The sequence below is a fragment of the Sarcophilus harrisii genome, chromosome 3 (genome assembly GCF_902635505.1).
Source record: "Sarcophilus harrisii chromosome 3, mSarHar1.11, whole genome shotgun sequence".
Taxonomy (NCBI): domain Eukaryota; kingdom Metazoa; phylum Chordata; class Mammalia; order Dasyuromorphia; family Dasyuridae; genus Sarcophilus; species Sarcophilus harrisii.
Window position 1 is genome coordinate 151,731,002 of NC_045428.1, and position 113,648 is coordinate 151,844,649.

General features: G+C 33.9%; 3 protein-coding genes across 52 annotated transcripts; 1 reads left to right on the forward strand and 2 right to left on the reverse strand.

Moving 5' to 3' along the window:
* The first annotated feature begins 613 nt into the window (after window positions 1–613).
* LOC105750009 (paternally-expressed gene 3 protein) lies at window positions 614–39,217 on the forward strand. 50 transcript variants are annotated; one of them, XM_031958642.1, is made up of 25 exons: window positions 614–757; window positions 3,168–3,185; window positions 7,261–7,293; window positions 9,954–9,986; window positions 14,305–14,337; window positions 15,634–15,663; window positions 15,757–15,786; window positions 18,975–19,004; window positions 19,931–19,960; window positions 20,173–20,202; window positions 20,296–20,304; window positions 20,416–20,436; window positions 21,086–21,113; window positions 21,299–21,330; window positions 21,424–21,453; window positions 22,453–22,482; window positions 23,006–23,035; window positions 25,712–25,741; window positions 25,835–25,864; window positions 28,532–28,558; window positions 30,651–30,683; window positions 34,959–34,991; window positions 36,434–36,466; window positions 38,542–38,628; window positions 39,085–39,217. In XM_031958642.1, the coding sequence occupies exons 1-25, from the start codon at window positions 679–681 to the stop codon at window positions 39,093–39,095; spliced, it is 810 nt and encodes a 269-aa protein (XP_031814502.1). In that variant the 5' UTR covers window positions 614–678; the 3' UTR covers window positions 39,096–39,217. The 50 variants fall into 50 exon arrangements, with proteins under 50 accessions (XP_031814502.1, XP_031814514.1, XP_031814515.1 ...); XM_031958639.1 differs by having other exon boundaries at window positions 615–757; window positions 21,086–21,115; window positions 21,301–21,330; window positions 28,529–28,558; XM_031958640.1 differs by having other exon boundaries at window positions 615–757; window positions 21,086–21,115; window positions 21,301–21,330; window positions 22,456–22,482; window positions 28,529–28,558.
* A 7,036-nt stretch (window positions 39,218–46,253) lies between these two features.
* Window positions 46,254–47,192, reverse strand: LOC100932007 (taste receptor type 2 member 7-like). Its single transcript, XM_012546232.1, has one exon. It carries the CDS (start codon window positions 47,190–47,192, stop codon window positions 46,254–46,256), a length of 939 nt encoding a protein of 312 aa, XP_012401686.1.
* Window positions 47,193–93,402: 46,210 nt separating this feature from the next.
* LOC111720008 lies at window positions 93,403–111,780 on the reverse strand. The gene is made up of 4 exons (XM_031958689.1): window positions 111,374–111,780; window positions 111,043–111,079; window positions 110,913–110,949; window positions 93,403–100,242 (listed from the first exon to the last, which is right to left on the reverse strand). Exons 1-4 carry the CDS (start codon window positions 111,566–111,568, stop codon window positions 93,483–93,485), a joined length of 7,029 nt encoding a protein of 2,342 aa, XP_031814549.1. The 5' UTR covers window positions 111,569–111,780; the 3' UTR covers window positions 93,403–93,482.
* Between the last annotated feature and the right edge of the window lie 1,868 nt (window positions 111,781–113,648).

Consider the following 113,648-nt stretch of genomic DNA (forward strand, 5'->3'; position numbering starts at 1 on the left):
TGGATTATGAGTCTACAAAGTTTAGTTAGTGGATATGCTTTTAGAAATATAATTTAGAATGTTTAGTGAAAAAGAATGATTGTATGATGTCTTGGTCCTACATGTGTCTTAGGGGATCAAAAAATTCTAATAATGCTAGATACAGAGCTACTAATAGGGAAGAATATGAGAATACCTTGCTTGCATGATTTGTGTTTCTGGTGATATCTTTTTGTGTTATTTTGTCTTTCTATTGTATATTGACCTATCCAGTTCATTTCTGGCACAGAGAGAAGGATAGTGAAGGGATATTAGCTAAATAACATTTAGCTAGCTTGTGTAATAACGGATATCATAATATAAATAATATGTCCATGTTTCACTCTGGAATTGAGGTCACAAGATGGAACATTATTCATAATTGCAATCATAACATACCATACAAAATTTCCTGCAAAAGAAACTTTGATTCCAAAGACTTCATGCAAGTCATGTGGAGAAGTGCCCTTTTTGCAAGAAGCTGTCAGTCTTCAAGCTCAACATAACTCAGGTCATCTTAGAGATGGAAGGGCCTTGATAGGTACAAAATAAACCTTCAGACAAAGGATTGCATATGACGTTTCAATGGGAACATTGTGCTCTTAGGTCTTTATAAGGGATTTTGCTCAGAGCTCATATAGCACAGGAGATAGCAACACCATGGGTACTACGAAGATTTTCCTGCTGTTTCTCTCAGTGGCCCTGTTGGCCTTGAGCTCAGCTCAAAACCCAGACGGGGGTAAGTAGGGGGACACTGCTTTTAAACATCATATATGACATATACAACTGGTTTATTGTAAGCTTACCTATATAAATATATTTGTAGATACATATGCACAAATATATAATCTGGGCCATATAACCTGAGGTTCATAATTCAAGTTAAATGACAGGATTTGTCTCAAGCCATCCTTAATGATTTGGTTACATTGATTTTCACAAAATTGGGTAACAAGAAGTGGTAATATTACTACTTCTACAAAGTAGAACTTTGTACTTTAAGGTTTGCAAAGTACTTTATGTGTGTTATCACATGTAGTCTTCACAATAACTGTGGGAGATAGGTGTTATTATTGTCCCCATTTCGCAGATAAGAGGAACTGACTTGCATCTGGGCAGTTTAGTGGATGAGAATCCTGGTCTTGGAGTTAGAAAGATCTGAGTTCAAATCCAACATTAGACACATAATAGCAATGTTTCCTTGAGTGAATCAGTTAGTCTCTCAGCCTCAGTTTCCCTATTCATTGTAGTCATTATGTATTTTTGTTTGGGGGAGGTTAATAGCACCTGCTTTCTAAGGTTATTGCAAAAATCAGATAAGAGAAGCACTTTGTAACTTTAAACCACTATGTAAATGCTAGTAAAGATGAATACCTGGAAACGGAGAGTAATGATGAACTAATAGTGTGGTCATGTTAAAATGACTTATTCTCTCTCTCCTTTGCATTTTTTTCAACCAAGTAATTCTCCAGATCAAAAATCCCAAGGCTACTTTGTCATCTTCAATGAAATGCATTGTGCCTATCTGTGTCTGTTTGTCTGTCTGTCTCTCTCTTTCACTGTGTCTCTTTCTCCCATACTTAAACCTTTGATAGAGTGTTGCTTCAGAAGCAGAAGGAAAGAATGAGATGCATTATCAAGAACTCTAAAGTTCTCAAATGCCTATTAAAAATTGTATCTGAAAACCAAAATATAGAAAATACTATTTTCATGGACATATTTTTCACTTTTATGCAAAGCCTCTTCACTTCTTCTAAGAAAGAACTCATCTCAGACCTAGTCTCAAAAATCAGTGACACAGTGGACTACAGACAGAGAACAAGAAAAGGAAGATTGACAAGATATTTCTATCCTTCCACTGACCTTGAACTAAGGGAGTCAATTTGTATTGATTTCTATTGAGTTGTCCCTTCTTGATTTTTATCTTGATGTTAAATTCCTAGTAAAATCAAGTTCAAATTATTATCCCTTTTTCTGACCCTGGCTTAGGAAAAACAGTTTAGATTAGTTTCTATCATTTGTTTTGGGTATTTTTCTTCTAAGTAGATGAAACATAGATGTGTCTGGGGTATTCAAGGAGGACTAGCACCTCTGGTATAAGCATTTGCCAAGTTTTTTGCAGGACACCTCTGGTCTCCACCTAACACCAAACTATTATCTGTGGCTCCAAGAAGCTGTAGTTCACACACCTTAGTAAAACTGTCTCAGCAGATGGAATAAAGCATAAAAATCCTCATTGAATTAGAGAAATGCCTACCCTGAGTATGTGAAGATTTCCTCCAACTGGAATGGGGGAATGAGGACGATGTATTCCAATAATCATAAAGACAGTTGAAGTAGGCAAAGTGGAGGAGTACCTAGAGCTTGATCAGACATTTAAGAAGCCAAGGTCACCTACTACTTGGTGGGCCATTATCAGTCCTCTTGATTTTTTCGTTGCCACTTGTCTTTGATGATTCTGGAAGAGAAAGTAAGGCTGACAATTTTGTGCAACTTTGCCTCACTTAAATCCAGTTTACATGCAAGTCAAGACATCCCCTGTGAAGTCATTGGCCCTCTTTAAAAAGGAAAGAATGAATAATAACAAGTGGAAGATATATTAGAAGAGTAAAAGGTTTTTGTTTGCACTTCAACTAACTTTGAAGACTTCCTTTATGTAGAAAACTAGACTGAGAAAATTCTCAATACCAAAAAAATAGGTCACAAATCTCTAGCAAAATTTGGCAAGTTTTCTAGTTCAGTCATACTGCTTGCACTATGTCCTCCAGGTACCTATTTTTCAATTGATTCTACTGCCATGGTTACCTCCATTATTAAATTAGAATTCAGGTATGATTAAAATTTTATAACAGAGTCACAGTGGATATTGTGAGATCAGGCTGATCATATCACTATCCAATTTCCTTTACTTCTTAAACTTCTAGTATTTAATAGGTAATTAAAATTTCAAAAATGGAAGTTAGAAATTCTTTGTTTTATGAATGGATGTATGATGTCTGGCCAAGTAGATGCTTGTATTCCAGATGGAATTCCCCTGGGATTCATCCCCTTAAACATATATTGCATTTATGTACAACTGAAAATTTTTGAGAGCCATAGAACTCTTGATGTAAATATTACTTTTCTTTTTTATTTTATTCTTTCCACAGAACCTGTTGCACCTGAACGTAAGTAATTTGTCTATCCCTAAACAGTCTTTCTTTCCTTTTTTTTCCTTGTGGATCTTGGAAGCATAAGTGGGAAAGAAAAAGCACCCAAAAGGTTCTATCTAAAATACAAAATAAACCAATGCTACCTCCTGGACATGTTTTTCATTTTTATGCAAGACCCATCTCAGACCTCAAAGCTAGTCATACCATTAATTGCAATGAGGGAGTAAAAGAAATAATAGGAAGATTGGGAAAATATTTCTAGATTTTTTCTCTGATCCCAAATGGAGAGGGCTGATTTGAATTTATTTCTACTAAATTAATTTTCATGTTATTTTCTTTAATATTGTTATAGTAGTGAGGTCAAATAAATTCAAATTATCATTTATTTTTCTCACCCTTGTCTAGGAAAGCAGTATAATAAGTTTCCATAAATAATAGGTTCTTCTGAGTAAAGATAGGTAAAATATCTGTGATGTAAATAAAAGAGGTTAAAATGTATACTTCCACTAACTTTGAAGACTTCATTTAGATAGAAAAAAATGTTTAGAAGGTAGTGCATAAAAAAGGTCACAAATCATCAACAAAATTTAAATAGTGTTTATGTCCAGAGACTCAAGTTAGTTTGGTTTACTTGACATTATTTGCTTTTGAAGGTCTTCTTAGTTGGTAAAATATCTGTCAAGGAAGGAAAAGAACCTTATGTTTGCACTTCAACTCACTTGAAAAATTCATTTAGATAAACAAAGACCTGAAGAAGTACTCAATGCCCAAAATTTAGAAGTGCTCCATGTGAAACATATAGATCAAAAACAAAATTCTGCTAGTTTTGTTGAATTTTATTTTCCTAATTCAGTCACTAAGTCCTTTAGTGACTCTTTTTAACTTTTTCAATTGATTCTATTCACATGGTTATCTCCATACTTTACACAAAATTCAACAGATTTTATATTATAATCACAACAGATATTATAAAATCAGACTAATCACACCATTATCTAATTTTGTATCCATTTGGCTTCATTTCCTTCACTATGAAACCTCCAATATTTAATATATTATGAAAATTTCAAAATGGAAACTAGGAATGTTTTATGTTATGCAATGTCTGGTCAAGTAGATGCTTGTAATTCTTGATGGAATTCCATTGAGATTCATCTCCTTGAGCAGAGATTGCACTTATTCTCAACTGAAAGCTCTTGAGATCCTTAGGAAACCGTCCTCAAAAAAATCACTCTTTCCTTTTCTTTTTTCTACCTATAGAACAAGCAAGCCAGCAGCCTGTTGAACCTGAGCATGAGTAGCTTGTGCAGCTCTAAACAGTCTTTGTTTCCTTTTTCCTTGTGTCCCTAGTTATTGCTTTTCATTATATATCATTTGGCATTTGTATTCTTTAAGATCAGAGAGGGTAATGAACTAAGGACATGGTCAAATCAAAATGCATTATTATCTTTTGCCCAAGCATGTAATCACCTTTTTCCAATAGGAGATCTCCTAGATAAAAATTTCAAGGACATTTTGGTGTCTTTGATGAAATAAATCTCGGTTTCTGTCAATCTGTCTATAGCTCTCTCTATCTTTCTGTCTCTTTCTGTTTGTTATTTCTTAAGTAGACCCTGAAAAGAATTTTTTTCAGATCCTAAAAAGGGAAAGAAAAAAAATATAGTATTCAGGACCCAAAGAACTAAATGCCTATGCAAAAGAATTGGTTCTGAAACATTAAATGAACAAATGCTACATCCTGGTCATAATTTTCACATTTATGCTAAACCTCTTCATTTCTTAGAATAGACCTATCTCAGGCCTAGCCTCAAACTAATCACAGCCCTGACTACACAGAGAAAAGAAGATAAGAATAGGAAGATTAGCAAGCTATTTCAATCACTTTGTGCCTCTGAATTAAGGGAATGCTTTTAGATTGATTTCTATTAATTATTGTGTTTGTTCTTTTCCTTAATATGAGATGAGTAGTGAGCCTAAGAAAGTCCATTTTGGCTTCACTGTGAAAACTCCAATATTTATTATGAAAGTTTCAAAATGGAAATTAGGAATGTTTTGTTTTATGCAATGTCTGGCTTTGTAGATGCTGGTATTCCTGATGGAATTCCATTGAGATTCATCTCCTTGAACAGAGATTGCACTTGTTCTCAACTGTAAGCTCTTGAGATCTATAGGAAACTGTCTTCAAAAATCACTCTTTCGTTTTATTTTTTCTACCTACAGAACAACCAAGCCAGCAATCTGCTCAACCTGAACATAAGTAGCTTGTCCATCTCTAAAGAATCTTTCTTTCCTTTTGCCTTCTGTCCCTGATCATTGCCTTTCTTTTCAGATCATTTGATATTTGTGCTCTTCAAGATCAGAGAGAGTAATGAACTAAGGGCCTGTCAAATGCATTACTCTCTCTTGCTCTACCATATAGTCATTTTTTTCCAGAAAAATTCAAGGACGTTTTGATGTCTTTGATGAAATAACTCTCGGATTCTGTCACTCTGTCTGTATCTCTCTCTATTTTTCTGTCTCTTTCTGTTTGTTATTTCTTAAATAGATCTTGAAAAGAATTTCCTTGAGATCCTAAAAAGGAAAAGAAAAAAATGCAGCATCAAGAACCCAAAGAATTAAATGCCTACGCAAAAGAATTGGTTCTGAAACATTAAATGAACCAATGCTATATCCTGGCCATATTTTTCATATTTATGCTCAGCCTCTTCACTACTGAGAATAGACCTGTAATGTTCTTATTGGTTTTCTGGAAGTCTTGGAGCAGCTTTTGTTTCAGTAAAGTAATCACCACAATAGCCAGGTGTTAAATCCACATCCTTTATTATCTCCTTCACAGTCTAGTTAGCTTGCCTGGGGCTGGGCAGCTTTCTGTAGGGCCTTTCAGACCAGTCTTGGTCAGTGGGGGAAGTACAGGAGGCCCCCACAGTAGCGTGAGATGAAGTGAATCTCTCTGAGTCCGAGGGCTTGTGCTTCAGCCTCCAGCCTCCACAAAGGTGGCCGATGGAATGACTCTGTCTCTCAGTCCCTGCTGGCTGTTATATATATTCTATTATAATTACATTATCATAGGTTTGAATCTTGTAGAACTATATTAAGTACTAAGTACATGTACTGAAGTGGAGAACTATTAAGCACCATGCTAAACTAGATAACGATTGTCTTGATCATTTCCACTTAGCACCTTGTAAGAATCCTTGTTTCAAATACAAGAATTCTGGCCCATAACATAGACCTATCTTGGGCCTAGCCTCAAACTAATCACAGCCTTGACTACAGAGAAAGAAAAAAGAAAAAAGCAAGCTATTTCAATCGCTTTCTGCCCCTGCATCAAGGGAGTGCTTTTGGATTGATTTATATTAATTACCATATTTATTGTATTCCTTAATATGAGATGAGTAGTGAGCCTAAGAAAGTCCAAATTACTTTCTGCTTTTCAATGGGTAAATGAGTAAAATAGTTTGGATTAGTTTTAATTATTTGCCTTTTGTGTTCTTCTTAGGAGATAAAAGATCTTAAAAGGAAGGAAAATGGATTTATGTTTGTACTACAACTAACCTTAAAAAATTCATTCAGCTAGACCAATGGTGCAAGGAGGTGGTAGTTGCCCAAAATTTGGTCACAGGTTTTAAACAAAACACGATAATTTTTATTGAATAATATTTTTCTAATTGAGTCATAAGAACAACTATGTCCTCCAAGTACCATTTTTTTCACTTCATTCTACTGTCATAATTATCTCCATTACTTACCTAGAATTAAAAAGATGATAAACTATCTTACATCATGGTCACAAAAGAAATTGTGAGATCCATCTAATCAGACCAGTATTTAATTTTCCATCCTTTTTGTCACTATTTCCTTCACTTCTCATACCTCCTGTACTTAATATGTTATGACAGCTTTGAAATGAATGGGATAAATTCTACATTTTATGAATGGTCTTGGGCCAGGAGGATGCTTCTATTCTTGATAAAAATTCTTTTCAGGCTCTTCAATATGTTGGGCCTGAATATGTTGCCCCATCCACAATCGAAAAGTGAAAATCAAGAATTTTGCTCATCACATTTTTCTTTTCTTAATTCTACCACAGAGGCCCCAAACCAAGAACCTGCTGCATCTGAATGTAAGTTAAAGTTTATCCTAAAACAGTCTTTCTTTCCATTCTGCTTATAATTCCTGTTCCTTGCCTCACATTATAGTACATTTATGCTCTCACAGATCAGTAGCCAGAAAAAGAAGTTAATGATTAACCAGATTCCAGACAGCTTAAAATAAATTATTCTATCTTTGCTTTACATAAAATGTTCTTTTTCAACCAAGGAATTTCTTGGAACAAAAATCCTAAGGTCACTTTGTCATCTTTAAATAAATCATCTCTTTCTCTGTCTGTCTGCCTGTCTCTTTTGTCTGTCAGTTTTCACTGTCTCTTTCTTTTCTATACTTAATCATTCAAAGAACTATTACTTCAGAAGCAGAAAAAAGGAAATAAAGAAATGTAGTATTCATAACTGTAAAGGTCAAAAGCTTTTTCCAAATATTTGTATCTATACACAAAACAAAGAAATGCTACTTAATGGCCAATTTTTCAATATATATATATATATATATATATATGTATATACACACATATATTATATATACATACATACACACACTTTGCTCTTCTAAAAGAAAGGATCCATCACTAGCCTAACATCAAAACAAATCACAATACTGACTGCAAGGAACATGGGCAAGAAGAAATATGAAAATTGGCAAGATGTTTCTATTTTTTCTCTAGTCTTGAAAATTATCAGGCAATTTGGATTGATTTTTATTAAATTCAGTTTCTTATTGTTTTCCTTAATATTGGACTGCCATTGAGGTTAAGTAAGTCCAAATTAACTTCCTTCTTTTTCATCCAAGTCATGGCAAAACATTTGAATTAGTTTCCATTATATAACTTTTGAGTTCTTCTTAATAGCTAAAATGTCTCTCAGGGAAATAAAAGAGGTTGATAACTGTAATTCAACTAATTTTGGAGCTTTCATTTAATAAGACTAATGGTCTTAGGAGGTGCTCCACATGCAACAAAAAGTTCAAAAGCAAAATTCTGTTAGTTTTGTTGAATTATGTTTTCTGATTCAGTCATACTGCTTGTACTATGTCCTCCATGAACTTCATTTTCAGTTGATTCTACCCCCATGGTGATCTCCATTATTTACACAAAATTCAAGAGATGACTATTTTATATTGTGGTCACAACAGATATCATAAGATCAGTCTTATCACAACATTAATTTTCTATCCATTTTGGTTCTATTTTCTTCATTTCTCAAATTTCCAGTATTTGATATGTTATTAAAGTTTCAAAATGGAAGTTAAATTCTTTATTTTAGGCTATATCTGGCCAAGTGGATGCTTGTATTCAAGCATGAATTCCACTGGGATATTAAACTTATCTTCAACTGAGGACTCTTGAGATCCACAGGAATCTCTCCCCCCAAATCATTCTTTTCTGTTCTTTTTTCTACCTACCACACAAACAAACCAGCAACCTGCCGAATCTGAACATGAGTAGCTAGTCTGTTTCTAAATGATTTCTAAACAATCAGTACCCAGAGAGAGAGGATAGTGAACTAAGGATATGGCTAAATTGAAATTCATTCTCTCTTGCTCTAGCATATAGTCACCTTTTTCTAGCAGGGGATTTCCTAGATTACAATTCCAAGGACACTTTGATGTCTTTGATAAAATACTCTCTGTCTTTGTTTTTGTCACATTCTCTTTTATCTATCTTTCTATCTCCCTCTGTCTTTTTCTGTCTATTCGTTCATAGATAAGCCTCAAAAAGAGTGTTTCTTCCAATGCTAAAAAGGAAAGGAAAAAATGTAGACTCAAGAACCTAAAGGGTTAAATATCTATTCAAAAGATTTAGTTCTGAAACATTAAATCAACAAATGCTATATCCTGGTCATATTTTTTATATTTATATTAAACCTCTATTTCTTCTAAGAATGGATCTATCTCAGGTCCAGTCTCAATCTAGTCAAGCCCTCACTGCAGCAAGAGAAAGCAAGGAGAAAGAGAAAGATTAGCAAGATGTTTCAATTATTGTCTGCCCTGCATTGAGAGATAGTGTTTGGATTGATTTCTATTACTTACTGTGTTCATTCTTTTCTTTAATATGAGATGAGTCATGAATCTAAGAAAGTCAAAATTACTGTTTGCTTTTCAGACTTTGAATTTGAAAAAAGGCAAATAATAGAAAATAACACAACATGAATTAAAAAAAAAACATTTTGTGTTATTTTCTATTATTTGTCTTTTGGTGTCTCCTTGGGAAGTGAAAAATCTGTCAAGGAAAGAAAACGGATTCATGCTTGTCTTTCCAACTGACTTGGAACAATTCATGTAGATACACCAGTGGCTTAAGAAGATGGTAGATGACAAAAATTTGGTCACAAATTTTTAGCCAAACACAATAATTTTTATTGAATAATATTTTTTTCAAGTGAATCATACTGCTTCAACTATGTTCTCCAGATACTGTTTTTTGATTCATTCTACTACCCTAGTTATCCCCATTATTTTTCTAGAATCAAAAAGATGACAAGTATCTTACATCATGGTCACAATAGATGTCATGAGAGCTATATATTCTATTTTCTTTTTTGTATGGAATTTTATTGGGATTTATACTCTTGAAAAGAGATTGCATTTATCCTCAACTGAGGATTCTTGAGATCCATAGGAATCTCTCCTCAAAATTCACACTTTCCTGTTTTTTTTTTCCACCCACAGCACAACCAAACTCACAACCTGCTGCATCTGAACGTGAGTAGCTTGTCCATCTCTAAACAGTCTATCTTTCCTTTTTCTTTATGTTCCTGGTTATTGCCTTTCATTACAGATCATTTGGCATTTGTGCTCTTCAAAATCAGAGAGGGTAATGAACTAAGAGTGTGGTCAAGTCAAAATGCTTAATTATCTCTTGCCCTAGCATATAGTCTCCTTTTTCAGCAGGAGATTTCCTAGATAAAAATTCCAAGGACATTTTGATATCTTTGATGAAATCCTTTCTGTCTCTGTTTCTGCCACTCTGTCTATATCTATTTCTCTATCTCCTTCCACTCTTGCCTAGGTAAGCCTTGAAAGGAGTGTTTCTTCAGATGTTAAAAAGAGAAAATGTAGTATCAAGAACACAATAGTTTTTATTGAATAATATTTTTCTAATTTAATAATACTGCTTCAACTATGTTCTCTCAGTACCTCTTTTTCAGTTCATTGTACTATTATAATAATCTCCATTATTTACCTTGAATTACAGAGATGATATCCTTCCATCCATCATGGTTACAAAAGATATTGTAAGAGCCATCTGATCATAACCTTATTTAATTTTTCCTCCCTTTTGTCTCTATTTTCTTTACTTCTGATACTTCTTGTCTTTAATATGTTATGATGGCTTTGAAATGAATGGGATAAATTCTTCATTTTATGACTGAATTTATAATCTCTGACTAAGAGGATGTTTCTGTTTTGGTAGGATTTCTTTCAGGCCTTTTAACATTTATTGCCCCTATTCATCACTGAAAAGTAAAATTCATAGGAATCTATCCTTAAACATCACTTTTTCCTGTTCTTAATACTACCCACAGAAGCTTCAAGTCAACAACCTGATGTATCTGAACATAAATTATATTTATCTTTAAGCGATCTTCTTTTCTGTTTTGCTTGTAATTCCTGATCCTTGCCTCATATCATAGGTCAGTTGTGTATGCACGCTCTCAAAGATCAACAAACAGAAACCCAGATTAATAATAAAGCAAGAGTGTGGTCAAGTTGAAATGGATTATTCTTTCTTGCTTTTGCATATAGTGTTGATTTTCCAAATCAATAATCCCAAGGTCACTTTGTCATCTTCAATTAAATTATCTTTGTCTCTATCTGCCTATATCTCTCTCTTTCTTTCACCTTCTTTCTCCCTCAATCTTGTGTGTCTCATCTGTCTCTATCTCTGTTTTTCCCTGTGTCTCTGTTTTTTTCTGTCTCTCTTTTCTATATTTAGTCCTTCAAAGGAGTGTTACTTCAGAAGTAGAAGGAAAGAAAAGAATTTAGTATCAAGAACCCAAGAGGTTAAATGCCTATTCAAAAGATTTTGTTTAGAAACATTAATAAATAAATGTTATATCCTTGCCATATTTTTCTATTTATGCAAAGCTGCTTCACTTTTTCTGAAAATGGACCCATCTCAGGTTTAATCTCAAACTAGTCACAACTCTGACTGGAGGGAGAAAGAATAAGAAGAAATAGAAAGATTAGAAAAATGTTTCAATGTCTATTCCTGTATTAAGGGAGTGCATTTAGATTGAGTTCTATTAATTACCATGTTGGTAATTTCCTTAATATAGATGAGTAGTGAGCTAAAGAAAATGCAGATTACTGTCCCTTTTCCAGACCCTGGACTGAGAAAAATAGTTTGGATTAACTTCCATTATTTGTCTTTTGCAGTCTTCTTCTTAGTATGTTAAAAATCTGTCATGGAAGGGAAAGGGGCTTTTGTTTGTACTGCAACTAATTTTGAGAAACTCATTTAGATAAGACTAATGGTCTGAGGAAGTACTCAAAGCCCAACATTTGGTCACAAAATTTTACTAAAAACACAATAAATGTTTTCCTCTTGAATCATACTGTTTCAACTAATTTTTTTGAGAGCACTTCTTTTTTTTATTGATACTATCAACAATGGTTACTCTATTTATTACCTAGAGTTTAAAAGATGATAAACTATCTTATATAATGGTTACATCAGATGTAGAGAGGTCCATCTGATCACACAATTATGATTTTTCCTCACTTCAGTCTCTGTTTCCTTCACTTCTGATACCTCTTATATTTAGTGTTATGTATGGCAGCTTTGACATGAATGACATAAATTCTACATTTTATGACTGGATATGTAACTCTGGCCAGAAGGAGGCCAAATTCTTGATAGAATTTATCCGTCCTCTATTATCTAATTATAATAATATGCTTGCCTCTATTCAACTGAAAAGTGAAATTAATAGAAAACTTGATCTAAATATCATTTTTTCCTTTTCTTTATGCTACCCACTGAGACTCCAGGTCAAGAACTGTCTGATTCTGAATATAAATGATATATTTTCCTTAATCAGTCTTTATTTCATTTCCCCCTTGAAGTTCTTGGTTTGTTCTCACATTATAGAATACTTGTGGATTTATGCTCTCAAAAATCAGTAGCTAGAAAGAGAAGTTGATGGTAAATTATCATTTCTTGCCTATCCATATGATGTCCTTTTCCAACCAAGAAATTGCCCAGATCAAAAAATCCCAAGATCATTATGTCATCTTCATTTAAATTATTTCTGCTTCTGTCTGTCTATCTCTCATGGTCTCACTTTTTCTGTCTCCCTCTGTCTTCTCTTTTTGTCTGACTTTCTTGTCATTTTCCTTAATATTGGACTACTATTAAGTCAAGTCAGACCAAATTAGCATCCCTCTTTCTGACTCCGGCTAGGGCAAAACCATTTGGATTAGTTCTATTATTTGCCTTTTGAATTCTTCTTTGTAGATGACTGGGTGATGTCTTGCCAAGTGGATATTTGTATTCCTGATGGAATTCCATTGGGATTCAACCCCTTAAACAGAGATTGTACTCATTCTCAATTGAGAACTCTTGGAATTATAGTACTCTCTCCCTAAAATTCACTCTTTCCTGTTCTTTTTTTCTACCCACAATAGCACAAAGCCAGCAACCTTCTGAACATAAGTATCTTATTTATCTCTAAACAATATTTCTTTCCTTTTTTCCTTGTAGTCTCTGGTGATTGTCTCTCCTTATAGATCAGTACCCAGAAAGAGAGGGTAATGAACTAAGGATATGGCCAAATTAAAATTTATTTTTCTCTTTTGCCATAGCATATAGTCTCCTTTTTCCAGTAGGGGATTTCCAGGATAAAAGTTTCAAAATCACTTTAATGTCTTTGATGAAATGCAATCTGTCTCTGCCTCTTTGTATACCTCTCTGTCGATATCTTTCTGTCTGTCTGTCTTTCTCTTGTCCTTTTTTAGGTAAAGAAGTGTTTCTTCAGATGCTAAAAAGAGAAAGAGAAATCTAGTATCAAGAACCAAAAAGTTTAAATGCCTATTCAAAAGACTTTGTTCTGAACATGAAATAAACAAATGCTACATCCTTGCCATATTTTTCATATTTATCCTAAATCTCTTCACTTCTTCTGAGAATGGACCTACCTCAAACTATTCATAATCCTGAGTGCAGAGAGAGAGAGCAAGAAGAAATAAGATTAGCAACCTATTTCAATCACTGCCCCTGCATTAAAAGTGTACTTTTGGATTAACATTCCTTTATTTTTTTAATTTTTAAATTATTTTATTATTTTTATTAATTATCATGTTTGTTCTTTTCTTTAATATAAGATGAATAGTGAAATAAAGAAAATTCTAATTTCTTTCTGTTTTTCAGACTTTATACTGGGAAAAAACAATTTTAATTAGTTTTCATTATTTGCCTTTTGGAGTCTTCCCCTTACTAAGTGAAAGATCTGCAGGGTAGGGAAGGGAAGTTGCTTTTATTTCAATTAACATTGAGAAATTCATTTAAATAGATCAATAGTCTGAGGAGATAATCAAGGGCCAAAATTTGGTCACAAAATTTTACCAAAAACACAATGAATTTTACTAAATAATTGTTTCCTCTTGAATCATACTGTTTCAACTATTTCTTGAACATACCTCTTTTTCAATTCTTTCTACTGTCATGGCTCTCTCCATTATTTACCTAGAATTTAAAAGATGACTAACTTATATCATGATCACAATAGATGTTATGATATCCATCTGTTCAGACCAGTATTTAATTTTCCATCATTTTTGTGTCTACTGCCTTCATCTCTCATACCTCTTGTATTTAACATGTTTTGACAGTTTTGAAATGAATGGCAGGAATCCTGTATTTCATGACTGGGATATGTAATCTCTAGAAAAGGGAATGCTTCTATTCCTGATAGAATTCCTTTCAGGCACTTCAACTAAATTGCCCATTGAAAAGTGAAATTCATAGAAATCTTGCCCTAAACATCTTTTTTTTTTCTTTTCTTTATACCACCCACAGAATCCCAAACCCAAGACCCTGTTGCATCTGAACGTAAGTTATAGTTATCTTTAAATGGTCTTCTTTTCCTTTTTCCTTGCAATTTCTAAACTTTTTTCACATTATAGAACACATTTATTTATGCTCTCAAAGATCAGTAGTCGTAGAGATTGATGAAAAATCAAAAGTTTGATCAAGTTAAAATGAGTTACTCTCACTTGCCTTTGCATATGCTATTCTTTTTTTCACCTGGTAATTTCCCAGATCAAAAATGCCAAAGTCATTTTGTCACCTTCAATTAAATGACCTTTTTCTCTATCTGCCCCTACCCCACTCTGATCCTTCAAAGGGGACTACTTCAGAAACAGAAAAGGGAAAGAAAGAAAGGTAGTATCAAGAACCCCAAAGTTGAAATGCTTTTTTTTTTAATGTATCTAGACTCAAGAGAAAAGAAATACTTACATTCTGGCCATATTTTCACACACACACATACGCGCATGTGCTTTATATTTTTAAAAAAGTACTTATCTCTAGCATAGTCTCAAGACCAGTCAAAATATTGAATTCAAGGGACAAAGGCAAGAAGAAATATGAAAATTGTCAAGATGTTTCTATCCCTTCTCACCACTTGGAGTCAGGGAATTTGGAGTGATTTCTATTGAATTGACTTTCTTGTTATCAAGTAAACTTTCTATTAAATTAACTTTCTGAGCCTGGCCAGGGAAAAACTATTTAGATTAATTTCACTATTTACCTTTTGAGTTCTTCATAGAGGAAACGTTAGGGGGAAAAAAGAAGGTAATAACTGTAGTTCAACTAACTGGAGCATTCATTTAAATAACCTAATAGTCTTAGGAGGTGTGGCACAAAAATAAAAATGACTAAAGCAAAATTCTGCTTTTTTTACTAAAGAATATTTTTCCAATTCAGTCATGATGCTTGTACTAGGTATTCCAGGTACCTCTTTTATCATTTGATTTGACTCCCATGGTTACCTCCAATATTTAAACAAAGTTCAGACGATGATTAAATTTTATATTATGATCACAATAGATATTGTAGGATCAGGCAAATTACAACACTATTTCATTTTCCATATATTTTAGCTCTCTTTCCTTCTCAAAGCTATAATATTTATTTTATGGAAGTTTCAAAATACATACTAGAAATTCTTTGTTTTATGAGTGGACATAGGTGATACCTGGCCAAGTGGATGCTTTTATTCCTGACAGAATTCCATTGGGATTTATCCCCAATATGGATAGGATTTATCCCCAAGTAAAAACTCTTGAGATCCATAGGATTCTTGCTCTAAAAATCACACATTCTTTTTTTTTTTTCTATTCACAGCAGCACAAAGTGAGCAGCAACCTGCTGAACATAAGTAGCTTCTCTATCTCCACTCAGTCTTTCTTCCTTTTTTCTTGTATTCCCTGGTTATTGTTTCTCACTTCTTTTTTTCTCTCTCCACAGCAGCACAAAGCGAGCAGCAACCTGCTGAACGTAAGTAGCTTGTCTATCTCTAAAAAGTCTTTCTTCCTTTTTTCTTGTAGTCCCTAGTTAGTTTCTCTCACTATAGATCATTTGACATTTATGTTCTTCAATTACCCAGAAAAAGAGGTAATGCTCAACTAAGAATCTGGTAAAATTGAAATGCATTATTTTCTCTTGCCATAGCATACAGGCTACTTTTTACTAGATGATAATTTCAAGGTCACTTTGATGTCTTTGATGAAATGCTCTCTGTCACTATCTCTCTCCCTGTCTCTCCCTATATGTCCTTTCTTAGGTAAATCTTGTATATTCAGAATACTGAAGACAGAAAGAAAAATAGTATCCAGAATCGAAAAAGGTTAAATGACTATTGAAAAGATTTAGTTCTGATACATGAATAAGCAAATGCTATGTCCTTACTTTATTTTTTCATATTTACACTAAGCATCTTCACTTTTCTGAGAATGGACCCATCTCAGGCCTATCATCAAACCAGTCACAACCTTGAATGCACAGAGAGAGGGCAAGAAGAGATAAGATTAACAATTTATTTGAATCATTGTATTAAGTCCTGCATTAAGGGAGTCCTTGCTTTATTTTTCATATTTACACTAAGCATCTTCACTTTTCTGAGAATGGACCCATCTCAGGCCTATCATCAAACCAGTCACAACCTTGAGTGCACAGAGAGAGGGCAAGAAGAGATAAGATTAACAATTTATTTGAATCATTGTATTAAGTCCTGCATTAAGGGAGTACATTTGGATTGATTTCTATTAATTACTATGTCTATTTTTTTCCTTAATTTGAGATGAGTAGTAAGCCAAACAAAATGCACATTTCTGTCTACTTTTCAGATTATGTACTAGGAAAAAGAATTTGAATTAGTTGCTGTTATTTGTCTTTTGTTAAGGATCTGTTTATACTTGTACTTCAACTAATTTTTGATAACTCAATTAATTAGATCAAAGACTTGAAAAGATGCTCAATGATCAAAAATTGGTCACACATTTTGACAAAAACAATAATTTTTACTAAATAATTTTTTTCTTGAGTCATATTGCTTCAAATATTTCCTACAGATACCTCTTTTTTCAGTTGGTCCTATCCACAGTGGTTATTCTCATTATTTAGCCAGAAATTAAAAGATGATAAACTATCTTATCTAATGGTCAAAGTAGATTTTTGTGAAATCCATGTGATCACAGAAGCATTTTGATTTTCACTTCCTTTGGTTTCTATTTCCTTCAATTCTCATATCTCTTGTATTAATATATTATGGCAGCATTGAAATGAATGACATGAATTCTACATTTGATAACTGTATATATAACCTCTGGCCAGGAGGATGCTTGTATTCCTGATAGAATTCCTTTGAGGCCCTTCAACATAGATTGCCTCTGAAATGTGAAATTCTTAGGAATGTTATCCTAAACATTACTTTTTCCTTTTGTTTATACTACCCACAGAGTCCCCAAGTCAACAACCTGTTGGATCTGAACATGTTATGTTTTATCCTTAAATGGTCTTGCTTTCCTTTTTTCTTGCAGTTTTTAATCCCTTTTCAAGTTATAGAACACTTCTGCATTTTAAGCTCTCAAAGATCAGTGTTCAGAAATAGAGACTGATGATAAATCAAGAGTTTGGTCACACTGAAAAAAATTATTCTCAATTGCCTTTGCATATGGTATTCATTTTTTCACTTGGGAATTTCCCATATCAAAAATCCCCAAGTCATTTTGTCATCTTCAGTATAATGACATTAGTCTCTATCTATCTATCTCCCTTTCTCTCTCTCTCCCTGACTCTTATCTTTTTGTCTCTTTGTCTCTCTCTTTCTCTCTGTCTCTCTTTCTTTGTTTCTCTGTGTGTCTCTGTGTCTCTATCCCTCACTCGGTCTCTCTTTGTCTCTCTGTGTGTATCTCTTGCTCTCTTTCTCTCTCTCATTTACTTCAGAAACAGAAGAGAAAAACAAAGAAATGTAGTACAAAGAAAACCCAAATTGAATTTTAAAAAATATATATATCTATATATATTCTAGCCATATTTTCATACACACACACACACACACACACACACACATACGTGCATATGGTTTATACTTCTAAGAAAGGATTTATCTTTATCCTAGTCTCAAAACAAGTTAAAAGACTGAATTCAAGGAACAAGGACAAGAAGAAATATGAAAACTGTCAAGATATTTCTAATCAATTTCTATTGATTTCTACTGAATGGATTTTCTAGTTGTCAAGTAAACTTTCTATCAAATTAGCTCTCTGACTCTGGTCAGAGAAAAATTATTTAGATTAATTTCACTTATTTGTCTTTTGAGTTCTTCATAAATGAAAAGTCAGGGAAATAAAAGAAGTTAATAACTGTAGTTCAACTAACTGGAGTATTCGATAGCCACATAGTGTTAGGAGGTGTAGCACAAAAATAAAAATGAATAAAACAAAATTCTACTTGTTTTATTGAAGAATATTTTTCTAACTCAGCCACAACACTAGGTATTCCAGGTACCTCTTTTTTCATTTGATTCTACCCCGATGGTTACTTCCAATATTTACAAAAAATTCAAAAGATGATTAAATTTTATATTATGATCATAATAGATAATGTAGGATCAGGATGATTACACCACATTTTCATTTTCCATATATTTTAGCTCTCTTTCCTTCTCAAAGCTATAGTATTTATTTTATGAAAGTAATTCTTTGTTTTATGAGTGCATATGTGATATCTGGCCAAGTGGATGCTTGGAGAGAGATATTTTTCTAATTCAGCAACAACACCAGGTATTGCAGGTACCTCTTTTTTCATTTGATTTGACCCCCATGGGTACCTACAATATTTAAACAAAGTTCAGAAGATGATTAAATTTTATATTATGATCACAATAGATATTGTAGAATCAGACTGATTACACCACTTTTTCATTTTCCATCTATTTTAGCTCCCTTTCCTTCTCAAAGCTATAATATTTACTTTATGAAAGTTTCAATATGAATGCTAGGAATTCTTTGTTTTATGAGTGGATATGTGATATCTGCCCAAGTGGATGCTTGTATTCCTGACAGAATTCCATTGGGGTTCATCACTGGAATATGGATTGGATTAATCCCTAAGTGAAAACTCTTCAGATCCATAGGATTCTTGCTCCAAAAATCACTCATTCTTTTTGTTTTTTCTCTCCACATCAGCACAAAGCGAGCAGCAACCTGCTGAACGTAAGTAGCTTGTCTATCTCCACTCAGTCTTTCTTCCTTTTTTCTTGTATTCCCTGGTTATTGTTTCTCACTTTTTTTTTTTCTCTCCCACAGCCTGAGCAGACCTGTAAGTAATAGCTTTCTATCTCAAGTCTTTCTTCCTTTTCTTTGCCCTGGTTATTGTTTCCCTTTTTTTTTTTTTCCCAAGCAGCACAAAGGAGCAACCTGCTGGTTTAATCTTTCTTCTAAAATCTTTCTTCCTTTTTTCTTGATCCCTGGTTATTGTTTTCCTTTTTTTTTTCTCCAAGCAGCCAAAAGGACAGCAACCTGCTGAGTAATTTCTTATCTCCCTAGTTTTCTTCCTTTTTCTTGTATCCCTGGTTATTGTTTCCTTTTTTTTTCTCTCCCAAGCACAAAGGGGCAGCAACCTGCTGGGCAAAGTCTTTCTATCTCCCAAATCTTTTCTTCCTTTTTCTTGTGTCCCTGGTTTTGTTTCCTTCTTTTTCTTCCACAGCCCGCAGCAGCAACCTGCTGAGCGTAAATACTTTCTATCTCCACTCAGTCTTTCTTCCTTTTTCTTGTATTCCTGGTTTGTTTCTCACTTCTTTTTTTTTCCACAGCAGCAAAAGCGAGCAGCACTGCTGAGCGTAAATTCAGCTATCCACTCAGTCTTTCTTCCTTTTCTTGATTCCCTGGTTAGTTTTCTCACTTCTTTTTTTTCTCTCACAGCATTTCGGTAAGCAGCAACCTGCTGAACGTATAGCTTCTCTTCTCCACTCAGTCTTTCTTCTTTTTCATTGAGTCCTGGTTTTGTTTTCACTTCTTTTTTTTTCCCACAGGCAAAGCAGCAGCAACCTGGACATGTAAATGTTGTCTATCTCTATCTTTCTTCCTTTTCTTGTATTCCCTGGTTATTGTTTCTCACTTCTTTTTTTTTCTTTCCACAGCAGCACAAAGTGAGCAGCAACCTGCTGAACGTAAGTAGCTTCTCTATCTCCACTCAGTCTTTCTTCCTTTTTTCTTGTAGTCCCTGGTTATTGTTTCTCACTTCTTTTTTTTTCTCTAGCAGCAAATGCAAGCAGCAACCTGCTGACGTAAGTAGCTTCTCTATCTCTAAAAAGTCTTTCTTCCTTTTTTCTTGTATTCCCTGGTTATTGTTTCTCACTTCTTTTTTTTTTTCTCTCCACAGCAGCACAAAGTGAGCAGCAACCTGCTGAACGTAAGTAGCTTCTCTATCTCTAAAAAATCTTTCTTCCTTTTTTCTTGTATTTCCTGGTTATTGTTTCTCACTTCTTTTTTTTTCTCTCCACAGCAGCACAAAGTGAGCAGCAACCTGCTGGCGTAAGTGGCTTGTCTACTCCCACTCAGTCTTCTTCCTTTTTCTTGAGTCCCTGGTTATGTTTCTCACTTCTTTTTTTTTCTCCCGAGCCAGGCGAGCAGCAACCTGCTGAACGTAAGTAGCTTGTCTATCTCCACTCAATCTTTCTTCCTTTTTTCTTGTAGTCCCTGGTTATTGTTTCTCACTTCTTTTTTTTTTCTCTCCACAGCAGCACAAAGCGAGCAGCAACCTGCTGAGGTTTAAGTAACGTCTCATCTCCACTCAGTCTTTTCTTCCTTTTTCTTGTATTCCCTGGTTATTGTTTCTCACTTCTTTTTTTTTCTTTCCACAGCAGCACAAGCGAGCAGCCTGCTGAGCATAGTCTTCTCTATCTCCCTCAGTCTTTTTCCTTTTCTCTTGTGTCCCTGGTTATTGTTTCTCACTTCTTTCTTTTTCTCTCCACAGCAACAAGTGAGCAGCACCTGCTGGCGTAAGTGGCTTCTTATCTCCACTCGTCTTTCTTCCTTTTCTCTTGTAGTCCCTGGTTTTGTTTCCTTTTCCTTTTTCTCCCACAGCCCGGAGCGCAACCGTGAACGTAAGTGCTTGTTATCTCCCTCAGTCTTTCTTCCTTTTTTCTTGTATGCCCTGGTTTTGTTTTCCTTTTTTTTTCTTTCCACAGCACAAAAGGGAACAACCTGCTGAACGTTCTTTCTCCCTCAGTCTTTCTTCCTTTTTCTTGTAGTCCCTGGTTGTTGTTTCTCACTTCTTTCTTTTCTCTCCACAGCAGCACAAAGTGAGCAGCAACCTGCTGAACTAAAGTCTTCCATCCATCAGTCTTTCTTCCTTTTTCTTGTTTCCCTGGTTTTTTTCCCTTCTTTTTTTTTCTCCCAGAAAAAGTGGAAAACCCTGGACAAGTTCTCTATCTCTAAAAAATCTTTCTTCCTTTTTTCTTGTATTTCCTGGTTATTGTTTCTCACTTCTTTTTTTTTCTCTCCACAGCAGCACAAAGTGAGCAGCAACCTGCTGAACGTAAGTAGCTTCTCTATCTCTAAAAAATCTTTCTTCCTTTTTTCTTGTAGTCCCTGGTTATTGTTTCTCACTTCTTTTTTTTTCTTTCCACAGCAGCACAAAGCGAGCAGCAACCTGCTGAACGTAAGTAGCTTCTCTATCTCTAAAAAATCTTTCTTCCTTTTTTCTTATATTCCCTGGTTATTGTTTCTCCCTTCTTTTTTTTTCTCTCCACAGCCTTCAAAGCAGGCACAACCTGCTGGCTTAAATCTCTCTATCTCTAAAAATCTTTCTTCCTTTTTCTTGATTTCCTGTTATGTTTCTCACTTCTTTTTTTCTCCACAGCCTTCATGAGGCAGCAACCTGATGAGCATAGTAGCTTCTCTATCTCCATCAGTCTTTTCTTTTTTTCTTGTATTCCCTGGTTATTGTTTCTCCTTCTTTTTTTCTCCACAGCACCAAGCCAGGCAGCACCTGCTGAGCGTAGGTAGCTTCTCATCTCCCTCAGTCTTTCTTCCTTTTTCTTGTTTCCCTGGTTTTGTTTCTCACTTCTTTTTTTTCTCTCCACAGCACAAGGCAGGCAGCAACCTGCTAAACGTAAATCTTCTCTATCTCCACTCAGTCTTTCTTCCTTTTTTCTTGTGTTCCTGTTGTTGTTTCTCACTTCTTTTTTCTCCACAGCAGCGGAGGCAGCACCTGCTGGAAGTAAATGCTTCTCTATCTCACTCAGTCTTTCTTCCTTTTTTCTTGTAGTCCCTGGTTTTGTTTCTCACTTCTTTTTTTCTCTCCACAGCACCAAAGCGAGGCAGCAACCTGCTGAGCGTAAGTAGCTTCTCTATCTCAAAAATCTTTCTTCCTTTTTCTTATATTCCCTAGTTGTTTCTCACTCTTTTTTCTCTCACAGCAGCACAAAGTGAGCAGCAACCTGCTGAGACAGTAATGGCTTCTCTATCTCCACTCAGTCTTTCTTCCTTTTTCTTGTATTCCCTGGTTTTGTTTCTCCTTCTTTTTTTCTCCAAGCAGCAAAGCGAGCAGCAACCTGATGAACGTAAGTAGCTTCTCTATCTCCACTCAGTCTTTCTTCCTTTTTTCTTGTATTCCCTGGTTATTGTTTCTCACTTCTTTTTTTTTTTCTCTCCACAGCAGCACAAAGCGAGCAGCAACCTGCTGAGCGTGGCTTCTCTATCTCTAAAAAATCTTTCTTCCTTTTTTCTTGTTTCCCTGGTTATTGTTTCTCACTTCTTTTTTTTCTCCCACGCCAAATGGAGCAACCTGCTGACGTTCTTCTTCTCCCTCAGTCTTTCTTTTTTTTCTTGTAGTCCCTGTTTTGTTTCTCACTTCTTTTTTTTCTCTCCACAGCGCCAAAGCGGGCCAATGCTGAACTTTTCTTTCTATCTCTAAAAATCTTTTTCCCTTTTTTTCTTGTTTCCCTGGTTTTGTTTCTCCTTCTTTTTTTTCTTTCCACAGCACAAAAGTGAGCACAACCTGCTAGGCGTAAGGGCTTCTCTATCTCCACCAGTCTTTCTTCCTTTTTCTTGTAGTCCCTGGTTATTGTTTCTCACTTCTTTTTTTTTCTCCCACCCCAGGCAAGCCTGCTGGAATGTAAGTAGCTTCTCTATCTCCACTCAGTCTTTCTTCCTTTTTTCTTGTAGTCCCTGGTTATTGTTTCTTACTTCTTTTTTTTTTCTCTCCACAGCAGCACAAAGCGAGCAGCAACCTGCTGAACGTAAGTAGCTTGTCTATCTCCACTCAATCTTTCTTCCTTTTTTCTTGTAGTCCCTAGTTAGTTTCTCTCACTGTAGATCATTTGACATTTATGTTCTTCAATTACCCAGAAAAAGAGGGTAATGCTCAACTAAGAATTTGGTAAAATTGAATTGCATTATTCTCTCTTGCCATAGCATACAGGCTACTTTTTACTAGATGATAATTTCAAGGTCACTTTGATGTCTTTGATGAAATGCTCTCTGTCACTATCTCTCTCCCTGTGTCTCCCTATATGTCCTTTCTTAGGTAAATCTTGTATATTCAGAATACTGAAGACAGAAAGAAAAATAGTATCCAGAATCGAAAAAGGTTTAATGGCTATTGAAAAGATTTGATTCTGATACATGAATAAGCAAATGCTATGTCCTTACTTTATTTTTCATATTTATACTAACCATCTTCACTTTTTCTGAAAATGAACCCATCTACCCAGCCTACCCTCAAACTAGTCACAACCCTGAAGTTGAGGGCAAGAAGAAATAAGATCAGCAAGATGTTTGAATCATTGTCTGGTCTTGCATTAAGGGAGTACATTTGCATTGATTTGTAATAATTACCATGTATATTCTTTTCCTTAATATGAGATGAGTAGTGAGCTGAAATGAAATTATTGTCTACTTTTCAGACTATGTACTAGGAAAAACAGTTTGAATTAGTTCCTATTATTTACCTTTTGTTAAGGATCTAGTTATACTTCAACTAATTTTTAATAACTTTGAGAATTTATTAATGAATTGAGAAGCTGCTCAATGATCAAAAATTAGTCCAAAATTAGTTGCAAATTTTGGCAAAAACAATAATTTTTGCCGAATATTTTTTTTTCTTGAATCATATACCCTCAAATATTTCCTACAGATACTTCTTTTTTCAGTTGGTCCTATCCATATTGGCTATTCTCATTATTTACCCAGAAATTAAAAGATGATAAACTATCTTATCTAATGGTCAAAGTGGATGTTGTGAAATCCATCTGATCACAGAAGCATTTAATTTTCACTCCCTTTGGTTTTTAACTCCCTTCACTTTTCATACCTCTTGTATTTAGCATATTATGGCAGCTTTGAAATGAATGACATGAATTTTACCTTTGATAATTGGATGTATAACCTCTGGCCAGGAATATGGTTCTATTCCTGACAGAATTCCTTTCAGGCCCTTCAACATACATTGCCTCTCTTCACAACTGGAAAGTGAAATTCATAGGAATGATGCCCCAAACATCCCTATTTCCTTTTCTTTATACTACTCACAGAGTCCCCAAGTCAACAACCTACTGGATCTGAATGGAAGTTATACTTTATCCTTAAATAATCTTCCTTTCCTCTTTCCTTGCAATTTCTAATCCTTTTTCACATTATGGAACACTGGTGCATTTATGCTCTCAAAGATCAGTGGTCAGAAACAGAGGCTGATGATAAAGAGTTTGGTCATGTTAAAAGGAATTATTCTCACTTGCCTTTGCATATGGTATTCTTTTTTCACCTGGGAATTTCCCAGCTCAAAAATTCCAAAGTCATTTTGCCATCTTCAATTAAATGACATTTGTCTCTATTTGTCTCCCTTTCTCTCTCTCTCTCTCTGTCTCTGTCACTCTCTGTCTCTCTCTCTCTCCCTCCCCCTCTCTATTTCTTTTTTTCTCTCTCATCCTTCAAAAGAGTACTACTTCAGAAAACAGAAAAGGGAAAGAAAGAGAAGATAGTACAAAGAACCCCAAAATTTAAATGCTTTTAAAAAAATGTATCTAAAACCAAGAAAAAAGAAATACTATATTCTGTCCATATTTATATTAACACACACACACACAGATACATACATATGGTTTATACTTCTAAGAAAGGATTCATCTGTATCCTAGTCTCAAAACTAGTCAAAATATGGAATTCAAGGAACAAGGGCAAGAAGAAATATGAAAATTGTCAAGATATTTCTAACCAATTTCGATTGATTTCTATTGGACTTTCTAGTTGTCAAGTAAACTTTCTATCAAATTAGCTCTCTGACCCTGGTCAATGGAAAAACTATTTAGATTAATTTCATTTATTTGTCTTTTGAGTTATTCTTCATAAATGGAAAGTCAGGGAAATATAAGAAGTTAATAACTGCAGTTCAACTAACTGGATCATTCATTTTTAGATAGCCACATAGTCTTTGGAGGTGTTGCACAAAAAATAAAAATGATTAAAACAAAATTCTACTTGTTTTACTGAAGAATAATTTTCTAATTCAGCTACAACACTAGCTATTCCAGGTACCTCTTTTTTCATTTGATTCTACCCCCATGGTTACCTCCAATATTTACACAAATTCAGAAGATGATTAAATTATTATGATCACAATAGATATTGTAGAATCAGACTGATTACACCACTTTTTTATTTTCCTTCTATTTTATCTCTCTTTCCTTCTCAAAGCTATAGTATTTACTTTATGAAAGTTTCAATATGCATGCTAGGAATTCTTTGTTTCATGAGTGGATATTTGATATCCGGCCAAGTGGATGCTTGTATTCCTGACGGAATTCCATTGGAGTTCATCCCCTGGAACATGGATTGGATTAATCCCCAAGTGAAAACTCTTGAGATCCATAGGATTCTTGCTCCAAAAATCACTCATTCTTTTTTTTTTCTATCCACAGCAGCACAAAGCGAGCAGAAACCTGCTGAACGTAAGTAGCTTCTCTATCTCCACTCAGTCTTTCTTCCTTTTTTCTTGTATTCCCTGGTTATTGTTTCTCACTTCTTTTTTTTTCTCTCCACAGCAGCACAAAGTGAGCAGAAACCTGCTGAACGTAAGTAACTTGTCTATGTCTAAAAAGTCTTTCTTCCTTTTTTCTTGTAGTCCCTGGTTATTTTCTCTCACTATGGATCATTTGACATTTATGTTCTTCAGTTATCCAGAAAGAGGTTAATGCTCAACTAGGAATTTGGTAAAATTGAAATGCATTATTCTCTCTTGCCATTGCATATATTCTGTTTTTTCCAGTAGGAGATTTCCTAGATGACAATTTCAAGGTCACTTTGATGTCTCTGATGAAATGCTCTCTGTCTCTGTCTCTCTCTCTCCCTGTCTCTCTCTATGTGTCCTTTTTTAGGTAAATCTTGTATATTCAGATGCTGATGACAGAAAAAAAGAAATATACTATCCAGAAACCAAAAGGTCATATGGCTACTGAAAAAAAAATTAGTTCTGATACATGAATAAGCAAATTCTACGTCCTTGCTTTATTTTTCATATGTATACTAACCCTCTTCACTTTTTCTGAGAATGGACCCATCTCAGGCTTATCTTCAAACTACTCACAACCCTGAGTGCACAGAGGACAAGAAGAAATAAGATTAACAATTTGTTTATATCATTGCATTAAATCCTGAACTAAGGGAGTACATTCGGATTGATTTCTATTAATTACGATCTATATTTTTCCCTTAATTTGAGATGAGTAGTGAGCTAAACAAAGTGTACATTTTTGTCTACTTTTAAGACTATGTACTAGGAAAAACAGTTTGAATTAGTTGCTGTTATTTGCTTTTTTTAAAGGATCTGTTTATACTTGTACTTCAAGTAATTTTTGATAACTCAATTAATTAGACCAATGACATGAGAAGATGATCAATGATCAAAAATTGGTCACACATTTTGACAAAAACAATAATTTTTACTAAATAATTTTTTTTCTTGATTCATATTATTTCAACTATTTCCTATAGATATCTCTTTTTTTTCCAGTTGGTCCTATGCAGAGTGGTTATTCTTATTATTTACCCAGAAATTAAAACATGATAAACTATCTTATCTAATAGTCAAAGTAGATGTTGTGAAATCCATCTGATCATAGAAGCATTTAATTTTCTCTCCCTTTAGTTTTTATTTCCTTCATTTCTCATACTTCTTGTATTTAATATGTCATGGCATCTTTGAAATGAATGACATGAATTCTACATTTGATAACTGGATGTATAACCTCTGGCCAGGAGGATGCTTGTATTCCTGATAGAATTCCTTTGAAGCCCTTCAACATAGATTGCCTCTGTTCACAACTGAAATGTGAAATTCATCGGAATTTTGTCCTAAACAATACTTTTTCCTTTTCTTTATGCTACCCAGAGTCCCCAAGTCAACAATTTGCTGGATCTGAACGTAACTTCTAATTTATCCTTAAATGTACTTCCTTTCCTTTTTCCTTGCAGTTTTTAATCCTTTTTCACGTTATAGAACACATTTATGCTCTCAAAGATCAGTGTTCCAAAATAGAGCTTAATGATAAAATCAAGTATTTGGTCATGTTACAATGAATTATTTTCAATTGCCTTTGCATATGGTATTCTTTTTTTCACCTGGGAATTTCCCAGATCAAAAATCCCAAAGTCATTTTGTCATCTTCAATAAAATGACATTTGTGTCTATCTGTCCTCCTTTCTCTCTGTCTCTCTGTCTCTCTGTCTCTCTGTCTCTCTCTCTCTCATTCTTCAAGAGAGTACTATTTCAGAAACAGAAGCGAGAAAGAAAGAAAGAAATGTAGTACAAAGAAACCCCAAATTGAATTTAAAAAAGTGTATATATATATATATATAAAGCCTATATTCTGGCCATATTCACACACACACACACACACACACACACACACACATACACATGCATGAACTTTATACTTCTAAGAAAGGATTCATCTCTAATCTTTTCTCAAAACTAGTCAAAATATTGAATTTAAGGGATAAGAGCAAAAAGAAATATGAAAAATGTCAAATATTTCTATCCAATTTGGATTGATTTCTACTGAATGGACTTTCTTGTTGTCAAGTAAACTTTCTATCAAATTAGTTCTCTGACCCTGGTTGGGGAAAACTAGATTAATTTCACTTATTTGTCTTTTGAGTTCTTCTTCATAAATGAAAAGTCAGGGAAATAAAAGAAGTTAATGACTATAGTTCAACTAACTGGAGCAATCATTTAGTTAGTCACATAGTCTTAGGAGGTGTTGCATAAAAATAAAAGTGAATAAAACAAAATTCTACTTGTTTTGAAGAATATTTTTCTAATTCAGCCACAACACTACGTATTCCAGGTAGCTCTTTTTTCATTTGATTCTACCCCTCTGGTTACCTCCAATATTTACACAAAGTTCAGAAGATGATTAAATTTTATATTATGCTCACAATAGATATTGTAGGATCAGGTTGATTACACCACTTTTTCATTTTCCATCTATTTTAGCTCCCTTTCCTTCTCAAAGCTATAGTATTTACTTTATGAAAGTTTCAAAATGCATGCTACTAATTCTTTGTTTTATGAGTGGATATGTGATATCTGGCCAAGTGAATGCTTGCATTCCTGATGGAATTCCATTGGAGTGCATCCTCTGGAATATGGATTGGATTAATCCCCAAGTGAAAACTCTTGAAATCCATAGGATTCTCCTCCAAAAATTGCTCATTCTTTTTTTTTCTATCCACAGCAGCACAAAGCGAGCAGCAACCTGCTGAACGTAAGTAGCTTCTCTATCTCCACTCAGTCTTTCTTCCTTTTTTCTTATCGTCCCTGATTACTTTCTCTCACTAAAGATCATTTGACATTTATATTCTTCAGTTACCCATAAAGAGAGAGTAATGCTCAACTAAGAATCTGGTAAAATTGAATTCATTTATTCTCTCTTGCCATCGCATATAGTCTACTTTTTTCTGATGATAATTTCAAGGTCGCTTTGATGTCTTTGATGAAATGCTCTCTGTCTCTATCTCTCTCCCTATCTTTCTCTATGTGTCCTTTCTTAGGTAAATCTTGTATATTCAGATGCTGAAGATAGAAAGAAAGAAATATAGTATACAGAATCAAAAAACGTTAAGAGGCTATTGATAAGATTTGGTTCTGATATATGAATAAACAATTACTATGTCCTTGCTTTATTTTTCATAGCTATAAGCCTCTTCACTTTTTCTGAGAATGGCCCCATCTCAGACCTACCCTCAAACTAGTCACAACTCTGAGTGCACAGAGAAAGGGCAAGAAGAATAAGATTAGTAAGATATTTGAATCATTGCCTATTAAGGGAGTACATTTGGATTGATTTCTACTAATTACCATGGCATTTTTTTTCCCTTAATATGACATGAGTAATGAGCTAAGGAAAGTGCAAATTTCTGTCTACTTTTCAGATTTTGGACTAGGAAATACAGTTTGAATTAGGTCCCATTATTTGCCTATTGTAGTCTGCTCCTTAGTAAGTTAAGGATCTATTTAATTCTTGGAATTCAACTAATTTTTAAAAACTCATTTAATTAGACCAATTATCTGAGAAGATGCTCAATGATCAACAATTGGTCACCCATTTTGGCAAAACCAATAATTTTAACTGAATAATTTTTTTCCCTTGAGTCATACTGCTTCTACTATTTCCTACAGGGATCTCTTTTTTAAATTTGTCCTATCTACAGTGGCTTTTCTCATTATTTACCCAGAAATTAAAAGATGATAAATCTTTCTATCTAATCTTATCTTATCTAATAGTCAAAGTAGATGTTGTGAAATCCTGCTGATCACAGAAGCATTTAATTTTCCCTCTTTCTGGTTTCTAGTTCCTGCACTTGTTATACCTCTTTTATTTAACATGGTTTGACAGTTTTGTAATGAATGTCAGAAATCCTGTATTTTGTGACTAGGATATATAATCTCTAGACAATAGAACACTTCTATTCCTGTTAGACTTCTTTTCAGAAAATTCAATTAAATTGTTTCTGTTCAAACTGAAAAGTGAAATTCATAGGAATGTTGCCCTAAATATCACTTTTTCCTTTTCTTTATACTATCCACAGAGTCCCCAAATCAACAACCTGCTGGACCTGAACATAAGTTATAGTTTATCATTAAATGGTTTTCCTTTCCTTTTTATTTGTGGTTCCTAATCCTTTTTCACATTATGGAACTTTTATGCATTTATGATCTCAAAGATAAGTAGCCAGAAATAAAAGTTAATGGTGAACCAAGTTTGGGATCAAGTTAAAAATGCATTATTCTCTCTTTGCATGCAATATGTTCTCCCTTTTCCAACAGGGAATTTCCCATCAATGTTCTTATGAGGTCCTTCATAATGAAGAAATGCTCTAGAAATTTTTAGCAAAATTATGTGCGTTTTTCTTTTCTCATGTTACATTTTTCTAATTGTGTTAATACTGCTTCAATTATATCATCTGGCTTCCTGTTTTTGTTAACAGTGTCCCTGTGATTACTTCCATTATTTATATAGAATTTAATATATGACTACATTTATAATACAAATATATTAAGTATTATTAGATGAAACTAATCTAATGATGTCATTTTTTCATTGCTTTTTTCTTCTATTTCCTTCGTTTTTCATACTTCCTATATTTAATATTTTATGATAGTTTCAAAAAAGAATGGTATCATTTCTGCATTTTATGATTGGATATGTAACTTCTGGTCAAGAGATGCTTCTATTCCTTACAGAATTACCTTCGCAGCTTTGAACATAGAGTGCTTCTATATACAACTGAAAACTTTTGATATTCATAGGATTCTTGCCCTAAACATCCCTTTCTTGTTCTTTATTGTCTCCACAGAAGCCCAAACCCAGCAACCTGCTGCACCTGAAAGTAAGTTACAATCTAAATCTAAACTAATTTCCTTTCCTTTTTCCTTTTAGTCCTTGGTCTTTGTCTCACATTATAGATCATTTGGGCACTTATCCTCTAAGTGTCTGGTCAAGTTGAAATTCATTGTTCTCTTTTGCCATTTAGATTTAGATTCCATTACTTGCCTTTTGGGTTCTTCAACTTACTAAGTAAAATATTTGTCAGGAAAGTAAAAGGGCTTCCTTTATTTGTCTTTCAAATTAACTTTGAAGGCTTCATTTGGATAGACCAATATTCTGAGGAGGTGCTCAGTGCCAATGAAATACTTCAGAAATGTTAGCAACATTTTACTATTTTCTTATTGAATAGCATTTTTTAATTCAATTACACTGTTTCAATTATGTTCTCTAGATACCGCTTTTAAAATTAATTCTACTGCCATCATTACCAGTATTATTTACATAGAATTCAAAAATGCTAAATTATCCTATATCATGGTCACAATATGGGTTATGGGATCAGATTGATCACAATAATAGGTAATTTTCCATCATTTTTATCTCTGTTTCCTTCACTTCTGAGACCTCCTTTCTTTAATATGCTGTTACACCTTTGAAATGAATGGGATGAGTTCTGAATTTTATGACTGGACATACATATGTACCTTCCATCTAAGAGGATGCTTCTATTCTTGATAGAATTCTCTGGGGCGTGTTAAAGATATATTGTCCTTATGTACAACTAAAAACTCTTGAGATTTAAAGGATTTTTGCCTTAAATATCACTCATTCCTTTTCATTATTTTACCTACAAAAGCCCCAACCCGGCAACCTGCTGCACCTGAACATAAGTTAAAGTTTATCCCTAAACTTCTTTTTCTTTTTTCCTTGTTGTTCATGGTCCTTTTATCACATTACAGACAAATTGTGCATTTATGCTCTTAAAGATCAACGACAGTTCCCCATCCCAAATGATGTTTTTCATGATCCCTTTTCATCAAGTTGCCTTTTCTAATATGGTTCAACTGTGACTGTAAAAGGGGGAAGTCAGGGGAGGGAAGGAAAAAAGACAACTCTGGTGTAGAGGATATAGGAAAAATGAGATTATCAAAAATAGATTTAAAGACAATCCACAACCCAAACCAAAACTTGAAAGTTAAGAATTGGTAGCACAAAGGGAAAGCTCTTTTCTGACTTGTACTGTGTGACAGTCTGAATTCCACAAAAATTGTATCAAAGAGTAAAAAATAACAAGAAAAATATAAACACATGAAAAAAACCATAAGAAGCCTCAGGTTTGGATCTCAAAAATTAGGATAAATTTGATGTTCAAGCAAAATTTGATAAAATAATCATTTGGAAACTAAAGAAAAAAATCAGTAGCCAGAAACAGAGGGTAATGTGATCAAGTTAAAATGCATTATTCTGTCTTGTATATTCTGTCTTTCATATAGTCTTTTTTCACCAGAGGATTTTCCATATCAAAACTCATAAAGCTACTTTGTCATTTTCAATTGAATTCTGTCTGTCTGTCTCTTTGTCTCCATTTCTCCATCTCCATCTCTCTCTCTCTCTCTCTCTCTCTCTCTCTCTCTCTCTCTCTCTCTCTCTCTCTCTCTCTGTCTTTCTGCCATTGTTGCTATTTTTCTTTCTTTGTGTTTTTATCACTCTTTCTGTCTTTCTATCTTTGCTGTGCCTCTTTGTTTAGTCTCTTTCTGTCTTTCTGATTCATTTTCTCTGTCTCTGTCTCTTGTTTTCTGTCTTTAGATCTATGTTTCTGTTTCTCTTTGTCTCTCTTTCTACATGTCTCACTGTTTCTGTCTTCTCTCTGTCTCTTTCTTTCTCTCTCTTTCTCTCCTCCCCTTCCTCCCTATCCCTCCCTTGAACTTTGACCTTTGAAAGAGTGTTTCAGAAAACAGAAGAGGGAAATACAGAAATGAAATATTAGAGACACCTAAGAACAAATACCTATTCAAAATATTTGTGTACAAAACACAAAATAATGAATACATTCTGGCCATACTTTTCAAATTTGTGCAAATCATCTTCACTTCTAAGAAAGGCTCCATCTCAGAACTAGCCCTACTTACACCATTGACTGCAGGGAGAAAAGACAAGAGATAGGAAGATTGGGGAGATATTTCTATTCTTTTTTCATTAAACTGAGAGAATCAATTTGTTTTAATTTCTATTGACTTACCATTTTTTTGTTTCTCCTAACATTAAACTAGTAGTGAGATCAAGTAAATTCAAATTAGTGTCCCATTTTCTGATCCTGATCTGGGAAAAACACTTTGTAATAGTTTTTATTAATTTTCTTTTGTTTTTTTTTAGTTGGTAAAAGTTCTGTCAGAGAAATAAAAGAAATTTATACTTGCACTTCAACTAACTTTGAAGGCTTTATTTAGATAAATCAATGGTCTTTGGATGTGTTCCATAGTAAAGAGATAGGGAGCAAATTGTTAGCATTAGTTTCTATAAAATAACATTTTTCTAATTCATTTACACTGCTTCCACTATGTCCTCCAGGTACCTCCTTTTCAATAGATTGTACCGACCAATGGTTACCCCCATTATTTATCTAGAATTCAAAAGATGATAAACTATCTTATAACGTGATCACAATGGTTATTCTGAGATCAGATTGATCACAATAACAAGTTTCCAACCATTTTATATTAATTTCCTTCATTTTTCATATCTCTTGCATTTAAGGTTACAAAAATTTTGCAATGAATGGGATGAATTTGGGATTTTATGACTGGATATATAAACTTTGGCTAGCTTCAAGCTTCTTTTTTGTTAATAGTTTTTATTTTTCCCCAGATACATGTCAAGAAAATTTTTAGCATTCATTTTTGCAAGATCTTGAATTCCAAATTTTTCTCCCTCCCTCTCTACCTCCTCTCTGCTCTTCCAAAGAAAATAGACAGTTTTATGTCTATGTGTTATTGTACAAACCACATTTCCATATTAGTTACAGTTGTAAAAGAAGAATCAGATCAAAAGGGAAAGAAACACAAGAAAAAATAAAGCAAGTGAAAAAAAATGCCTTGATCTGCATTCAGAATTCATCAGTTCTTTATATGATAATGGATAGCACTTCCTTTGTGAGTCCTTTGTTCTTGTCTTAGAACACTATGTTGCTGAGAAGAGATGAGTCAATCATACTTCATCATCCCACAATTTTGCTAATACTATATATGATGTTTTCCTGATTTTGCTCATTTCACTTTGCATTAGTTCATACAAGTCTTTCCAGGTTGTTCTGAAATATTCCTGTTCATCATTTCTTATTGCACAATAGTATTCCATTACATTCATATACCCTGACTTATTCAGTCTTACTTCAGTTGATGGGTTTCCTCTCAATTTCCAATATCTTGCCACTATTTAAAGGACTGCTATAAATATTTTTGTATATACACGTCCTTTTTTCTTCTTTATGTTCTCCATCTGCAAGTTTCTATTCCTGATAGAATTTCACTGGGGGTTTTGAAAATAGTCTGCTCCTATCCATAACTGAAAATTCTTGACAGCTATAGGACTATTGTCCTGAAAATCATCATTTTCTTTTTTTCTACCCATAGAAGTCCCAAACCAACAACCTGCTGCACCTGAACATAAGTAACATATCTATCCCTAAAAAATCATTCTTTCCTTTTTCCTTGTGGACCCAGGACCTAGTCTCTTATTATAAATCATTTGGCATTTACACTCTTAAAGTTCAGTACCAAGAAAAAGAAGGTAATGATGAATTAATAAGGTAGTCGAGTTTAAATGCATTATAATCTCTTGATGTGGCATATTTTCACCTTTTTCTATTAGTTAATATCTTAGATCAAAGATTTCAAGACTATTTTGTCATACTTAATAAAATGCTTTCTTTATATCTCTGCAGTTTGCATGTTTGTCTCCAATTCTCTATCTCTCGTCTCTCTGGGTCTCTCTAGGTCTCTCTCTTCTTTCTTTCTTTCTTTCTTTCTTTCTTTCTTTCTTTCTTTCTTTCTTTCTTTCTTTCTTTCTTTCTTTCTCTCTCCTCTCTGTTTCTTTCTTTCTTCTCTCTCTCTCTCTGTCTCTCTCTCTCTCTCTCTCTCTCTCTCTGTCTCTCTCTCTCTCTCTTTCTCTCTGTTTCTCTGTGTATGTGTGTCTCTCTTTCTCTTTCTTTTTCTCTTGCATGGTCTGTATCTCCCTTCTATTCCTGATATAATTCCATTGGGGTCCTTGAACATAGATTGTATTGAGATTCATAGGACTATTGCTCTAAACATCACTTTTCCTTTTTTTCTATCCACAGAAGCCCCTGACCAAAAACCCAAAGCATCTAAGAGTAAGTCACAATCTATTCCTAAACAGGCTTTCTTTTGGCCCTGGTCCTTATCTCATATCAGAGAGCACTTGAGCATATAGAGTTTTTAAACTGACTACCCATAAAACAGAAGATACTGATGAACTAATGTTAAAAATGAATTGTTCTCTCTTGCAAAGGTGTAAAGTTCTCAGTTTTCCAACAGAGAATTTCCCAGATAAAAAAACCAAAGTCACTTTGTCATCTTCAATAAAATGCTCTTTCTTTTTATCTTTCTATCTTTCTGTCCATATCTTTATCTGTTTCCCCTCCATCTCCTTCCTCTCCCCTCACTCCTCTCTCTCTTTTTTATTTAAACCTCTGAAAAAGTTTTTTTTTTGTAAAACTGAAGGAAAGGAGAGATCTAATAAAAAATTTGTCCAAAAGGACAAATGCCTATTTAAATATTTATATTGAAAACACAAAATAAAGCAATGCTACCTTCTGGTCATATTTTTCACATATATATATATATATAGCCTCTTCTATGAGCTATATATAGCTATATATATATATATGAGTATATGTTGAGTATGAGTAAAGTTGAATCTAGATGCTATATATATATATATAGCATCTAGATTCAACTTTACTCATATTCCTGAATGAAGGAAAAGAGGGAAATAATAAATAGAAGGATTGGCAAGATATTCTAGTCTTTTTTCTGCCCCTGAATTGAAGGGTTGCCTTTCTTTTGTTTTCCTTAATATTAGGCTAGTAGTGACATTAAGTAAGTCCAAATTGCCATTCTTTTTAAAGATTTTATGTTGGGAGAAACAATTTAAATTAGTTTTCACTATTTGTCTTTTGTGTTTTTCTTCTCAGGGAGTGAAAAATCTATCAGGGAAGTTAAAAGGGCTTATGTTTGCACTTCAACTAATTCTGAAGGCTTCATTTACAAGATACACATGATCTTAGGACCATGCCAAAGAAATACATCAGTTTTTATTGAGTGATGTTTTTCTAGTAGAATAATACTGCTTCAACTATGTACTCCAAGTACCTCTTTTTCAATTCTACTGCTATAGTTATCCCCCATTATTTACTTAGGATTCAAAAGATGCTAAATTCTTTTATATCATGGTCACATTAGAGTTGTGACATCAGGCTGATCATAATAACATTTAATTTCCTATCTCTTATTTCCTTCATTTCTCATACCTCCTGTAGTTAATATATTATGTCAGCTTTGAAATAAATGGATGAGGTCTGGGTTTTATGACTGAAAATGTAACCTCTGGCCAGATGGAGGCTTCTGTTCCTGATAGAATTCGACTGGGACCATTGAACATAGACTGTTCATATTCATAATTGAAAACTCTTGAGATTCATAGGACTCTTGCCTTAGACATCACACACACACACACACACACACACACACACACACACACACACACACATATATATATATTTTTTACTCACAGGAAAGTCAAGAATACGACAGAAAATGGAAGAGTGTAAGTAACAGTCAATTCCTAAATGGGCTTTCTTTCCTTTTTTTTCTTTCAGCTTCAGCTCCTAGTTCTTGTCTCAAGTTATAGCTCATTTAGATATTCATTCTTTTAAAAGTGAATTCCCATAAACAGTGGGTACTGATGTACTAAGAATGTGATCATGTTTTCTTTTTTCTCTTGCTATTTCAGAAGTTTCTTTTTTCCACCAATTTCCCAAATCAAAAAAAAAGTCATTTTGTTGTATTCAATTACTCTTTCTTTTCCTCTCTCAGTCTGTCTTTCTATATCTCTTTTTCTTTCTGTCTCTCTTTCTTTCTGTCTTTCAGTTTCTGCTGGTCTCTCAGTTTCTTACTCTCTCAATATCTCTGTGTCTCTCTTTGTCTATGTATGTTTCTGTCTCTATCTTTCTTTTCTATATTTGGGCCTTCAAAGTAGTGTTAGAAGAGAGAAAGACAGAAATGTATTATCTAGTACCTGTCGTGTTCTCTTCTTTTTTATAATATAATGGTTCTCTGTGAGCAGGTTTCTTGGGGAGGTTTTCTGAAGGCAACCTTAGTTTCAGTTCTTTGTAATAATCACTTCAAATGAAGCCAGCTGATAAAATCCAAACGTTTATTTTCTCCTTCCAAGTCTTGTCTCTTTCCTTGGGCCTAGTTAGCTTTCTTAGAGGCCTTTCTCCCTCCTTGGTTCCAAGAGCTTGTCTTTGTCACCTCCAGCTCCCTCTTGGCTCTCCATCTCCCTGAGCGCTCTGTGGCCCTGAGAGTTTCTTGCTTATATGCTGTACCCTGAGTACACACCAATTATTATATCACTGGGAAGCCATTATTTATTGTAGGATTAAATCATTTCTAAACTAGATTTAACCATTGTCTCCTCAATTCCACTTAGTACCTTGTTTCAAGTTCTGGCCCATAATATCTCCTTGTAGGATCAGATCAATCATACTGAACCATGCTAAATTAGATAATTATTGTCTCTATCAACTCTAATGACTTAACACTTTGTAAGGATTCCAACAAGTACCCAAAAGACTAAATGCCTATTCCAAAGATTTATATCTAAACACAAAATAAAGGAATGGTACTTCCTGATTATATATTTCAACTTTAAAGCATCTTCATTTTTTCTAAGAAAGAACCCATCTCAGACATCCAAACATACTCTCACTACTGACTGTTCAAGGAGAGAGGGTAAGGAGAAATAATAGGATTTTAAAATGTTTCTAGACAGTGGTCCTTGACTTGAGAGAGTCAAATGGGATTTATTTCCATTTAATTACTTTTCTTGTTGTTTTCCTTAGTATTAAACTAGTCATGAGATCAAATAAATCCAAGTTATCACTCTTTTTTTTTATTTGAGTGGGCAAGGAAAATCAGTTTGTATTAGTTGCTATTATTTTTCTTTTGTGTTCTTCTTAGTAGATGAAGGTTTTGTCAAGGAAGTGAAAGAGATTTATGTTTGCACTTCAACTAATTTTGAAGGCTTCATTTATGTAGACAAATGGTCTAAGAAGGTTCTCAATACCAAAAGCCAAAATATAAATTTATAGCAAAATTCAATTAGTTTTATTGAATAACATTTTCCTAGATCAATCATACTGCTTCCACCATATCAGCTAGGTATTTCTTTTTTAATTGATTCTACCTGCAATGGTTACTCTCATTATTTACCTGGAATTCAAAAGATGATAAACTATTTTATATCATTGTTATAGTACAGGAGATTAGGCTGATCACACAACATCTAATTTTCCTTCTATTTTGTCTCTATTTCCTTCACTTCTTATACCTTTTTGTATTTAATGTGTCATGAGAGCTTGGAAATGAATGGGATGAATTCTGTATTTTATGACTAGATATGTGACCTCTGGCCAGGTGGATACGTGCGTTCACTGGCATCCATCCACTTGAACATAGATTGTCCTTATCCACAAATAAAAACTCTTGAGATTCATATCATTCTTGCCCTAAACATCACTCTTTCCTTTTTTCCCTATCCTTAGTAGCTTCATGCTAACAACCTGCTATGCCTGAATGTTATATATCCTAAATCATTCTTTCCTTTCTTTCTCCTTGTAGTCAAAAAAAATATGGTAAAAAGGAATAAAAAAATAAGAAAAAGTCTTCGGAACAAAGCAAGGACTCAGAGGATTCGGAGAAAATATAGTGAGTAATGTGATCGTGAATTGAATCCATTTTAACTCTTTAAGGTACTAAACATTTCTCTTCTCAATGAACCAAAGTCTAGATTTTACCATACACTTAGCATCACTCCATTTTGTGTCATCATCCACATCCTAGATTTGTGCTTTGATTTGCTTCATCTTCACAGTAAATTCCTCCCACATAATTTGCTCATTTTTGCTTTGAGTCAGGCTTCTCATTGATTAAAGAGATCTGTGATAAAAAATATGTCACCATGCAATTCCATTTCTGTAGTAATAACATATTTTTACTCATAGCATTTTGCATCTTCCTTCTGTGGTTTCTCATCCCTACTTAGATTCTCTCCCTAAGTTTCCTCCATTTCATTAATGCCTGACTACTTTCCTCTCATAAATACTAGAGTCTGAATCCAAGTCAGTCTCTCTTGTGTTTGAGTTTCTTCTGTTTTTCTTTCAGGGACTGAATAAGAAGATGGATATGAGGATGGCATCATGAAAATCCAGTACCCTAGTATAATAGGAAAGTGTGGACATCATGACTCCCCTCATTCCTGTATTTAAAACGCAAATAAACTAAAATGAGCATCAAAGTTTTTTGCTTCTTCTTCTCCTTATGAGTTTATGTGTCTCTGGACTTGAAGGGCATTAAATTCTATATTTAGGGGACATAGATATATCTTAGCTGCCTCCAGAATATTCTACAGATGTACAGCCCTCTGGGTCCTAAATTTATAAATTCACATGGAAAGCCAAGGGCCAGCGAGTTAGTTCTTTGGATCTGGAGTCAAGAAGAAATCTGGCCTCAGATACTTACCATCTGTGTGACTCTAGCAAGTCAGGTTACACTTAATCTGCCTCACTTCTATAAAATAAAGATGAACTGGAGAAAGAAATAACAAACCTTCCTAGCATCTTTGCCAAAAAACTCAATGGGAAAAAAAATGGCATGATATAGAATCAGATGGCAAGTAGGAGAATAAATGTTTGATTCCTATCTTTACTAATTTTACTTGATATATAATCTTAGGCAAGTTACATAACCTCTCTGGTCCCCATCTATTCAAGCAGTCTTGGGACTTGGAGAGATTTTTACAGGATGCAAGCGGGTCAGAAAATGATCAAAGCACAATGTCTTTATTAGTATCCAAAACAATGAACCCAATGAAAGGCTTAAGGCCTCATGTGAAGAACCTGGGGATAAGGGGAGAGAGAATGGGACAGTGGAAGAGGCTTTCAGGACAAAAGAAATCTTGTAGTTATCGGTTGATAGAATGGATCAGAGAGAACCATTGTCTCAGTCATCAGAATGGAAGTTGTCAGGTCTGGTTGTGATGGTCTTCAGACCACAGCCAGAAGTAGAGGAACACCATGAAATAATGATCCTGTTAGAGGTTTTCCTCTACATTTGGCGGGCCCAAATTCCCCCCAGCTCTCATTACTTCTCTTAGTTAGCAAGAATTAAGCTTTCCCTTTTTGTCACCTCCACACCAGCATAGTTCAAATGGCACAGACAAAGGCCATAAATTTGACAGGAAGGAAATAGATTTTTGATCCTTGCTCACAGGTTCTGAATTTCTCCTCTAGCATCATAGGCAGAAAGATGCTAAGCATTGGTGAGAAACCCTCCTAAAGCTCTTGAAAGTGCAAAAGGGAGAGCTTTCAGTAACTTTCCTGTCCCCTCTTTTTGAGGGAGTATATTTTCCTCATATGCCTTCCTGTGAACTTACTTGAGACAAAACTTTCTTCCTGGTTTTACCCTGGGTCACTTACCTTCGTGAGGAATGGTTTCTTTTCAATTTAGCCATCTGTCAAAGAGATTAATGACCAATGCTGCCAAAGAGCTGGTATCCATAGGATCACTGAATCACACTTAGCACAAGTCTTGGCACATAATAGCACTTAATAAATATCTGTTGATTGATTGGTTTTACTATCCAGAGAAACCTTGGTGAAAGCATTTTCTCTGATCTGGGATGTTTTTAGATCAATAAATTTTCCCTCTCTTTGAATATAAATGCACTATTCATTTATGTTGTCATGACAACTGCTTTAAATACATGATATATTTGTCAACCACTTCTTTAATGTTGAATCTAAGCACTAGTATATACAGTTAACCATGATTTTAATTACATAAAGATTAAAATGAACTTAGACAAAAAACCTTTAGTGATCCACGGGTTTTTTTTAATAGCTTTTTATTTACAAGATATATGCATGGGTAATTTTACAGCATTGACAATTGCCAAACCTTTTGTTCCAATTTTTCCCCTCATTCCTCCCATCCCTTCCCCGCAATGGCAGGTTGACCAATACATGTCAAATATATTAAAGTATAAATTAAATATAATATAAGTATACATGTCCAAACAATTGTTTTGCTGTACAAAAAGAATCGGACTTTGAAATAGTGTACAATTAGTCTGTGAAGGAAATCAAAAATATAGGCAGATAAAATAGAGGGATTAGGAATTCTATGTAATGGTTCATAGTTGTCTCCCAGAGTTCTTTCGCTGGGCGTAGCTGGTTCATTTCATTACTGCTCCATTGGAACTGATTTGGTTCATCTCATTGCTGAGGATGGCCAGGTCCATCAGAATTGATCATCATCTAGTATTGTTGTTGAGGTATATAATGATCTCCTGGTCCTGCTCATTTCACTCAGCATCAGTTCGTGTAAGTCTCTCCAGGCCTTTCTGAAATCATCCTGCTGGTCATTTCTTACAGAACAATAATATTCCATAACATTCATATACCACAATTTATTCAGCCATTCTCCAATTGATGGGCATCCACTCAGTTTCCAGTTTCTGGCCACTACAAAGAGGGCTGCCACAAACATTCGTGCACATACAGGTCCCTTTCCCTTCTTTAGGATCTCTTTGGGATATAAGCCCAGTAGTAACACTGCTGGATCAAAGGGTATGCACAGTTTGATAACTTTTTGAGCATAGTTCCAAATTGCTCTCCAGAATGACTGGATCTGTTCACGACTCCACCAACAATGTATCAGTGTCCCAGCTGGTCGTTTCTTACAGAACAATAATATTCCATAATATTCATACCCCATGACTGATTCAGCCATTCTCCAACTGATGGGCACCCACTCAGTTTCCAGTTCCTTGCCACTACAAAAAGAGCTGCAAGAAACATTTCTGCACATGCGGGTCCTTGGCTCTTTTTTATTTTTTCTTTGGAATACAGGCCCAGTAGAGACACTGCTGGATCACAGGATATACACAATTTGATAGCCTTTGGGCATAGTTCCATATTGCTCTCTGGAATGGTTGGATCAGTTCACAACTCTACCAACAATGTATTTGTTCCCAATTTTCCACATCCCCTCCAACATTCATATGAAATGATTTGTTAAAGCAATGATATAGAGAAAATAAAAATGGAAAGGGTCATCAAAATTTACTATCCATTAGGAAAATATTAAAAATCAGGAGTTGAAAAGATGGCAAAGTAAAAACAAAAATTTACAACCTAACTAGAGGCAAACAAGAATATGACATTATTCCAAAAGGAACCATAGGAAACAATGTAATATCAGTATTGAACATATATCTTTCTAATATCTTAAATGCTAAATTCATAAAGGAAATATTAACTGACTTAAATGAAGATATAGATAGAAATGAAATGATATTGAGATACTTTAATGATCCTCTCTTAGATTTGGATAAATCTAATAAAAAACTAATGAAAAGGGAAAATTTCTGGAGAAACCAAAACTGACAGATTTATGTTTTCTAAATTGTACTGCTAAAGAACATACATACTTCTCAGTACTATATATTTTTACAAAAATTGACTCTGTATTAGGGCACAGAAATATTGCAAATAAATATTTAAAGGCAGATATAATTAACAATATACTATAATTAATATTGGAGACCATAATGCTATTTTTAAAATAGTACTAGGTTCAGGGAGAACAAACAAAAAACAAAGTCCCAAATGGACACTTAACAATAAATAAGAAATGTATCAAAGAGTAAATCATATCAACAATTAAAATTATGTCAAAGAAAATGATAATGAAGAAGTATCACATCAATATTTCTGAAAGGCAACTACAGCAATACACAGAAAGAAAAAATCATATTCCTACAAACATACTTGACAAAATAGAAAAGAAGAGGATCAATAAACTGAATATGTATTTTAAAACTACTAAGGAAAAGAATTCACAGGAGAATTATATGAAACTATATGAAATTATATGAAACTTTTAATAAAAAATTCATACCAATACACATAAAATTATTCTCAAAAATTGAGAAAAGTCACCATATCAAATTTCTTTTATGAAACAAATATTATTCTAAAATAGTACAGCAATTTTGCATGATGATCTACATATATAACTTAGCTATTCTCAGCAAAAAAGTTATCCAAGACAACTTTGTAGCCTTACGATGAAAGATATTGTTTATTTCCAGATAAAGAATTAGTACAGCTTGAATGCAAATCAAAGATACTTTTTCCTTTACTTTCTTTATTTTTCTTGAGTTTGTTTTGCTGTATTTTCTTTCACAGAATGATTTACATGGAAATGTATTTTGCATGATTACACACAGGTATAATCTATATCAAATTGCTTGCCTTCTCAATATAAGGGAAAGGTTAGGAGATAATTTGGAACTCAAAATTTGAAAAAAAAATGTTAAAAATTGTTTTTACATGTAATTGGGAAGAACATAATATTAAATAAGAAAAAAAGATAAGCTGTCCTCCAGCCGCGTCAGTCATTTGTTTTAATAAGATTTGGCAATGTGTTCACAAGATCCTGATACATTTACTTTAATTCATCATGAAACTATACTTTTATTAATGAGGCAAATTTTCAGGACATTAAAGTATGTTTTTCTCTATTCTGAGATAAATGCATTTATTTATTTGTTTGTTTGTTTATTTTATTCCTCTTACCCCATTCCTCCTCCCCTACTCAGCAAATAGTTATATCAAAGTTAAACATGCTTTCCATATTTCCATATTTCTAAACATATTTCCATATTTGTCATGTTGCTCAAAAAAAAATCAGATCAAAAGGGGAAAAAAATGAGAAAAAAAAAACAACAACAAACAGCAACAACAAAAACATAGGTGGAAATACTATCCTATGATCCACATTCAGTTTCCATGTTCTCTCTCTGGATGCAGATAGCACTTTCCATCACAAATCTATTGGAATAGCCTTGAATCATCTCATTGTTGAAAACAACCAAATCTATCACAATTGATCATCATATGATCTTGTTGCTGCTGTATACAATGTTCTCTTCATTCTAGTTATTTCACATAGCATCAGTTTATGTAAGTCTTTCCAGGCTTTTCTGAAATCATCCTGCTCATCATTTCTTATAGAATAATATTTACATTCATAAACCATAACTCATTCAGCCATTCCCCAATTGATGGGCTCATCATTCAATTTCCAGTTCTTTGAAACTACAAAAAGTGCTGCTATAAACATTTTTGCACATGTGGGTCCCTTTCTCTCTTTAGGATTTCCTTGAGATACAGACAGTAAAAAAAACTCTGCTAGATCAAAAGTAATGCAGAGTTTGGTAGTCCTTTGGGCATAGTTCCAAATCGCTCTCCAGAATGGTTGGATCAGTTCACAGTTCCACCAACCATGTATTAGTGTCCCAGTTTTCTCACATCCCCTCCAACATTAATTATTATCTTTCAGTGTCATCTTAGCCAATCTGAGATATGAGGTGGTACCTCAGAGTTGTCTTAATTTTCATTTTTTAATCAATAATGATTTAGAACATTTTTCATATGACTAGAAATGACTAATTTTTTCATCTGAAAATTGTTCATATCCTTTGACCATTTACTGAAGTAAAGTTCTTAACCTTTTGTGAAATGTGGTATGAAGCAAAGTTGTATTGAACTGTTCCAAATCACTTAGGAATTTCTAAAATCCCAAATTATTCTATTTTTCAGTATTATTAATTTATGTGTCAGAGCTCATCATTCCCTAAAAGACTCCTAAGCCCATTAGAATTAAGCATAAAAAATCCCAGAAACAGTGTGTGTATATGTATGTTGTTTTAGAATCTGATCAAGATGCCACAATCTTATAGGCTTCCCTAGAATTCTAACAATATGTTTAGTATAGCTTTGAATTAAAAGGGTATTTCATAAGCAAAAATAACTTTTTTCCAGTTTTCAGTACTCTAGTCCTTGTTTTGCCTTCGATGTGACAAACTTTTCTCCCTTTTATTGCAACAATTAAAAGCTGTTTTTAATTAGATTTTTTCTTGTTCTTCCAACTTTAAGAAGCCTATGTAGAGGAATTAGTAACAACCCTCCAGACATCAGATCTTCCTGAAGGTTGTTGCTTGTTTTCTGAGACTTAATTAAATATCCTCAAAGCAATGACTTGGCAGTTCTTAATTCTGTTTGTTTCAAGTACACTTTCATCTTTGGCAATACTGATTTTAATTAATTATGTCATTGAATAATCACTGAAATGCATGATTTTACTATACCAAAAGTCAAATTGCAATATTTCTAATTGTCCTTGAAGTTCTGTAACTATTGAATACTTATTGAAATAAAATACATTTAAAAAAAAAAACAACACAGCATTATAAACACACAAAAAGAGAGAAACGAAATGTGTGTATTGGACAAAATTCCAAATCCTGGACTAGGAAGTGAACTAAGGTGGGAAAACCTATTCAGATTAGGCTCAAGATGGTCAAGATGAGACATTCTTAGTCATCCTAATATCAACAGAATCATATAAGCAGGACCATTTGGCTACTGAAAAATAAAGCCCTATCAAAATTATTCTTTTCCCAAATTAACCCCACTACACTTTCAGTGCCTAATAAATGCTTTTTTGATTGATTAATTTATCAATGTCAGTTTGGTCTTTAGTAGAGTACTATTGTAGTAGATAAAGCAATAGTTGGCATTACCAGTATTAATATGATAAAATAAAGACCTCCAGTATTTTGATAAATTCTATAAAAGGATATAACAAATTCAGCCGGTTATGGAGCAAAAAGCTGCTATTTGTATCAAAGTATTAACAAGAAAAATTAAATCATTATCAAACAATCATTAGTCGAAGATCATGATATACATAAATAAGAACTTATCAACATTTAGCATATATAATATTTTATTTTGCAACTAAATATAAAATGAAAGTCAATGTTATAATTAAGTTGATTCAGTATTTAAAATTATAAAATGTCATAGTAGGAAAATACCTTGCAGAGATACAATCCCAACCACCTACCCAATAAGCAATAATATTCCCTTTTTCATAATAATAAGTATTTTTATGATGACCCCTTGAGGTTATATCTTGAAGAAGCACTACTTGCTGTGAAGTCCATCTAGGTTTTGGACAATTGAAATTTTTAGAACATTATTGCTTATGTTGAGGCAAAATTTGCCCTTGATTTGCACAGGACAAATCTAATGCTTCCAAATGATGACTTTCCAAGTATTTGAAGACAAATGTATTGCTCTTTCTGTAATGCCCAATAATTTCAATAATGTTCGAAATCAAACTAAAACTAACAGGAAAAACAGAGAAATGGGAAAGGTTCTACAAAAACTCTCTATTACCTTCTGTCCATTAGAAGATATTTATTTCTGCATAGTCTGCTCTATGGATATGTCTCCTTTGAGACAATGCTTCATCTGGTGCAGTGCATTCAGGGATGTCTGCTTCAGCTTTATATTCCCCCAAATCAGGATAAATGTGTGGCCTAAGGGATAGATGGGTGCAATTATCTGAATAAATATCATTACTAGTTCACTCTCTGGAAAAAAGTCATTCGATGTTGCTATAAAAAAAGTCAAACAGTAAATGACAAATAGGATGAGAAAAGAGATCATAGTTTTCAAGGCTCTCAAATGGATCTCTGTGCTGGGATCTCTGGCATCCAAGGAACTGAGTTTTCTCTTCTGAACATGTTTCCACAGGGAGAGGATTAACAGGAAAAATGAGATCAGGGACACAGTAAAAGGAAAGAGAGAACCCAGATTTAGTAACATTTTAGAGTAGATGAAGCTACTTGTATTATTTCTCTTGTTCTTCCTGAGTATGAAACTCTTGAAAATTTCATTATAATTCTTTGTTATTAGAAAACTAAAGAACACAGATATAAGTAAGGATGCCAGTAGAATTATGAGAATCACTTTGTTAATTCTCCATTTCAACCAGAGAAAGAGGGGGTGAGAGAAATTTGCTATCTTCAAACAGTAGAATATGCTAAGGCAGGTAGCAAACCAGACATTTAAATGGTTAGTCATTGTCCAGACGCCATCTATAAGTCTCATAATATTTTCATAGTCAAATATCTCTGGATAGAGAGTCATTGTAAAGCCATTGAAAAGTATCATAAATAGCAGGCCAATTCTGGAGGTGGCTAGGCTGGTGAGAATGATATCAACTAAGTAGATTTTCCTTTTTTTGACCCAGTCAACAAAGTTAACCAGTCCAATGAATCCATTCCCCAAAATTCCCATTATGAACTCTCCAACTATCACAATCATAAAGATGATCTCCATTGCATCTAACATATCTGCAGAGAGAAAATTCCAGTGTCTAATATCCCAGTTTTTTGGATTAATTTTCAACCAATCTATTGAAGAGAAATACCTGTGGCGTTGAAGTTTTGCAGTAATTTCTTTTTCTCTGTCTTTACTGTGTCCCCTGTTTCCAGAGAGAAAGCTTTTGACCTATACTTTTGTATAGGATTAGAGTTGTTTTCACAGAACTTCCTTATTCTTGCAAGTACATTGACCTATGTATGAGTTTCTGGGAGGAAACTATATGTGTCCTTTTATAATCCACTGCAGTTTGTGATTTTGAATGCATGGAGAGAACTGAAAGGCTGGGCTTCTATTTGCTTACATGCAAATAGGAAAAGATTCCCTTTCATCATTTTGCACATTCATTTTGATTCTACTTTCCATCCAATTCAGATTCATCATCAGTTTGATCTATGAATCAGGTGACCACCAAAATAATCCATATTCTTAACAATGAAGAAAATCTGGAGGTGAATTTCATTATTGCTATTAGCAATGACTTTTTATAAAGGCTCATAGATGAGGGTTAGAAATTATTGAAACAGTGAACATAATCCATACATATAATTTAAGCCCCAAAGGAAAATTTTTCTCAATTTCAGCTGTAAAAAGGAAAGTATCTAAATTTTAATATACTATGAGAGTTCGGTCTCATCAATCAGTGATTATTTACTCAACAGTAACTTTATTAAACTCTTTACTCACAATAAACAATAAAAAATCATCTTCTAACTAAAGATTTTTTTAACAGTATAGGAGCAGTTTTCTGGTTATTACTTAATCTCTTTCTGAGAGAGATGAGACAATCTATTTTCATTGTATCATTCTGATTTCACTATCAATTTTTTTTAATGTTATTAAGCTCAAATCTATTGTCTCTAATTATTCAGAAAATTAATACTTGAAACTCCTCAAAATTCATTTCATTCATTAAGAACATCTGTATCTCATACTTCATTCTGACATAAGCTATATTAAAATTGTTTATGTGAAAATTTTCAGTTGATATCACTCAAAGTTTCCAAGGACAAAAATCAAGAAGGAAGGCAGTAGTAAATTGATCAATCAACAAAGATGCATTACTGCCTGGAACTGTACTAAGGCCTGGTGGTTCCGAAACAAAAAGCAAAACATTCTCTTTAAAAGTTTTCAGTCTGGTTTACAGAGTAGATAACATGTATATCAATAAGTATTTACAAATAGATATAAAATCAATACAAGATAATGTGGAAGGGTAAAATTAAGAAGATCAGGAAAGACTTTTTATTCCCTTCTTTTTTCACCATTCTATCAAGCCTCAGAAACCTCTTCATCCTAAAAAGTAATTTCTGCCCTAAGAAAATATTCTTAGTCCATCTTATTTGGATGGTTCCTCCTGGAACCACCATTTAAGGACAATTTTAGAATATAAACTCCCAGATTGTAGGAACTGTTATTTTTTTCTTTGCTCATATTTATATTCCTAGGTTTGACATAATTTCTGACATGTAGTTAGCTTAATAGACTGATTGACTGATTGGGTGATTTTATGTAAAAAGCAGTGTTAAACTCAAGTTAGGCTGAGTTTTGAAGGAAAGTAGGGATTTCAAAGAGGTGATGTTGAAGATGAATTTCATTTTAGGGACAAAGAGCACAAAGGCAAGGAAATCTTTAACTTTTTTTTTTATCCCTCCCCAAAAAAGCCAGTCTTGGCTTTTAAAAACATGGATTTTATCAGCAGAAGTTTGGAATCATTGACTAAAAGTACTGAGCAAAATTTCCTATACAATCCAACCAGTTCCCTCATCACTTCATTTTGGTTCCAACTTGTTTTTTTTTATTTGTACTACTTTACTTATTAATGAATTAAATGCCCAGTAACATATTTGAAAGTCTAGAGAATATGCAATTTTCATACACATTGTTGTGTTAGTGCCTTGATGAGACTTTATAATGTCCTGAGATTTTATAATATATACATAATTATTAAATTAATTAAATTAAAATTATATATTATATATGTATGTATATAAAATCATATCACCACAAATATTTGGAGGACCTTTGACATCTGCCCTGCTGTGTTCTCTCTCTTTTTCTCACTTGTAGCAATGACTCTCTGAGGCACACTTGCAGAAACCATACCACCCTTCACCACATCTAGTTTACTCAGCTTTAGAACTCTGCCTTTGGTCTATTCCTCATTGGTGGGTGAATACAAACTCATCTATAACCTATTCTATCTGTCCAGGAATCTTGGATGAATTTGATATATATATATATATATATATATATATATATATAATCATTCTTTCAGCCTCAGTCCCATAGCACTTTGTCTACCTGGTGTATCTATCCTCCCAGAACACTTCTAAAAGAACCTGAGATTCTCCTCTTCTCAGATAACTGTATCAAACTTATTGGTCTGTTTTTTAATCTCAAGATAACTCTTAGTCTATCAGAAAATTTTATGATGGTATGGTAGACTTTGGGTTCTATACTATTGTCACATAATAATCACTTAACTGATGCAATCATTTAACTAATTAAATTCCCTTTCTTTTGATGAATGACTGGAGAAGGAAATGAAAAAAGAAAATATGACATTGTTCCCATAAACTTGAAAAATTTGACACCAGCTCTGATAATGACCATGTGTTTCAGCATAGCCCTGGAGGGAAAAGCAGCAGCCATCACCTAGGAAAGCCAGAAAACAGGTAGATGCTAATGGGACTCCCCAGGTAACTAAGGAAATGCACAGACATTTAGACTCCCCACATAACTCAGCATAGCCAGGTAAACAGGCAGCCTCTAATGGCTAGAGAGCCATGTGCTTCAATATGGTCCTGAACAAACAGATGTCAATTTAGGGATACTCTGCAGATCTTAGAGCATGCCAGACATCAGTACTGAGAGTCAGACTCAGGACCAGTTAAGCTGCAACACTCCTACAGTCTCCAGCAGTGCCAGCAATCCCCAATCCACTTCATTAGCACAGTACCAGACAGAAGGTCCCTCAGGGGTCTCAGGACAACGTCAGTGCAGCACCAGACCAAAAGTCAGGGCTTACAGCCCCTAAGAGTAAAATATTGTCAAACCAAGAACAGAGAACAAAATTAAAAGTAAAGAAAAAGGCCCGAAAAGATGTGCAAAAAACAACAAAAAGAATCTGATCATAGAAAAGTTTTATGGTGACAGGGAAGATCAAGACACAGATACAAGAAAGGACAACAATGTCAAAACACTCATGGGCAAAATCCCAAAGAAAAATGGTCATTGATCTCCAACCAAGAAAGACTCATGGAAGAGCTTTGAAAAATATATAGCTCAATAATCAAAGAGGTAGAAGAAAAATGGGGAAAAGAATTGAGTGATACAAGAGAATTATTGAAAAAAGAGTAAAAAAAAAGAAAACTTAAAAAAGTAGAATTTGTCAAATGAAAAAGGCAGTACAAAAGCTAACTAAGAAAAACAACTCTTTAAAAATTTGAATCAGGCATATAGAAGTTAATGCTTCTATCAAACAAAATCAAAAGAATGAAAAATATAGAAGAATGTGTAAAATACCTTATAAGAGAAACAACTGACCTGAAAAATAGATCCAGGAAAGATAATCTTAGAATTATTGGATTATTTAAAAGCAATTATCAAAAGGAAGATTGATGGCACCTTTCAAGAAATTATCAAGAAAAACTGCCTTGATATCCCAGAGCCAGAGAACAAAATAGGCTCTGAAAAAATCCATCAACCATATCAGGAAAGAAATCCCCAAATAAAAACTCCAAGCAACATTATAACCAAATTTCTTCAGAACTATGAAGTCAAGAAAAAAGTACTACAGGTAACCAGAAAGAAACAATTCAAGTATTGGAGAGTCAAAATCAGACTGACATAGAATTTAGCAGCTGCAACATTAAAGGATTACAGGTCATAGAATATGATATTCCAGAAGGCAAAAGAGCTAGGACTACAACCAAGAATCACCTACCTAGTGAAATGAAACATAATCCTCAAGGGAAATAAATGATCTTCATTGAAATAAAAGAATTTCAAGATTTCATTTGAAGACCAGTATTAAATATTGCTCTTCAATATCAAGACTCAAGAAAAAAATAAAAGATAAAAAGGAAAAAGAAAATATAAGGGATTCAAACAGAGTTAAACTGTTTATATCTCTATATGGAAAGATGATATTTATCAATTCTTTAGAATAGTAGCACTTTCAGTGGAGTTAGAAAGAATATACATGAATAGAGGGTATGGGTATAAGGTGAATTTGAGCAAGGACAAAAAAATTAATCCAGGCTTGATAAAGAAGTGTGCACTGGGTGTAGAAGGAAGGAAGAGGTATAATGAGGTCAACTATTTTACATGAAGAGGCATGAAAGAACTATTACAATAGAGGGGAAGATGAGAGGGTAGGTATTGGATAATACTAGATCTTTACTCTCATCAGAATTGACTCAAAGAGGAAATAATATACATCATCAGCTAAATATAGAAATCTATTTTACTTGACAGCAAAGTAGGAGTGGAGCAGGCTAAGTGGGTGAGAGGAAGAATTGTCAGAAGGGAAAGCAGATTGGAAGAGGCAATAATCAGAAGCAAAACACTGGTGATGAGGGAAAATATTAAAAGAGAGAGGACAAACAGGAGGAAAAATAGGATAGAAGGAAATATACAATTAATAATCATAACTGTGGATGTTAATGGAATGAACTCTTCTATAAAATAGAAGCAGAGAGTACAGTGAATCAAAAACCAGAATCCTACAATATGTTGTTTACAAGAAACATACTTGAAGCAGAGATTCACACACAGAGTTAAGGTAAAGGGCTGAAACAGAATCTATTATGCTTCAGCTGAAGTAAAACAAAACAAAAACAAAATAAGCAAGGGTATCAATCTTATTTCAGACATAAATTAACTGAAAATTAAATCATTTAATCCTAAAGAAAAGTGGGTAAAAGAAAAAAATCATAGAAACAATAATTTCATAAAAGACAATGATAACAATGAGAAAAATAATATAAGTAATACTTAGGGAAAATGTTATTTCTCTAAATTCTTACATCAACAAAATAGAGAAAGATCAGATAAATGAATTTGGCATGTAACTTAATAAACTAGAAAAAGAACAGATTAAAAATCCCCAATTTAGCATCAAGTTAGAAATCTTGAAAATCAAAAGTGAAATTAAGGAAATTGAAAGTAAGAAAATTATTAAGCTAATAAATAAAACTAGAAGTTGGTTTTATGAAAACCTCATCAAGTCAGATAAGCCCATCAACTAGTTTAATTTTTTTAAAAAGAAAGAAAACCAAATATCCAGAATTAATGAAAAATTAAAATTAAAATCATCACCAATGAAGAAGAAATCAAAACGGTCATTAGGAAACATTTTGCCCAATTATAATCTGACAATCTGAGTGAAACTGATATTAAGAAAATGTAAATTACACAGATTAACACTTGAGGAAATAAAATTCCTAAATAAATAAATAATTTTGGAAAAAGAAATTCAACAAGTCACCAATGAATGACCTAAAAAAAGAAAAATCTTCAGGGCCAAATGGCTCCATAAGTGAATTCTACCAAATATTTTAAAAACAATTAATTCCAATATTATATAAACTGTATGGAAATATAGGTGGAATACCACTAAATTCCTTTATGACACAAATACGGTGTTAATACCCAAACTAAGAGCTAAAACAGAGAAAGAAAATCATAGACAAATTTCCCTAATGAATATAAATGTAAAAAGTTTGAACAAAATAATGGCAAGCAATTAGATCAATATATCACAAGGATCACACACTATGATCAGATGGGATTCAAAGCAGAAATGGTGTATAGTATATAGTTGGTTCAACATTAGGAAAACTATCAGCATTATGATATATTAATAACAAAACCAATAGAAATCGTATTATTATCTCAAAAATGCTGAGAAAGCTTTTGACAAAATACAACACCCATTCCTATTAAGAAAAAAACCCCACTAAAAATCATAGGAATAAAGGGAGTGTTCCTTAAAAGAATAGGCATTATTTGTCTAAAACCATCAGCAATTATTATCTGTAATGGGGATAAGCAAGAAGCTTTCCCAATAAGATCAGGGGTGAAGAAAGGATGTCCATTACTATCATTATTATTCAATATAGCACTAGAAATATTAGCTATAGAAATAAGAGAAAAAACCCAAAGGAATTAGAACAGGCAATGAAGAAACAAAACTTATTGCCAATGACATGATGAAAATCCTAGAGAATCAACTAGAAAACCACTTGAAATAATTGACAATTTTAGCAAAGATGCAGAATATAAGATTAACTCACATAAATCAGCAATTATCTGACCAATAAAGCCCAGCAATAAGAGAAAAAAGAGAAATTCCATTTAAAATACCTGTAAACAATATAAAATACTTAGCATGCCTGCCAAGATAAACTCGGGAATTACATATACACAATTACAAAACCCTTTTCAAACAAATAGTCATACCTAAATAATTGGGGAAATATCAATTGTTTATGGATAGACTGAGCCAATATAATAGAAACAACAATTCTGTCTAAATTAATTTATTTATTTAGTGTAATACCAATCAAAGAAGCAATAAATTGCTAGATTTGGAAAAATTTATAACAAAATTCATCTGAATGAACAAAAGGTCAAGAATATCAAGGAAATTATGATGTCAGATCTCAAACTATATTATAGAGCAGTAAGTATAACTAGACTTATCCATTAATTCCACCAGGGGAAGTTTTCCCATGCTTCGAGGTAGACAATATCCTAACTCACTGATGGGTTTGTGATCTATCAATTAATCTCAACCTTGTTTAGCCCATCTGTTGAGACACTCTGCCAGGGTATGGTGTGCCACTGCACATTACAGCTTCTTGGAGCCATAGGTGAAAGTCGAATGCCAAGTTGACAAAGATGTGGATGAGTAGCCCTGAAAAAGGCTCAACAAGACCTCAAACCAGTGGTGCTAGTCCTCCTTGAACATTCATGCACTTAAAAAAGAACAAGTAAGTCACAACTAAATTTTAGTGTTCTCCAAAACTCTGGCCTGGATTCTCTTCTCTCTTCAGAGATTAACCAGCTCCCAACACTTCAATTTTCAGTAATTCATAAATAATATATTTTTAGATATAGACAATGACAAAACATCTATCATAGGTACAAAGCAGTATTATTTATTATGGGAATTAACACACAGGAGTTAGCAAGGAAAGGGGTTTTAACATTAACAATTTACAAGACAAATTCCCTAGTGGAACTTACAATTAACCAGAAGGAAGATGCCGTTAAAAAGAATACAGTCACTTCAAAGGCATAGAGACAGAATATGAATTGCCATGAGTAGATAATTCACTCCTAAATTCCAAGGTTACATTAACAACTCTACCTGGATCCAGGTAGAGGATCTCTTTGCCTGAATATCTTGCCCACCAAACCAAGATGCTCAAAATTCAACTCAATATCTTTCCCTGAACTCATTCTCTTCTCCCAATATCCCATATCTGTTAAACAGAATTACCATCCTTTTTAAGTCACTCGAACTGAAAATCTCAATTAGTTTTTATTATTCCCTCTTAGATCTCTAAGATCTTTTCTAGTTCAACATTTATGATCATATGAACCCGCTAACTGGTCCCTTCTTTCCAATCCACCCTTCACATCACTATCAGAATATTTTTAATGAATATTTCTACTATTGCTACTACTTCCCCTATTTAAACCCCTCGACCAGCATCCTATTTCCAGTTGAAAAATCAATCAATCTTGGCTAAGATGACAGGAAAAAATAATGATGAATGTGGGAGGGTATGTGGAAAAACTGGGACACTGATGCATTGTTGGTGGAATTGTGAACAAATCCAACCATTCTGGAGAGCAATCTGGAATTATGCCCCAAAAGTTATCAAACTGTGCATACCCTTTGATCCAGCAGTGCTACTACTGGGCTTATACCCCAAAGAGATACTAAATAAGGGAAAGGGACCTGTTTGTGCCAAAATGTTTGTGGCATCCCTATTTGTAGTGGCTAGAAACTGGAAAATGAGTGGATGCCCATCAATTGGAGAATGGTTGGGTAAATTGTGGCATATGAATGTTATGGAATATTATTGTTCTGTAAGAAATGACCAGCAGGATGAATACAGAGAGGTTTGGAGAGACTTACATGAACTGATGCTAAGTGAAATGAGCAGAACCAGGAGATCATTATATACTTCAACAACGATACTATAAGAGGATGTATTCTGATGGAAGTGGATTTCTTCGACAAAGAGATCTAACTCAGCTCCAATTGATCAATGATGGACAGAAGCAGCTACACCCAGAGAAGGAACACTGGGAAATGAGTGTAAACTGTTTGCATTTTTGTTTTTCTTCCCAGCTTATTTTTACCTTCTGAATCCAATTCTTCCTGTGCAACAAGAGAACTGTTCGGTTCTGCACATATATATTGTATCTAGTATATACTGTGACCTATTTAAAATGTATAGGACTGCTTGCTATAGGGGAGGGTGTGAAGGAAGGGAGGGGAAAAATCAGAACAGAAGTGAATGCAAGGGATAATGTTGTAAAAAATTACCCAGGCATATCAATTATTATTTTAAAAAAATAACTCCCCCCCCAAAAAAAAAAAAGAAAAATCAATCAATCAACAAGCATTTATCAAGTGCTTATTATGTGCCAGGCCCTGGGCTAAATTCTGAGGAGAGAGCTAAAACAAAAACAATCTGTCCCCTGGAGGAATGTACATTCAAATGGAGAAGACAGCATGTATGTAAATAGGTACATAGAAGATATAAATGGAGTAGATGGAAGATAATTTTATCCGGGAAGACTCTAGAAGAAGGAGTAAAGTGGGGCAGGAAGATGGCATTTGAGCCGAATCTAAAAGGAAGCCAAGGATTCTAAGAAATAAAGATGCAGAGGGAGAGCATTCCAGGTTTGGAGGACAGCTACTTCAAAGGCAAAAAGACAGGATCTGAATTGTCATGAGTATAGGAATGGTAAACAGACCCTAGACTTGACTATAGAGCATGTGGAGGACAGTAACAATAATAATTAATAACAATAAAATACAATACAATAAGAAACACAAATACAATAATAAATAAGCTAGCATTTACAAAATTCTTTAAGGTTTACCAAGTGCTTTACAAACATCTCATTTGATCCTTACAACAATTCTGGGAAATAAGTTCTTTAATCATTTCCCCTTTACAGATGAGAAAACTGAAACATACAGATCTTAAGTGATTTGCCCAGCTTTAGGCAGCTATTAAGTGTCTGAAGTTGAATTTGAATCAAGTCCTTCTGACTTCAGATCTAAGAACTTCTGTGTCACCTAGTCACCACTAATATGTATGAAGACTGGAAAAATCGGAAATGATCCAGATTGTGAAGAGCTTTAAATCCTTAAGAGACGAAGGATTTAAATAAAGCTCTTCACAGTTTCACATTACATGATTATTACAAGAGGGTGATAAGGTAAATTATGCTATAGGAAAATAATTGCTAATTATTTTCTATGCTATGACTAGAATAGGGAGCATTTACCAGTGGTTCTGAAACTTTTGTTTTCAGTCTCTTTATCCTAATAAAAATTATTGAGGATCTCTCCAAAGTGTTTTTGTTTATCTGGATTATATTTATAGACATTTACCATATTGGAAATAAAAACTATTTTTGAATTTGTAGACTCTCTAAAAGGGTTTCAGAGATCCCCAAGATTCTCTAGACCATACTTTGAGAACCACTGATTTTAGCCTATCATTTAAGGTCTTCCATAATATGCTCCCATCTTAATGCTCCAACCTTATTTCATACTACTCCCTTCATGCATTTGGTCTTCTTAGTTAAGTTCCTGCCTTCTCCCATATTCCAACCTCCTCTCCTGCAAAAGACCCTCTTCTACTTCTGCTCAGTCCTTTACTTTGCTTCAAGGCTCAGTTCAGCTGCTACCTTTTTCCATACTTCTATCTCCTCCTCCAATTTCCCATGCTTCTCTCTTTGGACCTCACCCAGGCATAACCATGGTCTAACTCATATTATTGTTATAGCCTTGCATAACTCTGTCACCATCACTCCTTTTGCCCTCAATTCAATAAACTCCAGTAGCCCTCTATTATCTCCCAAATCAAATATAAATTTTCTGCTGATATTTAAAGAACTTCATAATCTAGCCCACTTCTATCTTTCCAGTTTTCTTATTTTAGTTTTGGTGATTACTACTTTATTTTTTAAATTATTTTGGAAAATGTTATACTCATTTTAATTTATAGAATAAAATAATCATTTTTCATTATATAGTATAATAATGATTGCATGTGAAACTGAATATCTATCATATACAACTTGCTATTTCTTTTAAATATTACCATGTTATCATGTACATTTCTTTTTTTTTCTTTTTTTCTTCCCTTCTGCCCCTCTCTAGAGATGACTACCACTAGACACAAATATGTATGTGTATGTACACACACACACACACACAAAATCATTCGCAGACTTTATGCCCCTCCACATACTTGGCAATTTAGTGATGTTGTTTTTTTTTGCTCTTCTTCACACAAATCACTCCATATCCTGACTGCTGGTGTTTTCAGTGGCAATCCTTCACACCTGAAATACTCTCTCTACTTGTCTCCATTTCTTGGTTCTCATCTCTTCAAGCCTCATTTAAGAACCCACATTCTTCAAGAAGCATCTCCCAACACCCCTGACTACTGGTACCTTTTCTCTAAGATTATTGCCCATTTATCTCATCCATGTCTTTTTTGTACAGTTACATTAGACTATGAGCTCTTTGAGAGGGGAGGCTTTGTTTATATACCCAGAGCTCATCTCAGTTCCTGGCAGATGGTGTATTAAGGGGTCCCCTAAATGAGTTTCCATATTTTCCAGAAATACTGGACTTATAGGATTCAAGAGGCACTGAAAAAAGGACAAAGCTCCATGAGTCTGCATAATCTATTTTTTGCATCCCAAACTGAATTTCCTGTGTATCCTTGAGAGTCAAGGCTGTTGCCAATCATCTGCACTAGACTGGGAGATTACTCAGGAAGCTGAGATCCTGGTAAATAGCCACTATAGCTTCATACTTTAGTAGTTCCCAAGATAAAGTAAATGCTATTTTTACTATCTTAATTATTCATGCTTTCTCCTCTCTTGCCACTCCCATTTAGGCAGAGATTTCTGTTTCCCCTCCTTTCTTTGTCTCAATTTCATAAATATGGAAGCTTCTGTTTGGATTGTAAATTCTTTGCCCTGGCTTAGAGTTCCACATGCATGTTCATTTCTCTTGTAATAAATCTAGTTGCAATGCAATGTTTCGTGGATTTGTGATATGTTTTGTAATGAATAGTAAACAGAAATATAATAAATATTTTCTCAGAGATATGTGGTTACCTCCCATAAAATATTAACATCAAGAGAGTAGGGATTGTGTTGTTTTTTTTTGCCTTATATAAAATAGCTGCTTAATAAATATTTGTTGAGTTTAATTGGATTGAATAGCATTAAAGTTCTTTAGCCTCATTTCTAATACAGGTCTGTACTATGATGGTTCTCAAAAAGTGAACCTTTTAAAGGGTTTTCTAAGTTGTCATCAGGTTGATTTCTTTAACGTTTATTATTTTATATACTTTTGTTTTGGCATGAATTGAGCATTTAAAATTATATATAATTATACAAGCTAACATTACCTTCTTTTGTTTTGTGTGTAAAATAGAAGTGGGTCAGCTTGGGTTTTGCATTACTGCTAAAAGATTTGCAAGATGAAAAAGATTTAGAACTGTGAAAGATTGGAAAATATCAAGTAGTTTAGGGAAACAACTGAATTCTCTAAACTTAAGTCAAGGGTAAAATTATCTTTTTTAAAAATAATTTTTAAAGAATAAAGCCCAATATTAGATTATTTATAGAGTGCTAAGTACCCTCCACTTGAAAATTTCCTCAAATTCAGGAATCTGATGAAAAATTTGGCCAAGATAAACATGTTCAGAGGTCAAGTAGTCATTTAGCATCTTTGATTCAACAGAGGACTATGCAAAGACTGAGTGTTAAGCTGCCATACTTTCTGTTTGTCTTTTTATAATTCCTTCTTATTTGCCTGCAAACTCCACCAGCACGAACTGACTTGTTGAAAGACTGCCCAGAAGGCCAGGTGCATCAAATAAATTTAAATCTCCAAATGAGATAGCAGATCTTGCTCCTTGAATGACATCATTCTAAACTTCTTTTTCGCTCTCCCCAATTCCCCTTCCCCCCCACAAAAGTGTACTGAGTTTGAGTCTGGTCTAAATTAGGTCCTGATATTTAAACTTCTGTAATCATAAGTTAAGTTCTTTGGTGACACCACATAAACATGCAGAGTTCTTGGCAATTCATATATCTCTGATTCAAAGATTTATTTTCTATCTGGCATAGGATCATAATCAGGAATTATCCAGTCCAGCCCTTTCCTGAATTGTTAATTTCCTTTATTACAACAAGAGGTAAGGGAAAACTAATCCATTGGGACTTAATGTGCAACAAAAAATGAAAACCTATGGAATGCTGTCTCACTAGGAAAATGCCAAATGGACCTTTCCATCAATTTTCACTTTTACCTCTGTGCCACTATAAATCACATTCAAAGTCAGAGAAAAGGAGTAACTAAAAATAAGTGAAACAAGAGGCAACATTCTGTGGCTCTTTGGTTTGAAATGGATAAAAAGTATTGGCGGTACTCATTTCAAAAGGTAGCCCAGGACTGGGAATAAATTTTGTTGCCAAGTTGTTTGTGTATATTCTGGCTCATGGAACATGTTCAAGCCATGTGGAGGCTAGCACAGATAAAGCACAATTGTGTAGTGTGGAAAACATCAGAAAAGTTTGGAAGAGGATCTGTTTGTTAGGGAAGAAACATCGCAGCAATGTAGCTTCTTTTCTTAATCTCCCTGATAGACAAGGAGTTGCTAATCAGGGAGGTAGGGCTTTTAAAATTCTTTCCTTACTGACTGAACCCATAAAACCGTAAAGGATGAGGAAAAAAAACTGTATTTGTGCCATGTCTTAATATATAAACAATTTAATCTATGTGTCTGCTCGATCTTTGTATTATTTTCCGCGTGTCCATTTGTCCTTTTAAATGCGTCTCATTAGTCTGGTTCTGACTCTAGATGATCAGTTTTTATTGTTTTAGAAGCCAAGTCTTGGGCTTAACTAACACACCAAAAAACGGGACAATGAGCACTGAACATAAGTAAGCTTCTGCATCATGACAGTAGTGATTTCCACGGAAGAAAAAAGCATCTAGTACATATCATCTAGTACAAATGTGTTTGGAAAAGAAGGTGGGCTGATCTTATAGGATCCAAGATTCACCTATTTGGTGAATAATTCAATTGCTCACTAGTAGTCACAAATCATTAAACAGCATCAGAAAACTGATTAGATCCTCTCTGAAGGATTTTCAGACAAGAATTTCACAGGATGAAAAGGTCCATACTAGTGATCTGCACTATTGGAAGTAATACTTATGCTTATAAAGCTTACAAACTCATTGAAATATTAAATCAATCATTTAAGAGGAAAAAGGAAGGGAAGGCAAGGTCAGAAAAAGTAAGGGAAGGGAAAAGAAAGCTTATTTGTATTTTTTAAAAAGGAAGTCTATATGTTCCTTGCCTCTCTCGGGCAAGGAACCTGCTCGGGAGACAGCAATGGTATTTTTTCAATTCAATTCAATTCCACAAACAGTTTATTAAGCACTTAAATGTGCCAGGAAGTATGCTTTAGATACAAAAAGAAGTTTAAAAAAAGCCCTGCCCTCAAAAAGCTTACAATTTAATGAACAAACTTTAATGAGACCCAAAATGAATTAGTGTTCTGTTTTTCAATCAAAATTACCTCCAATGAGTTATGAAAGGAACCTACAACATGACTTTCCAGATAACACTTTAGAGACTTGTATTTCATAAACTAGACTTTATTTTTCTTAAAGAGAACTGTCATCTGCTACACTATACAAACTGCTCTTCCTAAAGTTCATAGAAAACCGAGCTTGAACCATATTAAAATTACGTTATTGCAAGGAGGACTAACTGTTTATTGGGAGGTGTCCAGAATATACATATATATATATACACACACACACACATGCTCTTTTATCATCATTTAAGCATCATTTTATCAATCATTTAAGCTTTAGAAAATGCTTTTATAACCACCCTACACTGTATATTGTACAAATATTATCATTTCCATTGCATAAATGTAGAAACTGAGTTTCAGAGAGGTGAAGTCAATTCTTAGTAAGCTAGAGGTCACACCAGTAATATCTGAGTAAAATTCAAACCAAAGTATTCTTGCTATATTCATTTCCCTACACCATAGCACCAGAGTGACACCTCAAAGAGAATGCAATAATGGCTGCCATATGGAGAAGGAAAAGACTAGAGAATGCCTTCACACATAGACAAGAAAACAGGAAACCCTTCATTACAGGTAGCTAGAAAAAGTATTGAAGAGTTCTGTTGTCTCTCTAACAGAAAGTGTATTAGAGAATCATAAAACTTTCCAGCTGGACCTAAAGGAACATTTGTCAAAGCTAGGATATCATGACCAAGAGAGTTCATACAAATGTCAAATTGCTTTTAACTTCAGAGAACATGAATGCAGGAAAATGCATGCTTCATGAAACTTATCTGTGTCAGTGTCCAGGAATGTGTTTATTCTAGTCTGAAATGCCTGCCAAGTTATCTCAACCATTTAAAACTGTTGCCTTATGCAGTTCCAGACAGAAAACTGGTTATGGGCCATGAACAGGCTGTCTTTCTTGACTTGCTTTACCAAAGCAAAAGCTATAGGATCATGAATCATATTCACCTTATACTCATGTGACATTTCTTTTATTAAAAAATAAATGTTTAAGAAATATAATCATTATTTACAAATATTAATTTGTCTACTCAGATAATGTGTTTATATTATAGCTTTTTATTTACAAGATATATGCATGGGTAATTTTACAGCATTGACAATAGCCAAACCTTTTGTTCCAATTTTTCCCCTTCTCCCCATCCCCTCCCCCAAATGGCAGATTGACCAATATATGTTAAATATTTTAAAGTATAAATTAAATACAATATAAGTATACATGTCCAAACAGTTATTTTGCTGTACAAAAAGAATCGGACTTTGAAATAGTGTACTATTAGTCTGTGAAGGAAATAAAAAATGCAGGTGGGCAAAAATAGAGAGATTGGGAATTCTATGTAGTGGTTCATAGTAATCTTCCAGAGTTCTTTCCCTGGGTGTAGCTGGTTCAGTTCATTACTGCTCTGTTGGAACTGATTTGGTTCATCTCATTGCTGAGGATGGCCAGGTCCATCAGAATACATCCTCATACAGTATTGTTGTTGAAGTATATAATGATCTCCTGGCCCTGCTCGTTTCACTCAGCATCAGTTCATGTAAGTCTCTCCTGGCCTTTCTGAAATCATCCTGTTGGTCATTTCTTACCAAACAATAATATTCTATAATATTCATATACCACAATTTATTCAGCCATTCTCCAATTGATGGGCATCCACTCAGTTTCCAGTTTCTAGCCACTACAAAGAGACCTGCCACAAACATTCGTGCGCATATAGGTCTTTTTCCCTTCTTTAAAATCTCTTTGGGATATAAGCCCAGTAGAGACACTGCTGGATCAAAGGTATGCACAGTTTGATAACTTTTTGAGCATAGTTCCAAATTGCTCTCCAGAATGGCTGGATGTGTTCACAGTTCCACCAACAATGTATCAGTGTCCCAGTTTTCCCGCATCCCCTCCAACATTCCGCATTATCCTTCCCTGTCATTCTAGCCAATCTGACAGGGGTGTAGTGGTATCTTACAGTTGTCTTAATTTGCATTTCTCTGATTAATAATGACTTGGAGCATCTTTTCATATGGCTAGAAATAGTTTCAATTTCCTTATCTGAGAATTGTCTGTTCATATCTTTTGACCTTTAGATAATGCATTTTTAAATGACCCATGTAGTTAATAAGCTTTTTTTTTTTAAAAGATGAAATAGGAATGGTATATTTTTCATTAGTTCTATAGCATAAAGAACAGTGAAGAAACAAAACAAACACCTTTTCCATTTTTCCTTAAGTTCTCTCTCCTAGATTTCTTATTAAAATTTCACTATGGGTCAATCATATTCATGAAGTATTTATTACAGCTGCTATTTTCACAAAATTTGATTTGATTCAGTTCAACAAGGATCTGCTATATGCTGGCCACCATGTTCAACATAGTGCTGCCTCAGTTGATAGTAAATAGAGGTCAAAATTCCGAGGAATCTATGTGCAGAGTAAACAGATGCATTCAGAAAGGCCTTGAATGTCTATTATAGACTAGGAAATAATCCAAATATACCTACCTGATGGATGCATTGTGTGCTGTTAGTCTGATATGTAATTTTTTTTTGGTCATGTTTTCCATAGTCTTTCTGGATTCTATTGCACTTTTTCATTAAGTGTATGAGTATCTGGTTTTGCTTCTTATGATTTTGTACCTTCAAGTGCTATCTTTTCTCCTCCTAAGGAATAAACACATACACACATACACACACACACACTGCTTGCTGAAGAATATATATACATATATTCATTTGCATATTTATACATAACTTTATTAATAAATAAAGTATTTATCACTTTGTTAAAATCTTAGGGTAGTGGGAATTTTTTCCCTTTTCCCTTCTGAGTCTGAGGTAGGATTTCACATGTAGAATCCTAGAAGCCAAATAACTAGCAATATTTCCATAAGCCTTTTAATACTTCACCTGAGAAGATAACTGGAGGTCATTCTGACATGTGCCAAAGAATTAGCGTGTATCTGAAAACTTAATTATATTTCTTTTACTCTCTTATCTGTTTCTGTCTGTCTGTCTCTCCTCTCTGTCTCTCTGACTCCGAATCTGTCTCTCTCCTCACTGTCTCTGTCTCTTTCTATCTCTCCTCTCTGTCTCTCTGTTTCTGTCTCTCTCCTCACTATCTCTGTCTCTCCTCTGAGTCTTTCTCTGTCTCTCCTCTCTGTCTCTCTGTTTCTGTCTCTCTGATTTTGTCTCTCTCTTACTATCTCTGTCTCTTCTCTCTATTTCTTCCTCTCTCTCATTTTTTTCTCTCTCTTCTCCCTTACTTCTCTCTTCTTTCACTTCTCCTTTTTTGCTTTTACCTCCAAAATCAGCTCTCTCCTTTTGTCTAACAATAACTTCATAGATCAAATGTATATCTGGGCCTAGATGGCCTCACTTAGCATCACACACCTTTCACATCCCCCTTATTAACTGTTGTTGTTTTGTTATTTTCAGCCATGTTGTCTCTTCATGGCCCCTTTAAGGGTTTGTTTGGCAAAGAAAAACTAGTTTGCCATTTCTTTTCCTATCACATTAGTGGAATTCCTCTGACTGAAAGCTTTTCTATTTTAAAATGATGACAGCCTATCTTTTTACCATCTTTTGCCTACAGCTTTTCGGTGAATCTTATTATCATCGTTTCTTCATTGAGGAAACTGAGGCAAAGAGAAGGAACTTGCTCAGAATCACCACAGCTAATAAATATCTGAGATTTTGAACTCATCTGAACTCTCTATCTGCTGTGCTGTTTCAGAGGAAGATATTCCACCTGGAAAAATGGTCCTGCAGCCATGAACTGAACAGGTGAGAAGGTGAGAAGGAGGGACCTGGTCTGTATTTTACCCGAACTCCTAGAAATGGATCTGGGGGTATTTGTTTCTATTCTATGCTATTTGCCCTTTGTCTCCACAGCGAGTTCAAATCATGGCAAGTTTAGTAGAACCGAGATCCTGCGGTGTAGCTATGGAAACCTGCTTGGAGGCCCTGAGAAGCCAAAGTGCCTGAGACTTGAGCCCCAGCAGGGATTTTGGACTTGGAATTGAGGCTATGCTGTATGAGAACCAAGCTAAGCTATGAAGCTAATCCTCTTCCCCTCCCCAGAGTCTGAGGTAATGCAGAATGGGAGGATATAGCACATATAATATAGATATTGTATTAGTTAAACTGTAAATAAAGAGATAATATATGTGATCTAGGTGACTGACCATAGAATCTGAAGACCTTATTTAAAATTTCAGTAAAAAACATTGAATTTTGGTAAATAATAAATGCTTGTTGTTGACTGACTGTCCACAACTATATGACCAAATCACTAGACCTTGGGTTACTTATCTGTAAAATGAAGCATTTAGACTAGTTGGCATCTAAACCCTTCCAACATTATAATGATGATCCTGCAATCTTAAACTATAGTTTCATCACTTATTTGCTTTGTGATTATGGATAATACATATTATATCTTTCCAAATCCTCAATTTCTTCATTTGTTAAAATGAGTTAAAATGACACTTTTGAGGAAGGTATTTTGAAAACTGTTAATAATGTGCTGTTATTATTAATATTGTTATTTTATAATTACAAATATATACAATTATACCTCTGAAGAAGAGGTAAGGATCGGCCTATAACATCATTATAGCTAACCCCATAAGAAGGATTATATATTACTTCTGAAGATCCTGTTCCCTTAAGAAATTTTTGCTGGTCATTTCATTTCATAGCTGTGTCTCATGGGGAAAGTCAAAGCAAGAGAAGTCAAAGTTTGAAGAAGACATGCATGTAACAGGCAGAATGGAGTTTTAGTGTAGACTAATTAAAAGTATGTCTACCTAATTATTTATTCATGTGGTTTGAAGAGGAGAAAGGTTTAGGAAGACTGAAATAGGAACAGAAGGGGAATTAGAGGAGGGAAGGAGAGAAGGTGGGATGGAGAAATATCAGAGTATTTGTGAATCAGAAATTTCTACAATTAACAATGTCCCTTATAATTTCATAATGAGCCGTCGTCGTTATGGCAACATTACTGGATTAATTTACTCAGTCTAGTTTTATAGCTTCTCTCCAATACATTTAAGTTGATCAGTCTAAATTTCATGACTGAGATACTATTTCCCCATCTTGTTTCTTTCCTTGGATCACATCTATTTTTAATCTCATCATTAAGGTCAGGTTTCTCAAGAAGTCTGACCAATTAAATCATGTAATACAATTTTTTTAGTGAAATATATTTCCTTCAGAGAGTCTTTCAGTTGTCTAGATGATAACACATGCTAGCTTATCAAATATGGTTTAATTGGTCCAGGTCCAGAAATAAGCAAAGACTTTTTTACTCTTTTAGAGTACGAAAGTGAGAGACTAATGCAGAAGACTGGGGAAACAAGTGATACCATTCTAGAGGTCAAAATTCCGAGGAATCTATGTGCAGAATAAACAGATGCATTCAGAAAGGCCTTGAATTATTTCTATTATAGACTAGGAAATAATCCAAATATACCTGATGGATGCATTGTGTGCTGTTAGTCTGATATGTAAAGGATCCTAATCTAGAATTTGGGCTTTAAAGAACTAGTATTTATTATAAACTCTTGACCTATTTCTACTCAGGCAAGGAAACATCAGCAGTATTGAGATTCCAAGGACCAGTTGCTCTTGGAAGATTTTTCTGATATCAAGTAGCTTCTTGTAAAAGGATTCAAGTTTTGTGAGACATCCCAAAATTGTAAATAGAGATAAAGCAAATAGAATAGATTTGGCCTTTTATATCAGTCAATTTAGAAAAGAAAAAAAAGGCAGGTAAGGCAAAGGAAGGTATAAGTTCTGTAGAGATTTATGCCAGACTTAATTACATTTTAAAATGAAAGTAAAAGTCTTTAGGAGCTCCTTCTTTTTTCTAGGATAAAATAAAAATTTCTCAACCTGGTATTTCAAGCCTAATTTTTAGAATTTTCCTCCATTTTCTCTATATTCTAGACAAATGAACCAAATTAATGTTTTCCCAAATTCAAGATGCAAACATACAGAATTATAGAAGGAATCTCAAAGAGCATCATTCACACTGTAAATGAATATAGTATGAGAAGTGGTGAATTGTTGAAGATCAGATAGTAGTAGAGTTGGAATTCAAATCCAGGATCCCCAAGTCCAATTTATCATGCTTTCCTCAGTGCCATAGGGCCCTTTCCTTTTTCTGTTCTGTTCCCCACGCCTAGAACCTTTTCTTTCCTCACCTTCACTTCTAAGAATCTTTAGCTTCCTTTAAGACTAAGCTCATATTTCACTTCCTATTTAAAGCCTTTCCTAATCCCCTCAAATCATCCTTCACTGTCTTCTCTGTTTACAATATTGCATCACTCAGTGAAAAGTAAACTCTTTGGTTTTTTTCTAATTTATTTTATTCAGAACTTAAGAAATAAAATAAGCATTTCCATAACATAGTAGAGTGGGGGGAACGGGTTATGAAACTACAAAACTATTCTATACAAATTTCTATCCCTTTTAGACATATAACAAAATTATGATAGAACTTTGTTTTTCCCTTTTTTTCCCTCCTCCTCTCCTTTATCCCCTTCCTCCTCCCCCCATTTAGATATGGCCACCATTAGAGACAAATGTGCATGTGTGTGTATATCTGTGTGTATGTAAAAATCATTTCATACATACTTCTATTTATCATTTCTTTCTCTGGATGCAGATAGCACCTTTCTTCATAGATTCTTTGTAGTTGATTTGGGTATTTATAATAGTCAAAATGACTTATTCACTCAAAGTTGTTCTTAAAATAGTATTGCTATTATATTATACGATGTTTTCTGGGTTTTGTTCATTTTGCTCTTCATTATTTCAAGCAAGTCTATCCATGTTTATCTAAGACCATCAAGCTCATCATTTTGTTTTGTTTTTTTCATTTTTTTTATTAAAGCTTTTTATTTTTCAAAATATATGTATGGACAATTCTTCAACCTTAGTTCTTGCAAAACCTTATTTTCCAATTTCCCTCCATTCCCCCACTCTCTCCCTTAGATGGCAAGTAGTCCAATATACATTAAACATGGTAGAAATATATATTAAATCCAATATATGTATACATATTTATATGATTATTGTGCTGCACAAGAAAAATCAAACCAGTAAAAAGAAAAAGAGAAACAAAATAAAATGGAAATAAACAACAACAAAAAGAGTGAAAATGCTATGTTGTAAACCACACTCAGTTCCCACAGTCCTCTCCTTGGGTGTGAATGGTTCTCTTCATTACCGGACAATCGGGACTGGTTTGAATTATCTCATTGTTGAAGAAAGCCACGTCCATCAGAATTTGTATTGTATAGTCTTGTTGTTGCCGTATATACTGATCTCCTAGTTCTGCTCACTTCACTTAGCATCAATTCATGTAAGTCTGTCCAGGCCTTTCTGAAATCATCCTGTTGGTCATTTCTTACAGAACAATAATATTCCATTCATATACCACAATTTATTCAGCCATTCTCCAATTGATGGGCATCTACTCAGTTTCCAGTTTCTGGCCACTACAAACAGGGCTGCCACAAACATTTTTGCACAAGTGGGTTCCTTTCCCTTCCTTAATATCTCTTTCGGATATAAACCCAGTAGTAAAACTGCTGGGTCAAAGGGTATGCACAGTTTAATAACTTTTTGAGCATAGTTCCAAATTGCTCTCCAGAATATCTGGATCCATTCACAGTTCCATTAACAATGTATCAGTGCCCCAGTTTTCCCACATTCCCTCTAACATTCGTCATTATCTTTTCCTGTCATCTTAACCAATCTGACATGTGTGTAGTGATATCTCAGAGTTGTCTTAATTTGCATTTCTCTGATCAATAGTGATTTAGAGCACCTTTTCCTATGACTAGAAATAGTTTCAATTTCTCATCTGAAAATTGTCTGTTCATATCCTTTGACCATTTATCAATTGGAGAATGCTTGAATTCTTATAAATTTGAGTCAGTTCTCTGTATATTTTAGAAATGAAGCTCATCATTTCTTATACTATACATAGTATTCCACCACAAACATATATCACAATTTGCTCAACAATTCCCCAATTGAGCAGTACTCCTGCTACAAATATTTTAGAATATCTAGGCTTTTTTTTCCTTTTTCCCTAATTATCTTCGAAAATAGGACTAGTAAAAGTATTGCTGGATCAAAGGATATAGGAAGTTTAATAATTCTTTAGAAATAATCCAGATTGCTTTGTAAAATGATTGGATCATTACAGCTCCATCAACAGTGAAATAGTGTCCTAATTTTCCATACTTACTCCAATATTTGTCACTTTCTCTATCATTTTAGCTAATCCAATAGATATAAAATGGTATTTAGGGCATCTTTTTCATATTGCTGTAAATTTCTTCATTGGAAAACTGAATGTTCATATGCTTTGGCCATTTGTCAATTGAAGAATGACTCATATTTTTATAGATTGTACAAAGTTCATCATATATTTGAGATGAGATCTTTATTTTCTTCTATAATTTTTCCCCTAGTTTTTTGCTTTTCTCCTACTCTTGGCTACATTTGTTTTCTTTGTATAAAATCTTTTTAACTTAATATAATCAAAATTATCCATTTTGTTTCTCATACTATTCTCTATCTCTTGTTATCTGTTCACAAATTCATAAATTATTCACTTATCCATTAGTCTTATAGGCAATATGTTCTATGCTCTTCAAATTTTCTTTTAACTCATTTTCTATTTGATCATGTATATCTTGGTAAATGGTATAAGATATTAGTCTACGCCAAATTTCTACCATACTGCTTTCCAAATTTCCCAACAATTTTTTTTTTATCAAATAATGAATTTTTATCCCAAACATTTAAATCTTTACACTTATCAAACACAAGGTAACTATTTATCATTTGTTATTGTAGAATGTATGTCTACTCTTTTTCACTGATCTACTTTTCTATTTCTTAGCCAGTATCAGATAGTTTTGATAATTACTGCCTTGTATTAGAGTTTAACATCTGCTAAGTCTGCATCCTTTACATTTTTTTCATTGGTTCCTTTGATATTCTTGACCTTTTGTTCTTCCAAATGAATTTTGATATATTTTCTAACTCAGTAAAATATGTTTTGGTAATTTAAATGGGATGACATTGAATCTATAAATTAGGTAAAATGATAATAGTGGCTCTGCCTGCTCATGGACTATTAATATTTCTTCAATTATTTAAATCTGATTTTATTTGTATAAAATATTTTTACATATATTATTTTATTCAGTTGGTTTCTGAATTTGTTTTGGCAACTATACTCCCAGGTATTTTATATTGTCTAAAGTTATTTTTAAATAACCTTTTTTCAGCTGTCCTAACACAACTCAAGATTGCATTGGCTTTTTTTGGCTGCCACCTTACCTTGCCAATTCATATAGTGTTTGTAAGCAACTAAATGTCTTTTTCCGAAAAAGAAAAAGGGCAAGGACAGGCCTAGATTCCAAGGATAGATTTCAAGGGGTAAGTATCTCTATCTCTTTGTTCCTATTTAGAATGAAGTTCTTCTCTTGACTCTTATTCCAGGAACATCTGGTCACAATACTTGAAATTCTAGTTTAGCCCATTCTTTTTAAAAATGTAAATACCCCTAAGAATGAAGTAAAGTTACTGGAACTTCATATCTTAGTGGTTCTCAAAGTATGGTCTAGAGAATCCTGGGGAATCTCTGAAATCCTTTTAGAGCGTCTACAAATTCAAAAATAATTTTATTTCCAATATAGTAAATGTCTATAAATATAATCCAGATAAACAAAAACGCTTTGGAGATAATTTTTAATAGCATAAAGATACTGAAAACAAAAGTTTGAGAACCACTGTACTTAGTGGTTCCTCCCAAATTACTTTCATTTATATTGTATATGTAGTATTTCTCTAGAATAATCCTCAACTTTCACTCATAGGTTAGGTCCTCCAGAATATGAACCCTTGTGTGATGAATGAAAAGTCCTAAAGAAATAATTTCTGGGTAATTAATAATTTTTTAAAATTATTGTTAGATAAATAATAAAAAGGTCATTTGTCTTTTTCTTACAACTAAAGGTAAATCTTTGGAATCTCTGAATACTTAAAAAGGCTTTTGAAAAGGGATAGAAATGAACTCTGTTTAACAGTCAGCGAAGGGATAGACATATTGATGAAGAGTTGGATAAAAAGTTTTCAGCTCCTCCTGCAGAGATTGTGATATAATTATGAGATCCAGCTACCTCCATCCATCTGGACAAAAGACCGTATCTTTATTCAGATCTAGCTGGTTGCTTTTCTCTTTCACAGACTAGGTCATCCTAAATTCTAATGGAAGCTTCCAAGGACAGGAGTTTATTTCCTAACATAAGGTCTTACTTAGAATGGATTTGGTTTATAGGTTCTCCTAGTGGGATTGAGACTCTTGAGAAATTGAAAATCATGTATCCCAAGGATTTGAGCAGTCTCATCTATCAGCAATGCCTTTCAAATGCTGGCTGAATAATCTATAAGGGACTGATTTCTGAATGAGGAATTAGAAAAAGGAAAAGCTTAACCTAAATTAATTAATTCTTAATATAAGGGAAAAATAATCATTTCTCAAGATACTCTATAGTTCCACATCCCCACAATTATGGCCCAAAAGCTCCTATAATTGTTTTTACCTTTCAGTGATTAGTTGGAGGATTCAAATTCAAAACTAATGTCTCTAATAATATGCTATGTAATAGCACATTACATATGTAACATGTAATATCATCTTCCCTATAAATCTGAGGTATACTCTTCCACAATTCACTCAACATCATTGGGTGGACTTAAAGTTTACAAGTAGAGAAGTATGGCACATGCAAATAAAGAAGAATAATTTATATTTGCTTTGGGGTTTTTGAAGTCTTCTCCTGATTCTGATTAGGAAAGTTGCAACAATCAAGATCAAGGAATCAAGAGATTTTAGGACAGTGATGGGTGCATTATTCAAATGATTCACAAACAGGTAGAGGATTAGGAGGGAGGCTAGTGCATCCAAAATGAAGGTGACAAACTTGGAAAATTAGGAAGACTGGAATATTTCATGGCCACAATGGGGAAAAGGAACAGATTTGGTAAAAGAGAGGGAAGGAGAAAGGGTGAAGCAGTGGAAATTGTATTCAGAGCCTTCCTCCCATAATAATACGATTCAGGCTTCTTGAAAAACTGTAGTAAAAATGATTTTAAGAAAGTGTTACATCAACAATGTAAACATTAACTATGTCTGTTTTGGCTCTTTCTGGCAACATCAAGGATGTCAAGACCAGAAAATTATTGAAGTCTCATAATTCAACAAAGTTCCTACAAATCTTAGGATTTAGTATGGTTTAGTAAATAATCACTAATACATATAATACATATGCAAATAATCAATAATACATCTTGTTATTGTTTTGTCTAGCTCTATAAAGTATCTAGTTAGTATTTTGATTTGCATAGTACTAAATGCAAGGTCTTAAAATTGAGGGAAATGTTCCTTTTTTGGCATTTCTTGAAGATGAACTAAATAAGTAACAGTCCAAAAAGAATAAATCTAAAGGAATTTATATGTCAACAGCAACCTTCCTAAATTATTAACAAACCACAACAGCTGCACCTTGTATGTTGACTAGGCTATCTCTTATTACACTAGGGGAATGCTGGATCCTGAAATAATGAAGCTAAAGAATGTATCATAGAAAGGCATCTGTCTAATTCTAGACAATGACAGTGCATTCATCACCTTGCCTAAACTGTTGGTGATAAAGTAGCTTGATGACTTAAACTCAAAGGAGTTGACAAAATGCAATAGTTAAATGAGACTAATTCTTTTTTTTTTTAATAGCCTTTTATTTACAGGATATATGCATGGGTAACTTTACAGCATTAACAATTGCCAAACCTCTTGTTCCATTTTTTCCCTCTTACCCCCTACCCCCTTCCCCAGATGGCAGGATGACCAGTAGATGTTAAGTACATTAAAATATAAATTAGATACACAATAAGTATACATGACCAAACCGTTATTTTGCTGTACAAAAAGAATCAGACTCTGAAATATTGTACAATTAGCTTGTGAAGGAAGTCAAAAATGCATGTGTGCATAAATATAGGGATTGGGAATTCAATGTAATGGTTTTTAGTCATCTCCCAGAGTTCTTTTTCTGGGCATAGCTAGTTCAGTTCATTACTGCTCCATTAGAAATGATTTGGTTGATCTCGTTGCTAAGGATGGCCTGGTCCATCAGAACTGGTCATCACATAGTATTGTTGTTGAAGTATATAATGATCTCCTGGTCCTGCTCATTTCACTCAGCATCAGTTCGTGTAAGTCTCTCCAGGCCTTTCTGAAATCATCCTGTTGGTCATTTCTTACAGAACAGTAATATTCCATAATATTCATATACCACAATTTATTCGGCCATTCTCCAACTGATGGACATCCATTCAGTTTCCAGTTTTTAGCCACTACAAAAAGGGCTGCCACAAACATAAATGAGACTAATTCTTAACAGTACTGACAACCATCTGGAAGATAGTCACAGAGCAGATTCCTCTTTTACAAAAGATGGGATACAGACTAAATCATTCTTAAGTTCCCTTTCAGATCTAACATTTTGTAAATTTGTAGTTAACTATGAACTCAGGAACTATTCCATTCTCACTGGAAGAACAAATCAGAAATCTCTCTCTCTTTCTCTCTCTCTCTCTCTCTCCCTCTCTCTCTCTGTATATATATGATAGTCACACACACACCCCTAATATCATAGCATCTAAATTCTTAAAGGAAAAGCTAAATGAGTTTAGGAAGGAACAGAGAATAAAGCTCTCTACAAGTATGAGACCTAAACTTTCTACTCTAGAACAAGATATATTTATTTATTTATTTTTTTTTAATTTAATAGCCTTTAATTTACAGGATATATACAAGAACAAGATATATTTAACAATAAAATAAATAAGAAGTAAGTTAGAAAAGTTAGATATGATAGACCTCTGAAGAAAACAGAATGGGAATAGAAAAGAGTATACTTTTTTCTTAGTTGTACATGATAACCTTCACAAAATCTAAACATTAAGTCAGAAAAACAACACAAATGCATAAAATCAAAAATACTAAATGTAACACTTCAGATCATATTACAATAAAATTATATTCAATAAAGGTCATTGAAGCATAGATTAAAATTAATTAGAAACTAAATAATTTAATCCTAAATAATGAGTGGGTTTTAGAACAAATCATAGAAACAATCAATAATTTCATTAAAGATAATGGCAACAATGACTCAATCTAGCAAAATTTGTGATATTCAACCAAAACAATACTTAGGAAAATTTATAACTCTAAATGCATATATCAATAAAAGAGAAAACGATAGATTATTTAAGTGGGTGTGTAACTAAGAAAAAACAAGGAAAGAACAAATTTAGAATCCTCAAATACCAAAATGGAAATCCCTAAAATCAATGAAGAGATTAATAAATTGAAAATAAACTATGAACATAAAACTATGAACAAAACAGAGAGCTGGTTTTATGAAAAATAAAATAAAATAAACAAGCCATTTATTAATTTTGATTTTAAAAAAGAAAAACACTTTATGACTATCAAAATAAAAGAGTAAGCATATCACCAATGAAGATAAAATTAAAGCAATTATTAGGAATTATTTTGCCCCATTATATCTAAATGAAATGGATGAATATTTATAAAAATATACATTGCCCAGATGACCAGAAGAAGAAATAGAATACCTAAAGAACTCTATCTTAGAAGAGAAAATTAAACAAGCCATTATGAGTTCTCTAGGAAAAAAATCCCAGGACCAGATGCATTTAAAAGTGAATTCTACCAAGCAGATAAGAAACAATACAAATTATTTTGGGGAAATATGTGATTTTGAAACCTAAGCCAGAAAAAGCAAAATCAGAGAAAAGAAAACAATAGGTCAATTCCCTAATGAATTTTGATGCAAAATTTTAAATAAAATGCTAGCAAGGGGATTATAGCAATGTATTACATTAATCATACACTATGACCAGTAAGATTTATGCTAGGGATTAGAGAGTGATTCAATATTAGGAAAACTAAAAGCATAATTGACCATATTGATAACAAAACAAACAAAACTCATATTATTATATCAATAGAAATAGGAAAACCCAGCACATATTCCTATTAAAAACATTAGAAAGCATGGGAATTATTTAATATAATAAGTAATATCTATATAAAACCAATAGCAAACATTATGTGTAAATGGGGATAACCTAGAAGACTTCTCAATAAGATCAGGGATGAAACAAGGATCTTTTTCATTACTGTCATTGTTTAATATTGTATGAGAAATAATAGCTATAGCAATAAGACAAGAAAAAGAAAAAGGAATTAAAAATAGACTATGAGGAAATAAAATTATCCTCTTTAAAACTATAACTTTAAAAAAGAAGAAAAACACAAAATTTCGAGTATCAAAACAGAAAGGTAAATGTATATCTACTGAAGATAAAGTTAAATCAATTTTTAGGAATTATTTTGCCTCATTATATCTAAGTGAAATGGATATTTGTAAAAATATGAATTGCCCAAATGAACAGAAGAGGAAATAGAATATTTAAAGAATTCTACCTTAAAAGAGGATCAGATGATCTAATGGTATACTTAAATATACTTAAGAGAATCAATTTTAAAACTCACACCCCATTAACAAATTTAGAACAAGTTCAGGGTACAAAATAAATCCATATAAATCATCAACATTTCTCTACATTACCAGCAAATCTCAGCAGCAAGAGATAGAAAGAGAATTTCCATTTCAAGTAATTGGAAACATTACAACTGGAAACATACATCACTTCTCAAAACAAATCCAGGAACTATAAGAACACATTACAAAATACTTCACACAAATAAAAGAACTAAACAAGTGGAGATATATTAATTTCTCAGGGGTAGGCTGATCCAATATAATAGAAATGAAAATTCTACCAAAATTATTTTATTTATTCAATGCCATACCAATTAAATTACTGAGGAATTATTTTATAGCACAAGAAAAAAATAGCAAAATACATTTAGAAGAACAAAATGTCAAGAGTATCAAGGGAATCAATGAAAAAATGTAAAGGAAGGTGGCCTAGCAGTTACCAGATTTCTAACTATTTTACAAAATGGTGATTTGTAGAGGGCTGAAACTCTTGAGTTTATGCACTGAGGTCCGGACAACTGAGCACTTAAGGCTAATTACCGATTGGACAATACTCTATAAGCATATACTTGGAAAATGGCCCTTCTCACTATCCTGTGCTGGCTTGATAATTGGTGTATACAGAGAATTGTAGGAGGGACTAGGGGGTGGAGTAAGACTAGCCAGGGTCACTTTGGCAGTAGAGGAGGAAGAAGGTCGTGGAGATTCTGAGTTCATCCAATTCCATCCTACTTCTAAAGACCAAGAATAAAGACCGAGGACTTTTGCTTATCCTGACTCCAGCTGATTCTAAGGTATCCAGGATGTTAATGTGGTCATCACAGTGATCAACAAAATAATCTGACTAAGAAATAGAGTGATGGATCAATATAATAAATTAGTTACACAACACACAGTAGTAAATAACCATAGCAATCTAATGTTGGATAAACCCAAAGATCCAAACTTTGGGGGCAATTACTTACTTTTTGCTGAGAAAACCAGAAAGCATTTTGGCAGAAACTAAGCATAGACCAATATTTCAGACCAAAACAGGATCAAAGTAGAACATGATTTAGATATAAAAACTAATATCATAAGTAAATTAGGGGTGTATGGAAAAATTATCTGTCAGATCTATGGATGGGGAAAGAGTTTGTGATCAAATGAGAGAGAGAAAGAATCATGGGAAATAAAATGGATAATTTTGATTACATTAAATTAGAAAGATTTTGTACAAATAAATCCAATGCAGCCAAGATGAGAAGAAAAGCAGAAAACTGGGGGAAATTTTTACATAAAGTTTCTCTGATATAAGGCCTCATTTCTCAAATTTATAGAGAAATGGGTCCAACCTATACCAATAAGAGTCATTTCCTGACTAACAAATAGTCAAAGGATATGAATAGGTAGTTTTCAAAAAAAAAAAAAAAAAAAAAAAAAAGAAAGAAAAAGAAAGAAAAGAAATAAAAAGTATCAATGGCCAAATGAAAAAAAATACTCTAAATTGTTGTTGATAGAGAAATGCATATTAAAGTAACTCTGAAATACCACCTCACGCTTATCAGATTGGATAATATGACAGAAAAGAAAAAAAGGGAATGTGACTTATGAATTGTTTGAGGAGAGACAATGGGAAGAAAAAGAATTTGGAACTCAAATCTTTAAAAATGAATAGTAAAAATAAATTTTTTTGAAAAAGAAAAAGTAGACTTGTAACACTAGTTTGTCCAATAGTTTTCAAATACTTTTTCGTTTAGACTAAATTCTATCAACTTTAATTGATAAAGATGTCTTCTCACCTGGTTAAGGTATTGGGGAGTAGCATCTTACTTTAATGGGAGTGATAGTGATTTGATTGATTTACTCAGTTGATTTTCATTCTTATAAGTCTATGATCTATATGATTTAAATAATATATCTCATATTTAAACTGTTTTGGTAACATTAATTTTTACCAGCATGGATAATTCTCCAATGCAGATACAGCTGAGGAATCTTAACTCTGCCCACTGCTACCTATGTGACTTTGGGGAAATATGTACATAGTTGTTTATATATCATCTTAGAATGTGAATTCCATGAGAGTAAGGATTAATTTTGCCTTATTTTTTATCTCCAGAATTTAGTCCAGGGACTTAAACATAGTAAGTGCTTAATAAATACCTGTTGACTGACTGACTGACTTCACATCTCTAGGCCTCGTTTAATCATTTGTAAAATCAGGACTTTGTGCTACGATGTAGAATTTTTTTCTAGTTCTAGAGCTATGATCCTAAGTTACCTGGAGAGCATTGAAGCTAAATAACTTGCCCAAGATCACAAAGCTGGCAAGTGTCCAAGATCAAATTTGAACCCAACTTTTCTTTTTTATTTTTTTTGCAACAATCACAAACTTTTATAATCATTTTAAAAAGCATGCTTATAATCCAACATAAACTCAGAAGAGACCTTAGAACATATATGTTAACTCTTTTGTTTTGTTGTAATATATTTTTATTTCCCTGGTTACATGTAAAACAATTTTGTTACATTTATTTTAAAAATTTTGAGTACCAGATTTCCCTCCTCCCTTCTCACAACCCCCTTCCCATTGAGAAGGTTCATGTGAAGTTGTGCAAAACATTTCCATAAAAGTCATGTTGCAAAAGAAAAAATAGATTCACCCCCCAAAAAACCTCTCAAGAAAAAAAAGATTTTTTTTAAAAAAAGTATGCTTCAGTCTGCATTCATACACAATCAGTTCTTTTTCTGGGTATGGATAGTATTTTTCATCATAAGTCCTTCAAAGTAGTCTTAGATCATTGTATTGCTGGGAATAGCAAAGTCATTCACAGGTAATCATCCCACAAATTTGATAATTGCTATGTATACAGTATATTTCACTTTGCTTGAACTCATGAGTACTTTCCAGATTTTTCTGATAACCTCCTACTCATTATTTCTTATAGAACAATAATATTTCTTCATTATCACATACCACAATTTATTCAGCCATTTCCCCCATTGATGGGCATTTTCTCAAATTCCAATTCTCTGGCCTGAGAAAAGTTGCTATAAATATTTGTATATAATTGGTTCTTTTCTTTTTCTTCTTAAATTACTTTTGCAATTCATGCTTATAGTGATATTGTTAGTTCAAAGGATATGTATGATTTTATAATCCTTTGCGCATAAATCAGATCTTTTGATTATTTATAACTTGGGGAATGGATTTTATTTTTATTTTTTATAAATTTGACTCAGTTCCCTATACATTTGAGAAATGAGGCTTTCATCAGAGAAACTTGCTTCAAAATTCTTTTCATAATTACTATTGCTAACTGTATTTTCTCCAGTTTATTCTATTTTCTCTTTCCTTTTATGCTATCCCTCCTGAAAGTGTTTTGTTTCTAACTAGTCTTTCTCCCAATGTGTCCTCTCTTCTATTATTCTCTGTCCCTTCCAGTATTCACTTCCCCTTCTATATTCCTGCGGGATAAGATAATATTTCTATACTCATATCGACTGCATATATTATTTCCTCTTTGAGCCTATTTTGATGAAAGATTCACTCACTCCTCTTCTCCTCCACCTCTTTCCCTCCATTGAAAAAACTTTTTCTTGCCTCTTTTATGGAAGATAATTTAGAGCATTCTAACTTTCTCTTTCAGTGCATTCTTCTCTCACCCCTTGATTTTATTTTATTTTTTAAATATTATCCCTTTATATTTAACCTATACTTGTGCTCTATCTATCCATACTCCTTCTAATTGTCATAATAATGAAAAACAGTAAGTTACAAATATCATTTTCCCAAGTAGGAATGCATAAACCTTAAGTCCCTTATGATTTCCCTTTCCTGGTGACTTCCCTATGCTTTTCTTGAATCCTGTATTTGAAAATCAAATTTTCTATTCATCTCTTGTCTTTTTTTCATCATCAATGCTTGAAAATTCTCTATTTCACTGAACATTCACTTTTCCCTTGAAGGATTATACTTAATTTTGCTGGGTAGGTAATTCTTGGTTGTAATCTTACTTAGCTCCATTGTTCTCTGAAATATTGTATTTCAAGCTGTCCAATCCTTTGATGTAGAAGTTGCTAAATCTTGTTTTATCCTGACTGTGACTATACTATACTTGAATTGTTTCTTTTTGGTTGTTCTTTCTAGTGATGTGTACTATGAACTAGCACAATTACCCAGAGCTGAGTATGGGCGAAGCAGCAGAGTGCTGCCAGCTAGAAGGCCCCCTGCAATCTCCCTCTGACCAGCTGTTCTGTTTCCCCCTCCACCTGCGTTCTGAGAGTTCCAAAAGCCGTCATTGTTGCTTCCAGTCCCTGTCACTGGCGTGGTCATTGCTGCAGCTACTGTCGTTGTGGGATGACAGCTGATGATTTAGTGGTTCCCAAAACTTGATCCTGAGCTGGACCTCCTCTCACATCCTAGTGCGCCAAACCTTTCCTGTTGAGTTATCCTTGGCTTCTGTGGGCTGAGAGGTCTGGAGATTGCCACCACTGCCACTGATTCTGAGGCGCCACAGCTGGTACCTAGTTTTGTGGGAGCTGGGTTGTGCTAGCCCAATCTGTGCTGTTATTGCTTTCTACTCCCACCCCATTATTCAGACCCCTCCTACTGACTTCCCAAGATTTCTCTGGCTAGAAAATTGTTCCAGTCCATCTTTTTTATGGGTTCTGATGCTCTAAAATTTGCAACTCGCATGGATTCAGTTATCAGTATTCACTTAAATTAGTGTAATAGAAGTACAACTTAAAAGTGCTTTATTCCAGACAGATGAGAATGAACACACAAATGTAGACAATCTGTGAGAGATTCTTTGCTTCAATTGCTACCTAGCCTTAATCATGGAATGTGTGTGACCTCAGTCAAACTGAGACCTGTTGAAGACCTTTAGCTTAAAAAGGCCACTCCCTCTAGGGCCATCTCCAGTTGTCCTGATCTAGATCTGGACACTGGACCCAGATGTCTCTGGAGAGAGATGTGAGGCAGGTGATCTTGCACAGCTTTCCTCACTTAAATCCAATTCACTTGCACGTCATGGCATCACCTCCCTGATGTTATGGTCCTATTCGAGAATGAAGGACAAACAACAACAATGATTTCTTTCTAATGAGAATGTCTCACATTAGGAATGCAAGTGAGAGGAAAAGTTGGAGAAACCTATTTACCCAAACCATAAGCCAGATATAGGTCTATTGATATAGTTATTTACACTGGAGATTAGTTTTATTAGCACTATACCATGTACCTCAGATACCCTTTTCTTAAGGCAGATTTTGTCACTTCCTTTAAATAATTTCTGGCAATCAGTGTTGAACCATGTCTAGACCTCTTAATGAATCTAGAATTAACTTGGTATTCCTCAAAAGAAAAGAGGAGAAAGAGAGTAGGGAATAAGTGTTTACATAATACTTAATATCTGCTGGGCATTAAGTTAAATGCTTTACAAATATTATCTCATTCGATCCTCAAAAAATAGAGGGAAATATAAAATCTCTCACTGGAAAAACAACTAACCTGGAAAATAATTCCAGGACAGACAATCCATGAATTATTGGACTACCTGAAAGCTATGATGAAAAAAGAGTCTAGAAAACATCTTTCAAGAAATCATCAAGGAAAACTGCCCTTGATACCCTATAGCACCAGAGAGTAAAATAATCATTGAAAGAATTTGCCAATACTTCTGCAAGAGACCCCAAAATGAAAATATTCCAAGAAATATCATAGCTAAATCCTAGAATCATCAGACAAAGAGAAAATACTGCAAGCAACTGAAACAAACAATTTAAATATCAAAGGGTCATTCAATACCTGGTAGCTTCAACATTAAGGGACCAAAGTTCCTGGAATATGATTTTTCTGGAAGGCAAAGAGCTTTAATTACAACCACGAATCAACTACCTATCAAAACTAAGCATTAACATTGTTTGAAAGAGAAAATCAATGAATTGGGCATGAAACTTAAAAAGCTAGAAAAAGAACAAATTTTAAAAACACAATTAAATACCAAATTAAAAATTCTTAAAATCAAAGGAGGTGTTTATAAAATTGAAAGTAAGAAAGCTATTGAACTAATAAACAAAGCTAAGAGTTGGCTTTAGGAAAAACCCAACAAAATAAACATTTGTTTACTTGTTTAGAAAAAGGGAAGAAGAAACCAAATTATCAGTATCAAAAATGAAAAGAGTGAACTTAGCACCAGTGAAGAAGAAATTAATTAGGAGCTATTTTGTCCAATTATATGCCACTAAATATGAAAATCTAAGTGAAATGGATGAATACTTACAAAAATATGAATTGGCCAGATTAACAGATGAGGAAATAAATTCCTTAAGTAGTCCCATTATAGACAAAGAAGTTGAACAGGCCATTACTGAACTCCCTAAGAAAAAATCTCCAGGTTCAGATAGATTTACAAGTGAATCCTACCAAACATTTAAAGAACAATTAATTTCAATACTATATAAACCATTTGGAAAAATAGGGGAAGAAGATGTCCTACCAATTTTCTTTTATGACACAGTTATCAGTGCTGATATCTAAACCAGGAAGGGCCAAAACAGAGAAAAAAAATTAAATACTAAATCCTTTAATGAATATTGATTCAAAAATCTTAAATAAAATATTAGAAAAAAGATTATAACAACTTATCACCAGGATAATACACTATAACCTAGTGGAATTTTATGCCAGGATTGTAGGGCTGGTTCAATATTAGGAAAACTATCAGCATAATTGACCATGTCACTAATCAAGCTAACAAAAATCTTATGATAATTTCAAATGATGTAGAAAAAGCATTTGACAATACTCCATCTATTTCTATTAAAAACACTAAAGGGCCTAGGAATAAATGGAGTTTTCCTGAAAATGATAAGTAGCATCAATCTTAAGCCATCAGCAATCATTATATATCATGCGGATAAACTAGAGGCATTTCCAATAAGATCAGGGGTAAAACAGGGGTTGCGCCCATTATCACCACTAGTAATCAATATTGTACTAGAAATGTTAGCTTTAGCAATACGAAAAAGAAATTGGAGGAATTAGAGTAGGTAACAAGACAACAAAATTATCACTCTTTGCAGATGATATGATGGTATACTTAGAGAATCCTAGAGAATCAAAAAGTTGCAGAATATGAAATAAGCCCACTTAAATCATTGGTATTTCTATACATTACCAACAAAGTCCAGCAGCAAGAAATAGAAAGAGAAATCACAGTGAAAATAATTATAGATAATATAAAATATTTGAGCATCTACCTGTCACAACAAAGCTGGGAACTATAGGAACACAATTACAAAACACTTTTCACACAAATAAAGTTAGATCTGAACAATTAGAAGAATATCAAGTACTCATAGATTGAATTCATATAATAAAAATGGCAGTTGTCATTCCACTAATTCAGTGACATACCAATCACATTGTCAAGAAATTACTTCATAAAGTTAGAAAACAACAATTCATCTGGAAGAACAAAAAGTCAGTAATTTCAAGGGAATTAATGAAAAAATGCAAAGGATGGTGGCCTAGCTGTGTTATATCTAAAACTATATTATAAAGCAGCAGTCATCAAACTTATTTGGTACTGGCTAAGAAATAAAATACTAGATCAATGGAATATATTAGGTTCACAAGACACAAAAGCCAATGATTATAGTAATCTAGTGTTTGACAAACCCAAAGACTCCAGCTTCTGGGATAAGAACTCACTATTTGATAAAAATTGCTGGGAAAACTGGAAAATAGTGTGGCAGAAACTAGGCACTGACCAACATCTAGCATCATATACCAAGATAAGGTTGAATTGAGTTCATGATTTGGACATAAAGATCGATACTATAAGCAAATTAGAACAAAGTATGGTCTATCTCTCAGATCTGTGGAGAAAAAAGCAATTTATGGCCAAAAAAGAACTAGATAATATGAAATGTAAATAGGTAATTTTGATTAAAAGTTTTTTGCAGCCAGAATTCAAAGGGAAAACAAAGCTGGGGGAGGGGGTTGGGAAATTACATCCAGTGTTTCTGATAAAGGCTTCATTTCTAAAATATTTATAGCAGGGGCAGCTAGGTGGAGCAGTAGATAGAGCACCATCTCTGAAGTCAGGAGGACCTGAGTTCAAAATCTGACCTCAGATTAGTGACTACTAAACACTTTCTAGCTGTGTGGCCCTGGGCAAGTCACTTAACCCCTAATTGTCTCAGAGGAAAAAATATTTAGAGCATCAACTCATTTACAAGAATACAAGCCATTCCCTAATTGATAAATGGTCAAAGGATATGAAGAGATAATTTTCAGATGACAAAATTAAAATCACTTCTGGTTATATGAAAAAATGCTCCAAATCACTATTGGTTGTACAAATTCAAATTTAGACAACTCTGAGGTACCAAACTCTGAGATATGATATCACACCTTTCAGATTGGCTAAGATGACAGGAAAAGATAATGCTAAATATTGGAAGGGATGTGGGAAAACTGGAATGCTAATGCATTATTGATGGAATTATGAATTGATACAACTATTCTGGAGAGCAATTTCGAGCTATTCCCAAAGGGCTATCAAACTGTGCATATCTTTTGATTCGGCAGTGTCTCTACTCTGTCTGTATCCCAAAGAAATCATTAAAAAGGGAAAAGGACCCACATATGCAAAAATGTTTGTAGAAGCCCTTTAGTAATGGCAAGAAACTGGAAACTGAGTGGATGCCCATCAGTTGGGAAATAGCTGAATAAGTTATGGTATATGAATATTATGGAATATTATTGTTATATAAGAAATGACAAGAATGCTGATTTCAGAAAAGTCAAGAAAATTTTACATGAACTGATGCTTAGTGAAATGAGTAGAACCAAGAGAACATTGTACACAGCAACAAGAAGATTATGTGATGATTAATGTGATGGACTTGGCTCTTTACAACAATGAGGTATTCAAAGCAATTCCAATAGACTGTGATAGAAAGAGTCATCCATAGCCAAAGAGAAAACTATGAAGAATGAATGTGGATCAAAGCATAGTATTTTACTTTTTTTGTTGTTTGTTTTTTTTTCTCACCTTTTGACCTGATTTTTCTTGTGCAGCATGATGAATATGAAAATATGTTTAGAAAAAGTGCACATTTTTTTTTATTTAATAGCCTTTTATTTACAGGATATATACATGGGTAACTTTACAGCATTAACAATTGCCAAACCTCTTGTTCCAATTTTTCACCTCTTACCCCCCCACCCCCTCCCCTAGATGGCAGGATGACCAGTAGATGTTAAATATATTAAAATATAACTTAGATACACAATAAGTATACATGACCAAAACATTATTTTGCTGTACAAAAAGAATCAGACTCTGAATTATTGTACAATTAGCTTGTGAAGGAAATCAAAAATGCAGGTGTGCATAAATATAGGGATTGGGAATTCAATGTAATGGTTTTTTAGTCATCTCCCAGAGTTCTTTTTCTGGGTATAGCTAGTTCAGTTCATTACTGCTCCATTAGAAATGATTTGGTTGATCTCGTTGCTGAGGATGGCCTGGTCCATCAGAACTGGTCATCATCTAGTATTGTTGTTGAAGTATATAATGATCTCCTGGTCCTGCTCATTTCACTCAGCATCAGTTCGTGTAAGTCTCTCCAGGCCTTTCTGAAATCATCCTGTTGGTCATTTCTTACAGAACAGTAATATTCCATAATTTTCATATACCACAATTTATTCAGCCATTCTCCAACTGATGGACATCCATTCAGTTTCCAGTTTCTAGCCACTACAAAAAGGGCTGCCACAAACATTCGTGCACATACAGGTCCCTTTCCCTTCTTTATAATCTCTTTGGGATATAATCCCAGTAGTAACACTGCTGGATCAAAGGGTATGCACAGTTTGATAAAAGTGCACATTTTTTAACCAACATTCAATTGCTTTCTGTCTATGGGTGTTAGAAAGGGAGAAAAATTTAGAACACAAATTTTGCAAAGGTGAATGTTGAAAACTATCTTTGCATTTATTAGGAAAAATTAAAATGAAAAATAATTTGAAAAAATAATAACAAAATTCATCTAAAAGAGCAAAAGATCAAGAATTTCAAGGGAATTAATGAAAAAAAAAATTCAAAGGATGGTGGCCTAGCTGTACCAGACCTAAAACTATATTATAAAGCAGCAGTCATCAATTAAAATTTAAAAAAAATAAAAGTCAATGAAAAAAAAGAGAGCTTAGGTACAGATATTATATTTCTGGAGGGAGTCATTTTTATATATGTAGATTTATTCAGTTCTGGTTTATCAGGAACATGCTGGTTAATGTTTAACAGCCAAATCTCTAAAACAAGAATAAAAAATGTATGCATAATATACTTTTTAATTTAATCTGCATTATTAATATTTCCTCCATTAGTTTAAGTCCAAATAATCAACAGAACAACAAAACAAGTCCTGATCTGTAGCTTTTGCCAATTTCCTATGTGTAAATATTCCACTAAATTTTTAACATTCAACTCTCAAAGGCTGTTGGAGCTCTCTCAGGTATACTCTTCAGTGTATTAGAAAAATAATTTAATTTTGATATAGAATCATAGATTTACAGATAAAAGAAATTAGATATCATCTAGTCTCATTTTAAAATCAGAAAACTGAGGTCCAGAGAAGCAAAATCACTTGTTCAAAATCACACAGGAATTCTTGCAGGATTTGCAGGATTCTTCACCAAAACCATTGCTGTAATCACTTAGCCACCTAGCTGCCCCCAAAAAAGAGGACTTCTACTCATATCCTAGAGCTGAAGTGTTATATGGACAGGATCACTTAGTAGGTAGATTTATATCTTTGCAGTATCCTCACAAGACCTCTGATTCTGCAGCTATGACATTACAGATTTAAAGCTGGAAGGGGTCCTAAAGAACATTATAGTCTAAAGGTATCAAGAATATGGCCTAGAGCCTCATGTGGAACACTGTGCTTCTGAGTGTAGCCCAGACAAAATTACATTTTAATTCGAAAACATTTAACAAAATAAATAAAAATACAATAAAACATAACATTGTATTTTAAAGCTAAGCCAATATGGGACCTGTAGGGATCTGACTTCCAATCTAATCTAATCTAATAAGATTAGTGTCCTTTATTTAATATTTGAGTTTGTCACCACTGAACTGGTTCTCTCCTCTCTGCCCCCCATTCCATAGATGAAGATACAGAAGCCTGGAGAGATTAAATGACTTACCCATGATCACATAAGGTAGTTAGAAGAGACTCAACTACATTCTCTGACTTAAATCCAATGTTCTTCCTTCTATACCATAATGATAGTGAAACATTTCATGAGTTTAAATTAATTAAATACAATAAACATCAATTTTTTTCAATTAAGATGATTTATTTTCTCTCTCTACCTCATCTATATAGGTCTCTTTCAGGGGGTGAGTAACATGTTCTGTTATTGGTTCCCCAGAATTTTGGTTGGACATAGCATTCAATAAACACTTATAAAATGCCTTCTATGAGACAAACTGAGGCAGCTAGATGGTTCAGTGGATAGAGTGATGGGCCCATAGGGAAATCTGAGTTCAAATTTGTCCACACTTACTAGCACATGCTATGGTCCAAAGGGTCATGAAGAGTTGTACATAACAGAATGATTGAATAATAATAACATCAGTGAGTCAGACACTGTTCTAGGCATGAAGACCTAAATGAAATATGTTTTGTACACAGTTAGAAGCGATACAATCAGGAAGACTCTATCTTATCCAGTCTTTGACATATATGGATGTGTGACTTTGAGTAAGTGGCTTAATTAACCCTTCAATGTCTCAGAACACTTTCTAATTCTATATAAGTTAAAGAAAAATAATAAATCTATATTAATGAAGAAAAACTCTACACTAAGAGTTTCCCAAAGTAGTTAAATCATAGGTCTGGACCCTCCCACTTCCCCCAAAATAGCATCCATACAGAAATCTACTTCTTTGAAAGTTAACACAACTCCTTCTCTTCTACTAAATACCATCTATAGCATGAAAGATCCTCAAAACTTAAAAGATCTGAACAAAAAAACTCCCAATTCACTATATACCAGGGAAGGCTTTGTCTATCATAATACAAAGTTTCCCATGCTGGGGCTCCAAGTTCTAGGTGGTTCAGTCATTTTTCAGTCATATCCAACTTTTTGGAACCCCCATATGGGATTTTCTTGGCAAGGACACCAAAATAGTTTGGCATTTCTTTCTCCAGTTCATTTGAGAAACTGAGGCAAACAGATTAAGTGACTTGCTCAGGGTCATACAACTAGTAAGTGGCTGAAATCATATTTGAACTCATGAAGATGAGTCTTCCTGATCCCAGGTCTAGCATTCTATCTACTTTGCAATCTGGTTGCCTACTCATAGTTCAAGACTATTATTTAAATATTCAAAAAAAATCAAAGAATTGAATTAGAATATCAACATATATCATCATCAGATCAGAAGAATTATCATGAAAGAAACCATATAGCCTCAAGTTATTATGGATAAATATAGAAAGAGACACTGGCATGAGAAGCCATCACATAAGCCAAGAATCTAAGATGGATTGTATGAAACTCCCTGCGTAGCTCACATAGGTCTCATTATTAGATTTGTATCTAATGTCACTCCTAATAAGAATGTCATCAATTCTTCAAACCCAGCTGTTGCTAACATGTCATATTTATTTAAAGCAAATATGTTGCAGGACACACATTAAAATATTCTGAGATTGAACACACAATATATCTATATCCACTATACACACACTTTTTTTTTTATCAAGAGAGGTTAACTCCCACTGAAGAAATTCTCTCTACAAAAATGTTCTTCAACTTTGTCTTAAAAATTCCTGAGAGAGATGGAGACATTAAGTGACTTTTCCAAGATAATATAGCCAATATATATCAGAAAAGAGACTGCATGAAGGAGGAATTGTTTCATGTCTAATTCTCTAGTGCTGAAATAATGCTTTACTATTCCAAATCAGGAAAATGTGGGTTCCCTTCAATGACTTGCAACATTAAAAGTTTCAAGATTTCAGGATATGTCTGTGAAATAGAAAGGTTTTTAAGATATTGTAATTTAGAAAGACAATTTCTTTCTAGAAAGAAATTAAAGATTGTCTTAGAAAGACAATCTAAATTACAATATTAGAAAGACAACACATGGTATAGTAGATAGAGGGCCAGCCTTGGAGCAGAAATACCTGAGTCCAAATGCATTTGACCTACTAGCTATGTCATCCTGAATAAGTCACTTAACTTCTCATTGCACTGAGATCATTCTAGTATTATAAGTTAGAGATGAATTGCTGATCTGCATCAGTGGAGGAAATTTCTCTACAAGGGAAGGGAAGGGGAAGATCTTCTTTCTTAACTACACCCCCATTTTCCTGTGTGTCTATATAAAACATTCTGACAAATTCAACAAATATATATATATATATATATGTATATATATATATATACATATATATATATATATATATTTGGGGTGTGTGTGTGTATAAAAATATAAAAGATATGAAATTAAAGGATGAAAATGGCCTTAACCTGGCCAGAGCGTTTCATTAACAATGATGATGTATTTCTGTTCCTATTTTAGTAGCATGACTAATAGAGGGTTTTACTCTCAATACTCCCACAATCAACCCTGCTTACTGTCTCTAAATCTTATTTCCCTATGATATGTACCAGACAAACTTTTCCATTTTTCCATTATCCATATAATGTTATATCCTAAGTGTTTCAGTCAACAGGAAAGTATCTGAAAAAGCTCATCATGATCTCAAAGGTAAAGATTCCCTAAGCACCCTCTGCATTGCTCAGGGATGACTCCACAGAAAGGAAAGGAACAAATCTAGATTTGACAAAGGGATGAATCACTGACTGCATTTAGAAGTCTGTAATCTGCAATAGATTATTTGATCCTGTTGAGAAAATCTGACAATAAGACTGACAGCAGGGGTTGCATGCAGGAACAGGAAAAGTTGACTAGAGTCATGTGGCCAGTGCAAATTACCCTAGAAGCAAATGTATAATTAATTGATAGCTTCACCTTGTACACTACCCATCTAATAATATAGCATAATTATGTGCAAGTTATCCCAGGTACATAAGTCACATGCATGAAATATCAACGCATAGTTTAGTTGAATAGAGTCAAACGTAAGCACATATAGGATGTTCCAAAAATCTTAACGCAATCTTTAAGCCGGCATTCAGAAATAAAACTTTTTTTCCCCCATGGGGAGCAGTAGCACTGTGACTCTCCAAGGTCACATCTAAGGGAAATAGAGACAACAACTGTGATGAATTGAAGACTTGATTCATTCAAAGCCACAAATCCTTGCTACTTCACTCAGCTCCCTTTGGACTCCTATCTGTTTTACTGATAAGCATATTGAGAAATGTATCATAATGAATAATGCTGAGGTTGAAGTCAAGAGCTCCTGAGTGCTGATTCTACCTTATGTAACCCTAGGAACCTCAAGCAGTACCCTAGGATTTACCTAAGTCATAAACAGATTATGATTTAGATTAATAGAAGGATTCTCTTACCCAAAATATCCCATATAAGGAACACAAATTAAAGAAAAATTACATATGCTAAAGGGACTGTGGGAAAATAAGTACATTAATTCACTGTTGATGGAAGTGTAAACTGGTCCAGCCATTAGGTAAAGCAATTCAAAGACCAAAAAAACTATTAAATTGTACATGTTCTTTGATGCAGCAATATCATTAGTATGTCTATAAACCAAAGAGATCAAAGAAAGAGGGAAGGAACTCATACATAGAAAAATTTATAGTAGTAGTTCTTTTTGTGGTAGCAAAGAATTAGAAATTGAGAGGGTATTTCATAAATTGAGAAGTGGCTAAACAATTTATTGACTACATATGTGGTAAAATACTATTCTGCCATAAGAAGTGATAGAAAATATTTCAGAGAAACATTAGAGGACTTGCATGGACTAATGAAGAGTTACATGAGAGTTACAGGAGTACAAGTGACACGATAAAAGCATTCTCAGAAAGACAAACATCTTTGAATGCTTAGGAACTCTGATCAACACAATGACCAACCACAATACTAAAGGACTGGAGATGAAACTTGTAACCCAACTCCTGAGAGAAAGGTGATGGACTTAGAATACAGATTAAGACTTAAACAACAACAAAAAAAAAGTCCAGTGTGGGAATGTCTTTTGCTTGATTATATGCGTTTGTAATAGGGATTTCACTTTTCTTGTTTTCTCAATGTAGGGGAGCAGCAGAGAAGGCAGGAAGGAAAGAATGAAGATCTGAAAAGAAAAGAAAATTTAATTAGTTAAAAAAGTCATCAGGGAAATGATACCCTTAATTAAGCAATATTTTAGGGGAAAGATAGATGTAATCTACTCCAATACCACCCTATCCATGATGGAAAAAGCAAACACTCAATTATGGCCCTTCTCCTTCTCCCCACAAATTGAACAGTGTTATCTTAATAAGAGTTAATCTGGATACAAGTGACATCTTTATGCTACATACAACCATATATCAGTTTTAAATGGACACTCATACCTATTTCATGCCATATCTATTTAAATATTACATGAACTATGAACTTCTTCCAAACTTAATCTTCAAACAATCTATGTACATCCTTCAAACCTAGAACTTGTAGTTTCCCAGATTTTGCCTCAGATGTTCTTCTCCTTTGGGGTAAATGAAATGTAATAAAACAATTCTTAAATGCTGATTGTCTCACAGTTTCCAAGAGAGTCACAAAAAGTTAATGGTCCTTGCTATTGATGTCATGTCCTTTCTTTCTGTTTATAACTTTATTATAGAAATCGCTAATCCTCTTTCTATTATTTCCTGTTCATTTGCTGAGTATTATAGAATCTTTGCCCCAATACCCTTTAATTCTTACAAGTTTGATTCTCAAATCAGATCAATAAGTATTTAGTAATTGCCTGTTAAATGTGCCAGTTACTATGCTAACCCCCAAATAAAGACAAAACAGTCCCTGCTCTCAAGGAGTTTGCAAGCTAATAGAGCAGACATATATTCCAATATTCAAATGACTAAATATATATGTTTTAAACATATATATGCATATTCTTTCATATACATATACAGAATATGTACATGTGCACATGCATATAAACACACGTACACAGGTGTATATATATTATATAGATACAAATATATAGCACATATGTGCATTGTGTATGATCATCAGAAAGGGGAGCAGTATCATGGAAGACTGGAAAAGGCTTCTTAAAGAAGGTAAGATTTTAGTTGAGACTTGAAAGAGCTCTGGAAAGCCAAAAGGCAGAGATGAGGATGAAGAACAATCCTAGGGGGGTGGGCAGCCAGGGAAAATGAAGATGGTGTGCTTTGCACAAGACACAGTGAGTAGACTAGTGCCAGTGGAAGAGTCTCATCACTGGTGGAGGATCCAAGTATGTTCAAAGGCAGATCAAATGCAGAATAAGACTCTCCCTGTTCCAATATCTTTCTCTCTCTGTTCTTGCATTTGTCTTAGCTGTCTATGTTCTTGAATTTCTCTGTCTTTCCTCAAATTCATGTTCAACATATCCCAAAATCATATTTTTCTATCTAGCTCCTCTTGACAATGTCAGTTGACATCAGCCTGAGGGGCCACCAGATAAAAGATGGATCTGTTACCTTAAAAATTGTTTCATGATTGTTTTTAACAAGCATTTACTAAGCATTAATTAAGCATCTACTATGTTCTAGGAACTGTGCTATAGTGCTTTACAAATATTACCTCATTTGTTCCTATGGAATCGATCTATAGTCTCTCCAAATAGTCTATGGCATAAACTCATGATGATTGTACAAAATAAAGGTCATAAAAGATATAATATTCAGTTTTGGAAAGAGTCTCCTTAGTTATTTAGGTTAATCCACTTATAAAAACTGAGACCCAATAAGCTACAGTGCCATGCCCAAGATTGTACCAGCCATGCCCAAGATTGTACCAGCAGTAAGTATGAAATTGAGATTAAAACCCTACTATTCTGCTTTAAAAATCCAATGCCGTTTTCTGCTATGTTCCTTCACCAGAAGATGAGAAAAATAAAAAGGGGGTTATAGTCAAATGAGGGATAAAAGACTATATGAGTGTTGTACCATGTAATAATAAATTAACCAAAGGAAGGATTCAACATATTAGGTTAAAAAAAAAAGGATTAAATGAAAGACTGAGCTACTTATCACACATCAGAGTAGTAATCCATATCAGGGGAGAGAAAATCAACACCACTGAGACCAAGGATTCAAGGAACATTTCAAATAAGACATAGTAACAAAAAACTGGCTCGATGTTATTTATACTTTGATGTTTGACTCATTTCAGGGATGGTAAAATTTTTATCAACAGCACATTTAATGGACATTCTGTAGCCTTAGTTCAATTCAGAGTAAACTAGCATCCACTAGAGTCCCAGGATTGTCTTTGTTATTAAGAAGTCATCATCCAATAATGATGTCCAAGAACCCCCAGACTAAAAGTCTTTCTCACCAGCCCCCACCCTGTGTGATTTGTACAATCAATTTATTAAATACTCCACTGAGAAAAAAAATGGGATTTTACTTGGTTTTATTACTTCACAATTTGACAGCATTTACTTCTCATCAATGAGAGATCTAGATCTGATTTGCATCATTTTTGATGGACCGGGCATAAGTTAAAGGATTCTGAAACTGACTCCAAAAACTTCTTTGATGAATTCCATATTTTCTCTGGATTTGAAAACTTTGCTACCAAGGGAATTCTAAACTTACTCTGTCCAGAAGTATTTTTAGGGATATTCCAGCGAATGGTCTTGGATGTATTCCCTGGAGTATCTGCTGGTGTGCAGGCATAAAAAAAAGGTTGAGTGTTTTTTCTCCTAAAATGAAAATAGTCAATCTCTTGCTGTTTTAAAATTGATTTAGGTTTATTTAAGAAATGCCGCCCTGGACTTTTAAAACCAGAGTCATATACTTCTTGCTTTTTCTGTTTCTCTTGACTTTCTGTAAAATTGTAAGAATGGTCAGGTTTCATAGTGTTCTCTTTGGACAGATCAACATTGGGCTTCTTTCCATCTTTATTTTCTACACTCAGAATTATTTTCCCATCATTTGCTTCAAGTTTTAGTTTGATGCTTGGGTCAGTTCGGGAAGCCAAAGGACAGCTTGTATGATTCCGTGTTTTCCTTGAAAGCCTGTCTTCTCTGGGTAATGAATATGGCATGGATTGACTTTCTAATGAACTATTAGACATCCAGTAAGGAGAATTAATTTTAGGGTGCAATTTCTTTTTTCTATATTGATGAGCTTTATTGTAAGATGACGTTATGAGCGAGTTGTATCTTTCAGAAACTTGGATATTTTGGGGAAATAAATCTCCTTTTTGGTAAACTGGCTTTGTTTTGGTGCTGATTTGGTTTGTCTTGCTGCGTTTTTCCAAAGAAATAAATTCCTCTAATTTAAATGGAATGTCAAAACACATTTCCTTCTGATCCTGCCTTAAAGGACCACCATCTGATAAAGGTACATTTTCCCAGGATTTTTTAAAGGTCCTGAAGATCACATTTGGTGTCTGGAAAGGCATTTCTATTTCTGCTTTTTTCTTGGGGGGAGGTGGAGATTTTTTTAATTTGACAGATTTCTGGGAAGGCTTTTCCACTTCTACTCTTTTCTTGGGGGGAGGAGGAGACTTCTTTAATTGGACAGGTTTTTGGACATTTTCCTGACGTTGAAGGTTAACGTCAGTCTTCTGAGATGAGGCAACTTCAGTCTTCTGAGGTGAGGCAACTTCAGTCTTCTGAGGTGAGGCAACTTCAGTCTTCTGAGGCAAGGCTTTTAAACTATGGCTCTCAGCTTTTGCTTTAACTCCCTTCTTAGTTTCAAAGATGTCACAAATCTCAGATGATGTTGAATGGTCACTGTGGATTTCAAAGAAATCAGGAGCATTTTCAGTCTTCTGAGGTAATGTCTTATGGAAGTCAAATACTATGTCAGTGTTTGTCTGAGCAGTAACAAATTCTACCTTCTTAGGTGTGGGAGGTGATTTACGTGTATTTTTCTCTGGCTCAGGACAAATTTCCACTTTCTGAAAGCAAGATACTTTTGAATCTTCAGAATTGTCAATATTTGTTGGTGCATCTTTTGGAGGATCAGGGACAGTTTTACTCAACTTTGGAGATACTTTTAAATGATTGTTGAATTTCTCTTTTCTTAGAGATTTATGGCGTTTTCTCAAAGAAAGATCATCTCTGTTTTTTTGTGTTAAACATTGAGAATCAAAGATAATGCTGGAACTATTCAGAGAAGGGGTTTTCCCCAAAATTGTTCTGTCATCCATTGCCTTAGGAATGTATTCAGAAGGACAAACAGATAGTAAAAATGACTTTAATAATTTTAATATTGATGGAGGAATTTTATAGGGGTTCTGCTTTTTGAAAGAGATATGTTGTTCTAATTTCTCCATGTCAATGGAAAAACAAACTTGGTTTCCAACCTTGTGTACAGTTGTACGGTTTTTATTAAGCTTAGGTCTGGGCAGATACTTGGGTGGCATAGTCAGCTTTGGGGACTGTGTCTCAACAGGAAGCCCCAAGAGAGTCATAAGACATTTGTGTTGTAAATTAAGAATTATTTGATGAAGAGATTTGGGGTCCATGAATGGCAATTTTGTGCTCCTTGGCTTTTTGACTTTGTTAGTATAATAAACTGATTCTAATCGAGGTTTTATTTGGACCTCATTATCTACCATTTTAATGGATTCTTCCACTACTCCAGGAATCATGTTCATTTTGATCTCCAATGTTTTAACTAAAAAATGTGTAACAAACTTTCTTAAATCATTGACTGTGAATCTCTGGAAAACTAGAGGAAACAATCGTCCCTTAGGTTCAGCAGGTGTATGTGAAGACTTTTGGTTTAACCTTAACTGCATATTGACCTCCACAGCTTGTTTAATGTTCTCATTGATGTAATTTGTGACGTTTAATTTGTTAACAATCACTGCTTTCATACTGCTGACAGGGCATAATTCTTTTGTTGTATTCTCACATTTCATTAATTTTGAGGGAATGACATCCTTCTGCTCAGCTGTCACTTTTCTCAAATAACAGGGTAAACTCCTCTTTGTTTCACCCTCAATGAAAAGTGAACAGATGACTCTTTTCACAGAACTTTCTTCTTCAGGACCATATATGTTTTTGGGAGGACTGGGGAAGAAGCTTTGGGGAAAAGAACTCATAACCGAATTTGAAAAACGACGTTTTTGTTTTTCACGAATGTGTGATTCTAATTTCTCCCTAACTTCTTTTTTAATTACTATCACATTTTTTTCAATATATTTAGTTGTACATTTCTGGTATATCATTTCAGGGATTGGAGTTACAACCTTTGGGATGATTTCTTTTAATGATCTTCGACTATTAATAGGGAGTCCAAGAAGAAACATCAAGTATTTGTGTTTTAAGTTCATCTCTATGGAATCAATTTCTTCCTGGAGCATAAATTTTAATTTTCTACATCTTGGAAATACTCGCCTATCACTGTGAGCGTCTTTTGAAATACATGGTTTGATGAGAGAAGGTAATTTTTGGTAAGATTCAATGGCTATTGTATGGATCCTTCCCTGTTTCAACTCTAGTCTCTTTTTTTGGAAATGAAAAATAAGTTTTGTTTTTTCATTAGCAGTGAGCCTATCAAGAACAGAAATGGAGCACGATTGTGATTTGAAGTTCCCAGGTATTACAATGCGTTGGCCTTTCTTTCTCCCATTAAGATATGTGGAAGCCTGCATTTCTTTTTTTATATCTGCTACAACGTGTTCTTGACCCTTTTTCTCTTGAAATGTTTCTTCCTGTGGAAACTTCTCTCTTTTTCTGTCAATTTCCCAGTTCCTCTCAGGAGGAATTTTTATGTGAGTGCCTAGGGAATTTAGCATTTCTCCACAGACTGAAGGAGGAAATGATGGATTTTTCATGTCTGATGCTAATTGTGATATTCTCTTTTGAAATGGAACAGGGATGGAGGTGCCTCTAGATTCTGTAACACCTCCAGTTTTTATGTAAGACTCAAGGGACCTTTTGCTTTCTACAGGAATTGAAAGAGAAAGCAATGATTTTTTCAAATCCAATACTACTTCTACTGATTTCTTTTTAATGGAGCATGGACTACGTGTGGAGGCATCTATGGAATTTGAAACAGCTTCCGTGATATGAGACTCTAAGGACTTTATGATTTCATCACAAATTGGAGAACATACTGATTTCTTCACATCTTCTAGTGTTTGCACTGATTTCCTTTTAGCTTCAGGAGGAAAGGAAATAGACATGTCTGAAGATTCTGAAATAGTGGAACTCTCGAAAGACTTTTGCATTTCTTCACCAACTGAAGAACACACTAAATTGCTCATGTCCGCTATTACCTGTACAGTTTTCGTTTTCCTAGAACTTTTGTTGGGTGCACAAGTAAATATAGATTCCAAAACATCTTTTTTTGCTTTGTGCGGTCGAGGGGATTTTTTAATTTTTTCTTCATAATTTAAAGAATTTGGTTCAGCTGGAGGTGAATTGTAAAAACATACATCACTAGACTGTGAAGTGTCATCAGGAGGCTTTTGAATTTCTTCACAAACCGAAGAAGTCACTGTCTCTTTTATGTCTTCCACTGATTGGACTGTTACAGCTGAGCATGGACAAGGAATAGAGGTAATGTTTGATTCTGAAAAGTCTTCAGTTTTTATCTGAGTCTCAGGAGGTAATTTGATTTCTTCACGACCTGAAGCACAACACACTGAATTAACATCTGATAGTATTTCTATACTAGTTGCATCTGACTTTGTTAGACTTGTATCAATTTCACTCACTTCACAAGAATCAGACTTTTTTATTTCTGGAGAAGGAATTGTATTTTTAAAGTCTGCCACTATTTGCTTTTTTGTCGTATTTGGACTGGTCATGGGGGCATTGCTAAATTTTGAATCAACTCCACTTTCTACTTTTGACTCAGATGGTTTGATTTCTTCACAAATTATAGGTATACATACTGAATTGTTTTTGTCTTCCATTATTTTTACATATTTGATTTTAATTTGAGAGGGATTAGGAACAGTGGAGTAGATAGAATGTAAAATATTTGTTGCTTTCATGTGGTTCTCAAGAGATCTTTTGATTTCTTCACTACTTAGAAGACATACTGGTGTTTTTGAGTCTTCTGAGATTTCTGTTGGTGTTTGTTCAAGTGAAGGTACACCGGGATTAATGGCACTCCCAGATTTTGAAATAGTTATCGGTGAACATTTTTTATCAGGCTGCCCCTCAAGCTTTGTAGTAAACCATTCTTGCTGATTTGCATCATTTCCTTGGGTCATGGAATCTCTTGGGCTATCACTCTCCACCAGTAATTGTGTCTTAATTAGTGATTTGTCTTCTTGGTAGGGTGCAGTTTGGAGATTAGCAATCTTTTCTGAATCAAAGAGAGGTTCACATTTGACTTCAATTAATGATGCCTCTGCTCCTTGAGATTGATCTTGCATTATTCTATTCATGTCTTCTTCAAAATATTCTTTTTTCTCCTGTTTTTCACGTTGAAGTGGGGACTTTACAGGAGCAAAAATAGAACAGAGAAAAGATTTTAATACTACTCTTGGCTGCAGGGTCTTCTGCCTTGAATTAAACAATTTAAGCCTTTTTCCAGTTCTGGAACATTCATATTCAGGCATGTCAGTTTTATTTGTTATATTCTTTCCCAGTGAATTTGACATTTTAAAACTCTCTGGGTAAATAGCATCATTTATTTCATTTGCATACTCAGGTTGAAATGAAAACTTCTTGGGGAAAGAATCAGAATTCAAAGCAGTTTGATGTACACATTTGGGTTGCTGGGTTTCTTGCTTTAGAGCAAGAAAGTCTGTCTTATTTGAATATGATAGGCAACCCTTTTCTTTGTTGTTCACAGTTAATCCTGTTCTGATCATGCCATAGTGTTTATTTTTCTGCTTTTTGATATCTGAGTCTTTTGAAATACATCTAGAGGTATCTGTTGATTTTCTAAACTCACCTTTATTTTCCACTGATCGAGGTATCTTCTCAAGTGGCTGTGCATAAGATATTTTCTGTGGTAACTTTTTGCTCTGTACCTGTGGAAAAAACTTAATTCTTGTGTCTCTTGGCTTATCTGTATTTGTCCTTATTCTATGATCATCAAAAGATGAGTTGGGCACAGAACCTTGTAGAGCTTTCAGAACTGAATCTGGTAAGGCATTCCATGTATTCATTTCACAAGTGCTTTCTGATTTTGCAATGTGCCATTCCAGTTTTTTTCTACTGGCTAATGTACCATAGCCTGGAATATTAAGTAGCTGTGAATATGATTTTTTCCTTGCCTTGATACTCACAACTCTGGGACCTATTGTATTTCTCAAATCTGTTGAACAAATTCCACTTTTATGCCTTGTTTGAGCTGAAATAGGTATACAAGTACTAGGCAATATCGAACTTTTTTTCTGTTCTTCCTCTTGATTTAAAATATTTATGTTCTCCATGATATTTAATATATGTGGATTTATTGTTTTGTCTTTTCTCAGAGATAAAATTGGTGGACTTTCATCTAAAAAGTTAGTAGTGAACGGTTTCCCCAAATAAGCATTTGGGAACTTGGATAAATCTTGAACTTTTATAGATGTTTTGATATTAATACTGTTTTGAGCCTGATTACAATCATGGGCCTGGCCTGGGGCTTCAGTCTGGACTGAAACTTCAGTTTGAGGATGGAAGAAAACACTGGGCCCAATATCACCTTGGTAGTGAAATAATGACTCTTGGGGCATTTTCTCTCTTTTCCAAGAAGTTTCTTCTGATGGGTATGGTGGAGCTTGATTCAATTTTGCAAAGTTTGAGCTTTGATAAGTAGTTTTAATCTTTACCACAGGCTGAGATTTTGAAGGGATTTGATTTCTCAAATTCTCTTCTAGAAGCCTGATTTGATTTCTGGGAAGATATAAATGAGCTGAAGGGCATGGTGTCAGATCTAGATCATCATTTTCTAATGTCACTTTGGATTTTCTCAAAAAGTTATGATCAGAAGAAAACCGTACATTCTTATTTTTATTTACATGCATTTTCCTTATTGGTAATAATTTTCTTGATGAGAATGGTGGTGTTTCAAACATAAGATGAGAAAATCTTTTCTGGTTAGAAGGGCGCTTCCTGTGTACTGAATTTAAAAATGAAGAAGATGAAATAGCCTCACTTGAAAATGACAGCCAGCTTCCACTGCCACTAGGCCAACTTAATTGGCTTTCATTATCACTATTACCAGACCATGTTTCATATGAAGTTGAAAGCATCTCATTAATGATGTATTCTGTATTCTGGGAGTCAAGGGAAGACAGAAGTTGACTCCTTGATAAAGATGCAAGCCTATAAGAAAATATAGAATATTACATAAAGTTATATTTGGCATATATTTTTTCTAATACAGTTATGTCCTGATTAAGAAAAAAAATATGAAAATCCAAATTTGCAAAACAACTAAAGCAAGGAGTTGAATTACATTACAAAAGGATTTGCTACTCATTCAACAAATCAGTTGATTCGGTGAAAGGAATTATTTTATAAATTTCCAAGAATTTATTTTCCCCTTATCAACATAATAAGGTCTTAAAAAAAAAAAAGACAGGTTAATTAGAGGCCTCCTACCTCCCAAACTATAGGAGTTAAGATTTAGGATGGGAAGACAGCATGGTGTAATGAAATGAAATTAGATTTTGAGCTTTGGTTCAGTTTTAATTGATATCATGGGTTGGAGTTTTGGTAAAATTTGATTTTTCAGGTTATATTCCAGAAGTCTATTATATAATTTTTCTTTGATCATAAATTTTGGAGGATACAACAGAAAGAGGAAAAGCCTCTATATTTTTACTATAACTTTGCTATTTATATCATCCTCATCTTGATTCAACTTCTAACTTTGATACATACTAGCTGTGTGACTCTGGGCAAGTCATTTCACTTATTCTTAATCCCAATTTTCTTAATTACAAAATGAAAAAAAATATATTTGTACTATTTCCAGGAATCCTGTTTTTGATTACTTTTAAGGCATCACATTCAATGTGAGCTATTATTGTTGTTGTTACTTTCCATGATCTTATTTGGAGTTTTCTTGGCAAAAATGCGAGAGTGATTTGCCATTTCCTTCTCCAGCTCAATTAACAATTGAGGAAATTGAGGTAAGCAGAGTTAAGTGACTTGCCCAGGGTCCCATAGTTAGTACATGTCTGAGACCAGATTTGAACTTAGTTGATTCCAGTTGAAATAGTTGATTCCAGAATCAACTTTCTAATTACTGTGCCACCTAGCTATGAATGAACTATTATAGCACAAGTAAAAAATCTGTAAGGAATTTTAGTGGAAAGCTGAAGTTTTGTGAAGTACCAAGAGAAATGGACTTGCTCAGAAAGATCTATGATTTGCAATTCTAACTCTGTCATTTAAGTGACTTTCTATAAATCATTAACTTCTACAGATCTCATTTTTCTCATCTATAAAACAAAACAAAAAAACCACCTTGCATTATTTACCTACTTGGCAGTTTTACTTCTTTTTAATTAATTAACTTATTTTTTCCAGGCAGTTTTTAGGTAGTATGGTGAATAAACTGCTGGACCTAGAGACAGGAAAATCTGAATTCAATTCTGCCTCAGACATTTACTAACTTGTATCATCCTAGGCAAATCATCATAAACTCTCTGTGCCTTAGTTTCCTTATCTGCAAATTTGGGGTGATAAAAGCACCAACTCCCAGAATTATTGTAAGGATCAAATGAGATAACATTTTTAATGATTTGGGGTGGGTGACTTGCCAGCTTTGAGCTCAGGTCTTCATGACTCCAGGGTCATGCTCTATCTACTATATCCCCTAGCTGGCCTATGAGATAACTTTTTAAAAGAGTTTTGCAAACCTTTAAGGCTATGTTAATGCTAGTTACTTCACTAGACTATTGTGAAGACTGAATGAGATAATGTTTGTAAACCATAAAAAATTTTATAGGTCATAAAGACAAAGGGCAAAGCTCCTTTCAGCCTTTCAGTGGGCTGAATCTATTCAGCTGAATGGGCTGAATGGGCTGATGGGCTGAATAGTTCACAATGATGACCTTGCCCCTTGTACTTAGCATGGTCTCTTTATGCTTTTCTCCCTTTACTCATTAAAATAAAAGAATAGAAGATGCTTAGGGTAATAAGAGGAGAGAACATTGAGCCTCAGAGTTATAGGGTAGTTTTAGGGCAAATTGCCACTAACAGGTTTATTAGTGTCCAGAGATAAAAATCTGAAAAATCTAGTGAATGTTCACACAAGTTTTCAAGTGAGGTCTCTGATAAAGAGACTCTAGAGTCTTCACCAAGAAGAACCCAAAGAGAGATGCTATAGGAGGCAGAGCCAAGATGGAGGAGTAAAGGCGGAGACTTGCCTGAGCTCTCCCCCAAACCCCTCCAAGTATCTAATGAGCTAACTTTTTTTGGTTATCTTCTTTTCCAAGCTGTTGATTCATTTTTCATGATTTTCTTGCATCACTTGCAATTATCTTCTCAATTTTTCCTCTACCTCTCTTTTTTGATTTTCAAAATCCTTTTGAGATCTTCCATGACCTGAGACCATTTCGTGTTTTTCTTGGAGGCTTTGGATGTAGGGTTGTTCTCTGTATCTTCTTCTGAGTGTATTTTGAACAAAATCCTAGGAGAGCAGAACCCACAAAAAGACAGAGTGAAACAATTTTCCAGCCCAAGACAACTTAGAAGGTTGTCAGAGTAGGAGTGGAGCACAATCCAGCATAGGCTGTACCAGCAAGGCTCTGGCCACAACATACCAAGAGCAGGCCCAGGGGGCCACTAAATCAGCCCTGGCAGCAGATGCTTCCAAAGCTCTCAGGCTACAGACAGTAAGGGGATCAAACAACTGGTCAAAAAGAGATTACAGGGGTCTCTTTGCTAGCAATAAGGCAGGATTCTGTTTTTCTTTGCCCCTATTCCAGATCACAGTCCTGAATGGCAGTCCAGGTTGAGGAGAAGCACGAGGCACACCAGAACTGTGGTCCCAATGGATAAGGGAAAAGAGTGATCGTGGTCATTCACAGACCCCAGTACAGGCTAGGAGAGACTTCTCCTAGTTTTGTCTCAAAACACTTTGTTTGACTCAAAACACTTCTCCTTAGATCTTATTATTTTGGAACAACTGAAAACTTACAGGTCCTTAGAAGTATCTCTGAAAACAGTTGCACAAAACCCTGAAGCTTGGGACAATGCACTTTCCATGCTGAAAGGAGAGCACTACTTCAACAAATTGGTAAAAGTCAAGTAATAGGCTTGGAAAATGTACAAAAAGAAAAAAGAGTCTGATCACAGAAAGTAACTATAGTGACAAGGAAGTTTAAAACACACTCAGAAGATAAAGAGAATGCCCCTTACATCCAAAGCCTCTCAGAAAAATATGAATTGGTCTCAGGTCATGGAAGAGCTCAAAAAGGATTTTGAAAATCAAATAAGAGAGTAGAAGGAAAATTGGGAAAATGCAGATGATAATGATAACAATAATATATATATTTCTTTTTATTACAAAATTGTGAGGTTCTTATGATAAAATATAGGCAAAGCAGTTTGCAGATCTTAAACTTAAACTTAAACTAAAACTATAAAAATGTCATTTGTTAGAAGACAGGAATACTTTGTATAAGTTGCCCAAAGGATATGAACTTAGAAATGCTATTTTTTAACTATAAAAGAAGCACAATTCTAGGCAACTTTAACAGATAAACTAATGAAGACTGCTTAGTTTGTTACTCCATCATCACAATTTGATGGTCCTATATACCTTTACTGTTTGAATACTATTAGTACCACAATAACCAGACTCCTTTGCCTACCTAGAGTAATAACGTCATAACCCTAGGGCACTGGATATATAAGGGTCCCAAAATATTGTTTTGGGATAATATAGCAGGACCCAGTCAGAGGCTCTAAAGTGAGAGGCTTATTACTTGATACAAGGTTGTTATTTTGTTTTGTTTTAAATCTACTTTGCATTCCAAAATAGTCAAGGGAAATAATAAAATTGTACTTCCTTTCAAAACATTTTATTTGAACTTTTCACTACAGATTTGTCTCTGTACTCCAATTACTCTAAACTGCTATTTTAAAATTCTCTATCTTACAGATTTTTGCCCATGTCCATGAGATGGTTAGAAAATCTCTCAGCACAAGGAGGTTTGGTATAAATGTTTTAGGTAGTAAGGGATGTTAAGGGGGGGGGGAGATCCCTAAAGTAAAAGGTAGTAGATCCTTCCTCTACCTCCTTTAATCTGGGATAATTTTCAGGTGTCATTACTGGGAAGAGATCATATGAGATTAAGGAGCTAAGACTTTCTCAAAACTAATGTGGTGATGTCAGGAATAGAAAAGCAGTAGGGAAAGAAGAACAAGTTTCGAAGTTCACCAAACCAGGACAGAAAGCCATCCAACAAGAAGTCTAGGTAGCAGATAAAGCAGGGAACACAATCAGAGTGATGGGTCTAAGGCAGAGACTCTTAATCTGAGGTCCACAGAAGCCCAAAAATTCTGTAGATGGATTTCAGGATATCTATAAAAACTTGAATGAGGAAAAAATAATTTTTTTCCCGCTAATCACTATCCAAAATTTAGCATTTCTTCAATTATCAATTTAGGCAACAAACATTCTGAGAAATCTGGATTCACTAAACTGCCAAAAAAAAAGGGTCAATGGTATTAGAAAAGATTAAGAACTTCTGGTTTTAGGTGTGGGATAATCAGACCCAAAGAAGATGGATTAGGTTGCTGAAATTTCTTTTTTGGGGGTCCTAGGTCACTCTTCTAATCCCATCCCTCCTGTTGTGCAAAGGCCCAAGCTAGTTAAGAGCCAACAGCTAGATCGACTTTCTGAGTAGATCCAATTGTGCATCAAGTGCACTTCAGTCAAAACCTGATCAAAGATGGCAAATGTTAAAAGGGAGGAGAATGTAAGGCAGAATTGACCAATGAGAACAAAGTCCTAGAAGCATGCATTTTTGGTAAGCCTATTGCTGATATAATAACAGTAGTGAGAAATGGAAAAAAAAGTGATCATGTCATCTTAGAACTCATAGTAACAAATAAAAGTAATGTTTAGTATAGTCAGATATGCATTCAAAACTTTCAAAAGCAGATTTCAGAATGGTTAGGGAATGATTGCCATGATTCTGTGTGACACATTTGAACCTCTAAGAGAATTAGGAGTTTCTAGAAAACAAAATTCTGACAATTTAGTCACAAATTATTTCAAAGAAGAAAAAGGAAGCCATTTTAAGAAGTGTTCATTTCATATAAACATTAAAACCAAAAATACAAAAAACAATAAGACATAAAATTTAACATAAATAAAATTAAATGGAAATAGTCTGAATTTACCAATCAAAAATCAAAGAGTTAACGCATTTTAAAAAACAAAATCTCAAAAATTTGTGTGACTGCAAAAGAAATTATTTCTAAAGAAGTTTTAGAGTACTCTGCATACTAATGTTTGTGGCAGCCCTTTTTGTAGTGGCTAAAAGCTGGAGACTGAATGGATGTCCATCAGTTGGAGAGTGGTTGAATAAATTGTGGTATATGAAAATTATGGAATATTACTGTTCTGTAAGAAATGACCAACAGGATAATTTCAGAAAGGCCTGGAGAGACTTACATGAACTGATGCTGAGTGAAATGAGCAGGACCAGGAGATCATTATATACTTCAACAACAATACTATATGATGACCAGTTCTGATGGATCAGGCCATCCTCAGCAACGAGATCAACCAAATCATTTCTAATGGAGCAGTAATGAACTGAACTAGCTATGCCCAGAAAAAGAACTCTGGGAGATGACTAAAAACCATTACATTGAATTCCCAATCCCTATATTTATGCACACCTGCATTTTTGATTTCCTTCACAAGCTAATTGTACAATATTTCAGAGTCTGATTCTTTTTCTACAGCAAAATAACGTTTTGGTCAGGTATACTTATTGTGTATCTAATTTATATTTTAATATATTTAACATCTACTGGTCATTCTGCCATCTAGGGGAGGGGGTGGGGGGGGGGTAAGAGGTGAAAAATTGGAACAAGAGGTTTGGCAATTGTTAATGCTGTAAAGTTACCCATGTATATATCCTGTAAATAAAGGGCTATTAAATTTAAAAAAAAATAGAGTACTCTGCATAGAAAGGAACACCTGAAAATTTTGTCTGGATCCTCAGGAAGTTGGCTCAATATTGTTTTCTCACCTGAAAGGGAGGTAGTTCCCAGTTCCTAAATATCTATAGAAAGAGTTCCAGTTTATGTGGAAAAATTGATAGAGTTCAGGTTTCCTTCTGAAATAGAAAGCTAGATCTTTGTCTTTTTCTTTATTACCAATTATTTATTGAGTTGGAGGGAAGACTATTTCCAGGTTAAGCCAGGCCTTGGTAAGCACTCAGCAAGCAAATAAGATGATGAACTTCGTAAAAATTTTTGCCTACAACATGTAAGATTGTATAGATTCTGGGCCACATTGATTGTTTCCTATGTAGCATTTGGAAAGCAAGAAAAAGAACAATGTTTAAATCACCCCAGAACTTTAGGGGACAGTTCTGGATTGTGGATAGCAATATGGTTAACCAAATATACTTCAGTCAATTTGACCAAAGATGGCAAATTTCATAAGGGAGGAGAGTATAAGGGGGAACTGACCAGTGAGAAGCTAATCCTAGAAGCTCATGCTTCTGGTAAACCTGCTTTGATAAGCTTTCCCTATATTTCCCATGCTTAGAGGAAATCTTTTGCTCACCATTTGAGTTCATTTTTTCCCTCTTCACAGTCTTAAACTCTTTTTCTCTTTTCTCCAAAGAAGACTCTTAGATAATTAACAAATAAAATCTTCCTCTACATTGCAGGACTACTCAGAGAACTGCAAAATCCACAAACTGACTCTCTATTTGAAAACATATTCAGATATTTTACAAATGTTTCCTACATGAGGAAAAAATACCTATGAGGTGACTGCTGAGCTGGGACTATATATACAAAAGGCTCCAAAGTAGGTTCAGTTAGTTCTCAGATATAAGGACTGCTCTATGGGTTCTTAAGAATGGTGAGGTGGAAGAATATTACATGCTTATGGATAGGCTGAACTAATATAATAAAAATGACAGTTCTACCTAAATTTACTCAGTGCCATATCAATATCAAACTGCCAGGAAATTATTTTGTAGAGTTAGAAAAAATAACAAATTTCATCTGGAAGAACAAAAGATCAAGAATTTCAAAGGAATTAATGGGAAACAAAAAACAAAAAAACAAACAACAAACCAAAGTGATCTGGCTGTACCAGACCTAAAAGTATATTATAAAGCAGTAGTCATCAAAACCATTTGATACTTAAGAAATAGAGTAGTGGATCAGTGGAATAGGATAGATTTAGAAGACACAATAGTCAATGACTACAGTAATCCAGTGTTTAATAAACCTAAAGACCCCAGCTTCTGGAATAAGAACTCACTATTTGACAAAAATTACTGGGAAAATTAGAAAATAGTATGGCAAAAACTAGACATTGACCAACATCTAACATCTTATACCAAAATAAGGTGGAAATAAGTTCATGATTTGAACGTGAAGGGTTATACTATAAGAAAATTAGGAGAACAAGGGATAGTCTACCTCTCAGATCTATGAAGAAGGAAAATTTATGGCCAAGAAGTAGAGAACATTATAAAATGCAAAATGGATAATTTTGATTATATTAAATTGAAAAGGTTTTGTGCAAACAAAACCAATGCAACCAACATTAGAAGGAAAGCAGAAAACTGGGGGAGGGGAATCCAAGGGTTTTGATAAAGACCACATTTCTAAAATATATAGAGAACTGACTCAAATTTATAAGAATACAAGACATTCTACAATTGATAAATTAGCAAAGGATATAAGCAAACAATTTTCAGACAAAGAAATTAAAGCCATTTCTAGTCATATAAAAATGCTATAAATCACTATTGATTAGAGAAATGCAAATTAAAATAACTCTGAGGTATTATATCACATCTTCAGATTGGCTGAGGTATTATATCACATCTTCAGATTGGCTAAGATGATAGGAAAAGATATTAATAAATGTTTGAGGGGATCTGAGAAAACTGTGACACTAATACATTGTTAATGGTGGAGTTGTGAACTGATCCAACAATACTGGAGAGCAATTTGAAACTATGTTCAAAGTGGATACCATTTGATCCAACAATGTTTCTACTGGGTCTGAATCCCAAAGAGATTATAAGAAGGGAAAAGGATCCACATATGCAAAAATATCTGTAGCAGCCCTTTTTGTACTTGCAGGGAACTGGAAATTGAGTGGATGGATGCCCATCAGTTGGCGAATGGCTGAATAACTTATGGTATACAAATATAATGGAATATTATTGTTCTAAAAGAAATGATTAGCAAACTGATTTCAGAAAGGCCTGGAGAAACTTATATGAACTAATGGCAAGTGAAATGAATAAAGCCAAGAGAACATTTTACATAGCAACAACAGGATTATGTGATGACCAACTGGGATGGATTTGGCTCTTTTCAACAATGAGTTGCTTCAGGCCAGTTCGATAGACTTATAATAGAAAGAGCCATCTGCATCCAGGGAAAAGACTATAGGGACTGAATGTAGATCACAACATAATAGTTTTACCTTTTGTTGTTGCTGTTGTTGTTTGCTTGTTTGGTTTTTTTCCTCATTTTTTTTCTTTTTGATCTGATTTTTCTTGTGCAGTGTGATAAATGTGGAAATACATTCAGAAGTGTGGGTAATGTAGGCACAGTTCCACCATGGCTTTAGGATCTCCCCATGTTAGCAAGCTCCTTCTATAACCTCAAAATTTGCATGTCTTTTAATATAATTAGCACAATTTAAAATGACAAATAATAATGGTTGCAATGAAACTTTTCTTGTCTTAATAACAAAGGGGAGAATGGCATTCATTCCAGGCGGGTAGAGACCCTTGTGCAAAAGCAAAGATGGAAAGCTTGGGAATTAGCTAGTAAGCTAGATTGTCTAGAAGGTGGAACTCTAGTAGAGAAATATGAAATGAGTTATAAATGATGAAACCATATGATTATGGGTCTTAAATGACTTGCTATGAAATCTAAAGCATAACGAACAAGTTAACTTTGGTCAAAAAAGCCACTTCTTCTGAAGCAAGAGACCGAAAGGAAAGCATAGGAAAGCTTTGAAGTAAAGGGGAATGGAAGCTAAGAGACCTTCCCTTAGATGACTCGATCTCCTCAGATGTTGCAGAAGGCAACTTTCATGTTACTTTCTATGCCTTTTCTTCCTTTAATTGCTAAATATCTTCAACTTATTATCTACAGTTATTGCTTCCATTTTCTCACTATCCACATAATTGAAATCTGGCTTCTTTCCCTTTTACCCAACTTAAATTATTTTCTCAGAGCTCACTGAGGAAGTCCTAATTGTCAAATGCAATAAACTATTCTCAACCCTTATCTTCCATGACTTTTCTACACCAAACCCTCTCATTTGATTCTCTCTATTCACTGTATTTCTGATAATTTCTTTGCATTATCCATGTAATCATTTAATTTCTAACTCTTTTACCTGCTCTTGTCATTCCCATAACTTAGTTGTTTCCAGTGATTTTTTTTTTGGTCTTCTTTCCTTGTTCTACATCTCCTTCCGTGGTGATATCATCTATTTCTACAGCTTTGACTATTATCTTAAGTCATTCCCAATTTTACATCACTAGGCTAACTTTTCTCCAAGTCCCAGCACTAAAAGTCAAACATATCTAAAACTAAAATGATCCTCTTTCCCCCTAAATTTCCATGATATCATTTGGCCCTTTTATTCTATCCTTGTCTATTCTCTTGGAAACAATTAAGAAGGTAATGACCACAGTATAATATGAATAATGTATATATATATATATGTATATATGTAATAATATATAATAATATATATAGTATGAAAAGTGCTGTATTTGGAATTAAAGATAACAACAAAAAAGAATATAATCTTATATGGGATTCAAAAAAAATAACTTTGCAAGCAAAAGATGGGGAAGTGTATCTAGGTAACATTTCATCTAGAAAAGATCTGGATATTTTAATAATAATCACTATTATTTGTGTAATACTTTAAACTTTGCAAAAAGTATCTTATGTAAATAATCTTTTTTGAGCCTCACAGCAATCCCGTGAGATGGACACTATAAAAGTATCATTATAAACACTTTGCAATTGAAGAAACGAGGTTCAGAGAAATTAAGAATGGTTAAGATATTTAGTAATTTTCAGAAATGGGATGTAAACACATATCTTTCCTGATTTCAAGACTAATTAATGCTCTCTTGACTATGCTTCTTTGACTCTTATTTTAGTAAAATGCAGATAATGCAAGATGTGTTAACCAAACAGCTTTGGTAAGCTACAATGATATATCTTGTACTAGAAAATGTACTGAAAGATATGTACCAGAATAATAAAAGTTTGGTTGAACATCTTATGAAAATTGGTTGAATGAGTGGAAATGTCTAGCTTAGAAAAAGACAAAATTTAGAGAAATAGTTATACTCAAATATGAAAAAAGTTGTCAAGTAGATTTCGTTTACTTATTGCCAGAAAGCAAGACAAGGATAAGTAGATACAAGTTCCAAAGTGAAATAGATATAGATATTTGAAAAATAGGGTTAAGACTGTCTCAGAAAGAGGGGAGAAAGTAATGATTTGGAAAATAAACAACGATTGCTTTCTTTTTAAAAAAGTGAATAGGCTGATTTTTAAATTGTAGTGCTGCTATATAAGCCATTATTTATCCTCATAATTGTTATTTTTCATGTTATATGTTAAACAATTTTTATAATTATCCAAATTACATCCCCAAACTCTTGGAAATGGAAACTTTTTTGAAAACAAAAAAAAAAACCCATGATTTTTAAAACAAAAAAAGGATTAAATTTGACAAAGTATAGCTAATACAGTTTAAAATGCCAAGATATTTCACTTACCTTCTTTTTGGAGGTAACTGAGTACGTGGCCAATCTTCTATAGGTAAATAGGGGAAAACAACAATTAATAAGATAGCACAATTAGTGGTTTACATCAAATAGAAATTTAGTAAATGGGCAGCACATTTACCATATCCAAAGTTTTTCAGAAAAGTATTTTCTTCCTCCTGTTTCAAAGAAGAAAATGATAGGTTAGAATAGCAAACCAATATGCTTAATTGTTTTCTATTTTTTTTTAATTGGAAGTTGATATGGACCTGTAAGGAGTAGGGGCACATTGCTTATTAATAAGCAATAGACTCAAGAAGTATATCAGTGAAAAATAATGACAAAAATATCAGATTTTTTAAAAGATGCAAACTAAGATGTCTGACTTGGACATTTAACAAAATGTGTTTTTAAAAAATTGGAAACAATAAAATAAACCTAACTCTCCTTTAATTCACCACATTGACTCTTACCTCCAAAGAATCTGAGCTGCTCTCTTTCTGGATCTTTCTTTCTGCAAGCTTTTTATGACAAATCCTACAAAGTTCCAGGAGGAGTAGCTCAAAAGTAATTACAAGGAAGGTCATACAAAAAACAGCCTTCCAGTCATAGTTAGAACCCCAGGATTCAAGATAGTTCAATAACATGGCAGCTGTTTCTTCTTCCATTATTGTTATCTCCCCTTTCTTCACTCAACAATATCAGTTTTTTAGAGTAATATAATGTTTATAATGTTCGGGGTCGGTGTTCCATTCTTAAGTCCTCAATTAGAATGCCTGAAAATATTCATAGTTGGAATAGCCATTTTTCATAACCACAGTCAGAGCTCTGTCAGAGGGAAGTATCACTACAACCCATTGTGCTATCAAGTGTAACAGTGACTGGTCTTGGCTTTGACTGCAGTGAGAAACGTGTCATAGTGGGACTAACTGAGCTCATATCAAGTGACTCTAGCCACTAAGAAAACTAGATTTTAGGGAGACATTCGTTACCATTGACCACCTGGTTTATTAAAATCTTGAAAAACAAGCCTTACTGACTTCAGAAAACATCACGAGATTTTTCTGTTGTTATTTTTTAGTTGTTTTAATTCATGTTTGACTTTTTGTGACTCCATTTGGGGTTTGCAATATTGGATACTGGAATGGTTTTTCAATTCCTTCTTTGGCTCATTTGACAGATGAGGAAACTGAGGCAAATATAAGTGATTTGCCAAGGTCACACAGTTAGTAAGTTCTGAAGCTGGTTTAGAACTTAGGTCATCCCGAACCCAACCCTTGTACTATATCCAATGTGACATTTAGTTGTCCCTTATTTGTTATTTTTCAGTTGTGTTCAACTCCTTATTGTTTTGGCAAAGATACTGGAGTAGTTTGCCATTTCCTTCTCCAGTAGATTAAAGCAAATAGAGGTTATATGATTTGCACAGGCTCATATAGTAAGTATCTGAGGCTAATCATTCAGTTTAATGAATGACAAGCATTTATTAAACACAAGTTTCTGTCAACAAAAAATATAAAATGGAATAATTCCTGCCTTCAAGCAGCTTAAATTCTATAGGAATATGGATTTAGATCTAAATCTAGATCTAGAAGGTATATAAAGATCACTTTGTCCAACCCTTTTAAATAAAACTGATAAAAAAGGTTATCAAGGTATCAACTTTCACAGTTGAGAGAAACAATTTTTAGGAGAAATCATTCATTCTTTTGTCAAATCTGGAAAAGTTTCTACAGCTAGAAATTATGGCAAAGTTGGTTTTTTTGTTATTAATTATTTCTGTTTGGGAGCCTTTTTAAGAGAATTGACAGGAATCAAGTTTTTTGTTGTTGTTTCAGTCATATCTGAGTTTTTTTTTGTAGCACTATTTGGAGTTTTTTTGGCAAAGATACTTGAGTGGTTTGTCACTTCCTTCTCCAGAACATTTTACAGATGACGAGTTGATGCAAACAGGGATAAGTGACTTGTCCAGGGGCACACAGCTAGTGTCTGAAGTCAGATTTGAACTCATGAATCTTCCTGATTCCATGCCCAGTGCTCTACACAGTGTACCATCTAGCTGCTCTCTATATTGTACACATTGTGATATTGTAAAAGTAGGGTTAAGTTTGGAACTGGGATTCCTAGATACAATTTCAGACTCAGGCACTTTCTAGGTGTGGGACCACGTTTGATGAAAGTAATTTTCCTTCTCTGTAAAATCAGCCTCATAAAACTCACTATCTAGAAGAATTATGAAAAGGACGTTATTAATGTGAGCTATAGTGCCAATGATCTTGTCATCAATAGATGGTTTAAGTGGTATGGCCAGTTTTGCACACTGAAAAGAACATTGCAATTGGAGTCACCTGGATTTATAATCTTAACTCTGTCAATGACTACCTATGTGATCTTGGGAAGGTCACTTTACTATTTGGCCCAATTCCTCAAAGCTAGAACAAAAAAAAATGGACTAGATCACTTTTAAGACCTCTTTCACTACTAAAATTTAGGCTCCTAGGACCAAATATTGATTTGTAGATGTGGCCATTGTTTGAAGGAATAATTGTCATTTCTAGTTCTGCTTCTTACAGGCTATGATGAAACTTTTGTTAAAATAATAATAATAAACCACCTCACTAAATCTGGAACCAAACCAAATGTCATAATTGTGAAATAACTAAACTGATCCCTCAGTGAAAATTCTTCGACTCATTCAGTTAACAATAAGTATTTATTAAGGATCTATTATATGTCTGGTACTATACT

What these genes read in the sequence shown, in the direction of transcription:
- LOC100932007 (XM_012546232.1), bottom strand. Translation starts at nt 47,192, where the DNA reads ATGTTAGATGCAATGGAGATCATCTTTATGATTGTGATAGTTGGAGAG.
- LOC105750009 (XM_031958639.1), top strand. Translation starts at nt 679, where the DNA reads ATGGGTACTACGAAGATTTTCCTGCTGTTTCTCTCAGTGGCCCTGTTG. An exon ending in ACAACCTGCTGCATCTGAAC is followed by an intron (nt 9,987 to 14,304) that starts GTGAGTAGCTTG and finishes TACCACCCACAG; the next exon opens with AATCCCAAACCCAAGACCCT. An exon ending in TGAGCAGCAACCTGCTGAAC is followed by an intron (nt 21,116 to 21,300) that starts TAAAGTCTTCCA and finishes TTCTCTCCACAG; the next exon opens with CAGCACAAAGTGAGCAGCAA.
- LOC111720008 (XM_031958689.1), bottom strand. Translation starts at nt 111,568, where the DNA reads ATGGAAGAAGAAACAGCTGCCATGTTATTGAACTATCTTGAATCCTGG. An exon ending in GCAGCTCAGATTCTTTGGAG is followed by an intron (nt 111,080 to 111,373) that starts GTAAGAGTCAAT and finishes TCTTTGAAACAG; the next exon opens with GAGGAAGAAAATACTTTTCT. An exon ending in TCTGAAAAACTTTGGATATG is followed by an intron (nt 110,950 to 111,042) that starts GTAAATGTGCTG and finishes ATTTACCTATAG; the next exon opens with AAGATTGGCCACGTACTCAG.